We start from the raw sequence: 139,774 nt of genomic DNA, 5'->3' as shown, positions 1-139,774 counted from the left end.
CTCATAAGACCCTAATATCCTTTTTGGATCTGTGTTTGGTGGGGGACGCGGGGGATGGCCGTGTACATAGTCGTACGCACAGAAAGGAAACCGCAGGAAATACCATCCTACATGCGGGATCCTGTCATCCTGCACACACTGTCCATAATATCCCTAGGGGCGAATACATTCGCGCTTTGCGCAATTGTTCCTCTAGTGAAACTTGCATTGAAGAAATGACTACTGTCACCACTCGTCTCCTAGCCAGGAATTATCCCAGCAGACTTTTAAACCAATCAAAGAATATGGTTTCTACCATGTCTCGGGATAATTTAATCTTTCCCAACAAAACGCCCAGGCTTGGTCATAAAGAGAAGCAAGTTACTTTTTCCACGAGTTATAGCTGTGAATATTCACAAATATGTAATATTGTCAAAAGACATCTTCATCTTCTCAAATATGACCAAGCGTGGGGTGACGTTGTAAAAAGCGGTGTTCGATGTGTTGCCCGACGTGCTGTTCCTTTAGCAAATATGGTGAGCCCCTCTCTATACCAGGATAAACCTGGCTCCCACCCTACTTGGCTGAGAAACATAGGTAATTTTAAATGTGGGCATAAAAGATGTACATGTTGCTCATATATGAGGATGGGCTCGCATATTGTGTCTACAAGTAACCACACCACTCATACTATTCAGCAATACATCAATTGCAACACCACATATGTGGTATACTGCATAACATGCTCTCTGTGTAATTTGCAGTATGTCGGGTGCACATCCAACTGTTTGAAAATTCTAATTTGCCGTCACATCTCTGATGTACCTCATGCTAAAATAAAAAATGTTTCTGCCCAGTGGCGTACCGCCAATATAGGCAGCGCACGCAGCTGCTATGGGGCCCGTGGCAAGGGGGGGCCCGGAGTGCATGAAAGGCTCCGCCGGTCCGCCCCATGTCTGTAGTTTTGTATTAATCATTGCCAGTCTTCCGTCCCGATCCCTATCTAAAGCTTGGGCGGGCCCTGCTTCCCCTCTGCTCAGCCCCCTCCCCCCTCCCTCGACCCAGCCAGTGACATACCGCAATGCCGCTCATTCTGCTCTGGGCACTCGCACTGCACTGGCCAATCAGCATTTAGCGGTGCAAAGCTCCTGCTGCTGATTGGCCAGTGCGCGAGTCGCAGGCTCAGAAGACAGCAGCAGATCAGAGCAGAACTGTGCAGGCGGCTGGATGGGCAGGACGGCAGGCTTGTGCTTACCGCTCTCACGTCACGCGCTGCCGCTGCCACTACCTGCCTCATACTGCCACTGAGACCCAAGTCCCATCCCAACTACAACCAGCCCCCAGCATCGCTGGCATGCCCCTTGCCTGTTGCGTGCCACTGCAAATCTGCCACCAAGGACAAAGTAAGTTGTACACTCACAGCAGTGAGTGACAGACTCTACGTTTAAAAAAGTTCACAGGGTGTGGTGAGGGATGGGTATTGTGGGAAAAGGGCAGCAGCAGCAGCAAGAAGAGTTCCTGCAGGTTTGGGGGGGCACTGTTCTAAAAGGGTTATTATATAGAGGATTTAGGAGGACAGTGTGCCCCAGCCCCCCCCCCCCCCCCAATGAACTCTGCAGTTTAATTGCTAATTTGGAGTACTGTGTCATGGGGGGATGGTTAGTGGGGGGAAGAGGGCAGCAGAAAGCAGAGTTTCTGCAGGGTTGGGGAACACTATTCTATAAGGCCTCTTGCACACTGCCGTGTTTCACGGCCGTATGCGGGCCGTGGAACCGCGGCCTGGATCCCTCCTGAGAGCAGGAGCGCACGGCGTCACTGGTTGCTATGACGCCGTGCGCTCCCTGCTGCCGGCACAGTACAGTAATACACTGGTATAGATCATACCAGTGTATTACTGTATTGCGGCGGCGGCAGCAGGGAGCGCACGGCGTCATAGCAACCAGTGACGCCGTGCGCTCCTGCTCTCAGGAGGGATCCAGGCCGCGGTTCCACGGCCCGCATACGGCCGTGAAACACGGCAGTGTGCAAGAGGCCTAAGGCTCATTATTATTCAGAGGACTCAGGACAGTGCACCACCCCCTAGTAATTTAACTCCTCAGGTCCCACGATCAATTAATAGTAAAAAAAAATTATAGATTCATAGTTAAAAAAAAAAAGTGAAAAAAACAAACAAAACAAACACTGATATATTAAACATTTAAATCACCCCAATTTTACATATAAAAATATATAAACAATAAAAAAAAATCATATTATCTATTGCCGCGGCCGAAAATGTCTGCACTATTAAAAAAAAGAACCTGTACGGTGAGCGCCTTAACAGAAAAAAACAACAACAAAAAAGGGCAGGTGGTGGGATGGGCCAGGGATGGGTAGTGGGTGGAATTAGGGGGCCCAATTCAGATTCTTGCTATGGGGCCCAATGATTTCTATGTACGCCCCTGTTTCTGCCGCTAGTCTGCATTTTGCTGCGGTTCATGATGGTAATACAGACAGCATGTCAGTACAAGGAGTGGAAAGGGTTAACAGACCAAGCAGAGGCGGTGATCACAAGAAAAAGTTGCTCAATCGTGAGTGCTTTTGGATTTTCAAATTAGGCTCACGGATACCATCAGGACTGAACAGGCGTCATGATACTATTCTACATTACTAATATGTTTACTCTTCTTCTTTTTTATCATTGCAATTTGTACATTTTATCTTATTTTTCTATGTTTTTTGGCATGTTGTAATTACTATGCATTTTATCTGTGAAGGATGTCATCAGGAGGTGTGTCCTGTACCTGATTGTGATCACCTGTGTTTGGTGGTTCACTATTTAGTCTCGACCTCACCTCCTACTGATGCACATCATGACTAAGGATCCGCATCTACAGTGATCCAAAACCGGTCGATTTTCTGCATTGCTGTATGTTGGTTTTTATCTGCACGGGATTGAATAAAGCCTCAAGTATTTTTCAGTGAAGCTGGACCATCTTTCTTTCTTTTGGGATCCGTTGTGCGCCCAAGGTTCAGGGCGAGGTCCGGGCTCCTGGTTTCCTGTGGAAGAGCGCGGCATTTTCCAGTGTTGCTCCTGTGTATGTGTAATGTTCTGTTACTACAGCGGAGTCTCTGTCATGTCCATGTAGCAGAGCTGTGTATGTGTAATGTTCAGTTACTACAGCTGAGTCTCTGTCATGTCCATGTAGCAGAGCTGTGTATGCGTAATGTTCTGTTACTACAGCGGAGTCTCTGTCATGTCCATGTAGCAGAGCTGTGTATGTGTAATGTTCAGTTACTACAGCGGAGTCTCTGTCATGTCCATGTAGCAGAGACGGCGATGTAATCTGCTGGTATCGGGCTCTGCGCTCAGGAGATCTTTAGGGGTAACTCTGTCCCTTTTCTCCATATCAGTTATTAGAAATGATGTCAGCGATATCCAGGGCCGATGCAAGGACTTTTGCCGCTCTAGGCAAGATAAAAATTGCCTCCCCCCTTTTATCAGAAGATCTGCCCATATCATGACATCAGATATGTTCCACCCCTTTCTCAGCATTTAAATTAACCGCCTCCGAACCGCCTAACGCAGGATCACGGTCCGGAGGCGGCTGTCTCAGGCAGAGTCATGCGTCATATCGCGAGACGTGAGATTTCCTGTGAATGCGTGCACACAGGGAGAGCGCGTTCACAGGAAGCGGAGGTAAACTGGCAGGCTGTAGATGCGATTATTTTTTTTTTTTTTTTTTTTTTTTTTTTTTTTTAACAGCGTCTAATATACCTGCTACCTGGTCCTCTAGTGGTCCCCATGTTTGGATCGACCACCAGAGGACACAGGTAGCTCAGTACAGTCGCACCAAACACCACACTACACTACACCCCCCCCCCCTGTCACTTATTAACCCTTTATGAACCACTGAACCCCATATACACTCCCTGATCACCCCCCTGTCATTGATCACCCCCCCCCCCCTGGTAAGGCTCCATTCAGACATTTTTTTGGCCCAAGTTAGCGGAAATTGGTTTTTATTTTTTTCTTACAAAGTCTCATATTCCACTAACTTGTGTCAAAAAAATAAAATCTCACATGCACTCGCCATACCCCTCACGGAATCCAAATGCGTAAACATTTTTAGACATTTATATTCCAGACTTCTTCTCACGCTTTATGGCCCCTAAAATGCCAGGGCAGTATAAATACCCCACATGTGACCCCATTTCGGAAAGAAGACACCCCAAGGTATTCCGTGAGGGGCATGTTGAGTCCATGAAAGATTGAACCTTTTGTCCTAAGTTAGCGGAAAGGGAGACTTTGTGAGAAAAAAACAAAAAAAAATCAATTTCCACTAACTTGTGCCAAAAAAATAATCTTCTATGAACTCGCCAGGCCCCTCATTGAATACCTTGGGGTGTCTTCTTTCCAAAGTGGGGTCACATGTGGGGTATTTATACTGCCCTGGCATTTTAGAGGGGCCCTAAAGTGTGAGAAGAAGTCTGGGATCCAAATGTCTAAAAATGCCCTCCTAAAAGGAATTTGGGCCCCTTTGCGCATCTAGGCTGCAAAAAAGTGTCACACATCTGGTATCGCCGTACTCAGGAGAAGTTGGGGAATGTGTTTTGGGGTGTCATTTTACATATACCCATGCTGGGTGAGAGAAATATCTTGGTCAAATGCCAACTTTGTATAAAAAAATGGGAAAAATTGTCTTTTGCCAACATATTTCTCTCACCCAGCATGGGTATATGTAAAATGACACCCCAAAACACATTGCTCTAGATCTTCCACGATATAGACATAATACTGTCAAGTAAACGTCACAGAGGTGCTGAAGAGGTCTAGATATTTGCATTTTGTCAACCTTTATTGTTAACTGACTCGGCGCTACTGCGCCAAGCCGTCTTTTTTCGTGCATGCGCAGTGGGACGGAGTTTTATGCTACCTTTGGCGCGTTCACGCTACGGGTGAATCCTCTGCGCCAGCTCCGACAAACCCCCGGCAGAGCCAATTAGAAGCCAAGGTGAGAGACACACCTCCCACGTCACTACCAGAAGTGACGTGGGTAGCAAAAAATTCCAGAACACCGGCGCTGGAGAAAGGTAAGTGGCTGAAGAGTTTTAACCCCTTCAGCCCAGTGGGAGGGGGGCACGAGGGTGCCCCACTCCTAACAACTAATTTTCCTGGCACTATATAGTTAACACCAGTACTGCACAGTGTCTGTTCTCTGCAGGAACAGGCTATAGACACCAGTACCACTACATTACCTGTACTGGTTCTGGGACTATAGGGTCCTTTTAAAGTGAGGTAAATTAGTTTCCAATGTAGTATTAATAACTAAACAATTACATAATAAACATATTGCATTGTCTACTTACCACCAGGACAATGAGATGATCTGGTGTCTGGCTGCAGTCTGGCTCTGGGGACTCCCTCTTATTTCCCCACCCCCCTCCCTTGTCACTCTCATTCCCCCCCCCTCCCTTGTCACTCTCATTCCCCCCCCCTCCCTTGTCACTCTCATTCCCCCCCCCTCCCTTGTCACTCTCATTCCCCCCCCCTCCCTTGTCACTTTCATTTCCCCCCTCCCTTGTCACTCTCTCATTCCCCCCCCTCCTTGTCACTCTCATTCCCCCCTCCCTTGTCCCTCTCATACCCCCCCCCTCCCTTGTCACTCTCATACCCCCCCCTCCCTTGTCACTCTCATACCCCCCCCCTCCCTTGTCACTCTCATACCCCCCCCCTCCCTTGTCACTCTCATACCCCCCCTCCCTTGTCACTCTCATACCCCCCCCTCCCTTGTCACTCTCATACCCCCCCCTCCCTTGTCACTCTCATACCCCCCCTCCCTTGTCACTCTCATACCCCCCCTCCCTTGTCACTCTCATACCCCCCCTCCCTTGTCACTCTCATACCCCCCCCTCCCTTGTCACTCTCATACCCCCCCCTCCCTTGTCACTCTCATACCCCCCCCTCCCTTGTCACTCTCATACCCCCCCCTCCCTTGTCACTCTCATACCCCCCCCTCCCTTGTCACTCTCATTCCCCCCTCCCTTGTCACTCTCATTCCCCCCTCCCTTGTCACTCTCATTCCCCCCCCTCCCTTGTCACTCTCATTCCCCCCCCTCCCTTGTCACTCTCATTCCCCCCCCTCCCTTGTCACTCTCATTCCCCCCCCCTCCCTTGTCACTCTCATTCCCCCCCCCTCCCTTGTCACTCTCATTCCCCCCCCCTCCCTTGTCACTCTCATTCCCCCCCCCTCCCTTGTCACTCTCATTCCCCCCCCCTCCCTTGTCACTCTCATTCCCCCCCCCCTCCCTTGTCACTCTCATTCCCCCCCCCCTCCCTTGTCACTCTCATTCCCCCCCCCCTCCCTTGTCACTCTCATTCCCCCCCCCCTCCCTTGTCACTCTCATTCCCCCCCCCCTCCCTTGTCACTCTCATTCCCCCCCCCTCCCTTGTCACTCTCATTCCCCCCCCCTCCCTTGTCACTCTCATTCCCCCCCCCCTCCCTTGTCACTCTCATTTCCCCCCCCCTCCCTTGTCACTCTCATTTCCCCCCCCCTCCCTTGTCACTCTCATTTCCCCCCCACTCCCTTGTCACTCTCATTTCCCCCCACTCCCTTGTCACTCTCATTTCCCCCCCACTCCCTTGTCACTCTCATTTCCCCCCCACTCCCTTGTCACTCTCATTTCCCCCCCACTCCCTTGTCACTCTCATTTCCCCCCCACTCCCTTGTCACTCTCATTTCCCCCCCACTCCCTTGTCACTCTCATTTCCCCCCCACTCCCTTGTCACTCTCATTTCCCCCCCACTCCCTTGTCACTCTCATTTCCCCCCCACTCCCTTGTCACTCTCATTTCCCCCCACTCCCTTGTCACTCTCATTTCCCCCCCACTCCCTTGTCACTCTCATTTCCCCCCCACTCCCTTGTCACTCTCATTTCCCCCCCACTCCCTTGTCACTCTCATTTCCCCCCCACTCCCTTGTCACTCTCATTTCCCCCCCCACTCCCTTGTCACTCTCATTTCCCCCCCACTCCCTTGTCACTCTCATTTCCCCCCCACTCCCTTGTCACTCTCACCCCCCTCCACCTCTAGTGTAGCGTGGCCGAGCTCTGTTAGGTCTGCAGTACAGGAGCATTTGTTTCCTGTACCCGGCGGACTGAAAGGAAGTGCACACTAAGTGAGCACTTCCTTTCAGTCCGGCCGGCTACAGGAAACAAAAGTTCCTCTACCGCGGACTGAACAGAGCCCAGCCACGCTACATTAGAGGCGCTTCCCTCCTGTCAGTCCCTCAATTCAGGCTGCGGTGCACAATCATAGACGCACCAGCCCGGGCATTGCGGCAGCTGCCCGGTTCTGGGGAGGGCCCGCTGCCGAACATAAAAAAAAAAACTTGCGGCAAAAAACGTTTTTTTTTTAAACTGTACGTGGCTGCCTACATCGCCTTACAGGTGGCGCCGTCCCTGGCGATATCTTATGTCGGGGTAGATGAAGCTGCTTCTCTGTAGGCCATGAAGTCTTCTTTGGGTGGGATTTCTTCTGGCTTCGTTCTGGACTCTGGAAGCCTCAGCTTCTCTGTTTGGTTTGTGTCGGGGCTGGGGATGGATTTGTTGGGTTCTGCTCTTGTGGTGTTCTAGAAGACAGCGGCTGCATCATGAAGAGAAGATATAATAGAGGTGGTAAAAGAGAGTCACAGAGCGTCTGAGACGATGGATATTCCTACGAGGGCGCTCTGATCTGAGGTTTGATGGGCAATGGGGGTCTGTCCTGAGGTTTGATGGGGAATGGGAGTCTGATCTGAGGTTTAATGGGGAATGGGGGTCTGATCTGAGGTCTGATGGGGAATGGGGGTCTGATCTGAGGTCTGATGGGGAATGGTGGTCTGATCTGAGGTCTGATGGGGAATGGTGGTCTGATCTGAGGTTTGATAGTAAATGGGGGTCTGATCTGAGGTTTAATGGGGAATGGGGGTCTGATCTGAGGTTTAATGGGGAATGGGGGTCTGATCTGAGGTTTGATGGGGAATGAGGGTCAGATCTGAGGTTTGATGGGGAATGGGTGTCTGATCTGATGGGGAATGGGGGTCTGATCTGAGGTCTGATGGGGAATGGGGGTCTGATCTAAGGTTTGATGGGAAATGGGGGTCTGATCTGAGGTTTAATGGGGAATGGGGGTCTGATCTGAGGTTTGATGGGGAATGGGGGTCTGATCTGAGCTTTGATGGGGAATGAGGGTCAGATCTGAGGTTTGATGGGGAATGGGTGTCTGATCTGAGGTCTGATGGGGAATGGGGGTCTGATCTGAGGTCTGATGGGGAATGGGGGTCTGATCTGAGGTCTGATGGGGAATGGGGGTCTGATCTGAGGTCTGATGGGGAATGGGGGTCTGATCTGATGGGGAATGGGGGTCTGATCTGAGGTTTGATAGTAAATGGGGGTCTGATCTGAGGTTTAATGGGGAATGGGGGTCTGATCTGAGGTCTGATGGGAAATGGGGGTCTGATCTGAGGTCTGATGGGGAATGGGGGTCTGATCTGAGGTCTGATGGGGAATGGGGGTCTGATCTGAGGTCTGATGGGGAATGGGGGTCTGATCTGAGGTCTGATGGGGAATGGGGGTCTGATCTGAGGTCTGATGGGGAATGGGGGTCTGATCTGAGGTCTGATGGGGAATGGGGGTCTGATCTGATGGGGAATGGGGGTCTGATCTGATGGGGAATGGGGGTCTGATCTGATGGGGAATGGGGGTCTGATCTGATGGGGAATGGGGGTCTGATCTGATGGGGAATGGGGGTCTGATCTGAGGTCTGATGGGGAATGGGGGTCTGATCTGAGGTCTGATGGGGAATGGTGGTCTGATCTGTGGTTTGATAGTAAATGGGGGTCTGATCTGAGGTTTAATGGGGAATGGGGGTCTGATCTGAGGTTTGATGGGGAATGGGTGTCTGATCTGATGGGGAATGGGGGTCTGATCTGAGGTCTGATGGGGAATGGGGGTCTGATCTAAGGTTTGATGGGAAATGGGGGTCTGATCTGAGGTTTAATGGGGAATGGGGGTCTGATCTGAGGTTTGATGGGGAAAGGGGGTCTGATCTGAGGTTTGATGGGGAATGAGGGTCAGATCTGAGGTTTGATGGGGAATGGGTGTCTGATCTGAGGTCTGATGGGGAATGGGGGTCTGATCTGAGGTCTGATGGGGAATGGGGGTCTGATCTGAGGTCTGATGGGGAATGGGGGTCTGATCTGAGGTCTGATGGGGAATGGGGGTCTGATCTGAGGTATGATGGGGAATGGGGGTCTGATCTGAGGTCTGATGGGGAATGGGGGTCTGATCTGAGGTCTGATGGGGAATGGGGGTCTGATCTGAGGTCTGATGGGGAATGGGGGTCTGATCTGAGGTCTGATGGGGAATGGGGGTCTGATCTGAGGTCTGATGGGGAATGGGGGTCTGATCTGAGGTCTGATGGGGAATGGGGGTCTGATCTGAGGTTTGATGGGGAATGGGGGTCTGATCTGAGGTTTGATGGGAAATGGGGGTCTGATCTGAGGTTTGATGGGGAATGAGGGTCTGATCTGAGGTCTGATGAAAAATATTTTCTGACTTTCTAACTCTAAAACCTAGGTGGGTCTTATGAAGCCAAAAATACACTAAGTAGATTGTGGTCAGAGAAGAAAGTATGAAAAGTACAGGAGGATTTACATGGCCCCCAGAATCGGGCAGATTACTGTGAACGAGCGTCCTGTGAATGGCCGTTCCCGACAATTTGCCCATGTAAATGTGCCGCCGATCACTCAATGAACGAGCAAAACGCTCATTCCTTGGCTGATCCTGTGGTTTATGCAGGCACCCCTGTTTCTGGGCAGCAGATGGTATGGTCTATACAACGATCTGCTGCTCAGAAACCATTCATCTGTACGAGGGATCGCAATAGTGACTGCTCCTCCTCATACTGTGGAGGTGATCACTGCATGTAAATGTGTGGTCTCCTTCACTGAACGAGCAGCTGAATGCTTCCTTCCTGACAATCGGCCACTCCATCAACCCATCTAAACCTGCCTTTAAATAGGGAACAGAGGCAGGTGATAAGAAGACCAAGTGAGCACCATTGTATGAGACTAAAGGAGGAGATAAGACTGAGGAGAACAGGGATGATGCAGTGGAATGTCGTGTCTCCATAGATGTGGTGGATTTTATGCACCTCATATGGTCCTGTGAGAGAAATAAGTGGTTCATGAGCATGAATTCTGCTAATTGGACTTAGTTGTCAAGTATTCTCCAGTGTTAAAGGATAACTGTCGCATTTAGACCTTAATTTCAATTTTCATATATGTAGTTACTAATAACATGATATTCCAGAATCAGTTACTATTAGACTGACTTACCCCATATTCTGTATTGGGATGCATTGGCTGTATGAGTAATACTGTGTGTATTACTTATACAGCTTCAGGGGCCTGTGAGATCCAGGGGCTGAATCTCACAGGCTCGTCACCGGAAGGCAGCACAGATGCCATCGGGTCTCCCCTACAGCCCCACGGGGACCCGATGGCACCGCCGCCACATGTAAAAGCCGCAAACCGCAGGTCTGAATTGACCTGCTGTTTGCGGCAATTGCCGACACGGGGGGTCACAGGAACCACCCACGCATTTAGCCAAGGTGCCTGCTCAATGATTTGAGCAGACACCGGGTTCCAATCACTGCCCGCCGAGCAGTGGTGATCGGAAATACATGGGACGTACCGGTACGCCCTGTGTCCTAAACAGGTTAAGTCTTTGTGGTCGTCTGTTTGGCTAACATCCACTTATGGGTTAAGAAGAGCTTGATTTTTACAGACTGTAAGGAAAGAGGAACTGATGACGTCAGCAGTATGTTTTACTCTGTCTTAAGCAGCATCCATTTTGTCTGCTTCCTCCGTATCTTTGATCGGAAGCGTCCAGTCTGGGTTTTCTTTCATCTGTTTCACAATTATCATTTATAAGGAACTTTGATAGTGAGGAGTTTAGACGTTAGATTACGAGATATTATTACATTTAGAAAGGGGCTTCTAGCGATACTCCGGATCATGTGCTTGTACGTAATGTCTAGATTACAGATGAGCACTCCACATTCGTTTCACGTCCACTTTGCTGACTTTTTGGTTCGGACACGAATCGATTTGGGCCGAACTGCAGCTGCTCCAATTATTGCCCTAAATGTTGGTGTATAACTCCCTCTGTCCTCCTAGAACTTTAGGAAAACCATATTTATTCATGCCCAAGCACGCCTCTTCCAGCATAAGTAACTGCCCACACGCAAACTCTTTGCCGCCCCCCTCCGCTATGTCATTATTTGTATGTAACTGCGCCCACAGATTCCTTGCGTCCGCTCGGTGAAATCTGGTTAATAGCTTTAACAGGAACCTGTCACCGGGATTTTGTATATAGAGATGAGGACATGGGTTTCTAGATCGCCGCTAGTACGTCCGCAATATCCAGTCCCCATAGCTCTGTGTGCTTTTTTTGTGTAAAAAAAATATATATATGCAAATTAACCTGAGATGTGTCCTGTCCCTGACTCATCTCACATACAGGACTCATCTCAGGTTAATTTGTTTATTTATTAAATCGGGTTTTTCACACAATAAAAGCACACAGAGCTATGGGGACTGGGTATTGCGGATGTGCTAGCGGCCATCTAGCAACCCATGTCCTCAGCTCTATACACAAAATCCCGGTGACAGGTTCCCTTGTGCCTTTCTGTGACTCTTCCAGTCTCTCTCTATCTCTGCTGCAACCTGCTGATGACACTCTGTGACACTCTAGGCTCAGCGGCCACTTCTGTCTGTTACCAAACAGCAAGTTGTGCAAAAATACTGAAACAATGAACAGTGGGACATATGCATTCAAAAGTTTAGAGAAGGTCACATTAAGTTCACCTATAAAGGATACAGGGCATTTTAGTATTTTAGTATTTAAGGGGAGTGGCTTGGGCAACCAGGTGCTATAAATCGGACCGCTGGACTCTCCCAGAGCTTGTTCTTTCTGAGGCTTGCTGTACCAAGTGGCTTCTGATTAAGTGGAGTTAAAGAAAAGGAGCTTAAGACAAGGAGCAAGAAACTAAGGTTGGATAGATTTTCCTTGTGTGTTGTTGGCTTGATTCTACCTAGTCCTTTAACTACAGCAGACGGGGTCTAATTCTAACTCCTATTTACTGTTCATCCCCATTAAACATGTGCTCCATGGACAATGACACTAAGTGTGTGTCCTGTGCAATGTATGCATGACTTGAAGAGCCGTTTGAGGGTGAATCACATTGCATATTTTGAAGCCGAGATCTTGGATCTAAATAAGCAACTTGAAACACTTAGGGTCCATTCTCACGTCCTTTGTTTCTTTCCTGATCTGTTCCGTTTTTGCGGAACATATCTGGACCAGATCTGGACCCATTCATTTTCAATGGGTCCTGAAAAAAATCGGACAGCTCAATGTCAGATTTTTTTTCAGGACCCATTGAAAATGAATGGGTCCAGATATGTTCCGCAAAAACGGAACAGATCAGGAAAGAAACAACGGACGTGTGAATGGACCCTTAGGGGCATTGCAGACCTGGAGAGAGGCTTAAACCTCACTGTGCAGGCACTGACTGGGGCCAGTGAAATGGAGGTGGGCGGAGGAGGGAAAGATCAGGACTATCAGGTCAGCAGTTGGGTTAATGTAGAAAAAAGGGGTAGAGGGAAAAGTTCCAGGGAGGCTAGTCCGAAGATGGAACACCCGAGTAAATATGCCTGTTTGGCTGATATGCCTGTATGCCTGCAGCAGGGTGTTTCTCCCTACAGCGGTCATCCTCCTCGTTGCTAGAAGGATGGGAAAAGGAGTGCAGCAAAGGTCAGGCAGATGCTGGTGTTAGGGGACTCTATTATTAGGCGGACAGACAGGGTCATCTGTCGCCTAGACCATGAATGCCAAACATTGTGTTGTCTGCCGGGTGCTCGGGTTCGGCATATTGCGGATCAGATGGACAGATTGCTGGGTGGGGCGGGGGAAGACTGGCGGTCATGGTACACATTGGCACCAATGACAAAGTCAGTGGGAGATGGAAGGCCCTTAAAAATGATTTTAGGGAGCTAGGAGAGAAGCTCAAGTCCAGGACCTCCAAGGTAGTGTTTTCAGAAATACTACCAGTGCCATGAGCGTCACTAGAGAGACAACGTGAGATTAGGGAGTTTAATAAGTAAGTGGCTCAGAAGCTGGTGCAGGAAGAAAGGGTTTGGGTTCATGGAGAACTGGGCCGACTTCGCGGTCAGTTACAGGCTCTACAGTAGGGACGGGCTGCACCTCAATGGGGAGGGTGCAACTGTCCTGGGGGAAATAATAGTTAGATGGCTGGAGGAACTTTTAAACTAGGATCTGGGGGGAGGAGGTGTCATACTAATAAGTATGATAGTAGTAGAGAGTGGGTTATAGAAGGGGATTTAGTGGGGGGTTAGCAAGGAATATAGGGAGAAGACTGGGCAGAACTATACACCGATGAAAAATAGAACTGCTGGTAACAAGAACCTGTTACATACAAAAATTAGCCAAGGTAACCAAAAAATACTGGATAATCACTTTACAGGTAATAGTAATTATATATGTATTTTCACAAATGCCTGAAGTCCAGCTAGCAAAATGGGGGAGCTGTAGGCTCTGGTACTAGAAGAACACATAGATGTAGTTGGTGTGGCTCAGACATGGTTGGACTCTTCACATGACTGGGATGTTAATATTGAGGGTTTTACACTATTTAGGAAAGGCCGGGTCAAGGTGGTGGTGTGTGCCTGTATGTGAGGAGTAATCGGAAGACAAGTGTGAAATAGGCAATTGTGAGTGCGGATGGTGAGGATGTGGAAACATTATGGGTGAAAGTTCAAAGGGATATAAACACTGAAAAAATAATACTTTGTGTAATCTATAGACCCCCTAACATCACAGAAGAACTAGAAATGCAACTGTATAACCAAAAAGAGCGCGACAGAGGCTGGTACAGTGGTCATAATGGGAGATTTTAACTTCCCAGACATTGACTGGGGTCATGGTTCTGCCTCAACTGCAAAGGTGAGAAAATGCCTCAGCTTGCTGCAGGACCACTTTATGGGCCAGTTTATACAAGCGTCCACTAGGGGCGATGCTCTGTTGGATCTGGTAATTTCTAATGATGCAGAGCTTGTTGGAAATGTTACTGTTTGAGAAACACTAGGTAATAGTGACCACAATATAATAATATTCCCCCTACACTATAAGAAGCAAACTCTGTCATGCAGAGCAAAGACACTGAATTTCAAAAAGGCTAATTTCCCTGGTTTGAGGGCAGCATTTGATCGCATAGACTGGGAGCAGCTACTGTCACATAATAATACTGAGGACAAATGGGAGAGCTTTAAATCCACATTGAGTAATTGCACAAAAAAATGTATCCCTTTAGGTAACAAGTATAAACAGCTAAAATTTAACCCCCCCCCCCTTTCATGGCTTACAGCTACTGTAAGAAGAGCAATAAAAGACAAAAAGAGGGCATTTAAAAAATACTCATCTGAGGGGTCAGCTGTAGCGTTTGAAGATTACAAAGGACTTAATAAAATCTACAAAAAAAGAGATAAAATTAGCAAAGATACAATCAGAATCAGAATTTATTCGCCAAACACGACACAGTCGATCGTGCTCGGAATTGGGTTAGGCACAGGTACAAGCATAGTAACTAGGGGGTGGAAGGGGGGGGGGGTTAGCAATGGGCACATTAGGGGCGAGAGATTATGGGCGGGAGATGGGGCATGATGAGTTCAGCAGTTTGACGGCCGTTAGGAAGTGTTCAGCCTCCTCGATGTCCTTGCAGGGATGGCCTGATACCTGCGGCCAGACTTTAGACGTCTGAAGAGATGATGGCCCGGATGGGAGTGGTCATTGAATATTTTCAGAGCCCTGGAGCGCAGTCTGTTGGAGAAGATAGAGTCAAGGGGGGGTAGTGGCAGTCGAGTAGTTCTCTCCGCCGAGCTGATGACCCTTTGTAGTTTGCGCTTGTCATTGGCTGATGAGCCGGCATACCACACCAGAAGGGACGAGCACAATACCAACTCGATGGTACAGGAGTAGAAGGACTTCAGTAGGTCCTGAGCCATGCCAAACTTCCTCAGTTGTCGAAGGAAATAGACAGCAGGTAGCAAAAAAAAAAGGTAAGAAAATCCCCAAAAGTTTTTTAAATATATAAATGCAAAAAAACCTAGGTCTGAACAGATAGGTCCCCTAAATAATGGTAAAGGGGGGTAGTCACTGAAGATAAGAAAAAAGCAGAGGTCTTAAATAGTTTTTTATTTGGCTCTGTGTATACAAAAGAAGAGAAAGGAGCTGATATCTGCGGCGCCGGGGTGTCACCACCAGATCTTTGAGACGTTCTGATAGACGTTCTTCAGTACTTCCTGCATGATCTTCTTTTGTTTTGGTTTTGCTTTGACATCTCTTCTTCCTCTTCCAGCTGTCATCTATTAGCAGTGATTGCCTCCCTATATATCTCCTCCCCATACTGCCTCACCTTGCGGTTTATACAACTTCCTGGACTGTGCTGATGCTAGAAGCTTCTACTGCTGCATCCACAAGATAAGTCTGTTCCTTTATTTCTGTTTACCTGTGGTCTTGATCCTAGGTGACCCTGACTCCCTCCGTATTTAGTGTAGGGAGCCGGTGGTCGTGTCCCCTCACTATTATAGGGTGTTCAGGTGTCATACAGTCGAGGAACGAGGGTATGCAATTATCTACCATAGAGATTTTTTTGCATAGGCTGAGCAGTAAGGGAGAGAGCTAGGGCTGTTACAGGGCTTACCCTCTTGTTCCTTAGTTTTGGATCAAGTCAGTCGGATCTTCATTTGTGTCTTCTAGTTTTCTGCAACACCATCTGTGACACGGGGCTGTTAGTACATCCAGTGATATACTCAATTGGCTAACTGTAGATATGGTCCAAGAGTGCTTAAAGAGCTCTGTTCAGTCATTGCTGTGCCCCTGTTTATAATTTTTAAGCACTCTCTAGGTACTGGTACAGTGCCAAGTGATTGGCGCAAGGCAAACATGGTGCCCATATTCAAAAAAGAATCAAGGTCCTGCACAGGTAATAATAGACCAGTAAGTTTAACTTCTGTTGTGGGAAAAATGTTTGAAGGAATCTTAAGGGACTATATACAGAGTATTTGACTATAAATATTATAAGTGATAACCAGCATGGGTTTACCAAGGATAGAAGTTGTCAGACTAACCTGATTTGTTTTTATGAGAAGGTGAGTAGAGCCTGGACAGAGGGACGGCTGTGGATGTACTGTAGTGTTTCTGGATTTTGAAAAGGCTTTTGATACTGTCCCTCATAGACGCTTAATAAGTAAAGTAAGGTCTATTGGCTTGGAAAGTATAGTTTGTAATTGGCTGAAGGACCGTGTCCAGAGAGTTGTGGTCAATGATTCCTATTCAGAATGGTCCCAAGTTATAAGTGGTGTACCTCAAGGTTCAGTGCTGGGCCCTTTATTATTTAATTAATTTATTAATGATATCGAAGACAAGATTAATTGCACCATTTCTATTTTTGCAGATGACACTAAGCTATATAGAACTGTACAGTCTATGGAAGATGTCCATATACTACAAGCTGACTTGAACACTCTGAGTGATTGGGCATCAACTAGGCAAATGAGGTTCAATGTGGACAAATGTAAAGTTCTGCATCTTGGTAGTAATAATCTCTGTGCTTCAAATGTCCTAGGTTATGTAACACTGGGAGAGTCACTTATAGAGAATGATTGGGTGTCCTTGTGGATGGTAGAATAAATTACAGCATACAATGTCAATCAGCTTCTAAGGCCACCAGGATATTATTATGCATTAAATGAGGCATGGATTTGCGGGGCAGGGATGTGATATTACCACTTTACAAAGCACTGGTGCGGCCTCATGTGGAATACTCAGTCCAGTTCTGGGCACCAGTCCATAGAAAGGATGCACTGCAGCTGAAAAAAGTACAAAGGAGAGCGACTTAAATGATAAGGGGGTATGGAGGGTCTTAGTTATGAAGAAAGATTAAAAGAATTGAATTTATTTAGTCTTGAGAAGAGACGTCTAAGGGGGGGGGGGGGGGGCATGATTAACCTGTACAAGTATATAAATGGGCCATACAAAAAATACTGTGAAAAACTGTTCCATGTAAAATGCCCTCAAAAGACAAGGGGGCACTGCCTCCAACTGGAGAGGAAAAAGTTCAGTCTCTGAAAGCGTCAAAGCTTCTTTACTGTAAGAACTGTGATTCTGTGGAATAGACTTCTAGAGTTCAGTGGACACCTGGATGTTCGGGTTCGACGGGTTCAGCCAAACTTCACCAAAAAGTGAACTTGACCCTGAACCCCATTGAAGTCAATGGGGACCCGTACTTTTGAGCACTAAAATGGCTGTAAAAATGTCATAGAAAGGGCTAGAGGGCTTCAAACGGCAGCAAAATGTGGTTAAGAGCATGGTAAGTGGATAGGGAAATTACTTTAAATAACATAAAATGCATAAAAATAAAAAATAATAATCGTGATCTAGGAGGACGAGGTCCATATGGAGTTGGAGGTTGAGGAGGCGGTGGATGTGGCAGTGTAGGTGGAAGCGGAGGAGGAGGTGGGCTACACAGTTTTTTGGTTTTAAATTTATTTATATTTTTTTAAATTGGGGTACACCCCAAAACATTGGGAAAAATAATCTGTCATAACCCCCTCCAGTCATGCTAAACACACGTTCAGACAATACACTGGCTGCAGGGCAGGCCAGCACCTCCAAGGGAAAACGGCAAGCTCGGGCCAATTGCCCAATTTGGAGACCCAGAAGTTGAAGGGGGCAGATCCATCATTCAGTACGTGTAGGCGTGTGCACACATACTGCTCCACCATGTCGCACGTCCCACGTCCCCCTGATGTCCATGATCTGATTGGATATCTTCTCTATCAACTTTAGATGTTCTTTTATGCGTCTACCATGGTGATCACGGGTGGCGGCGATTCTCCCTCAGGAGAGGGAGCCTTAGAAAGGGATACCACATCCAATGGAGGTCAATGGATGAAATTAAATGTAATCGAGCGGAAATGTGGGACAAAGTATTGAAGCATAAGATTCCAAGTTGAGGAGGGGGCGCGCGGCAACTACCCACTCCCGACTTGGGGAGGTAGTGACGATAAATAACAATACAGGACTCTTAAGATGCCCTGTTATTGGAAGGATTAATAAAAAATTATAGGGAATGTCACTGGGGTATTTTGAATTTGGAAACCTTAGCCAGGTGAATCAGGGTTCCACACCGGAGAGGGACCGTGAGAAAAAGAGAGACCACATCCAAGGGAGTTTAATTGTTTCAAATTGAATATGATAGAGCGGAAATATGGGACAAAGTATTGAAGCGGAAATGTGGGACAACTTGTTAAAGTTTAAGCATTGAATGAAAGGAGGTGGCGCGCATCAATTAAAGAAAAATTTCTTAAATTTTATTCCCTGTCACCTATGCAGAGCAGGAGTTTATTCACATCCAAAATTGTAAAATGTTAACCCAAGAACGTAACTGAAAAATTAGTGAAATTTATTAACCTGAATTTTTTTTTTTAACCTGTCTACTAGGTATAGCGGTGGACGGTGGTACATCACACCCAAACTAACTTTTTGCGAGTTATCTATGTAAACAGACGTGTTTGCCACTAAGTTTCACTGTAATGCACACAGGTAGATTGCTGCTATACCTTGGGTATTGCTGCAGTAATCACGTACAGTATATATGCTGCTTAATTAAATTGAACCCCACCAAAAAAAGCTCTTCTCAAAATAGAGGGGTGGGGGGAGAACAAAATGTAAGTATTTGCTTGCAGGTAGCTGCTTTTGACCTGGACTTCTGATAGCAGGCACAGTCACCCACAGGTGCTTCTCTCTATTCTACACAACACACACATTTCTTTCTTTGTGATTTTAGCCTTTCCCTTCACTCTCCCTGGCAATAGAATACAAGCTTGATTGATTTCTGATTCTCCCTGACTCCCTAAGCTACTTCTGGCAGACACTGTACAGCTTAAGTACCTTATCCACAGCCCAGCACAGAATGGCTTTATGCTTGGGCACCTCCCTGCCTGCTGCAAGATTAATGGGCTCATCCAGGCTGTCTTTCAGCCTCAGCGCCAATCAGGGCAAGCCCCTTACTACCACTTCCTCTTAGCGTCCTTCCTAGTACTCCCCCCCCCCCCCCCCCCCCCAACACGTGAATTAAATTGGTGCTATGCGCCGTTTTAGTGGCTTTTGTCAGAAACAAACCCGGAAAGATTCAGGTTTGTCTGCCTTTCGAAAAATAGAAAAGTTTAAGTTCAGTCCTAACTGGTTCACTCATCCTTAGTCTAGATGTGTTTTTCCATTATACTGCTGATTGGTTACTTTAATAAATGCTTCTAATTGGTTGTATTAAAATTAGTGTGTAGGGGGGAGGGGGAGTAGACCCACAGGCTACAGTTAATAAAAGAGGTCCACAGGCTATGCCTAGCAGAAAATCTAGTCTTTGATTTTTATGCCCCATTCACGCGAGTGAGTTTTCCGCATGGGTGCAATGCGTGATGTGAACGCATAGCCCCCGCACAAAGTCCTGACCATGATAAAAAAAAATTCAAGCATCAGTTCTGCGTTGCGTGAAAAATGCAGCATGTTCTATATTCAGCTGTTTTCGCACAGCCCTGGCCCCATAGAAGTGAATAGGGCTTCAGTAAAAAACGCATTGCATCCGGAAGCAAATGCGGATGCAATGCGTTTTTCACTGATGGTTGCTAGGAGATGTTGTTTGTAAACCTTCAGTTTTTTATCACGCATCAAAACGCTTTGCACTTGCACAGAAAAAAACTGAACAATTGAATGCAATTTTAGACAAAACTTGCTTCAAAATGGTGTGAGTTTCACTGAACGCACCCTGAACAAATCCAGACCTAATCCGTCACGCTTGTGTCAAAGAGGCCTTAGACTGGCAAACTTTCCTTGTCACAGGGGAGGACAATTAACCAATTTGAATGGCACAGACCAGACAGGTTTGGGACATTTCCTAAATTGCAGTGACAGAGGGTTCACTTTCTCTTGTTACCTGTATTGATCTTGAGTTCCAGGAAAGTGCAAAGGAAGAAGGCCATGAGAGAAGACTTCTTCATTTGGCACCTTCTTTTCAGAACCCTCCGATTCCTCCTTCTTCACCAGCACCAGAACTCATGCATGTGGATGACGTCAAATAGCCTGAAATGAAGCGTTTCCATAGGCATTCCAATGGCTTACAACTCTATTGCGATGTAAAGGGATACTATGTACAAACATGTCATGAGTATTTTGATCCAATGTTTTTTTTTGCAGAAATTAAACGGGTTCTCTGGGATTTTGATATTGATTGCCTATCCCCAAGATAAGTCTAGTACACAGTCTGCTTTCCCTACCTACTTGCAGTACAAGCCCTAGATAGCTAGACTGCAACTGGTTGACAGTCCCTATGCGCTATATAAGTGCAGAGACAGACTGACAAATAAAGACAGACAAACACAATACAGGAAAGTCCGTAAATGGGTCAGTACTAGTCAGTCTATGCAGTATCAAACGAGAGGCAAAGAGTAATCAGAAGATAACCCGAGATCAGAACCAGATGGACTAAACAGTACCAAACAAGTAAAAGAGAGAGGTCAGAAGACAAGCAGGGGTGAGAAGCATGAACAATCCAAATAAGCACAGGAACAAGAACCAGGAACACAGCTAGTGAGTCAAAGACTATCACTGGCACTGATATATGGCCAGGAAGGTATTTAAATAGAGCACTGAGTCCCAGGATCAGACCCTAATAGGTCCATTGACTCAGCACTACATTAGTACTCAGTAATAGAGCAGCTGAGCAATCAGCCCACCGTTAATCTCCCCCAGCACACGCCTGCTGCGGGAGAAACAGAGCATTGCATCCTTTTACTAAGGATGCTGTCACACCGCTGGAGCCCGGACAGGTAAATTTCTTACAACAGGTGAAAATTTTATTTATTTCACAAATGATTCATTTTGAGAACTGTGTTCCAGATTTTTTTTTACGGATCAATAGAGGACGCAGAAACAATATCCGAGTCAGAGACCTACCCAAATCTGAGACAAATGAAAACTTGCATGACTTATTGGGAGAACTCTTTAATGCAGTGCTGGGCTCTCAACCGCCACAGGCTATTAAGCTGGATTGAGCTCATAGAGCATTACACCCCAAAACTCCCTCCACACAACCTCGGGACGGGATCTGCTGTGTACATTTCCAGTTAAAAGAAGCCATCATGGCCAAAGCCTGCTCTCTGAGATCCATTGATGTTCATGGTACTGCTGTTCAACTATATCAGGATCTTTCCTGGCTGACACTCCAGAAAAAGCGTTTACTGCAACCTCTACTAACCTCTTTGCGGGACAAAAAAATACCATATAGATGGGCATTCCCCTTTGCATTAATAGTCTCTGATAATGGCACGACATCAATTCTCTGAACACATGCAGATCTAGCAGCATTTTGTTCTGCCTTGGATATTTCTATTCCTCCAGTTGCTGATTGGGAAGACCACCTGTCCCTGCTCCGATATGGCACACAGTCCGGCAGAAAAGGCATCGATCTCCTCCGCAAGACGATCTGTCTAGATCTGGATCCCGGGATGCACCTCCATGAATAATCAACTGTGGGATGCTCCCCACTGTCCGTATCCTGTTCAGAGTTCCACTACCGAGAGGTGTCTCTAGTTTTGGAGAAAACATCTCATTACTTTAGTGGTCTGACATTTTCTTTTTATTTAAGAGTTCCATTTTTGAAGGCGCTCAGTCATACCCCTATTCATGGGGGTCTTTTTTCTGCCTCTTTTCTTTCCCCTGTTTTTTTTTTTTTCAGGTGGGGGAAAGATGCAGGGAGACTTCAGATTTGCTTGGTATAATCTACTGATCCCTACCTGGGCATTGTTGCCCAATGATTGGAAACTCATGTGGTTTTCTGTTATATACCTTAAGTCTTGTGTGTTTCCCCTTCGCCTTATGTGTTTCCCTCCCACCTTTCTCATATATAGGCATTTTGAGTTCACATCGCATTGGAAATTTCTGATGACATCTCTGGTCTTGGCTTTCCTGGAGGGACACTTTACACATCTATAACAGGAAGTAAGGTACCTTTTATATATACACAGGATGATTAAATGTATTTCATTGAATGTAAAGGGCCTTAACTCTAATACTAAAAGGAGATGAGCCCTTAATGAATGTCGCTCTCAAAAGGCGAATGTAGTTTTCCTCCACGAGACCCATTTTGACCGGGATGGCTTTTTTAAATTTTTGGCTCGATCGTTTCCGCGAATATATTCTACAACAACTGACAGAGACTCTGGGCGTCGCTATCCTTTTGTCTACTAACTGTCCATTACAAGTTGAATCTTATGTTTCTGATGCAAATCCAGGGTCTTGCAAAGGTGAGTAATTAAGGTGTAGCTGTCTAATTAGGAGAAGTTAAATAGCCAGCCTTGAGGGCAGCTCAGTCCTTTAAATCCAGAGGGAAAAAAAGCAGGCTGTTTTGAGAGCTCCATTTATACAAGCAGGCAAATAACGTGAGTTGTGAGCATTCACGTGTTTGATTTTTAATTGTGTGTTTTTATTAAGTGTGTGACTTTAGATTAAGTGACGTCAGATTCACGGACTTTAGTGGAGGACTGCAGTAAATCAGTTTCTTATCACTGCACTATATTGTATTTTTCTTTTTTCTTGTGTAATCCCCATCTAGTATGAGTTCCATTATTGACAACGCAGTCCAGTGTACATCTTGTCTGATGTATGCAGTCATGTAACAGCCGTTTGAGGGTGTATATCTTTGTTCAAAATGGTAGCAAATTGGCGCTTTGGAATCGCACATCTTGTATCTAAACGGGCGAGTTTCAACACTGAGAGGCGTTGACAATTTGGAAAAGAGTTTGCTGCTCTCTGATTAAGTACTCTTTGGGGTAGATGTGGGGGAGGGTGGTAGCGAGGAGGCTCAGGAAAGTGAGGTAGCTAGCTGGATAACAGTTAGAAAGTGTGGGAGAGGGAAGAGTGCCAGGGAGGCTAGCCCTGATCTGACACACCCCAACAAGTTTGCAGCCAGACACTTCCTCTGCCAGTCAGAGGAATGTCGGCTACAGTAAGCAGGAGAGCAGGACAGGCCAGATGTAGTGTACGGGAGCTGTAATGCCCGTCACTACAGAAGGGTCACTTGTGTGCTGTCGTTTCCCCTTATTTATGGGGAGGTTGGTATAAGTCATCTTCATAATGTAATGCTATGTACTTCCCTGTTACTGTGAAATGTGCATGTGCAGGCCTGCTAGGGGTGTTATTCCAGCTCTGAGTCACTAGAGGGACCTAGGGAGCCCTAGGTTATATAAGGCCCAGTCAGGGAAAAGAATAGGGAGAGGGAGATTAGTCTGTGTCCGAGTTAAGGCCAGGCCATGGGCCTGTGAGAGCAGAGCAGGCCTGGAGCCTGCAGACTAGGAGAGGGTATTGTAATCCCTGTAACCGGGTTCCAGATCCAAGGAGAAGGTTCCCCTCCTGAGTCTTTATTTGCCAAAGCAGGAACGCCACAGTTAAACAGCCTGAGGAAACAGAAAGAAGCAGAGGCAAGTCTAATAAAGCGAGAGGTACTCGAAGCAGCAGAGGAGGTACTTGATAAGTACAGACCCAAGGATATATGCCAGAGCTAGGGCATCGGGCCTTGGAGAATAGTTTTCATGTTTCAGGATCAGTCAGGAATAGAGTGCAAGCCGCCTGTACTTCAAGTCCTGTGTTTAACCCTCTGAAGTCACCTTGCTACATAAGGCCTGTCTTCAATGTACAGAAACTAACTGTCTTCAAAGGAACTGCGCTTCCAACTATGTCCATGCATGATGACTACTAAAGAACAAGTAAAGTTCAAGTTCTGTTTTATTATTACTTGGTTCCTCAGTTATTCCTGCTATCGGCAAACGGCGTGCCACCGTTACTTGGCACTGGCGTCACGAACATTACCTATCACTACACCCCCTTTCAGAGAGTCAGCTGTCCCAGGTTAGTGGTCAAGATTGCACTACAACACCCAGGAACACCATCAACCCTAACTCCAGTACTCTGCACAGAGAGGTCCTGGTAGTGGGAGACTCCATTATTAGGGGTACAGATAGGGCGATCTGTCACAAAGACCGGGATCATCGAACTATGTGTTGCCTTCCTGGCGCTCGCGTCCATATCGGAACTAATGACAAAGTTAGAGGTAGGTGGAGCGTCCTTAACCACTTCACATCCACCCATAGTATATAAACATCCTATTGGTGGATGTTTATCTCTGAATGGACGTTCTGGAATGTCCATTCAGAAATGGCAGCTGCACGCTAATCGGGCAGCTTCCGAGAGGGGGGCCCGCTGTCAGTGACAACAGGGCAACCCAGAGAGAAGGCAGGGACAGTTCCCAGGTGTCCCTGCCTTCCAGATCACTGTATACACAGCTCTCAACGACGGCCGGGAGAGTGCAGGAGCTGTCTGGTCTTCTACAGACTTCGATCAGCCCTGCACTGAGGCTGTACAGCGTTGTATTCTGCTGCGCAGCCTCTCTGGGGGGTGTATTTCTCCTCTAACTGGGACTACTATGTCAGCACCAGTTACTGGAGAAATCAACATTGAAAAAAAAAAAGTGAAGGTAAATGTCCCCCAGAGGTCTTGTATGACATTATGGGGGACGCAAAGTGTAAAAAAAATGAAACGATAGTGTTTAAAAAGAAAAAAAAAAAAAAAAAAAAAAAAAGGTTTCACATGTAAAAAAAAATTCCACAATTAAGTAATTAAAAAAAATGTTAGAAATAGAAAAAATAAAATAAAATACACATATTTGGTATTGCCGCGTCCGTACGACCGGCTCTATAAATATATCACATGATCTACCATGTCCGATAAACACCATAAAAAAAAAAACTTGTCACCTTACATCACAAAAAGTGCAACTCCAAGTGATCAAAAAGGCTTACATCCCACAAAATGGTACCAATAAAACTGTCACCTCATCCCTCAAAAAATGAGCCTCTACATAAGAACATCGCAAAAAATAAATAAATATAGCTCTCAGAACATAGAGATATTAAAACATATTTTTTTGTTTCTAAAATGCTATTATTGTGTTAAAGGGCTTCTGTCACTCCACTAAACTTTTTTTTTTTTTTTTTTTTTTCTTTCTTGTCTCCTTAAAATCCTTATGTTGCGATTTCTCTATATATAGGGCTATTACTCAGTTTGGTGCAGTAGTTATATAAAAAAAACTGACGGGTATACATGGAGCGGCCGAGCGAGCGTCCTCCACTGAGTGCGCCTGCGCCAACTGAAGACCGGCGCGAGATTTAAAACGCAGACAGGGCCAGTCAGAGAACGAGCGCGTCCGCTGGCCCTGTCAATCAACATGAGGAGGGGGCGTCATTATGAATGGAGGACGCGGCTGCTAGCAGCAAGTAGCCGCCCTACCTGCTGCTAGAGAGGTAATTAGCATATTATAAAAGTCTGTTTTTTTATATAACTACTGAACCAAACAGAGTAATAGCCCTATATATTGAGAAATCGCATCATAAGGATTTTAAGGAGACAAAAAAAATAATGAGTTTAGTGGAGTGACAGAAGCCCTTTAAAGTAAAATAAATTTAAAAAAGTATACATATTAGGTATCGCTGCAACCAGCTCTATAAAAATATCACATGACCTAACCACTCAGGTGAACACCATAAAAAATAAAAACAGTGCCAAAAAAGCTATTCTTTTGTCACCTTACATCACAAAAATTGCAACACCAAGCGGTCAAAAAGGCGTATGCCCCCAAAATAGTACCAATCAAACAGTCACCTCATCCCGCAAAAAATGAGAACCTACTTAAGACAATCGGTCAAAAAATAAAAAATAAATATGACTCTGGAGACACTAAAATATGATTATTTTTCTTCAAAACTGCTATTATTGTGTTCAAGTGAAATAAATAAAAAAGTAGACATATTAGGTATCGCCGCATCCGTAAAAACCAGCTCTATAAAAATATCACGTGAATTAACCCCTAAGGTGAACGCTGCAAAAATAAATAAAAACTGTGCTAAAACAACCAATTTTTTGGTCACCTTGCCCCATAAAGTGAAATAATGAATGATAAAAAATGGTACCAATAAGAACGTCAACTCTTCCTGCAAAAAATGAGCCCCTGCACCAGACGATCGGCAGAAAAATAAAAAAATATGGCTTTCGGAAAATGGAGGCACAATAATATATATTTTATTCCTAAAATGTTTAATTATGTAAAACGCAAGCAAAGAAAGTACACATATTTGATATAATTGCATCCGTAACTACTTGGTCTATAAAAATAGCACATGATCTACCCTGTCAGATGAATGTTGTAAAAAATAAAAACAATTACAAAACAGCCATTCTTTGGTTATCTTGCCTCACAAAAAATTGAATATAGAGCAATTAAAAATTATATGTACCCCAAAATAGTACCAATAAAACTGGCACTTATCCCCTAGTTTCCAAAATGGGGTGACTTTTGGGGAGTTTCTACTGTAAGGGTGCATCAGGGTGGCTTCAAATGGGACATGGCATCTAAACACCAGTTCAGCTAAATCTGCCTTTCAAAAACCATATGGCGTTCCTTTCCTTCTGCGCCCTGCCGTGTGCCCTCACATGTAGGGTGTTTCTGTAAATCGCAGAATCAGGGTAATAGATATTGAGTTTTATTGGCTATTAACCTTAGATGTGTTAAAGAAAAAAATTGATTAAAATTAAAAATCTGCCAAAAAAGTGAAATTTAAAAATATAATCTCCATTTTCCTTTAATTCTTGTGGAACACCTTAAAGGATTACTAAAGTTTGTAAAAATCCGTTTTCAGTAATTTGAGGGATTTAGTTTCTACAATGGGGTCAGTTATGGGGGTTTCCACTATGTAAGTCCCACAAAGTGACTTCAGACCTGAACCGTTCCTTGAAAAGTGGGTTTTGGAAATTTAAATTAAAAAAGGTCAAAAATTGCTTCAAAAATTCTAATCCTTCTAACATCCTAAAAAAAAAAAAAAAAATTACATTATCAAAATGATGCCCACATAAAGTAGATATATGGGGAATATTAATTCCTGACTATTTTATGAGGCATCGCTACCTGTCTTAACAGCAGAGAGATTCAAATTTAGAAAAGTTTTAGATTTTTTATAGATAAAAGTAAAACATATTGACTCAAATTTACCATTAACATGAAGTACAATGTGTTATGAAATACAATGTATGTCTGAATGGCTTAGATAAGTAAAAGCTCTCCAAAGTTATTACTACATAAAATGACACATGTCAGATTTGCTAAATTAGGCCTAGTCAGTAAGGGGGTAAATGGCCTGGAGTGGAAGTGGTTAAACATATATACCGGATTAGTTTTTCTGCTTCTTACAGCTGATCAGGGGCGTTGCTAGGCTAAAATATTCGGGGCCTGGGCCCCAGATGTTTTGTCCGAGGCCCCAAATGTACTGCCTGCCAGGCAGATACAACTGTATTGCCGTCCTTAGGACAGCAATACAATTGAATATAATTCACTGAAAGATCTGAAGGACCTGTGATGACATCACAGATCACGTGATCAGTTCAGAAGGCAGAGGGTGAGAAGGACCTGCGATGATGTCACCATCATGTGACCAGTGCAGGAGAGGCCCGCAGTGATGAGGAGAAGAAGCTGTGGTGATGTCTGCTACATGAGGAGAGGTAAGTGAAGGGAGAGGCAGAGCAATGCTGGGAGTTGTAGTTATTTAACTGGGACTGTATGTTAGGGCTGAAGGGAGGGATGTTATCATGGGACTAAATGTTCAGGAGTGATGTTATTTACATGGGGCTGTATATTAATGGTGGCTGGGGGAGGGAGTGATTTACATGGGACTGTATGTTGGATAAGGCTGGGGGAGGGAGTGATGTTATTTACATGGGACTGTATATTGATGGTGGCTGGGGAGGGAGGGATGTTAATAAAAATAAATCTTGACTGAACCGTAGTTGCTAAAACAGCAAGTGTCCACGCTTCTCTAATTAATGGAGAGGGCACGGGTAATCCCACACTGTGACTGCTATGTATGCAGTTGGGACATGGCTCAAATAGAAAACATACTGCTTGCTATGTAAAACTTTTTTTTTTTTCCAATATAATTTCTATTATTTTTCTCCCAATCAAAATAACATCATAACAATGCCATTAGTATTCCATTGCATATATGACAATAATCAGAAACACAGAGTGTCAAAAAGGACTTGCATACACGTATACATATATTCCTCATCATAGCACACAATAAAGTAACCCCCCCCCCCCCTTCCCCTGCATCAGCCTATACTCCATTCCAAACACTAAACAAGATAAGCATGTCATTGGGTTGACATCACCTTCAAAGCCCCCAGCTTGTCTTTTAAATCTTCTAACATGTACCATGTCGTCAACTTGAAAGGAGACATAATTCTTGTATATTCGCCTGGTTCTATATGGCTCAGCATAAACTTGCGCCATGTTAAATACAACTTTTTCCCCAGAGTTTCCTTTTGTTGTAGTGCCTCAAGCCACTCTAAATGAAATGTGTGCTTAAGTTGAGCAGTGACCATTGAGACAGAGGGGACCTGAGGCTGGAGCCACCTATTCAGGATACACTTTTTGGCCCCTAACAAAATCTTATGTCCTATTGGTGCGACCGACATAGTTGAATAATCACCCGTTTGCTCAGATCTATTGATTTGAACATGCAATATTGCCATTGCAGGGGTAATGTCTGCCTCCGTCCTGCCACACTGTTTCATTAGGTTAGAAACGTCATTCCAATACTCTCTCAACTTCGGACAGCTCCATAGTCCATGGAACAGGTCCGATTTCGAAAGGCAACATTTTAGGCATGCGGTCAATCTATCTTGTCTTGCATCAGAGCTGGGGAAGCTAAAAGCATAAATTGCGTGATGTAGGATCCTCAGATGTGTCTCTCGCCCTTGTTCATTCGGTGTGGCTTTATATAATGTCTCTATACCGGACCATATAGGCTGGTGTATGTCCTTCACCTCTAAAATTGCCTCCCACCTCTGGAACATCTTTTTGGGATCCACTTTCTGCCACCTTTCCCTAAGAGATTGATAAAGAAGTGAAATTGATGGCCTGGTTTTCATTCTTAGGAGCGAGTCAAAGTCATTTGCTCTCCATTCCCTAGTAAGATCTTTACATAATACCTTGCCGTGAGACATGAGCTGCACAAACGGCAAAAAGGTCGGCTCACTCAAGTTCCACCTCTCTCTCTCTCTCTCTCTCAGCTTTGTCTGCGTCATCCACCTGGCTTCCTTCTCGTGGAATAAGTCACCCATTCTTCTAATCCCTTTCTGTGCCCTATTAAGAATAAGTTTGCTTGAACTACCTGGTTCAAAATTTGGGTTAGCTACTATGGGAGATGTTTGGACATTTGGTAAGACAAACCATACATCTTCCTTAACAGTTTCCACACAACAATTGTGTCCCTTAGCACCAGAGACTTTTTAATTGGCCCCGGTAGACTGGAGATACTGGTATGCATCAATGCCACCAGGTCCCAAGGTTTTGCTAACTGCTTCTCCAATTGAATATTAGAATAGAAAAATGTCTGGTTTGCCCAATCCAATATGTATCTGCTGTTACATGCTATAGTATATCCTCGAAAGTCTGGGAAGTTGATGCCACCCAGGTCCTTCCTTACTTTTAGTTTGTCTAAGGCAATCCTTGGCTTCTTACCCTGCCATATAAACTGAACAAATTTACTCTCCAATAGTTTAACATCTGCATGACATAGCAAGAGTGGGATAGTCTGCATAGGGTATAATAACTTGGCCACTCCCATCATTTTCACCAAGCAACATCGCCCCATTAAGGAAAGAGGTAGTCCCTGCCACCTGTTCAAGTCGGCTCTGATCCGGGATATTAGTGTGGAAAGTTAAGTTGATACAAGGAATGAGGATCCCTCCCTATTTTCACCCCCAGATATGTTATATGCGATTTGGCAATAGTAATTCCCAGTACCCTATTCAGTTTTTTGAAGGCGTCCGTCTTGGACGAAAGAGGTAGAAGCTCACATTTGGATGTGTTCACCTTGTATCCAGAGTAGCTTCTGAAGGCCTCCAAAGCCTTAAAAACAATCGGAATGTGTTCCTCTGGTTTAGCTAAAAATAAGACCACATCATCAGCAAAAAGTGCTGCTTTCACTTACGTCGATCCCACCCCTATTCCCTCATACAGGTCCGATGAACAAAGGAGCCGAGACAGGGGTTCCAGAGCCAGGTTAAACAGCAAAGGAGAGAGCGGGCACCCCTGCCTCGTGCCCCTCCTCAATTCAAAGGGTTTTGAGAGATAGCCCTGAGTGTACACCCTTGCCTTCGGTTTCTTATACAAATTCTGGATAAATGTTCTAAATTCTCCCTTGAAACCTAATTTGTCTAGTACTGCCTCCAGCTATGCCCACCTTACATTGTCAAAAGCTTTTTCAGCATCCAAGGTGAGCATGGCTGGAGTCTCCCCAGGAAGAGGTCTGTGATGGACCCTGTCTAGAACTGTTAAAACTGTCCTGATGTTTTTAACCGCCGAATGACCCTGGACAAACCCCACCTGTTCGATCCCTATCAGGGACGGAAGAAAGGAGGCCAACCTATCAGCCATAATTTTAGACAGGATCTTAGTGTCTACATTAATTAGGGATATGGGCCTATATGAACTGGGTAATAGAGGATCTTTACCTGGTTTGGGCAATAGTTTGATGTAAGATATATTCTCCTTATCTGGGTGAATCTTGCCTTTCAATATATCATTATAAAGTTGTACCATTATTGGAGAAACTTGCGGGAGTAACATCTTATAGTATTCCCCCGAAAATCCATCTGGCCCCGGGGCTTTGGCATTTTTCAGTTTTTTTATGGCCAATTGGAGATCTTCCAAGGACACACCCGCATTCAATCTCTGAAGTTGGTCAGAATTTACAGTGGGCAATTTCATGTGCTCCAATAAGGTATTGTGGCGAAACCAACCTCGCCACTGGCTTCTGGAGGGGGCTGTTTGAAGGCCTCTTGCCTCAGGATTATGGCCCATGCTAACTTTTGAACCCCTGAACCTATTCCAGGGAATTTTGGATAGGTTTGTCCCCCAAGTTATACTGTTTAAATTGATGTAAGTTATATGTATAGACAATGTAACCTCACAAAGTTATAACAACTTATAATAAGTGTAACTTGTCAGCTTGGGAGGAATATGCTGGGTGTGTTTCTATTGTCCCATTGTCCCATTGTGTGTTTAAATGGTGATGTCTGCCCTGTTGTCTCCACATGTGTATTGGTGATCTCCCCTTTGTCCTGAGAGATAATTGGATTGTCTTCGGTCGTCTCCCAGGCAGAGAGGAGAAAACCATGATGCATTGTGGGGATATGTTGTATCTGTTCTGTGTCGCAGTCTCCCTTCTGGTCCTCTAGGGGGCGGGAACGATTGGTTGCTGTATTTACATTGTGTGTTGTGAATTACTGATTAGTTGGATTTCAAAACCCTGTGGGCAGTACTATGTTTGGTTTTTTATCAATAAAAGAGGCTGTACTTGAAGTACAGTCAGACCACTGCTTGACCCTCAAGACGGAGCCTTGTCTCGTTATTGGGGGGATTCCTTGTATGCTGTTGGAGACTGATTGCCAGGAGTGTAAGCTGACTGATACGCTTTTCCTGTTCGTCTGCTGGCAGCTACTTGCGAGGTTCCAGTTTGGAGTGCTATTTTGTATCCAGTTCGGGAGGTTGGTGTTCTGCAGTAGCTGTGCCTGTCTCTCGGAAAGGGGCATATCGCCTAAACGGATTTTAACCCCTTGTCTGCTGAAACGGTGCCGTTACATTGGTGGCAAGCAGCGGGATCGTTCCTACAGCCAGAAGCACAGCTACAGGAGACACCATTTCTGTGGATTCTACAATTGAAGGGCAACGCATGTCTCAGTACAGTGACCCTAAAAGCACCAAGATGGAACCACCAGTGGAGTACAGATACTCTGTGGAGGAATTTGACCGTATGATGTGGTTGCGGCTGAACTTCTTTGGACCCAATCCAGCTGAGAAATACGTGAAGTTCGTGAGGAGTCTAGTGTCTAAGACCCTACTATACCGGGCAGAAGGTGACGGTCAGCTGCCACGTTGGGTGGACCTCCATCGGAAGTTACGGTTGCGGGACAGTGGGAGCCCAGTCTCCATTCCCCAGCGGCAGTGTGAAGTGCAGGGAGAGGAGAGCAACGGCCTCCCTCCCCAGCGGCAGGCTGAGTTACAGGGGGCAGAGGTAGTTGTTCCTGCCCCCCAGCAGCAGAGTGATATGCCGGGAAGGCAGTGTGAAATGCAGGGAGAGGAGAGCAACGGCCTCCCTCCCCAGCGGCAGGCTGAGTTACAGGGGGCAGAGGTAGTTGTTCCTGCCCCCCAGCAGCAGCATGATTTTTTGGGAATTGGGAGCCTAGTCTCCATTCCCCACCGGCAGTGTGAAGTGCAGGGAGGGGAGAGCATCGGCCTCCCTCCCCAGCGGCAGGCTGAGTTACAGGGGGCAGAGGTAGTTGTTCCTGCCCCCCAGCAGCAGCATGATTTTTTGGGAATTGGGAGCCTAGTCTCCATTCCCCAGCGGCAGTGTAAAGTGCAGGGAGGGGAGAGCATCGGCCTCCCTCCCCAGCGGCAGGCTGAGTTACAGGGGGCAGAGGTAGTTGTTCCTGCCCCCCAGCAGCAGCATGATTTTTTGGGAATTGGGAGCCGAGTCTCCATTCCCCAGCGGCAGACGGAGTTACAGGGGGCAGAGACAGTCGGTCCTGTCCCCCAGCGGCAGAGTGTCCTACAGGGAATAGAGAGCCTAGTCTCCTTTCCCCAGCAGCAGGACACTGTATAGGGAGCAGAGGCGGTCGGTCGCCCTCCCCAGCGGCTGGAAGTATGTATGGGAGAGGAGCTCGTTACCCCCTCTCCCCAGCGGCAGCTTAACGCACCAGGGGGAGACAGTAAGCCCCACAACTGTGCAGATGGGACCGAGGTCTCTGCACTTACAGCACAGGGGGTAGGGACAGTTCTTCCTGTCCCACAGCAACAGGGCAGTTTAGCCAAAGGGGAGACAGTCGGTTTCCCCCTCCAACAACCAGACTCCAACCAGGCTTCTTCCATGGTAGCGCTGGTACCAGGGCAGAGTCCCGCTGATCCCTGCCCACAAAGCAACCTCCACTCCAAGCCAGGGAGCAACTCAGAGACCGGGAGTACCAGCTACAAATATAATCTTGGTGGATTCACTGGACAGAGACAGGCTACTAAATTCAACAGGTCCAGTATTTGGTTGTGGGTGGGCTGCCAGACTAACTCAGGTACCGACCGGCGTGAGGTCAGGTATCTGGTTAGTCTTCCCTGGGGGGGGGGGGGAGATGTGTGGCGAAACCAACCTCGCCACTGGCTTTTGGAGGGGGCTGTTTGAAGGCCTCTTGCCTCAGGATTATGGCCCATGCTAACTTTTGAACCCCTGAACCTATTCCAGGGAATTTTGGATAGGTTTGTCCCCCAAGTTATACTGTTTAAATTGATGTAAGTTATATGTATGGACAATGTAACCTCACAAAGTTATAACAACTTATAATAAGTGTAACTTGTCAGCTTGGGAGGAATATGCTGGGTGTGTTTCTATTGTCCCATTGTGTGTTTAAATGGTGATGTCTGTCCTGTTGTCTCCACATGTGTATTGGTGATCTCCCCTTTGTCCTGAGAGATAATTGGATTGTCTTCGGTCGTCTCCCAGGCAGAGAGGAGGAAACCATGATGCATTGTGGGGATATGTTGTATCTGTCCTGTGTCGCAGTCTCCCTTCTGGTCCTCTAGGGGGCGGGAACGATTGGTTGCTGTATTTACATTGTGTGTTGTGAATTACTGATTGGTTGGATTTCAAAACCCTGTGGGCAGTACTATGTTTGGTTTTTTATCAATAAAAGAGGCTGTACTTGAAGTACAGTCAGACCTCTGCTTGACCCTCAACACGGAGCCTTGTCTCGTCATTGGGGGGATTCCATGTATGCTGTTGGAGACTGATTGCCAGGAGTGTAAGCTGACTGATACGCTTTTCCTGTTTGTCTGCTGACAGCTACTTGCGAGGTTCCAGTTTGGAGTGCTATTTTGTATCCAGTTCGGGAGGTTGGTGTTCTGCAGTAGTTGTGCCTGTCTCTCGGAAAGGGGCCTATCGCCTAAACTGGATTTTAACCCCTTGTCTGCTGAAACGGTCCGTTACAGGTATCAACTAACGGGGAAGAGGGTCCACCCTCATATAAGGCCGAATAGTATTTACCTACTACCTCATTTATTCCTGCCGGATCAATCACCACCTTCCCTTCCCCATCCTTTAGACTGGATATAAACTGGGGCATCCTCTGGCCTTTTGCTAAATTGGCCAGTAGACGTCCAGCCTTATTCCCATGTCGGTATAATTTGGCTTCAAATTGCGTTGGTTTGAGGGATTCTCTATCCTTTACACTCATTTCAAAGGCTTGACGAGCTTCTACCCATTTTGCCTTATTCTCTGCTGAAGGCCCCTCTGTAAACTGTCTGTACATTTGTCGGACATTAGTACTTGCCCGCTCTAGGGACTGCTGAACCTTTTTCTTTCTACTGAACATACAGGTCCTTCTAAAAAAATTAGCATATTGTGATAAAGTTCATTATTTTCTGTAATGTACTGATAAACATTAGACTTTCATATATTTTAGATTCATTACACACCAACTGAATTAGTAGTTCAAGCCTTTTATTGTTTTAATATTAATGATTCTGGCATACAGCTCATGAAAACCCAAAATTCCTATCTAAAAAAATTAGCATATCATGAAAAGGTTCTCTAAACGAGCTATTAACCTAATCATCTGAATCAACTAATTAACTCTAAACACCTGCAAAAGATTCCTGAGGCTTTTAAAAACTCCCAGCCTGGTTCATTACTGAAAACCGCAATCATGGGTAAGACTGCCGACCTGACTGCTGTCCAGAAGGCCATCATTGACACCCTCAAGCAAGAGGGTAAGACACAGAAAGAAATTTCTGAACGAATAGGCTGTTCCCAGAGTGCTGTATCAAGGCACCTCAGTGGGAAGTCTGTGGGAAGGAAAAAGTGTGGCAGAAAACGCTGCACAACGAGAAGAGGTGACCGGACCCTGAGGAAGATTGTGGAGAAGGACCGATTCCAGACCTTGGGGGACCTGCGGAAGCAGTGGACTGAGTCTGGAGTAGAAACATCCAGAGCCACCGTGTACAGGCGTGTGCAGGAAATGGGCTACAGGTGCCGCATTCAGGTTTGAACCAGAAACAGCGGCAGAAGCGCCTGACCTGGGCTACAGAGAAGCAGCACTGGACTGTTGCTCAGTGGTCCAAAGTACTTTTTTTGGATGAAAGCAAATTTTGCATGTCATTCGGAAATCAAGGTGCCAGAGTCTGGAGGAAGACTGGGAAGAGGGAAATGCCAAAATGCCTGAAGTCCAGTGTCACGTACCCACAGTCAGTGATGGTCTGGGGTGCCATGTCAGCTGCTGGTGTTGGTCCACTGTGTTTTTTATCAAGGGCAGGGTCAATGCAGCTAGCTATCAGGAGATTTTGGAGCACTTTATGCTTCCATCTGCTGAAAAGCTTTATGGAGATGAAGATTTCATTTTTCTGGTAAATGGTTTACTGACCATGGTATTACTGTGCTCAATTGGCCTGCCAACTCTCCTGACCTGAACCCCATAGAGAATCTGTGGGATATTGGGAAGAGAAAGTTGAGAGACGCAAGACCCAACACTCTGGATGAGCTTAAGGCCGCTATCGAAGCCTCCTGGGCCTCCATAACACCTCAGCAGTGCCACAGGCTGATTGCCTCCATGCCACGCCGCATTGAAGCAGTCATTTCTACAAAAGGATTCCCGACCAAGTATTGAGTGCATAACTGAACATAATTATTTGAAGGTTGACTTTTTTTGTATTAAAAACACTTTTCTTTTATTGGTTGGATGAAATATGCAAATTTTTTGAGATAGGAAATTTGGGTTTTCATGAGCTGTATGCCAAAATCATCAATATTAAAACAATAAAAGGCTTGAGCTACTTCAGTTGGTGTGTAATGAATATAAAATATATGAAAGTCTAATGTTTATCAGTACATTACAGAAAATAATGAACTTTATCACAATATGCTAATTATTTTAGAAGGACCTGTATAACCCATAATACGTCCCCTTATAACCGCCCAAAAAGTTCCAGCGTATCTATATGGGCCAGGTTATTGTCCTTATACTCCTCCCACCATCCTACTAGTTTATTTTTTAAATCTTCATTATCTAATAAGTTTGAGGGAAACCTCCACAAATAATCCTTACCTTTTAAGAAACTTGACTTGACTTGGCGCGGTTTCGATGTTGGGTTCTAGGAGTTGGTGCTTTTATGTGCATGAGAGTCCATAGTGGGTCCCACTCTGTGAACCCTTTCCACCTTATGTCTCCCGCTCAGATTTAGGGCTTGTGGGATCTCTATCTCGCAAATGTCCTTTAAAGCCGGCTGCTTGATGCTCTCCGGCAAACCCACTATCCGTAAGTTGTTCCGCCTAGACCCTGTTTTCCAGGTCCTCCAGGCGGTCCTTCAAAACAATGTTCTGTTTAAAAAGATCTTGTGCATCTCTGTTATATCTGGAGAAATCCTCCTCCGTCGTTGCCACCCGTTGCTCCAACTCTTCTATGCTCGCCTCATGTCTCGCTACAGTATCGTGGAGCTCATGCAGGGACTGCGAGAGAGTCTTAGCCAGGGTCTCCTTAATGTCCGGAGCTAAATATTTGGCCACTTTGAAGGCTAACGTTTTATAGTCGATTTTTAAGCAGGTCTTCAGTCGACTTACTGCTATTGTGAGCCGCGTTGTCAGGCCCCTTGCTGGCATCCGGGGATCCAGGGCGGGAGTCCGCCATCTTGCCCTGCGCGGTACCTGCAGTTTGCTTTGCGCCACTCATAACTTGTCATCTGCCACTCCATAACAGGTAACGGTCCATGGACCGAGGTCCGTCGCTGTGTGGGTACTCCCTGGTGTCTCTCGGAGCCCCTTAATGCCACTGGAGACGGAGCGCAGGAGTAAAATAGAGGGACAGGCGCCGGAGCTCACTCACTCCGCGTCCTGCATCACAGCGCCGGAACCGGAAGTCTTAAAACTTGTTTGCCCTGCTCTAACTAAATAGCCCTTCTATGAAGCAACGCTCGACACTTATCTGCATCAGATGCCTCCTCAGGAGCCCAACAAACAGAAGAGTGCTATGAGCAATGGTTTAGAATATAGTAGCAGTAAAGGCACGCAACCCCTCTCGCATAGGGGCAGTGTTTCGGCGCTAGGACGGCCGTGAAGTGGCCGCCGAAAAGCCGGCTATTTAAATGTCATGGCTTCACTCTCCCTTACGTCAGAAGTCAGATTTTTCAATCCACGTGCGAGGGTTTAGCAATGATTCCCTATTGCTACTCAGAGCCTCATGATACGCTTGATTCAAAACCGTTGTCTGGTATCCCCGGCTTTGGAACCTCAGTTTCAGATCATTTGCAGCCATTCGAAAATCTCTTTATGGTGGAACAATTACGGCGGAGACTTAGATACTGACCCTTTGGGATACCTCTTTTAAGCCCCCAGGGTGACAACTCCGTCATTCCGATAAGCTATTAGTGATAAAGCTATTATTTTCTAGATAGGCGTGTGCCTATATTGCCAACAATGTCTTCAAAGACAGTGAGGCCCAAAAACGTAACACTGCAAGGATGGATTTCAGATGTGAAGAAAAGCCCCAGTCATTAACATTGAGCCACTGGACTAAGGTCGCAAAGGTGTTCTCCTCACCCTGCCAAAAAATCTATATATCATCAATATAGCTAAGCCATAAGATAATAGACGACGTGAAGTCACTCATCTTTTCACTGAACACTACTTCCCTTTTCCAACCACCCAGGTAAAGGTTTGCGTATGTGGGGGCACAGGGGCTCCCCACCGCAATGCCCTTTACCTGGTGGTAGAACTTATTATTGAAAAAGGAAGGCATTATGTTCAAGAATAAATCGTAAGAGTTTCAGAACCAAATCACTGTGAGGCCATAAATGAGTACCGCTCTTCCGCAAGAAGGTGTCCACTACTTCGCATCCTTTGTTGTGTGGTATTGAATTACAGGGAGTGCAGAATTATTAGGCAAGTTGTATTTTTGAGGATTAATTTTATTATTGAACAACAACCATGTTCTCAATGAACCCAAAAAACTCATTAATATCAAAGCTGAATATTTTTGGAAGTAGTTTTTAGTTTGTTTTTAGTTTTAGCTATTTTAGGGGGATATCTGTGTGTGCAGGTGACTATTACTGTACATAATTATTAGGCAACTTAACAAAAAACATATATATACAATATATACCCATTTCAATTATTTATTTTTACCAGTGAAACCAATATAACATCTCAACATTCACAAATATACATTTCTGACATTCAAAAACAAAACAAAAACAAATCAGTGACCAATATAGCCACCTTTCTTTGCAAGGACACTCAAAAGCCTGCCATCCATGGATTCTGTCAGTGTTTTGATCTGTTCACCATCAACATTGCGTGCAGCAGCAACCACAGCCTCCCAGACACTGTTCAGAGAGGTGTACTGTTTTCCCTCCTTGTAAATCTCACATTTGATGATGGACCACAGGTTCTCAATGGGGTTCAGATCAGGTGAACAAGGAGGCCATGTCATTAGATTTTCTTCTTTTATACCCTTTCTTGCCAGCCACGTTGTGGAGTACTTGGACGCGTGTGATGGAGCATTGTCCTGCATGAAAATCATGTTTTTCTTACCTTGCAGACTTCTTCCTGTACCACTGCTTGAAGAAGGTGTCTTCCAGAAACTGGCAGTAGGACTGGGAGTTGAGCTTGACTCCATCCTCAACCCAAAAAGGCCCCACAAGCTCATCTTTGATGATACCAGCCCAAACCAGTACTCCACCTCCACCTTGCTGGCGTCTGAGTCGGACTGGAGCTCTCTGCCCTTTACCAATCCAGCCATCTGGCCCATCAAGACTCACTCTCATTTCATCAGTCCATAAAACCTTAGAAAAATCAGTCTTGAGATATTTCTTGGCCCAGTCATGACGTTTCAGCTTGTGTGTCTTGTTCAGTGGTGGTCGTCTTTCAGCCTTTCTTACCTTGGCCATGTCTCTGAGTATTGCACACCTTGTGCTTTTGGGCACTCCAGTGATGTTGCAGCTCTGAAATATGGCCAAACTGGTGGCAAGTGGCATCTTGGCAGCTGCACGCTTGACTTTTCTCAGTTCATGGGCAGTTATTTTGCGCCTTGGTTTTTCCACACGCTTCTTGCGACCCTGTTGACTATTTTGAATGAAACGCTTGATTGTTCGATGATCACGCTTCAGAAGCTTTGCAATTTTAAGAGTGCTGCATCCCTCTGCAAGATATCTCACTATTTTTGACTTTTCTGAGCCTGTCAAGTCCTTCTTTTGACCCATTTTGCCAAAGGAAAGGAAGTTGCCTAATAATTATGCACACCTGATATAGGGTGTTGATGTCATTAGACCACACCCCTTCCTCATTACAGAGATGCACATCACCTAATATGCTTAATTGGTAGTAGGCTTTCGAGCCTATACAGCTTGGAGTAAGACAACATGCATAAAGAGGATGATGTGGTCAAAATACTCATTTGCCTAATAATTCTGCACGTAGTGTATATAGTGCTTCCACATCTAAACTTGCCAGAATCACGTCCTGCTCCACATGGAGGCCATCCACCTTCTTGATGACCTCCATGGAGTCCTGGACATAAGGTGGGAGAGAGGTAACAAATGGTCTTAAAATTTGGTTAATGTAAGTGCTGATAGGGTGCATTAGGCTGTTTGTCCCTGATACAATTGGTCTTCCCTTTAAGGGTTCTAAGCCCTTATGGACCTTAGGGAGGCCATAGAAACAGGCCAATTGTGGGAACGGTGGTAAAAGGAACCCCAGCTCAGAGATGTTGATAAGTCTGAGTTGGAGGGCTTCAGATAGAATCCCACTGAGTTCCTTACGATCCATCAATGATGGATTTCTGAGGAGAATGTTTAGGCACATATGGGTATACTGCTCATAGTCCATGATAACCACATTGCTCCCCTTGTCTGAGGGTTTTATGATGATTGATTTGTCCATTTCCAGGGCCCTTAGACCATTCCACTCTGTATGTGTCAAATTATGCTGCCTGAAATGACGTCCCCTTATAGTTGTTGACTGGTCCACCACCACCCTAAGGAACACATCAATGGGTGTATGATCACCAATGAGTGGGTTTTTGGAGGAAGGTGGCCTTAACTGGGAAAAGGGTCCCTCACGTAGACCCCTATTTCCCTCCTCCCATAATTCAGCCAGGACTTGTACTTCTGCCAAGTCCTCGGTATCAATCCCCAATTCGAGCACTGCCATTTGTCGTGTGGGGCAAATGATTTTTTCCACTTCAGCTCTCGCACTGAACAGATGGAGATCTTTTACCCACCCAAAGAGCTCAGATTTGTTTGTTGGTACAAATGACATGCCCTTTTTTCAGTACTGTAATTTTATCCAAACTGAGTGACCCCTGAGATAGATTAATGATCTGCATTTCATCGGATGATTTAAGAAGTGCCGATGATGAATCAGGGATTATTTTCTTTTCTTGAGTAGATATTGTATAGTGGGGGACCCCTTGGGTATGTGCCCCTAGATCTCCCCCGGCTCGTAGAGGGTACCGGCGGTTTCACCCTCAGAGGAAGAGGGTACTGTATCCAATTCCAGTACCTTAGATTGATTGTTACCGTAATCAAAAATGTGACCCTCCTGTAAGTCAGTGGTGTCCCTAACTTATTGAAAGTGTTTTCTTTCTTTCAGCTGAGAGGTGAACCTCTCAATAGTCTGCTGAAGCATCTGTTCCTTCAGAGAGAAATCTGAGTTGGTGGAGAATTTCTTCACCAATCTCGATTTGTTCATTCAATATGCACAGTATTTTTCTCAAAGACAGTATGCTCCTCTCCAGTAGCAAGGTCATCAGGCGGAGAGAGGAGTCGATTGACTCCCTCTCCCACCTGGTTAGAAACCCTGGGGAGCTGATGCGTGTAACTGGAAGTAAGGGAATCCTCAACCCCCTTGGGACAATTTTTAATTTGAGATAAGTCTCAAGTGACTAGATCTCCCACCACCCTCTAATATGGTCCTTATAAGTATTCGTTAATGATTTAAAGGTACCAGAAATACTGGGCGATTTAATCACTGTAGGCAGCTGAGAGTCCTGAGAAGACCAATTTGGCCTCACTATCCCAACGTGCAGTATCAAGCCCTCCCGCCAAAAATCCTGCCATTCCTGATCCGACTGATTCCTACTTAAATCAAAACACTGGTTGTGTCCCTATAGGGCCCTCGGGATATTATGACAAAGTCTAAATATGGTCGGCTGACCAAACAATCCCTTATGGGGTCCTATGGATATATTAAAACTTCAAACTTTATTGTTTACTATTTAAAAAAAAAACTGTATAGCGTATATCCGGAGAAAAGAATACTATGGGGTGATTTAAAAATATCAGGCTGCAGTATAGGGGCCCGAGTCTGTGACTGGAGATCTTTTAGTGGTCGCTGTCACTCGGAAATACCTCATAAATACTCTACAGCCATTTCTGGCCCTTAAGTGCAAGATACTGTGACCTCCGCTAAGGGAGTTAGAATATTGCTCCGGGGGGTGTTATCTATAGACCATCCACAGCTCCCCAAGTGTGTTTACAATGGCGAATTGTTTGGGGTCCCTATAGGTTTAGTATAGGAGTTCCTATTATAAATAGGTGGGATGTATTCCTATATCCCTGTGTTACAGACATCCATCATTCACACAGTATCCTCCAAGCTGGACAAGGATTGCGATCCTAATAACTATTAACTTCCCCCTCTACTGCAACCTGCCTAAAATGTATAGACCCACCCGCGAGGCGGCTTCGTCAGGGGACTTGGGGTAATGGCGTGACACACTGTGTTTCTCCTGACTAAATGAACTATCTGTCCCCTCCCAATCTATGGGTTCCACCAATCGAGACGTATCACTACGATTGACACAAATATCAAGCCATCTTGTGAGCCCCTCACCAGAATTGACATGGTGGGTGGGGGGAGTAACATCATCCGAAAGCCGATCCTCTCCACCAATGAGCTAAATCGAACCAAAGACACACATTGTATCGCATCACTAATGATGCTCTCTTACCACCTACCACTGCATCGAACAAGGGGGTGACGTCATGGAAGTGCAGCTCCCTTACTGCCATACAATGCCCCTTCTTCTCCTGTGGTTCTTCGTACAGGCGGGCATTCCGACCCGGTCAAGGCATCATTTTTGGACACTTGGTCACCCAAGCCCCTTGGTAATATTTTCTACCCCATAACACCATGTGTTTGATCGTCTTCTGCCTCCGATAAGGGGCAATTATTGGAAGCAGAACACGTAACCGGGGCGGCGCGGTATTACACACGCTGTATGATAGCGCCTTTCCCCACCGCTATGTATGTCGGGGTCAGACATCAGTTACTATTGCCGTCATTGGGGTCCGGAGCTTGTGGGGGAAAGGAAAATCATAACAAATAAATGAGAGAACAGGTTTTCCTAAAAGTGATGACTCCTAGGAGGGTGGAGGGGGTCAAATACCAGCTTTTAGGGGAAGGCTACTTTCACACCTGCGTTCAGGTGTCCGCTCGTGAGCTCCGTTTGAAGGGGCTCACGAGAGGCCCTGAATGCAGCCGTCTGGCCCTAATGCATTCTCAGTGGAGGCAGATCCACTGAGAATGCATCCGTCTGCCAGCGCTCAGCCTCCACTCCGCTCAGTGAGCGGACACCTGAACGCTGCAAGCAGCGTTCGGGTGTCCGCCTGGCCGTGCGGAGGCGAGCGGATCCGTCCAGACTTATAATGGAAGTCAATGGGGACGGATCCGCTTGAATATGACACCATATGGCTCAATCTTCAAGCGGATCCGTCCCCCATTGACTTTCAATGTAAAGTCTGAACGGATCCGCTCAGGCTACTTTCACACTTAGAAATTTTTCTAAGTTATAATGCAGACGGATCCGTTCTGAACGGAGCCACCGTCTGCATTAATATGAGCGGATCCGTCTAATGAAACATCAGACAGACCCGCTCCGAACGCTAGTGTGAAAGTAGCCTAATTGGAGCAACGTCGGTTTGGCCTGAATCGTGTCCGAGCCAAACTTTTTACAAAATTTAGCGAATTGGACCCAAAACGAATCTCGAGTGTTTTTATTCTATGTTTTTCTAATCTCCGCCGACTAAAATCTCATCTTTGAAATTCGGCCAATGATGCAAGGCGGGGCTATTAAAGGGGCGGGGCTATTAAAGGGGCGGGGCTGCTCAAGGAATTGTAGGGATCGGATCGCTGGGGGCCCCTGCCAATCATGAGAACGGGGCCCATATTCCCCCATTGGAATGGAGCAGCAGAGAAGCTCAAATCAACTACAAAGAAAATCCTTTGATAAAACTAAAAAATAACATAGGATAATAATTGCAATCTCTCCAAACCCCCCCCCCCCCCTCCCCACAGCGGAAATCCTACATCTGCCCCGACATAAGGTATCGCTGACATCATTTCTAATAACTGATATGGAGAAAAGGGACAGAGTTACCCCTAAACATCTCCTGAGCAACACAGAGCCCCGATACCAGCAGATTACATCGCCGGCTCTGCTACATGGACATGACAGAGACTCAGCTGTAGTAACTGAACATTACACATACACAGCTCTGCTACATGGACATGACAGAGACTCAGCTGTAGTAACTGAACATTACATACACAGCTCTGCTACATGGACATGACAGAGACTCCGCTGTAGTAACTGAACATTACACATACACAGCTCTGCTACATGGACATGACAGAGACTCAGCTGTAGTAACTGAACATTACACATACACAGCTCTGCTACATGGACATGACAGAGACTCCGCTGTAGTAACTGAACATTACACATACACAGCTCTGCTAAATGGACATAACAGAGACTCAGCTGTAGTAACTGAACATTACACATACACAGCTCTGCTACATGGACATGACAGAGACTCCGCTGTAGTAACTGAACATTACACATACACAGCTCTGCTAAATGGACATGACAGAGACTCCGCTGTAGTAACTGAACATTACACATACACAGCTCTGCTACATGGACATGACAGAGACTCCGCTGTAGTAACTGAACATTACACATACACAGCTCTGCTACATGGACATGACAGAGACTCAGCTGTAGTAACTGAACATTACACATACACAGCTCTACTACATGGACATGACAGAGACTCAGCTGTAGTAACTGAACATTACAGATACACAGCTCTGCTACATGGACATGACAGAGACTCAGCTGTAGTAACTGAACATTACACATACACAGCTCTGCTACATGGACATGACAGAGACTCCGCTGTAGTAACTGCACATTACACATACACAGCTCTGCTACATGGACATGACAGAGACTCAGCTGTAGTAACTGAACATTACACATACACAGCTCTGCTACATGGACATGACAGAGACTCAGCTGTAGTAACTGAACATTACACATACACAGCTCTGCTACATGGACATGACAGAGACTCAGCTGTAGTAACTGAACATTACACATACACAGCTCTGCTACATGGACATGACAGAGACTCCGCTGTAGTAACTGAACATTACACATACACAGCTCTGCTAAATGGACATGACAGAGACTCAGCTGTAGTAACTGAACATTACACATACACAGCTCTGCTACATGGACATGACAGAGACTCAGCTGTAGTAACTGAACATTACACATACACGGCTCTGCTACATGGACATGACAAAGACTCAGCTGTAGTAACTGAACATTACACATACACAGCTCTGCTACATGGACATGACAGAGACTCAGCTGTAGTAACTGAACATTACACATACACAGCTCTGATACATGGACATGAGAGACTCCGCTGTAGTAACTGAACATTACACATACACAGCTCTGCTACATGGACATGACAAAGACTCAGCTGTAGTAACTGAACATTACACATAGACAGCTCTGCTACATGGACATGACAAAGACTCAGCTGTAGTAACTGAACATTACACATACACAGCTCTGCTGCATACACTGATAGAACTCTTCAGAGGCATATTACACATAAACAGCTTAGTTGCAAATAGATACAGCTCAACTACTCAGACATTACAGCTCTGCTACATACACACTGGAATTACAAGCAGCACAGCAAGGCAGATAAACCTGGTCATGTGATTTCCATGACTCCTCCCACACATGATCACATGGTCATGACATCACCACAGGTCCTTTACTTCCTCCTGCAGTGCAGCCTGGAGCCTGACTCCTCCCATATTTGGTCACCTGGTCATCATGACATCACCACAGGATGTTTGTTTCTTCTAGCAGCACAGTCTGACTCCTCCAGTAGATGCTGGAAGAAATAAAAGTGCCGACTCCTGTACATGGTGGTAGAAATTACAGCCCAGGAGGCTCCATAGTGAAGGGTTGTCAGAGGAGGACACGCCTGCCCCCAGGTAAGTGGAACACTCATCACATCCACACATATAAGGCTGGGTTCAGACCTGAGCGTTTTACAGCTCGTACGATCGCGCTGTAAAACGCCCGACGCCCCAAGAAGTACAGGAGCTTCTTTGGGGCGTCTTGTCGCGCGTTCCCATACATAGACTTCAGCGGGAACGCGCGACAATGGGCATTCGCTTGTCTCTGTATGCGCGATTGCAAACGCCCGTACAATCGCGCATACAGAGCGTACGTTCATGTACGCTCAGGTCTGAACCCAGCGTAAGACTAGAGATGAGCGAAGTTCAGGTTATGAAATCCGTTCACGCTTCTTTTACTGGTAAAAGGTGAATTGTGTTATGGATTCCGTTATCACGGACAATAACGCAATTCTATGACTGAATGTATGGAATAGCTTTAGAGTCATTCCGTTATTTATTCCGTCATAATAGAAGTCTATGGGCTGCAAAACGGGTCCGTTCTGTTTCTGTTATGCAGGAGTGAACTCAGGATCAGGAGAGGACTCCCCTGCATAACGGAATTGGAACGGATCCGTTTTGCAGCCCATAGACTTCTATAATGACTGAATGACTCTAAAGGTATTCTATTATGTATTCCGTCATAGAATTGCATTATTGTCGGTGGTAACGGAATCCATAACATAATTCTGCTTTTACCAGTAAACGAAGTGTGAACAAATTTCAAAATATGAACTTTGCTCATCTCTAGTTAAGACTCCACAGCAAGAAAGATCTGTAGATCTGTCTGCTGGTAATCAACAGATTCATGAGAACATAAATGAGGAAGTAAACATGCAGGCTTCTATAGAAGACATATCCAGGAGATCTCAGAGACGTGGACTGGAGGAGGGGGCGTTATATAGAAGACATATCCAGGAGATCTCAGAGACGTGGACTGGAGGAGGGGGCGTTATATAGAAGACATATCCAGGAGATCTCAGAGACGTGGACTGGAGGAGGGGGCGTTATATAGAAGACATATCCAGGAGATCTCAGAGGTGTGGACTGGAGCAGGGGGTGTTATATAGAAGATATATCCAGGAGATCTCATAGACGTGGACTGGAGGAGGGGCGTTATATAGAAGATATATCCAGGAGATCTCAGAGACATGGACTGGAGGAGGGGGTGTTATATAGAAGACATATCCAGGAGATCTCAGAGACATGGACTGGAGGAAGGGACGTTATATAGAAGACATATCCAGGAGATCTCAGAGACGTGGACTGGAGGAGGGGGCGTTATATAGAAGACATATCCAGGGGATCTCAAAGACATGGACTGGAGGAGGGGGCGTTATATAGAAGACATATCTAGGAGATCTCAGAGACGTGGACTGGGACAGGGGGTGTTATATAGAAGACATATCCAGGAGATGTGAGAGACGTAGACTGGAGTAGGGGGTGTTGTATAGAAGCCATATCCAGGAGAAATGAGACATGGAATGGAGGAGGGACTGTTATATAATAGACACATCCAGGAGATCTCAGACATGTGGACTCTACGAGGGGGCGTTATATAGATGACATATCCAGGAATTGAAGAGAAGGCGGAATCAGGGGCGTGCACGAACCCTTAAAGAAACATCACTCGTGCGGCTCCTACAAGGTGCAACTGAAGCTGTTGCCGCCTGCGACAGTGCAGGAAAGCGGGCCCAGAGCCTACAGCGGAGAAGAGGAGCCTTGTGTGCAGTTCGACTGAGGTACATAGCAGGTTGCGCTGCACGCTGGCGGCTGCCAACTGCCATTGTTGCAACCTCCGTGGTTGTGGAGGGTAGTCATAAATACTTGCTGAAAAAAGATCTCGCACACTGGGTTGTCTCTTTCACCTAAATTGCCGTCCCTGTTGTCAGACAAGATCTGTACCTAGTAACATAGACTCACAAGACCACAAACAGGAAACGGAGGCGTCAGAGCTAGCGGAGATCCTGATCCAGATAACCTTCTTCTACATTGCTTCTGAAGATTGTAGGAGACACCTACCTTTCTGTAAGGCCTCATGCACACAACGATTTTTTTTGCGGTCCGCAAAACGGGGTTCCGTTGTTCCATGATCCGTTTTTGTTTCCGTGTGTCTTCCTTTTATTTTTGGAGGACCACCAGACATAAAGGAATGTAAAAAAAGTCTAAGACAGGTTTGCCATGCCAATGATAGGAAAAAAACGGACGCGGATGACAATCTTGTGTGCCTCCGTGTTTTTTAGCGGTCCCATTGACTTGAATGGGTCTGCGAACCGTTTTCCGTGAAAATAATAGGACCGGTTATATTTTTTTGACGGACTGGAACCACGGATCACGGACGCGGATGGCAAACAGTGCATTAACCGAGTTTTCAACGGACCCATCGAAAATCAATGGGTCCATAGAAAATCAAGAAAAACGGCGCAACGGACACGGAACAAAAACGGTCGTGTGCATGAGGCCTAATTGTGATTTTTCTCCTCCTTATCTTTTCTGTAAGCTCCGAAGCTGAAAACAAACAGTGTGAAGTAAGGAAATGGACATCACAGCAATACAGTGATAGGAGGTTTTAAAGAAGTGATACGCCCCCTGCTTCTGAGTGAATTGCATCTAGGTGTGCAGCTGAAACAGGGAATATGTCTAAAAAAGACATTAGGGAAGCCCCAAAAAGACCTGTTCCTTCACAGTTATAATTGTACAAAGAAGCAAAACAAATATACAAACTTTTCTATGATAACTCGGGTACATTTTACAGGTGTTGTTGTCACCACCAGACATCTGAGAAGCTCTGACAGACGTCCTTCAGATTCCTTTTTTTGCTTTCATTTTCTCATCTCGTTAGCCTCTCTCAGCTGTCATGTAGTTGCACTGATTGCATCCCTTTAAATCCCTTCCCATACTGCATCACTTTGCGGTTTATACAACTTCCTGGAGTGTGTGCATGCTGATGCTACTACTGAGTCTTCTACAGATAAGTTTTGTTCATTCATTTGTGTTTTCCTGTTTGCTGGATCCCAGGTGACCCTGACTCCCTCCGTATCAAGTGTAGGGAGTCGGTGGTCGTGTCCCCTCACTATTATAGGGTGTTCAGGTGTTATACAGTCGAGGTACGAGGATATGCGATCATCTACCATTGAGATTTTTGCATTTTGTGTCTTCTAGTTTTCTGTACACCTTCCGTGACATTATAAACCGCCAAAATCGTCTCAAGCATGGAGCCGGTTTCACTTTTGACTGAACACATGCAGGGTCTTTCATTGGAGGTAGCAGATCTCCGTAAGACTGTTTCTCAGTTTCAGGTGACCGGTTCAGCTTGCGTTCATGGAGTTTGTTCTGAGCCTAGATCTCGCTCCCGGATACGTTCTCCGGGAGTAGTGAGAATTATGTTCGTTTTAGAGAGGCTTGCAAACTCCATTTTCACCTAATTCCCCATTCCTCTGGTGATGAGGAGCAGAGGGTGGGGATCATCATCTCGCTGCTCAGGGATAACGCTCAGTCCTGGGCCTTTACGCTGCCGGTGGGGGCACGGCCCCTCTGTTCAGTGGATGAATTTTTTTTTAGCCCTGGGTCAGATATATGATGATCCGGATCGTTTTGCTCTGGCTGAGTCTAGACTACGTCTTTTATGCCAGGGTAAACAGTCCGCAGAGATATACTGTTCAGAATTTTGGAGATGGGCAGCTGATACTGGTTGGAATGATGCTGCACTCCGAAGTCAATTTTGCCATGGTCTTTCAGAGGGATTGAAAGATGCATTTGCCTTTCATGAGACCTACCTCCTTGGACTCTGCCATGTCTTAGAGAGAGAGGAGAGATCACTCCTTCCTGTCATACTCAGTCCAAGGACAGTGCGGCGGTCTCATTCAGTGCACAGGGGTCTCGGTCGCTCTCAATCCCTTCTGAGCAGGAGCCCATGCAGCTGGGTTTGATTGCCTCTGACAATAGAAGATTCAGCCCGCATGGGAAGGTTTGTTTCTGTTGTGGAGGTATAGATCATTTAGCAAATGTTTGTCCCTCTAGGAGATTCAGGCAGTTTTTTGAGAGTAATAAAGTAACAAAAAGAAAAAAAATCCTCTAAAAACGTTCCATCTTTTACTATTGGCAAGGTTGATGCGGAAATTGAAGGTTTTCTGTTTGCTTGTAGTTCCCGTTTTGTCCTACCTGCCAGGGTGGTGCTAGAGAGCACGAACATTTTTTGTGAGATTTTTGTAGATAGTGGAGCAGCTGTCAATCTCATTGATAATCAATTTGCTATAACTCATGGTTTCCAGGTATGCACTTTGGGAAAGGATATACCTGTTTTTGCTATTAATTCCGTTCCACTTTCTCAGAAATCGTTAAAGGGCATAGTTCACAATATCCGTTTGATTGTGAGTGATACTCATGTTGAGGATGTCATGTTTCATCCTAAGCGGGTTGCCTACTCCTCTAGTGTTGGGGCTACCCTGGCTCACTAAACATAACCCCACCATTGATTGGCAAGCGAGGCAAATAAATGGTTGGAGTGACTTTTGCAGAGAGAATTGCCTCACGACATCTGTTTCTGAGGTTTCTACTAAGACTGTACCATCTTTTCTCTCTGAATTTTCGGATGTGTTCTCTGAGAGTGGTGTTTAGGACTTGCCCCCTCACAGGGAGTACGATTGCCCTATTAATCTCACCCCAGGCACCAAGCTGCCTAAATCTCGTTTATACAATCTCTCCCAACCTGAAAGGGTCGCTATGCGTGCTTATATCTCTGAGAGCCTGAGAAAGGGACACATACGACCTGTTGCCGCTGGTTTTTTCTTTGTTAAGAAAAAAGATGGTTCTTTAAGACCATGTCTGGATTTCAGGGAGCTGAACAGTATCACAATTCGTGACCCTTATCCGCTTCCTCTGATCCCGGACCTGTTTAACCAGATTGTTGGGGCTAAAGTTTTTTCCAAGTTGAATCTAAGAGGGGCATACAACCTGGTCAGGGTCAGAGAAGGAGACGAATGGAAGACGGCCTTCAATACCCCTGAGGGCCATTTTGAGAATTTGGTCATGCCTTTTTGTTTGATGAATGCTCTAGCCGTCTTTCAGCATTTTGTGAACAGCATTTTTTTATCATTTAATGGGGAAATTTGTATTAGTGTATCTAGATGACATTTTGATTTTTTTTCTCCTGATTTCAAAACTCATAAGGAACACTTACGTCAGGTCTTGCTCATCCTGCGGGAGAATAAATTGTACGCTAAACTGGAAAAATGTGTGTTTGCGGTTCCAGAAATTCAATTTCTGGGGTTTCTTCTCTCCGCTTCTGGTTTTCGCATGGACCCCGAGAAGGTCTGCGCTGTGCTTGAGTGGGAGCTTCCTGAGAATCAGAAGGCGCTGATGCGTTTTTTAGGTTTTGCCAATTATTACAGGAAGTTTATTTAGAATTATTCCTCTGTTGTTAAACCACTCACTGATATGACTAGAAAGGGGGTAGATTTTCCTCCTGGTCGGTAGAGGCGCGTAAGGCCTTTTCTAATATCAAGGAGAGTTTTGCTTCCGCTCCCATCTTGGTACAACCTGATATTTCTCTACCCTTCATAGTTGAGGTTGATGCTTCTGAGGTGGGTGTGGGTGTGGTCTTGTCTCAGGGTCCCTCTCCTGCCAAATGGCGACCGTGTGCCTTTTTCTTGAAGAAACTCTCCTCCGCAGAGAGAAATTACGATGTGGGAGATAGGGAGTTGTTGGCCATCAAGTTGGCTTTTGAGGAATGGCGCCATTGGCTAGAGGGATGGCGCCATTGCCTATTACCGTGTGTACTGACCATAAGAATCTGGCGGGAATTTTGAAGACCCGGGTCCCATTTTGGCTGAAGGTGTGGTGGTCTCTGCTCTTTATCCTGAATTGGAGGCAGAGGTTCAGGTAGCCCAGTCAGAGGCTCCTGATCTTTGTCCTCCTGGGAGGTTGTTTGTGCCTCTCGCTTTAAGACACAAGATTTTTAAGGAACACCACGATACTGTCCTTGCTGGGCACCCGGGGGCAAGAGCCACAGTGGATCTCATCGCTCTGAGATTCTGGTGGCCGGCGCTTCCTAAGTCGGTGGAGGGTTTTGTGGCAGCCTGCGAGACCTGCGCTCGTGCCAAAGTCCCTCATTAACGGCCATCAGGTCCTCTCCTTCCGTTACCCATTCCTTCCCGTCCTTGGACACATCTGTCCATGGACTTCATTACGGACCTGCCTCGTTCCTCAGGGAAGACTGTGATTCTGGTGGTGGTGGACCGTTTTAGCAAAATGGTGCATTTCATTCCTTTTCCTGGCTTGCCCAATGCTAAGACTCTGGCGCAGGCATTTATTGATCACATTGTCAAATTGCATGGTATTCTTTCAGACATAGTCTCTGATAGGGGACACAGTTTGTTTCCAGATTCTGGAAGGCTTTCTGTTCTCGCTTGGGGGTTAGGTTGTCATTCTCTTCTGCTTTCCACCCGCAGTCGAATGGTCAGACAGAGCGCGTCAATCAGAATCTGGAGACATATCTGCGCTGTTTTGTGGCGGAGAATCAAGAGGATTGGTGTTCCTTTTTTGTCCCTTGCTGAGTTTGCTTTAAATAACCGTCGTCAGGAGTCCTCTGATAAGTCACCATTTTTTGGCGCATATGGGTTTCATCCGCAGTTTGGGACATTCTCTGGAGAGGGGTCTTCTGGTTTACCTGATGAGGAGAGATTCTCCTCGTCTTTGTCATCTATTTGGCAAAAGATTCAGGATAATCTTAAGAGCATGAGTGAGAGATATAAGCGTGTGGCGGATAAGAGACGTGTGCCTGGTCCAGACCTGAATGTTGGTGATCTGGTGTTGTTGTCTACTAAGAATATCAAATTGAAGGTTCCCTCCTGGAAGTTGGGTCCTAAGTTTATTGGGCCTTACAAAATCTTGTCCGTCATCAATCCTGTTGCCTACCATCTTGATCTTCCTCAGACTTGGAAGATCCATATCCATGTTTTTCATAAGTCTGTATTAAAACCTTATGTCCAACCCATTGTACCCTCATCTTTGCCTCCTCCTCCGATTGTGGTTGATGGTAGTCTTGAATTTCAGGTCTCTAGGATTGTGGATTCTCGTGTTGTCCGTGGTTCTCTCCAGTACCTCGTTCATTGGGAGGGTTATGGTCCTGAGGAGAGGATGTGGGTCCCAGTGACAGACATTAAGGCCACTCGTCTCATCAGGGCTTTCCATAGGTCCCATCCTGAGAAGGTGGGCTCTGAGTGTCCGGAGTCCACTCGTAGAAGGAGGGGTACTGTCACCACCAGACATCTGAGAAGCTCTGACAGATGTTCTTCAGAACCTCCTCCTTGAGGTTCCTTTTGTTTTGCTTTCATTTTCTCATCTCGTTAGCCTCTCTCAGCTGTCATGTAGTTGCACTGATTGCATCCCTTTAAATCCCTTCCCATACTGCATCACTTTGCAGTTTATACAACTTCCTGGAGTGTGTGCATGCTGGATGCTACAACTGATGCTTCTACAGATAAGTTTTGTTCATTCATTTGTGTTTTCTGGATCCCCTGTTCGCTGGATCCCAGGTGACCCTGACTCCCTCCGTATCAAGTGTAGGGAGTAGGTGGTCGTGTCCCCTCACTATTATAGGGTGTTCGGGTGTTATACAGTCGAGGTACGAGGATATGCGATCATCTACCATTGAGATTTTTGCATAGGCTGAGCAGTTAGGGAGAGATCCGTGTCTGTTGCAGGGCTCTCCCTTTTGTTCCTTAGTTTTGGATCCAGTCATCCAGTCGGATCTTCATTTTGTGTCTTCTAGTTTTTTGTACACCTTCAGTGACAGTTGTCCCATGAAAATATTCTACATTTTTCAAACCAGAACCTGGATCTGAATACTTTCATATTGGCATGTAATGAAAAATTACCTATCCTGAGTACAAGCCGGAGAAACCCTTCAAGGACCGCTGTATTTCATCATGCTGCTTCTTAAAAATAAATCTATTAAACTACAATATCTTTGTGGTCATGAGGAGCTGCCAAAAACCAAATCTGCCAACCCAACGTCTGTCTAGCTAGTAATAATAATAATCTTTATTTATGTTTCGCCAACATACTCCTCAGTGTTTTACAATTACCCAGATAACATAGGACCTGTAGAATCCTCCACTGCTCCAGCACTGAGGCTCCTGTGGTCTCCGTCAGTCCGTTTACATCACTGCAAAGACAACATTGGTTGGGGCTCCGATGGCGGTATGTATATCACCTGACCATTAAGGCCTATGATGGTCTATAGAGGTCAGGTGCTGTTCATACTGGCATCACTGATGATGTCTTCTATTGGCTGTAGGGTCATGTGAAGATGTGACATACCATGAAACTGCCTTGACCTCATACATGTTTAAATCCATATAAAAAGAGAGAACACAACATCTACACTTTATTATCTCCTCCGATGTCTTCTATTGTTATCTTCATGAATTGTATTTTACATGAGATTTTGTAGGATTTTCCATAGTCTCCTCTTCTTTCCATTCAGGTTCCTACAATATAGGATCTGCTCAGTGGAGATCTTCTATATAAGATCCTTCTCCTGATTGACCCATCAAGGATGGACAGGGACAAGATGGCAGAGAGGATAATAAATCTCACCCTAGAGATCCTCTTCCGGCTTACTGGAGAGGTGAGGGATTCTGATGATGTCGCATTACATCATCTTCTCTATGTTACTAACAGATTGACATGACTGGATAGGTGAGGGACTCTGGAGATGTATGGACTGATAGTTATTACTGTGTCTCTCTATAACCAGGACTACACAGTAGTGAAGAAGACCTCTAGTGAGCGCTGTCAGGCCCCTGTGTCTGAAGGATGGGGGAGAACCCTGAGACCAATCATGGGGCCTCCACCTCACCCCCTGATCCATGAGGAATTCAATAGAGAGAAGATCCTAGAACTCGCCAACAAATTAATTGAGCTGCTGACTGGAGAGGTGACACTGCTGGGAATGCTGGGACATTATATAGGAACTCTATGAAGGGGTCTGGGTGATGACTGTATTGTGTTTTCAGGTTCCTATAAGGTGTCAGGATGTCACAGTCTTTTTCTCCATGGAGGAGTGGGAGTATGTAAAAGGACACAAAGATCAGTACAAGGACGTCATGATGGACGATCCACTGGCCCCTCACATCACCAGGTAATAGACATGACTAAATACACATGTTCTCTCATTATCTGTATGTAAAGAATTAATTCAGTCACTGGATGTGTTTCCTACAGTTGGAAACAAAAATCTTTTGAAGCAACTTCTTCCTCAGAAGATTCTTTATTTTAAGCCTCATTCACACGTCGGTGATTTCAATCCGTGATTGTGAGCCCAAACCAGAATTTGAACCTCCACACACATAAGGTATGTAACAGCGGCTGCTAATGTCCCCCTGCTTATCGCTACAGTTCTGGGCTCAGTGTTCAGCGCTGATCTGCTGCCGGTGTTTCCACATTCACCGCTGCAGTCCTGGGATCTGTCCTTGCAGGCATCATCTGTCCTGGGATCCGCTCCGCAGTTTCCTTCCAGCCCTGAGTACAGCTGCTTATAGCTTGTTGTCTGTAGCACTTCCTTTAGGACTGGCGCACGTCACTTCCTGTGATTTATGGGTTAGCTCATATGACCTTGCTGACCAATCCTAGCCCTCCTGCACATACATAAGTGGATCAGCCCCCTTCCCAGGTGCCTGAGCGTCAAGGTCCTTTTGTCCTGCAAAGGTTGCTGATATCTCTGCTTGTCTTCCTGTGTATCTGACCTGTGCTTGTGTTTCTGGACTCCGCTACCTGTTTGATCCCTGCCAGCTTGCCTTTATTCTCCTGTTGCCAATCCGGATTGCCTGACCTGTACCTGTGCTGCCTGCCCGGACCTATTGCTTGTTTGACTTCGCCTCTGCCTCATCCTTTGGTCCTGCACTGTTGCTCATGGTTAAGGCTTTGCCTGCCAACTACGTCTGTACCTCTGGTACCTTGATCAGGTACCTCTTGGTCCATCTGAACCAGCTGCCTTGTGTGCCAATCCTTCTCAAGAGGTCGCGACCTGGTGTTCCTCTTGGGAAAGTCTATCCCCACAATCAGGGGTACTGTGAAGAACGAGGGGCTCACTTAGAGGAGGTAGGACACGTGGCACAGTGGATTCACACCCTCGGTTTCATGACAAGGTAGAGGGGGAAAGATCTGTACCTGTTCTGTGTTTAGACCCTCACCTGGTTTTGGCTCAAAATCTCTGGAAATCACTGACCAAACATTGACGTGTGAATGAGGCCTTATTCAGAGACAAGAGCAGCAAGACAGCATTGAAGTCAATGTAAAATATGGGATAAGACGTAAATGGAAGTGAATTACAGCTGTGGTAAAAGGCAGTGCTCTAAGTCCTGGACACCGTCCTTTATACCTCAGAGGACAAAGGAATTATTAATATTTTAATTCATGTTTTCCGCAGTGTGTCGCTGTACGTAGACTTCAATGTTTTACACACAGATTACATCAGTCCATCATTATCATACGTAACCATAGATCTACACAAGTTACACCGACAACAACTTCTAATTGGATAAAAGTACCTTATCACAATCTCTTGTTGCATAAATAATTTGTTCCTGGGGCCTTCCATTAATCCTCTCCAATTTAAGTACCAATCTCCATTTTTCTCTCCAAAGAGCCCCATGGTCCATAAAGCCAAGATCGGCTCTTTCATTTATCACCGGTCCATCACCAAGGATCGATCATGATCATAAACATGCAAATGGTTAGTTTTAATAGACAAATACATTTATCTTGGCCAAGGCTTCCACTTCTAGTGCAAATATAATCTACTTTCTAAAGGTAACCATTCCATCATAACATTTTCGATTACTTAAAGGCCTCTGGTTTTCTCAGCAAAAGTAGTTAGTACTAAACTAAAAGTACATCAGTATTTACTTCAAAATGGTGATTGACTCTTTAGCTAAGCTCCTTTTTGAGGTATAAACACAAGGGGGAGTCCTTTACTATTCTGAAATAAGCCTAAATTAGACGTATTTCAAGGGGAAGATTTCGGTGCAACGGTTAGTAGCGCCGCTATCTGCGACTTCACCCTGCTCACGCCAGGTCTACAATTGTGGGTGTGGGGTTAACAGTGAAGGGGACGGGCCTGCACCTCTTCATAACTTCGGCAGAACCACCACCAGCTTAGGGCTTTAAGACCTGTGTTTAAAACACTGGTCTTAATAAATGTGCCCCAAGATGTATACCTAGGAGAACATGGCTGACCATCCGATCTAATCCTGATTCTGCAATACCTACAGTTAAGGAAGAGAGAACAACACCCAAGAGATGTCCCAGTCCTCTTCTTCCACAGGATAATTCAGAGGAACATCACTATGTCCCACAGGATGATCGGGTAGATGGATCTAAGGGCATCATGATGGAGGATCACCGGCCCCTCATATCATCAGGTAGTAGACATGACTAAATACACATGTCCTCTTATTATCTGTATGTAAGGAATGAATTCAGTCACCGGATGTGTTTCCTACAGTTAAGGAAGAGATAAGAACACCAGAGAGATGTCCCAGTCCTCTTCTTCTACCAGATGGGTCAGAAGAACATCACAATGTCACACAGGATGATCAGGTAGATAGAGATAAGGTATCATTAAATGTCCCCTATCATCTGTAGAAGGCTGTGAAGATCTTGTTTTATCCACCACTATTATATGTTTTATCCTTGTATAATGAGAAAGACGGAGATGTCAGGATTACAGCTGACCATAGACATTACATGTTGTCTGGATCTTCTCACTATTTTCTGCCTGTATAGACTTTTTAAGATGGCCTTCTCTGTCAACTGCTGCAGATCTTTTGTGGTGGCACAACAGTTTTCTGAGAGGTCCTCGGCCGGGACCATACAACAACACAAATGGTCAACCATAGTTGTGCTCAGATTGTCAGCTTGAACATGAACATCAGGAGATAAATGCATCATTATCTTCAAAGGTTTTGTAGTCTAGGGTGCAGTTTCCTGATGTCTCCTGTCAGAATGGCAGTACCAAGATCATACCACGGATTCTATTCTAGCACATGTAGATGCAAGTCATTCCTTCTTACTTGCATGGAGTATAATATAATATTCAGGGGTGTAGCTAAAGGCTCATGTGCCCTTCATGCCAAATTCTTGACTTTACCCCTTCCCTCCAGCCAGATATGTAACTTGACCTGCATGAACTTTGTATAGTACCGGTGTCTGCTTATGTGGCACAAGGGTCTTTGGGCCCCCTCAGGCTCCTAGGCCCTGTAGCGAATGCACTCCTTACAGCTACACCCTGATAATATTGGAAGTTGATTATTGGAAAATCTATATAGGATTATTTTCATCAGCACATATAATTCTAACTCGCCAACAATTTTCTAGCTGCTCAGATGCAGCCATACATTTTGAACCTTTGATTATGGACACCTGGTCATGTGACCTCCAGTCTGACCTCCAGTCTGAGGCTTGCTGTCTCTCTCCTGTGTGGCTGATGTCCTGTGATCTACAAGATTACAGCATCATTTATCAGATCCCTCTGGAGAGCTCCCTCCCCACCAGCTGCTCCTCCTTGTCTTCTGTATGTCCCTAAACATCTCATGCTGCTTAAGATATCATCTCTACATTATCCATTACACTAGAAGAGCAAAGGTTTAGATGATGAGTCCCTGAAATTAATACCTTCAGAGTAAAGATGAGCAAATTGATTCTAAACTAATCGGATTCATTAAGAATTTTGCAAAAATTGGTCTGCCAAACAAAAACAAAGCTTATGCAGTTAGTTTCAGATGAATCACATGGAAACAGTGCCCAGTGTGTTTTACTGTCAGTATTAGCAGGAAAAACCACGAAGAAGGAAGAAGACCGAGTGTAACATGACACTGGGAGGAACTTGGGTGGGGGCAAAATCTGACAAAGAGCGATTATACAGTAGACACAAGTCACTAACGTAGTGGGATAGGAACACTACAGAGAGGGAATTCAAATAGGGCAAGAATTAACCCTTTCACTACTGAGCCACTTTTAACCTTAAATCCCAGGCCGATTTTTGCAAATCTGACCAGTGTCACTTTATGTGGTAATAACTTTAAAACGCTTTTACTTATCTAGGCAATTCTGAGATTGTTTTCTCATCACATATTGTACTGCCTGACAGTGGTAAAATTGAGTGAAACTATTTCATTTTATGTATAAAAATATACCAAATTTACCAAAAATGTGGAAAAATTAGCAAATTTCCAAATTTTAATTTCTCTACTTTTTATAATGGATAGTAATAACTCCAAAAATAGTTATTACTTTAATTCCCCATATCTCTACTTCGTGTTTGGATCATTTTGAAAATTACATTTAATTTTTTCAGGACATTAGAAGGCTTAGAAGTTTAGAAACAAATCTTAAAATTTTTAAGAACATTTCCAAACCCCAATTCTTTCAGGACAGTTCAGTTATGAAGTCATTTTTCTAGGGCTTACATATTAGAAACCACCCATAAATCACCCCATTTTAGAAACTACACCCCTCAAGCTATTCAAAACTGATTTTACAAACTTTGTTAACCCTTTAGGTGCAACACGAGAATTAAATGGGAATTAAATTTGAAAATGTAACCTTTTTTTTTAGCAGATTTAAAATTTTTATCTATTTTTTTTTTTTCTGCAACACCTCAAGAGTTAACAGCCCCCCAAAATATATACAGTACAGACCAAAAGTTCGGACACCCCTTCTCATTCAAAGAGTTGAAAATTGTAGATTCACACTGAAGGCATCAAAACTATGAATTAACATATACATAACAAAAAAGTGTGAAACAACTGAAAATATGTCATATTCTAGGTTCTTCAAAGTAGCCACCTTTTGCTTTGATTACTGCTTTGCACACTCTTGGCATTCTCTTGATGAGCTTCAAGAGGTAGTCACCTGAAATGGTTTTCACTTCACAGGTGTGCCCTGTCAGGTTTAATAAGTTGGATTTCTTACCTTATAAATGGGGTTGGGACCATCAGTTGTGTTGTGGAGAAGTCAGGTGGATACACAGCTGATAGTCCTACTGAATAGACTGTTAGAATTTGTATTATGGCAAGAAAAAAGCAGCTAAGTAAAGAGAAATGAGTGGCCATCATTACTTTAAGAAATTAAGGTCAGTCAGTCTGAAAAATTGGGAAAACTTTGAAAGTGTCCCCAAGTGCAGTCACAAAAACCATCAAGCGCTACAAAGAAACTGGCTCACATGTGGACCGCCCCAGGAAAGGAAGACCAAGAGTCACCTCTGCTGCGGAGGATAAGTTCATCCGAGTCACCAGCCTCAGAAATCGCAGGTTAACAGCAGCTCAGATTAGAGACCAGGTCAATGCCACACAGAGTTCTAGCAGCAGACACATCTCTAGAACAACTGTTAAGAGGAGACTGTGTGAATCAGGCCTTCATGGTAGAATATCTGCTAGGAAACCACTGCTAAGGACAGGCAACAAGCAGAAGAGACTTGTTTGGGCTAAAGAACACGAGGAATGGACATTAGACCAGTGGAAATCTGTGCTTTGGTTTGATGAGTCCAAATTTGAGATCTTTGGTTCCAACCACCGTGTCTTTGTGCGACGCAGAAAAGGTGAACGGATGGACTCTACATGCCTGGTTCCCACCGTGAAGCATGGAGGAGGAGGTGTGATGGTGCTTTGCTGGTGACACTGTTGGGGATTTATTAAAAATTGAGGGCATACTGAACCAGCATGGCTACCACAGCATCTTGCAGCGGCATGCTATTCCATCCGGTTTGCATTTAGTTGGACCATCACTTATTTTTCAACAGGACAATGACCCCAAACACACCTCCAGGCTGTGTAAGGGCTATTTGACTATGAAGGAGAGTGATGGGGTGCTGCGCCAGATGACCTGGCCTCCACAGTCACCGGACCTGAACGCAATCGAGATGGTTTGGGGTGAGCTGGACCGCAGAGTGAAGGCAAAAGGGCCAACAAGTGCTAAGCATCTCTGGGAACTCCTTCAAGACTGTTGGAGGACCATTTCAGGTGACTACCTCTTGAAGCTCATCAAGAGAATGCCAAGAGTGTGCAAAGCAGTAATCAAAGCAAAAGGTGGCTACTTTGAAGAACCTAGAATATGACATATTTTCAGTTGTTTCACACTTTTTTGTTATGTATATAATTCCACATGTGTTAATTCATAGTTGTGATGCCTTCAGTGTGAATCTACAATTTTCATAGTCATGAAAATAAAGAAAACTCTTTGAATGAGAAGGTGTGTCCAAACTTTTGGTCTGTACTGTATATCTATTACCCTAAACCTGAAGTTTACAGAAACACCTCATGTGTTCTCAAAAACTTATGTATGGGTGCACAGCATGCTTCAGCATGGAAGGAGCACCATATGGCTTTTGGAGAGCGCATTTAGCTGGAATGGTAATTGGGAGCTATATCTCATATGAAGACACCCTGAGGTGGCCCTACAGTGGAAACCCCATAAAGTGACGCCATTCTGGAAACTACACCCCTCAAGGAAAATTTCAAGGTGTGTAGTCAGCACTTTGACTCATCAGGCGTTTCACAGAATTGGCTGTGGAAATGAAAAATTGCAATTTTTTCCAGAAGTTGTTTTACACCCACATTTTTCACTTTCACAAGAGGAAACAGGACAAAATGCACACTACATTTTGTTACCCATTTCCCCCTGAATATGGCAACACCCCATATGTGCTCAAAAAATTATGTATGGATGCATAGCAGCGTTCAAATGGGAAGTAGTGCCATAGGGCTTTTGGAGGACAGATTTGGCAGGATTGGCTTTTGGGAGCTATTTCACATATGAAGACACTATGAGGTACCCCTAGAGTGGAAATCCCCAAAAAGTGACCCCATTCTGGAAACTGCACCCCTCAAGGAATATTTAAAGATGTGTAGTGAGAACTTTGTCCTCAAATGGGATTCATGGAATTGGCTGTGAAATGAAAAATGTAATTTTTTTTCCAGAAAAATGTACTTTAGGCCCGAACTGGAGAAAATTCACCCCCTAATTAATTACCCATTTTCTCCTGATTACAGCAATACCCCATATGTGCTATATGGGCGTATCACAGGGGTCAGAAGGAAAGGAGTACCAAATGGCTGCTGGAAGGCAGATTTCACCAGAATAATTCACAGGCGCCATCTTGCAATTGAACACACCCTGAGGGGTCACTTTTTTGGGGTTTCCACATTTCGGAGACTAAATCCCTCAGGGAATATTTCAAGATGTGTAGTGAGCACTTTGACCAATCAGGCATTTCACAGAATTGGGAAATGCTTTGATGTGAAAATGAAAAATATTTTTTTTTTCCCAGAAAAAGGTGCTTTACACCCACATTTTTCACTTTCACAAGGAGTAACAGGACAAAATGCACCACACATTTTGTTCCTCATTTCCCACCAAATACGCCAACACCCGATATGTGCTCAAAAAATGATGTATGGGCGCACAGTAGGCTTCAGAGTGGAAGGAGCACCATGTGGCCTTAGGAGAGATGATTTAGCTGGAATGGTAATTGGGAGCTATGTCGCATATAAAGACACCCTGAGGTGGCCCTACAGTGGAAACCCCCAAAATGTGACCCCATTCCAGGAAACTACACCCCTCAAGGAATATTTCAAGGTGTGTAGTGAGCACTTTGACCCATCAGGCGTTTCCCAGAATTGGGAAACGCTTGGCTGTGAAAATTAAAAATGCTGGCCATGTGCATGACCCCCCCCCCCCCTTTTTCTGGGAGGCATGCTACGCTCTCACCGGATACGTTGCTGGCCATGAGCATGGTCCTCTAACATGGGTGGAACGCTTGCACTCCCATTGGATACGGTGCTGGCCTTGTGCGTGACCACCCCTTATTCCATGGGCGGAATTTGGCACACTCACGAGATTCACGGCTGTCCTTGTATGTGCTGTGCTGGACTTGTACATGTCCCCCTTCATTGGCGGAATAGTTGCACTCTCGCAGAGTTCGGTGTTAGGTGTATTATTGCACACTCACTTAATGCTAGGATAACCCTGTGCATGTCCCCCTTTCACTAGGTGGACCTTCTGCATTCCTGCTGGATTATATGGTATGTCCTACTTCTCTGAGGTAGGTACGGCCTTAGGCATCACCCCCTTTTGGGGACGGGCCTTTGCACTCTTTCCGACTGCAGTTTGCCAGGTACGTTTCCCCCCTTTCGGGGCGGACTGCTTGCGTTCCATCGCATGCCATGCTAGGCTTGTGCATAACTCCCTTTCAGGTTGCACTTTGCAATTCCGTATATGCTGTGGCACTCTGTGGCTGGCCCTTTTCGCTGAAGTGACTTTTTTGCAGTGAGCGGACGTTCTTGTGCATTGTTTGTGGCGTGCCTTCTCCTCCTGTAGGTGGGTAGGCCTTCTCACTGCTTACGGGGCTGCTCGTACGTATGCCTCCCCTCCTTCCTGCGACATACTTTTGTTCTCTTGGGATGCGATGCTTGCTGCAAGCCTTGCACTCGTCTCTAAAGAGATCATTCTGTCCACCTGACCCTGGATGGGCTCTACTTGCTCTCTACTGTCACTGAGCTGGGTGGTACTAATTCATTTCGTTGGCCCTTCATCCCGGGGAGTGTTCGTGGTTCCTAAATGCCCTTTCGTCCTTCCGCGGCATTGCTTCCCTGCGCTAGTGGTCACATGGTCGAGAGTGCTGTTGTCTGCAGCGCCCCTCGAATTCTTCGTTGGCTCTGGCGGGACTGCGGTTCCCTCGCCTACTACCATTTCAGTCTGATCTGCTACCAGGTTCGGCCGCTCTTCTCGGGAAAGTCACCCAACTTCTCTTGGGTGCTCGATTACCCAGGTCCGGAGGACCTCCACCATGGGTTCTTCAGGGTATTCGCCTTCTGCGAGGCGGTGTACCGGGCGTCTCACAGTGTAGTGGGGTTCTGCTTTTGGGCTGTCCTATGGCTTCCCTGTTGCCCACTCCTCCTTTCGGTTGGAGGGTGTTATGCCGGCCTCTGTCTCGACTACCTTATCTCGCCAGCTATGTTTGGCTCCCGCTCGGTACAGATCACTCCGATGTGGCTTCTGCCCCGCCAGGCTTCAGAGGCTGTTCCTTCACGGTCTTCCCCTCTGGGGAGAGCATGGTTGTTCATGTGGATGGTTCCGGTGTTCCTTTTGGCTTCGTACTGTCTCCCTTGTTCGCACTGACTGTATTAGCTGTGTGCCTATTTAACGGGTCTACCGCGTTCTGTCCTCCCGCTGGCTGCAGGTTGCGTTTTTCCATTCTAGACAATGGTCCTGCTGTAGACTTGCCTTCTCGGTAACTTGGGGGGGCTACCTTTCGGTCCAGTTTGTCCTTAGATCTCCCACACCGGGACTGTAGAACGTGGCTACATCAGCATGGACTTTAGCCTGTCTTGTCCTGGCATCTGGCGGATGCTGGGCAGACCCTTCGGTTCCTTTCCGTCTGTCCTTCTGCTCCCCCACTCCGGGTGGATACGGGACAACATTGCTAGGGGGCCGACGGGACCAGTTTTTGCCGACCCTTCTGCCCGTGTTACTGGTCTGCGCCTGATCACATTGGGTTTTCGCCTGCTTGCCCAGGCGACTCCAGCGGGCTCGCTACTGTTCGCTCCTGACTGTGTTTCGTCCAGGATCTGTCGTAGGACTTATTTTTTTTTTTTTGTCTGGGGTTCTGTGGGAGGCTGGGCATTCCCCACTCTGCCTTTCTCTCCCCATGGTTCTGTCTTTCTCCAGTCCGGCCTGGACCTGGCACTGGGACTCTTTTACTTGCAGTGTCAAGTGTCGGCGCTGTCCTTCCTCTTCCAGCGTTCCCCGGCCCTCTGGGCCTGTCATGACCTTCTTCCTCGGAGTGGCTCTTTGGTTCCTCTGTACTGTCCTCCGGTACCACCCTGGGAACTACATGCTGAGCTCTCGGCGCTCCAATCTTTTCCTTGGAGACGTTACAGAAGTTCTCTCTACCCCTTCTGTCCTGTACGGTTGTGTTTCCGTAGCAGTCGTGTCTGACGGGTGCCTGAATGGCGGCCCTTCTTGTTCTGAGCCTTCTGTCTTTCCCCAGGACAGGGCTGTCCTACATCCGTCTCTTCCTTCCTTCTGGAGGTGGTGTTTGCCTTTCGTTTCAACACTTCACCGATTTGGACGTTGTTTGGGCCTTGCCGTTTTTTTACTTGGAGATTTCCGACTCTTGTCGACGTTCGGTCTCTTGTGTTTCCAGGAGGTCCGCGCATAGGGTTGACGGACTCCAGGGTGGCTTTCCTCCGCTTTATCAGATTGGCTATTGCTGAGGTTACCGCACCAAGGGCAGGGTTCTGCCTTTGGTGTCACCGTTCATTTCACCAGAGCGGTCAGTGCCTCCTGGGCCGGAGGCATTGGGCTTCGGCCATGCATTTGGGCAAGGCGGCCACTGGTCTTCCTTGCACGCCTTACCGAGTTCTACTAGGTAAATACTTGGGCTTCGGCAGATGCTGCCTTGGCCAGCCTGGGTTTGCAGGCGGTGGTTCCTTGATGCTTTCGGGTGCTTCGCCTTGGTGCTGTGGTCCCTCCCCTTTTGGACTGCTTTTGAACGTCCCAAGGTCTTCTGTGTCCCCCAAGGAAAATGGGCGAGAAAACGAGATTTTTGTATAACTTACCAGTAAAATCTCTTTCTCGCTCTTCCTTGGGGAACACAGCACCCACCCATTCATTGTTTTTCTCTACACGGTTTCCGAGGTGTTACCCGTTAGGTAGTTGGCTTGTTAGTTCCTTGTTGGACTTTGCCTTTTCTCACTACCTGGGCACGCAACTGGCAGTCTCTCTCTCCAGGCTGAGGGTATAGCTGTGGAGGAGGGGCTTAACAGTTTTCACTTAGTGTCACGCCTCCTAGGGAGATGAGCTATACCCAAGGTCTTCTGTGTCCCCCAAGGAAGAGCGAGAAAGAGATTTTACTGGTAAGTTATACAAAAATCTTGTTTTTATTTGGTCTCCTTGCTACGAAGGTGTAGTGGCTCAGTTGGTAGAGTGCATGGGTTTATCTATTGGATTCCACAGTGCAGCCAGGGTTTCAATCCTGTTTCATGTTTTTAAAATTGGCCTGCTATTGATATTTTAGGTTAATGTGTAGAAGTTTTCGTCCAGTGTATAAATTTACAATTTCAAAGAACACGCCTATATATTTATTCTAGTAAGTTGTATTCCTCCAATTGTGTCCTTGGAAATAATTATATATTTATACACTGTGTTCTGCACTCTTATCTGATTACACTCTGGCCATGTCAGAAGGATCTGCAAGGCTGTGCTTGATCCAGTACAGATGGGAGGACGTGCCAGCTTCTGGGCATACTTGGCTACTGCTTCTGTATACCAGCAGTGGCCATATCCACGGACAACACAGTATAAACAAGGGAGGGGGGACCTGAAATAATTATAAGCGATGCACAGAAAATTGCTTATGCATTTAAATTGGAATTCAATCAAGTAGATGGGATTACCCCTTTAAGACCGCTGCTCGCCGCTGCAGCAGCTATGCCTAGCATTTCTGCATTATATAGCCCCCTGCAAGAAAAAAATACTTGTTTGTATATGTAACAGAGAGACAGCTTTTCTTTTTTAAAACCTCAAGTTGCTACATAGGTGTTTTGCCAGCACAGCACCCCAAAGAGCATTCTGCTGCAAACGGTGAGCAATTGCACTTTTTTTTGCAGGGCATTACATGCATGCTATTAACCGTTACTTGATCTATGATGTAATAGTACGTCTCAGGTTGGGTCTTTAAAGATGGTGCCTGGTCCGTTCTGGAGCGGGTGCTTTAGCAACCGGATGCTTGATGTTTCATTAAGCAGGCACCCGTGGCTAATGTCCATGACCGACAGTAATGCCGGTTATCGACATTTAACCCCTCAGATGCCGTGGTCAAACCTGACCACATCATCTGAATATGTGAAAACACGGAACTGCGTGCACATATGCTCGGGCTTCCCTGTGTGGTGATTGGAGGAGCATGTATGTAGCAGCCCCTGTCATTCAGTAGTTTCTATGGAGATCCTGCCTTTTCCAGGTTTCCATTGACATATAATACATTTTTCATAGACTCCAATCCTAATGCATTGGAGTCTATGAGAATAGCAATCCAATGATTGCTTGGTATAGTTCGATATGGGAAAGTGTAAAAAATAAAATAAAAATAAAATAAAGTTTTTTAATATAAAAAAATAATAATAATATTTACCCCATATGATAATAGGCTAAACAGGGAAAAAAGGCAAAATCGCAGATTTGTCATTTTTGGTTGCTTCATTTCCAACCTAAAATTTAAGGGGTTATCCAATACTATAAACTGCCCCCCCCCCCATCCCTCACAGGGAATATACTTACCCCGCTCTGCTCCTGGTCCCCGCACCGCCACTTCTCGCCATGCGCTGATGAAAACAGGCAGGCGGGGACGGGGATGAGCCTCCCTAGCGCCACCCGCGATGGAATTGTGGACTGGATGGCCTTGGAGCCAGTGGTCACAGCATTCCTCCTGATGCTTTTCCTTGCAACCTTACAGAAGCTTTTCAGTTGTATTCTCTGTGTCTTCAATGGCCCCTCTTACTGGGGAGCCTTCTTTTTTTCTTAAGAAGGGGCAACAAAACCCCACTATGCACTACGCAAGATACTCAAGAGAGTCTCCTTGTTGAGGAGTTATGTGAGAACAGTCAGCGTTTGGAGTACCATGAGGAGGAGATTCGGGGAAGGAGGGGCACCTCATTAATAGCTGTGTTCATAGTTGTAGTAGTAGTGGCAGCTGTAGCTGCACTGCTGGTGCTAGGGGCAGTGGAACTCAGGGCATGTATAAAGCAGGGAGATGGAGGTAACATCAGAGGAGGAGGATGGTGGTAGTGGCAGCTATAAAGAGTGGAGGCTACATATGGTCAGAACCTGCCAGGACCAGATCTTTTTTTAATATGGTCAGCTTGGGAACTGGTGATGCTGATGATACTGTGGTCACAGGCTCAAAACGTACCAGACCTAAAACAAGCTCGGCTGCAGCTAGCTCTGTGTGGAGTGTGCAAGTATCTCCTGTCTGGCAGTTTTTTCTCCACGGTGCTGGAAAACAGAAGCAATGCCCTGTGCAAGATCTGCCGGATTAAAATAAGCCATGGACGCTCAAACATATGAACCACAGCTCCCTTGAACCACATGAAGCGGCATCCCTAGTTACTGTGGGAAAACAGAAGTGTCTTCCAGCTACCACAACAAGAGATTCCTCCTTCTCTTGGTCTCCTTTGTGGCAGCCAGGCGGCATCCATGTGCTATGCTGTGTCCAAGTCATCATTAGTTACTGCTTCTCCTGCTCAGACTATGCCTCATCCATTCTGTACCACCATCGGCCACCATTAATAGAATGTGTGGACAAGAAACAACTTTGTCTGAACAAGTTTCTGGTGGTGCAGTCTCTGTGGTACCACTTTGTGGATTCTGCTGCCTTAACGGAGGTAATGGCATGTGCTCAGCCTCACTAGAAGTTATCTAGCTGGCATTTTTTCAAACAAAGCCATCCCTGCTTTGTACTCTCAAGTGGCGGTGAATGTAGGCCACTCCTTGCAATTCTAGCTGTGTGCAAGGTGCACACAATGGACACCTGGAGCAACGGTTACGGGCAGAAACAGTTCATGACTTTCACAGCCCATTTAATCAATATTTTTTGCAGCGAGGCAGAACTGTTGCAAGAAGGCCAGGTCCTAATGACACTTCCACGTTTGTTCCCACACCAGGCACTTTGAGGACTGATGGCTTGTGCCCACCCAAGGTGGAGAGTCACAAGCTGTCATTACGTCTCTAAAAAAGGACCAACCCTGCACACGTATGCTGGGCCAGTCCTTGAGCCTGTCAGTGTCTGGTACAGTTCACATAAGGGCGGACGTGTGGAGCTGTAACTATGGTTAAGGACAATATATGTCCTTTACAGCCCACTGGGTAAATGTGGTTCTAGCCAAGGCAGCAACTTTGCTGGGTGATGGCAATGCCACCTACGCGTTGTAATCGTGGGATTTCTGCGCCGATGTCCTCCTCCACCATTTTCTCAGCCTACACTGTGGGCACAGTTCAGAATGGTCCTCCAGCATACCACCTATGCAAAGCCCGATGGTTGTCATGCACTTCTGCGCCTGGGCAAACTGAGTTACAGTGCGGAGGAACTCAACCCAAAATTAGATTTTTGGCTGTCTCCTCGCCAACTGGAATAGGAACCATGGTCACCAAAAATGGAAAGAACATTCTGTCTGCACAGCGTCAGGGAGGACTGACCCATGCACCCTGCATGGAGCACATCTTCAATCTCATTGTCACTCAGTTCCTCGTGTCTTCCAGTGAACTGCAAGAGCTCTTACAAATGTCCAGGAAACTGTGCATGCACTTAAGCCACTCTTACTCTTACTGTGCTGCAAATATTGCTTCCCTACATCGCCTCATATGAAACATTTCCACACGTTGGAACGCCACATGTTGGCATATTGGACCAACTGTATGAGCAGAGGAAACCTGAGACTGATTTGTTGGAGGCTCCCCGGGGTAACGTTGACCTTGGACAGTGGCAGTTCATGCGTGACACCTGCCCCTTGTTCAGGTTCTTTGAGGAGGCCAGGACGAAGGGATGAATGATGTCATTTTACTCTTGGAGGGGATGCTGATAAATCTGACTGGCTAGGGGACAGAAGATGTGGGGTCTACCTCTCACAGCCACCTGAGCCCTGTGGAGACTGAACTGGCACAGGAGGAGGAAATAACCACCCAGGAAATCTATACAGAACTAGGTGGTTTATCTGGCCAAGAAACATGAGATGAGCAGAAGGAGCATGAGGAGCTAGAGGGCGACAACAAAGAACGCAGATGACCCCAACAGACCACTGCAGTATGCAGTGGAGATGGAGGCAGGGAGTGCCTTGCGCAAATGGGCAAGTGCATGCTGAGTTGCTTGCATAGTGACAGACACATTATTTCCATTCGGCAGAGGGATGTCTACTGGCTCTCCACAATGTTAGACCCTCACTACCAGTCCAAAATTGTTTTGAGAGGGATAAAAACTTCAACTGCTACATGTGCCTGTAAGCCATGTACCGGGGTGGGCTCCCCAGGATACAGCAAAGTCACGAACGAGGAAAGCAACTGAAACACTAGTTTTGCCCAAACCATATTTTTACTTAAACGTGGTTATGAACACAACAACAGATGCTGGTTACACACAAATAAGTTTACATACACCCAAGACAGGAGCTGGGGCTTTTGTGCTGTACAGCGTGGCACCCTCCGGTGGATGCTGGAGGTATTAGTGGTAAATATTACCTACTTGCGAGCTCAATTAGAGTCAGGAACAATTGTTCAGAGCTTAATGCAGGCTAGCCTGCGGTACAGCACAACAGCTTACAATCTTATTCTATGCTATAATAATTAACTCCCCCAACAACTTTTTAAACAGCACATGCTATAGTCCTTCTCCTGAATACACCAGCATGGCTTGAATTAATTGTGAAGCTTCTTAGCTCTCAGGTGTGAAATAACACTTTAAACGTGAAGTCCTTGTAAAGAGCAGTTAACACTTGTGGCCTGACAAAAACAGCAAACCTAACTAATTACAGGCCTGATCTCTGTCTCTGGGATCCTAGGCGCCAATACTGTATGAGATGCGTGCACGATTAGTCTTGCCTACTCAGGTCTGCTTTGTGTAAGCTGGTGACTGGGACGGAGCAAGGGTGCCACAATGTCTGTGGCTGTACTTCTCAGCTCTCATCTGTGTTCCTGGCAGCAATTCCCCTTCCTCTGGACAAGATCGGGGTAATGGACCCGATCAGCTCCCCTTCGCTGCAGCTTTGGTTCCTGGAGAATGCTCCCACACTGGGATGTCAATGGATTCTCCTCACACAGCTCCTGGATGCCTCTTCCAAGCTTCACCCTGAAATGGCTGCTTTTTCCTCCCCAGGCTTTATAACTCCACTTCCTGAGAGTTTTTAACATCACATGAATCTAGAAATGCAGTCCTTTTAGATATTCTTAGGAAACTCTTGTACCCAAACAGCAGAATTTCAGAACAAATCATTTAAGGGCAAAGGCATTTTCAGGAGTTCCGGTGACATACCGGGCTCTCCATGGGGCTGCCAGGAAGCCCGGTGATGTCACTGGTACTGATGTGAAAAAGTAAAATGGCTAGGGCAGAGCTAAAGCACGCCCATCAGAGCCGGTGATGTCACCCGAACACAGTAGGTTATTGTAAACAAAAGAGCCCTTGCCCTGAGCGATCCAACGCATGGCAAAGGAGAGCATCGGAGCATGAGATGCTCCGATGCTAACATCAGGGGGCTGCCTGGGTGAAAATATTGGTATGTCTGGGTTCAGCTCTGAACCCGGACAACCCCTTTAAGTCTTGAGTCTCTAATGAGCACTTTTCTTCACCCACCTACTGAAGAAACCAGCAGCAGCAGGACATGGAGCAGAACCTGAACCAGCAGGTGGTAGCATACTTAAACTGCACCCTGTCATCCACTACTGGGCAGCCAAAATTAAATTGTGGCCACAACTGGCCAAGTTTGCCTTGGGCAGGCATTATTGCTTGGCCAGTAGTGTGGCATCAGAGCGAGTGTTTAGTGCAGTTGGTGGCATAGTTACCTCAAAGAGAACTCTCCTTTCAACACAAAATGTAGAGAGATTAACCTTTTATAAAGATGAATCAAGTGTGGATCATTTATTACACGCTGGTCTTAATAACCCCTTTCCCTGTCGGTGGATCTGCTAAAGTTCTATAGAGGTACTGTCCTCTATATAAATTCAGCGCATCCACTGTCAGTCTAAATGTAAGCCAGCTTCTTAAAACAGGCATAGAAAATGATAAATGAGACGGACTTATCAGCCCTTCCCCTCTCCCACCCACACCGCGGTCTGTTTTTTAGACCTGGCGTGAGCGTGGAAAAGTCACAGGTTGCAATCTGTGACAGATATACATAAGAAAACTGGTTTATATCACTTGGTATATGACCCCCCAAAATGTTGAGAGATTAACATTTATAAAGATGAATCCGGTCTGGATCAACCAGGATTTCCAGACATCGGTGCCTGATACAACAGACTAGATGATTCTGGCAGTAATGATCTTACTATAGTAACACCAGATCATTCTGACAAATGGCCCATTACTTCTGCCCAAGTGCTGCTACCACTATTCTGATACTGTCACCTGCCAGATGCCACATGCCTGCTGCCTTTACTGCCATCTGCCCCTACTATGATCTGCTGCCATCATGTGCTGTTATAGTTAATGCCACTGCTGTTGTCCTACACCTCCCCACTCTTTGACTGGGCCACTATATTGACTCCTCATGCTGTTGCCACCCTCCCTACTCTGTTCCGAGCAGGTGGCACAGGTATAGGTCAGGCAATCCGGGTTGGCAACAGGAGCGTCAGGACAAGCAGGCAGGGATCAAACAGGTAGCGGAGTCCCCAAAAAAACAAGCACGAGTCAGGTACACAGGACCACAACCAGGGATAACAGCAACCTTAGCAGGACACAAGGACCTTGACGCTGAGGCATCTGGGAAAGGGGCTGAGCCACTTATATATGTGTAGGAGGGCTAGGATTGGTCAGCGAGGTCATATGAGCTAACATAAAGCCCATGAAGTAATGCGTACTGGCCCTTAAGGAAGTGCTGCAGGGAACGATGGCTGTTTCGTGCATACATGCACTTCGTCTGTTATTTACTGACGCACAGTAACTGTTTCGCTACCAGAAAGGACAAACTATGCTTGTTGCTGCAATGCACAATGATTTACACCATGATACATTCCCTAAAGCTTAACTGCAGGCTGGGATATACCTTATTTATTTAACGGGCTTCATGACTAATTAATTAGTAACAAAGCAAATTTGGGGGGAAATATGGCAAAACGACTAAATCGAATATTTGAAAACTTTGCTCATTACTAGTAGTGATAATAATCAGTTCTCACTTCTTCCGTTTTCGTTTCTGTCCTTATACTATAGACAGTGATAAGCAGGGTGTTCTAGTGGTGATAGATAATCAGTTCTCACCTCTCCTGTGTTCTCCCCTGTCCCTTATACTAGGTACAGTATCTTCATGCCTGCAGTCATCCCAAAACTTCTAGATAGAACAAGAAGACAGCATTAAAGGGTTTGTTCAGGAATAAGTAACTTTTTACATGTGTCCGCAGCCTCTACTATGGAAAGGGTCATACGTACCTGCTACCCTTAGCTCTGGTTATGTGTGCAGCTCCTGTGTGTCCATCTTCCAGTAAATGGTGTTTGCTTCCTCGCCGGCAAAGCTTGACTGCAGCCAATGATTGGCTTCAGTGGTGATGTGTTTTTTGTGGACATGTTACCCCTGAATCCAGTCATTGGCTGCAGCAGAGCAGATAATTTATGCCCATTCCGAGGAGGTAAATAAGCCACGGACCGAAAGAACTTTGGCTTACCGGCTTCACAGCCCTGGGGCGGCCAGCAAGGGCAACAGGTGCACAAACAATGTAATGTTATATACACAATGTAATGTTAGGGATGGAATATAAGGGCTACTCTCCCTGCATTGTAAACTGGTTGGAATAATGAAGCAATCAGATTGGATTTATACAGGAGACCTGCAGATATTTGGGTCAGATAACTCCTGCTGTCCGGTCATTTTTGGTTGTCATTTTAGTTACTGATTTTATCTGTTCATATAAAACTTTCCACAAGACTTCTCCAACCGTCTGATTTCAAAAATATTTGTTTCACAGATTGTGAATCCGGGTGAAGATCTGAACATTATATATGTTGCAGAGACATATGTGAGGGGTGATGAGCAGAGTACAGAGGACATTCCTAGCAGATAACCGCCCAGGTGAGTAGTGACCACTAAGTAAAGCAGAGAGGTTTCTTATGTTTCTGCTTATTCAAATAATATTTTTCATATATATATATATATATATATATATATATATATAATTATGCAATGTGGGAATAATGATATTACAATTATTATTGATGAGTATATATGAAAGTATAAAGGAACAAAAATAAATCTCACATACGGAGAGACTTGTACACAATAACAATTACTAATAATTACTACTAATAATAAAGTTACTCCCAAGACCATTTAGTAGTAACTAAACAACAAATTACTATCACTCTAAAGTACAGTGTTACCATTACAGTACATACATAGGTCTTTTCATGTCTCTCCAGTCCCTGTATTTACTCTGGCTCCTCCAGGTTTCTTCTACTCTAGCACTTCTCTTTTCTACTATGTTCTCTTTTCCTTGTCTCTTCTGCCTGTCACACTTCGGTGTGGGAGGGAAACACCACACTGAGCATAGGAGGGAAGAGGGGAACAGGGAATCAGGCCTGAGCACTAGGGAAGGAAAATGGACACCTTCTAGTGAAAACCCTAACCAAAATCCTAACTGATTATCCGTATAAACAGACCCCAAAAGTAGGTGAGTTCATACGCAGGAATACCTTAATTTCAAAGGAGCAATGGAAGCACCAGGAACTTAGCCCGAGATCCAACCACAATCTGACCAAAAGGTCCAAACAGAAGCTATAAACAACACAGCATTGTGGGAGAAGCAAATATAAATAGAGAAGGTTAAATGACCCAAATAGCCACACCTGGGCAAGCACCAGAAACAACACAGACGTTATTTGATCCAAACGGAAAACCTGTCAGATCAAACCACGTGTTGCCAGTCTCCCTGATCTCCTGCCACCTGTCTCGGGAACGTCCGTGACACTGCCTCTTTTCCTCTTCTTCCTCCTTCCTTGGGTCTCAAAAAACAGCCAGTTCTACCATTGTCTAGAATATGGCTTAGACACATCTTTTTGGTTGCTCCTTATGGTTTCTAGTAATTTCCAGTTAACTTTTGAAGACTGATAGAAGCAGCTGGAATGTTGGGATTTTCCAGCATTATCCTGCCCCACAAGCTATGTACCACCTACTGGACACTATCATTTTTTAGACAGTTAAAGACTATTTGCTACCTTTGATATCCTAATGGCCCGTTGTCCAGATATAGTACTCGCTCACACTGGCTTTGAAAGGACATGTATAGGCACTAATTACCAGGAAGTTGTTGAAAACCTTACATACATACTGAATACCAATGCAATGTATGGCTTACATTATTTTCCTATTTTTTTTTTTTTTTAAATGTATTTCTTACACATGCATAAATGCACCTACACGCCTTGACATGCTATCAATGAGGTTTTTAATGATTGTCTGAGAAATGTGCTGCCATGCTGAATGCATTTGGGCGAGCAAATCATCAAGATCTGCTATTTATATATTAAGGTGCATTTACACCAACAGATTATCTGACAGATTTTATGACTAATCATTGGTCAGATGGCTGTTTACACACACAGATCTTTTGTTATACACACCAACTATTGGTCTGTTTGGACAGAAATTGGTCAAATAATCTGTTGGTGTAAATGCACCCTAACTTTGCAATTGCTGATTATCTGGTGCCCTACACCAGGTGCTTATCATGTCCTCCTCAATGAACATCCTCCTATCCCTAACAAAAACAGAGCAGATTGTTGCTTCCACTTCTGTCTACCTCCTTTTATTTGTGCAAACTGAAGCATTGCCATGTTGTCTTAAAGCTGATGAGAGGGGAGCTTCATAGATTAGTTGGTAATGTGCATCAAGCAGCAAGTTTCCTGCTGGGTTTCTTTCCTCCATCTACAACTGGACAATTTGGTCAGTGACAATGGCAGGAACATTGTGGCTGAAGTTAATTTGGGGGAAATAACATAGGCTCCCTGCATGGCGCACATCATAAATTTTTTAGTGAAATTTAGCAGCAATTTTTTTAAAGTATCATACCGTGCAGACGGTGTTGGTCATGTCCAGGAGACTGTCCAGCCATTGTTATCTGGCTAAAAGGCCCTTCTGAACTTGAAATTACAAAATGGTCTGCCTTTGTACCGTTTAAATTCCACCTTGTATATGGTGAAAAGTTGCTATGAGCAGTGTAAGGAGTATAATAATTTACATGATGCACGAGACCACCACAGCAGAGCATATGTGATTTTGAGCGCAGGCAGTGGCAGCTCATCAGGGACATGTGTTGCATACTCAACCCCTTCAAAGTTGCCACCAGACTAGGGACAAGAATTAACATGGCATCACCCTGATATTTATACAGTATTTGAACAAATGCTCACACTTATGAAACATGGACTAGAGGAAGAACCAGAGCCTCCACAACTTGATGGGGAGCCTATAGCTGGTAGGAACCTGCACGGACAAAGTCCCATAAAGGAGGAAGTGGAGGAGGAGAAGTTTATGGGGCAGGGGGATATGGAGTTTCTACAGGCACAGCTAGGGAAGGAGGTTGGCGCTCTTTATGATGGGTATGCTGATGATGATGATGACGACAATGACATTGGCCATGACTGACCATTGCAGTGGGTCTTAAAGAATCTGGCCCTCAGATGATGTGAGCATGACAAGCTGCATACTTGTTTGCCAAAGTGCTGACAAGTATATTGTTTGCATTACGGCAAAGTAATGACTACTGCTGTCCATGCTTTTAAATCGTTGCAAAGCAAAATGAGGGAAAGTTTTACTGACATCTGTCACCTGCATGTCTGTCTAGGAGTTTCCTCTCCAACCTGGCTGAGTCAAAAACATCCCGCCCTCTCTGCTGGTGCTACCGCTACGATAAGTATCAGAAGCCACAGCAATAGCCAGTTTAGTTTGGTTAATGTGATGGAGGTTTTTTAAGTGCTGTGCCGACCTGACACATATCAGCAAAAGCATAATCATTGCCTGAACAACCGGGTTCAGTCGTACCTGGACTGTGCCCTTTCTTCTGCACATAGCCTGTCCTCTGACTCCATGGACTTCTGGGAGGAAGATTGGAACAGTGGTTTGAACTGGCTCAATTTGATATGTGTACTGTCTTGTCCAGCCTCCAGTGCAGGGTATTCAATGCGGCAGGTGGTCTCGTCACAAGGAAGAAAGTGTAGAAAATTTTACACTGGTAAAATTGGATGAGGCATAGGTCCATGAAGAACTTCACACACTCCCAGCTGATGCCAATGACTAGATCTGCCAGAGAGCCATACACAGATTATGAGGCCAATTGGAGCACACTCGATTCTGGTTGAATTTATTTGTTCCCTAATGGACTCTTCCGACTGATTCTTTAAAATTTATACCTAAAACGAGTTTCAAGAAATGGTTCACCTCTAGTGATAGACTTTTCATTATCATTGGATGGTGTGTATATATATGAATCGCAGGCACTTAATATAAGTCCATGAAAAAAAGGAAGAAGTTATGGTGTGGGCCATGCAGTTTGTTTACATGAGAGTGACAGGACTGAGATTTGGAGAGACCTCGGTGGGCACAGTGTCCTAGCTGCAGTGATGATGTTCGGGTCACAGGATTATTCTTTGCAGGATAAGGCTACATTCACACAACAGTGAGAAACATTTTTAGATTGAATAGAAGTTAATGGGATTATTAACTTTTTTAACGGACAGTGAATTGTGGTTGTAAAAAATAGGACATGTCTCATTTTTGGCCATTTTCACTGCCAGATGGACCCCATTTGAATTAAAACAAAACCCTGCACTTCATTAATGCTGCACTGACTCTGGGGGACATTATTACTGTTGGGGGGCACTATTGGGGACATTATGTATACTGCAGGGGTTGGAAATTAAATAAAGAAAAGCCAATGATAAAAGCATCCATTTTTAATGGCCATTTTTACCAAACATTAAAAATGGATGCACAACATCTAGATGGCCAGGAAAGGGATGCAAAAATGGTTGAAAAATAGCCATGAAAAACTGAGCTTGCTCGCTTTTCATGGCCATTCGTGTGCATGTAGCCTTAAGAGGTAATTCAAAAAAGTCTCACTAGACACCAGATATTTCCTACCTGCCGGTCAATAAAGATATCCTGACCCAGATGACGAACTCTTTATATTATCAATAGTAATTATATATCAAGAAAAACAACATATTAAGGAGCTCCCTACTGGCCATTCTCGCCTTCCTCCCTCCCAGTCTAGCTTCTTTGTCTGTCATCCATTATAGCTCAGGCCTGATTCCCTGGCCTGTACTCTCCTTCAGCAACACTAATCTCAATGCATCTGCTGGGTTGAGTGGGAGATCGCACAGGCCAGAGAAAATACTCTGGTCTCTGGCCTCTTGTCCAGCGCTAATAAATGTTTTGTTTATATGTATAGTCAATTACAGATTGGGTGGAGGTTCCAGGAAGTTCCTCAAGGTGGGGGGGGGCCAACCTCATCTAGTTATGGACTTTGGTCTACTGTTAGATTGTGATCTGTTTGGCCACCACTGTTTTAGTCAACTAATTCTTTTATTTTGTGCCATGCCTTGTACTTTCAGTGGATTTTTGTATACTGAAATGTAATACAATTTTTAATAGAATATTTTGGTATATTATTCATAAATAATAAAATGTCTTTTATTCTTGCCAGATGACTGTACCAGGAACTTCCGGTCTTCTGATTCATCACAGACTGTAATAGAGAATAAAAATCACAGAAAAGGTGTTAAAGTTGTTAAACATCAAATGGCTCAAGTAAGAGCGAAGCGATTTTCATGTTTAGAATGTGGAAGATCTTTTAGATATAAATATGAATTAATTAGACATCAGAGAACTCACACGGGGGAGAAGCCTTTTTCATGTTCAGAATGTGGGAAATGTTTTACCCAGAAATCGGAACTTGTCATACATCAGAGATTTCACACAGGGGAGAAGCCATATTCATGTTCAGAATGTGAGAAATGTTTTCAGACTAAATCAGCATCTTGTTATACATCAGAGAATTCACACAGGGGAGAGGCCATTTTCATGTTCAGAATGTGCAAAATGTTTTCCTTGTAATTCATCTCTTCTTAAACATCAGAGAATTCACACAGGGGAGAGGCCATTTTCATGTTCAGAATGTGGAAAAACTTTTCACAAGAAAATAGATCTTGTTGTACATCAGAGATTTCACACAGGAGAGAAGCCATATTCGTGTTTAGAATGTGGGAAATGTTTTCAGATGAAATCAGCTCTTGTTATACATCAGAGAATTCACACCGGGGAGAAGCCATTTTCATGTTCAGAATGTGGGAAATGTTTTAACAATAATTCAGCTCTTGTTGTACATCAGAGAGTTCACACAGGAGAAAAGCCATTTTCATGTTCAGAATGTGGAAAATGTTTCAAGCAGAGATCAGCTCTTGTTACACATCAAAAAACTCACAGAGAAGACAGGCCATTTTCATGTTCAGAATGTGGAAAAGGTTTTAAGCAGAAATCAACTCTCGTTTCACATCAAAATACTCACAAAGAAGATAAGCCATTTTCATGTTCAGAATGTGGGAAATGTTTTAAGCATAAATCAACTCTCGTTTCACATCAAAAAACTCACAGAGAGAAGCCATCTCCATGCTTAGCCCTTTAATGACCTCCCTTATGTGCTTTTATGGTGGTGACTAACTGGCTTTATTCTGTCAGATACTCCTTTTTACAGGGAGATAAAATGAAACCTTGCACTGAGTTACTAGAGGTAGCTGAGGGCTTGGACTGATGATTGGGACAACTTTAAGAGCTCCCCAAACATGCATGATCTCCCGTATTGAATGAATACCGGTGGTCAAAGGACAGATCCAGTTAAAAGTGGAAGCAAGTTTATATACCCTCTAAACAAAAATGGTTGGTTAGAGGGAAAAAAAAAAAAAAAACCCTATAGAGCCTGATAAAAAGATAACCTATTCCAGCCCCAGTCTGTTCTACCTTTATTATTAAAATTAAAAATATCAAATATGAGCTAGTCAAGAAACCGTCGGCTATGGTCTTACTGGGTTTCATCAATAATGTGAAAGTCTCAAAACAAGTGACCCAGACTAGGATTGCCTCATTACAAAGAAGCCATTACTCGCCCTCCTAAAGGAATATCATCTTAATCTGTACATTCTGACCAAAATGTACCTGTAGATAAATCCAACAAGTGGGGTCCCCACCACCCCTGTATTTCTAGAAGTCATGTGGTTCACTCATCGCACATGAATTTACCAGTGGGTTAATCCTTGATTATTTTCTTCTTTGTATGTCCCACCAGCTCTGGATTGTTTAGTTTTATAACTGAAGACTTTTTATATTAAATATTTATTTTGGATTTATTGAATTTTTGATCATTTTGTTTCCTTTTGACTCTTTTCATTCATATTATTGTATGGTGATACGGACATGATATTTTTTTATTTGGAGAATCTCTAATATTCAGGCTGTTCTATTAACTCTATGAGCTTAGTTACAGTTTTGTTTGGTTTTTAATTGGATGTCTTACACCTGACAATACTTTGGGGGCGGGACGGGGGGTACTGATCCTTTAATGTTTCTATGGATGGTTTTGGAAGCTGACCCTTAATGTTTTGTGCACATAGTGGTTTCTACCTTGCCAGGCACATTTGGATGCCCCAGTTACAATGATGTGTAATTGTGCCACCTTCCAAAATATAGAATAAAACACAAGTGAGAATAAAATAGAAAAAGTCTGCATAGTTGCTCCTTTCATATGAAACAAACAAACAAAAAATACTATGAAACCAAAGCAGAGTTCAGTTTCAAGTTTTAAAGTGGTTCCGTACAGTATTATTTTAAAGTTTTGAACGAAGCAACTTCGTATGAAGCATGAAGACAAATTTTTTAATTTAGTAGCCAATGGCTCAATTTTTTGGGGCGCACTTTTTGTACAAAGTAAACATTGTTTTCAAAATGAAACATTTGTGAAATAAATTAAATTTTCACCTGTCTTACCTGTCCGGGCTCCAGCATTGCGACAGCATCTGTTTCTCCTGCAGTGGGCGTATGCTGGTGTCACGGAAGGTGTACAGAAAACTAGAAGACACAAAATGAAGATCTGACTGACTGGATCCAAAACTAAGGAACCAAAGGGAGAGCCCTGCAACAGACCTGGCTCTCTCCCTAACTGCTCAGCCTATGCAAAAATCTCAATGGTAGATGATCGCATATCCTCGTTCCTCGACTGTATAACACCTGAAAACCCTATAATAGTGAGGGGACACGACCACCGGCTCCCTACACTTGATACGGAGGGAGTCAGGGTCACCTGGGATCCAGCAAACAGGAAAACACAAATGAATGAACAAAACGTATCTGTAGAAGACTCAGTAGTAGCATCCAGCATGCACACACTCCAGGAAGTTGTATAAACCGCAAAGTGATGCAGTATGGGAAGGGATTTAAAGGGATGCAATCAGTGCAACTACATGACAGCTGAGAGAGGCTAATGAGATGAGAAAACGAAAGCAAAACAAAAGGAACCTCAAGGAGGAGGTTCTGAAGAACGTCTGTCAGAGCTTCTCAGATGTCTGGTGGTGACAGGTGGGGGAGATTAGCAGTGGGCTGATTGCTCAGCTGCTCTATTACTGTGTACAAGTGTTTCTAACTAATGGAGCGCTGAGTCAATGGACCTATCCGGTTCTAATCCAGGCACTCGGCACTCCATTTAAATCCCTTCCTGGCCATATATCCGTGCCAGTGATAGTCTTTGACTACTAGCTGTGTACCTGGTTTTTGTTCCTGTGCTTATTTGGATTGTTCATGTTCTCGCCCCTGCTTGTCTTCTGACTGCTCTTTTACTTGTTTGGCACTGCTTAGCCAATCTGGTTCTAATATTGGCTTATCTTCTGACCACGCTTTTTGTTTGGTACTGCATATCCTGACTAGTTCTTACCCATTTACGTACTACCCTGTATTGTGTTTGTCTGCCTATGTTTGTCAGTCAGTTTCTGCACTTATATAGTCTAGAGCAGGGGTGCACAACGTTTCCCGGTTGGGGGCCACATTGCCAGACTAAACCAATGACGAAGGCCGAAATTAAATTTTAAAGGTGTAATAACAACTGAAATATTGTACTTATGGCATATTGAACACACATTATATACCATTAATGTCTAGTTACACTTCCAGGACTCCCCTCTAATTGGAGAAATACATGAAAAATACATGTGAGCAGCAACAAGACATAGGCATACATGTCTGTTACCAGATGGTTGGGGGCCGCATAGAATGGTATCAAGGGCCGCATGTGGCCCACCCCTGGTCTAGAGGCTGTCAACCAATTGCCGTCTAGCTATCTAGGGCTTGTACTGCAAGTAGGTAGGGAAAGCAGGCTGGGTACTAGCCTTATCTTGGGGATGGGCAATCGATATCAAAATCCCAGAGAACCTGCTTAATTCCTGCAAATAAATATTGGATCAAAATACTTATGACTCACTTCAATGACTAGGCGGTTTCTGTTATTCTGATTGTGATCTATAGGTATCTCCAATCTTTGTTTGGTGCTGGAAAAAAAAATGTTTGTTAAATATTAAAATTGGCTGAAAGTGTGGCTGAAATAAAGTAAGCACATGGAAATATATTATATTTCTGATAACGATTTAGAAAATATATAGCATTTTTAATATTAGTATTTTTTATCGGTATAATAAAGTATATGTGTGATTAAAACAATGTTAGAATTATTTGGATGAGCTAAACCATTACTGATTCATTATTCTCAGCTAAAGTTACACATGGCAGATTTCCAAAATTTGGCTTCATCATAAAGGCCCAAACAGGTTTGGTCACTAAGGGGTTAGAATGTTGTAAATGTTTTCACCAGAAATAAGATGTTAGACGTCACAAGACTCATATAGGGGATAAGCCATTTTTATGTACTGAATTTGGGAAATGTTTTATCCAGAAATCAGATCTTATTAGACATCAAATAAATCTCACTGGGAAGAAACCCTTTCAGTATTTTGTAAATTCTTTACTCCAAAGTCAACCCTTCCTGACTAGTGTTGAGCGAAGCGAAGCAAGCCAAGTGGAATTCGTCCAAAGTTTAGGAAAACTTTGATTCAAAATGAATCAGAATTTCCTCGCTTTGTGGTAACAAATCATATTTTGCTAAAATAGTGGCTGCATGTGTTACAAAGCGAAACTAAGTGTAGAGGAGACAAGCCCAGGAATGAAAGATCACCCCTAATGCTGTGCAGCCAGCCAATCAGCAGATAGCCATCCCGTGTGATGTCACAGCCCTATAAAACCCTCACCCCGCACAGTCACTGCCATTCCAATGTAAGCTGAGCATATGGAGCGCTATGGCAAGTGCTAGGTATAGTGTAGCTGAAAACTTTTAATAGAAGAATATTTGAGTGGGAGACTGCAGGGAGAGTATAGGGAGACTGCAGGGAGATATATTCTGCATCAGTTTTATTTATTTACTCCTACATCAGCCGTAAACTAAGATAATTATCAATACCAATAAGATGGAAGTCTTTATTATACCAGTGCCAACCAGTACCATCCAGTCTGCACCCCTTAGGGGAGCCAGGTCTTAATGATGACCATCCACATCTTTTGCTTGCTTTACTACTTCCAAATCATCCTTTAAAGTCTCCATGTTCTAGAAAATGAAAGGCAGCTGCTGGCTAATTGGTCACGTGGTTCTTTGCCATAACCAACCGCAGCACGGATGTTACGCTCAGGTGCATTAAAGGTGCCGTGTCATCATTAACAACAATGAAGACTGACTATACAGTGCAGTCTTCATTATTAAATGAAAGGCAGCTGCTGGCTAATTGGCAACGCAGTTATTCACTAGAGATGAGGGGAGTTTCAAAAAATTTGATTTGGCCGATTCGCCGGAGATCGCCAAGAAATTTGATTCCTTATTAGTCATGAATCTCTATAAATCAGGTATACCCAGGCTACTCTGCCTAATCATATTCTTCCCACTTGGGAGCCCAATTTCGGTGTGAAGGCTTGGAAGTTAACAATTTCTGCTGGCAGTAAATTTATGTCAGTAGCTGGGAATTTGAGAATGCTATGGCCGCCGAGCGTCTGTTTTAAAGAGTGTAATGGACTACTTGCCCTTCAGATGCCCCCTTTGGCTCCCACTGGGAGGGGATCGGGGGAGCCAGAGTGTTTATGCAGCAGCCCCTATCCTCCTGTGTGATGGTACCAGAGATGGGACACAGCATTTAGGAGTGAAAACCTTCCTCAAAGCAATAAAATTCAGGGATTTACAACAGGGATGACCATAATCCCATGTGAAACCCTACATAAGGTCCAGGATCTGAACCTAATGGTATTTTGCTTTTAAAATGTATTGGGGTTAAAAGCAGATGGCAGAACATGTTGGATAGATCAAACATGGCCGCTGGATTATTATATAAGGGACAGGAGCCTGATAACTAGTAGCTGCCATATAATATGTGGCCAAACAGGGACTGTTGCTTGTATGGGGTTTGGCTGGTTAGGTGGGGGCACATTATGCAAATTATTCCTGTTCTGCCACATCTCTTCCTATGCTCATCTCACAGGACAATGGCGGAGACCGCGCAGAATGAGGGTTTTATAGGGCTGTGACAGCACAGGGGATGGATAACTGTGGATTGGCTGACTGCACAGCATTATGGGGGATCGTGGGTTCCTCCGTGCAGCTGCCATTTTAGGAAAACCTGATTCGGTACCACGAAGCATGAGGAAATTCGGCTTAGTCTCAAAACAAAGTTTTCCTAAACTTTGGACTGAATTCTGCTTTGAACACTTTGATTTGCTCAACACTATTCTTTGGTAGGAATCAAATTTCTTGGTAAACTTTGGCGAATTAGCCAAATCGAGTTTTTCAAAACTTCACTCATCTCTTCTGCTGACCATTACAGGGGAGAAGCCATATTTGCATTCAGAAAGAAGGAAAAATTTTAGATGGAAATCTTATCTTGTTGACCATGAGAAATCTCACACAGAGGGGAGGCATTTAAAAAATGTTTTCTACTTTTGTAAATATAATACAATAAAAAATAGGACCGTAAATGCCAAGTAAAGCCACAAGTCATACAAGGGAAAGCAATTTACAGCGCTGAATGATGAGTAAGCCAATTATCCAAAAAGTAAATACAACCCCTACACTATGTATCAATCACTCGAATAGAATATTGCATAATAAATTATATAGGTGCTTCTTAATACCAGCAGAGTAGCTAACGAACATTTATTTCAAACTGTGAATTAATGTTTAGAACACAATTTTTTTAAATTAATGAAACTAAACCATATTACACTGGGCCTCGCATAAAATGCTTTACCTGTGCCACCAGAAAAATATATACAGGCAGCGATGATCACATAAAAAAATCAGGAAAACTGCATATGTTTTCTGAAATGTGTAGATTTGTGTCCTATCACAGGCATAGGAAACGCCATGGCTGGAACACATTCACATTAGAACAGAGAGCACAATCATCACTAACCTTTTCTGGGAGGAAAGAAATGCAAATTAGCTCTTAACAAGCTTTGCCTCTAATGCCACCAGATGTAAGGCAGCTATCCTATAAGTCAATATTCAGCTCTTAAAATAAGCCTTGAGACATGACTTGGATATAAAATAAGCCAGCACCTCATCTGCAGACAGCTGTTTCGGGGTGATTGCCCCTCATCAGTGCATAGCAGAGAGTACTGGCTTAACTGACTTATAGGATAGCTGCCTTACATCTGGTGGCATTAGAGGCAGAGCTTATTAAGAGCTCATTTGCATTTCTTCCCTCCCAGAAGGAGCATGTATGGCCTATAAGTCTCCTCACACTGATTAAGGTGCTCTCTCCCTAAGGAGAGTTAGTTCCCCCCTTAACCTTTTCTGGACACAAGTTTTCTGGATACTTCAACCACTGGATTATCTTCCTCTCTAGAAAGACAGATAGTACACTCATTGACAAAAAATGCAATCCGATAGAAATGTTAAATTGCTGCTAAACTTTGCATGCAGTTATGTCTTGGACAGATATGTAAATGATTACAGGTGGGGTCTGATTAGCCACTAGGTCTTGCCACAGGAGGTCTTAAAAGTATTATTTGAAAATTAAAGGGGCAGTAACATTCTAAAATATTCAAGTTTTAATGGTACAACTAAAAGACACATGAAACCCCTTACAAACAGAAACAGACAAACACTCGTGGGACCCCACTAACACATGAGCCGCCGAATAGGCGGATTGCGGCAGATGAGGCCCCTCGGGCTGACCCTTATTGACGTAGAGTGAGCCCCAAGGGTCAAGGGGAATCACACTTGGTGGTGAGAATAAACGAATGTCCTGAGTTCCGGGATAGGGACACCAGGACAATGCCTAATAATGGTAAGAAGACAATGGGTGGATCTTACCGGAGCCAGGTTGATAGGCGCGTTTATTCGGCAAGTTCAGGAGGTCACCGGAAATGATGGTCCTTTCTCAGCGCCTAAAAGTGGTGTCCTTTGGGATAGGGTTGTCTTGGACAGGGTCATGTGTTTGTGGAGTACTGCAGGGAGTAGATCTATCCCTGTTGCACCCTACTTGGCCTAATGTGACCCTGACAACCTAACACGGGATCCGTACCCCGCAAGGGGTGGTCCCGTCCGGAACCTCGCCCTGGTCTGAGGTCCCTGTAAGACCCTGCCGGGGTGATGAGGAGGACACCTAGTAAAGTGAAAAGGAGAAACGTGGGTACCAAGAGTAGGGTATGTTCACCTGTCCCTACGCGTTTCTTCGGTGGAACATACTGTAAGGTAATTATAATAAACCCCTCGAATCATCAGGGGACGGGGGTTTAGTACAAGTGGTGGTTGTCCTTGGTAGCACGGTGGCAAGGTTATTGCTGGGCGCGCTAGAAAGGGCAAACTAAATTAAACCACTCGTGGTACAAGGTGTATTAACACTAGGGTTAGCCTCAACTGCATCTAGTATGAGGATAATAATAAGCAGTTGCGGTGAAAAGAGCGCAGACTTGCTCTAACCACTAGTTGATGTGCGGTGAGGTAACTATATACCCAGAATGCGTGTGGCAAAGAGGGGTCCAGGTATACCTGTAACACACAAACACAAACAAGGGAGCGCCCGCTAGACACGTCTCTGATGATGAAGAAGCATGCCGATCCCCTAACACAGGTAAGGACCGGCAGGCAAAACGCTAATATGCATCTAAGTATACAAATGGCAGAGAGTGTCATTACTTACATGCAGCCTGGGGTGCGTATGGCAAACTTCCGGCTGGGCCCGCATCAAACAGTTAGTGTGAGGTCGGGTCTGTGGCGTCTGGCAGCGCTATGTGAGGCGCTGATGCTGTTTTGAAGTGAAGGGGGGCGGAGATTTAATCCGCGCATGCGCGCACGGGACGCGGTCGCATTGTGATGACGAGGTATCACGTGTTGCGTCGCGCGTCACGTGAGTGCGCGTCATTGATTGTTTGAGCGCTGAGGCTGACCCATTCAGTGCCTTATGTGGGCGGACACGCTGGAGAGCCGTGGGCGGACACATCGGGTGGGCACGTGATGGGCAGATGCAGCAATTCGCTCAAAGGATACTAGGGATACCGGTGGAGATCCTTGGTGACGTCCGCTTTCTGTATAATTTGGACAATATACCCAGCAACCTAGAGGGCATAGGTCCCTTTACGGACCTCAAAAACCGAAGCACCAAAATGCCACCAATAGGGGATATTTCGTGCATTGATGTCTTCCTGAAACATACCCTCTCTGAACTCTCTACCATGGACCCCATCTCTATGAGGTTCAATTGTAGTAAAGAAGAGAGGAGTGCACTCCGGGTCCTGGAAAAAGACAAACAAGTAACGATCAAACCCTCAGACAAGGGGGGCAACGTGGTTGTTATGGACACCTCAAATTACAAGGAGATGTGTTTAGCGATCCTCCAGGACAGCCAGGGGTATGAAGTCTTGTCCTGTAATCCCACCCCCAGATTCCAAAAAGAGTTGCTGGAAATACTTACAAAGGCAAAAATTGACAAGCTCATTAGTGCTGATGAATTTGAGTTCCTCTATCCCCTCCACCCAGTAATAGCAACGTTCTATTGCTTGCCTAAAGTCCATAAGGAGACTCTTCCTATCAAAGGGCGTCCTATCGTCTCAGGGGTGGGGAACCTGTCACAGAACGTAGGCATTTATGTAGATCACATCCTCTGCCCCTTTGTACAATCACTGCCCTCATATGTGAAGGACACAGGAGATCTCCTCACGAGACTGGAGAATATAGTGATTGAACCACACTGGCTCATGGCATCAATCGATGTCTGAGGCCCTATATTCGTCCATCCCGCATGACAAAGGGCTCGAGGCTGCGGCACATTATCTGAGAGCAAGGGGCTTACAGTTTATTGCACATAATAACCTGGTTTTGAATCTACTTAACTACGTTCTCCGTAGTAATTTCTTCCTCTTCGACGGCCGTACCTACCACCAGCTCAGGGGCACCGCGATGGGCAGTTCATGCGCACCATCCTACGCAAATTTGCTCCTGGGCTGGTGGGAGGAGACTGTGGTCTTCGGTGACACACCAAGACGGCACTCGGAGCACGTCGCCCTCTGGTCCCGCTACATAGATGATATTTTCATCTTGTGGAGCGGGCCAGAGGACGCCTTCACGGAATTTGTTGATAACCTCAACCACAACAGTCTTAACCTTAGATTTACTTCCACCATCGTGCGGGACCATCTCCCGTTTTTGGATATTTCCATATCCAGGGGCGACAATGGCGGCCTACAGACCACCATTTATCGTAAGTCCACATCCACGAATTCCCTCCTTAGGTGGGATAGCTACCATCCCACCCCTTTGAAGCTCGGTATACCAGTTGGGCAATACTTGCGGCTCAAACGTAACTGTTCGGAAAAAGGTGAATTTAAGCGTCAGGCGAACGACCTGAGAAGACGTTTTCAGGAACGGGGTTACCCCGATAGGGCACTTAAAAAGGCCTATCAAAGAGCATGTGCCGAGACGCGTACTACCCTTTTACACCCCACTAAAAACTCTAGCACAGTCCCTCAAAAGTTGATACGGGTTGTGGGTACCTTCGACTCAGCAGCTACAAGAATAAGGGAAATCTTAAGTCGGAACTGGGGCACTCTCCTCATGGACCCGGATTTAGCTGCAGTCCTGAGCCCCCAACCCTCAGTTACTTTCAGGAGAGGAACCAACCTAAGAGATAGGTTGGTCAATAGTCACTATAGCCCACCAGAGAAACAACGTACATGGCTAGATAGCCCGGTCAAGGGCTGTCATAAATGCGGACATTGTAGCTTCTGCTCCTATCTCACCCAGGGTAAATCCTTTGCGCCGGACCCCACGGGTCAGTCTTACCACATACGTGATTTCATCAATTGCCGCACCACGGGTGTTATCTATCTTCTCACCTGTGAATGCGGCAAGAGGTATGTAGGTAAGACCAGTAGGGAACTGCGTAAGCGGATGGGGGAGCATATCGGAGATATCCGCAACGACAGAGATACGCCGGTGGCCAGACATGTCCACACTGACCACGGCGGACGTACCTCAGCCGTGACCTTTATGGGCATCGAACACGTCCAGAAACCTCTACGTGGGGGCGACTGGGACAAACGCATATTGCAACGTGAGTGCTGGTGGATTTTTAAACTTAAAACCACCAATCCCCATGGCCTCAATGACCAATTACAGTTTGGATGTTTTCTCTGATAGGCCCTCAGCCTTGTATTTGCCCTATGTTACAATATTCCCTCCATCAGTCTCTTCAAACGAGGTCTGGGAGAATGTAACGTTACCCATCCTACTCCCACTGGTGTCCCATTCTCGGTTACCATGGTTTTTCCCTGCCCCTTAATGTCCACTGTGTTGTCCTTATTGTAGGATCTGTGATCATGACCTTCCACACACATCCTATATTAAAGTGGTCTGTAGTAGCCGGACAGTGTATCTCTGCCTCGCTCCACCCACCTATCCTTTGAGCGAATTGCTGCATCTGCCCATCACGTGCCCACCCGATGTGTCCGCCCACGGCTCTCCAGCGTGTCCGCCCACATAAGGCACTGAATGGGTCAGCCTCAGCGCTCAAACAATCAATGACGCGCACTCACGTGACGCGCGACGCAACACGTGATACCTCGTCATCACAATGCGACCGCGTCCCGTGCGCGCATGCGCGGATTAAATCTCCGCCCCCCTTCACTTCAAAACAGCATCAGCGCCTCACATAGCGCTGCCAGACGCCACAGACCCGACCTCACACTAACTGTTTGATGCGGGCCCAGCCGGAAGTTTGCCATACGCACCCCAGGCTGCATGTAAGTAATGACACTCTCTGCCATTTGTATACTTAGATGCATATTAGCGTTTTGCCTGCCGGTCCTTACCTGTGTTAGGGGATCGGCATGCTTCTTCATCATCAGAGACGTGTCTAGCGGGCGCTCCCTTGTTTGTGTTTGTGTGTTACAGGTATACCTGGACCCCTCTTTGCCACACGCATTCTGGGTATATAGTTACCTCACCGCACATCAACTAGTGGTTAGAGCAAGTCTGCGCTCTTTTCACCGCAACTGCTTATTATTATCCTCATACTAGATGCAGTTGAGGCTAACCCTAGTGTTAATACACCTTGTACCACGAGTGGTTTAATTTAGTTTGCCCTTTCTAGCGCGCCCAGCAATAACCTTGCCACCGTGCTACCAAGGACAACCACCACTTGTACTAAACCCCCGTCCCCTGATGATTCGAGGGGTTTATTATAATTACCTTACAGTATGTTCCACCGAAGAAACGCGTAGGGACAGGTGAACATACCCTACTCTTGGTACCCACGTTTCTCCTTTTCACTTTACTAGGTGTCCTCCTCATCACCCCGGCAGGGTCTTACAGGGACCTCAGACCAGGGCGAGGTTCCGGACGGGACCACCCCTTGCGGGGTACGGATCCCGTGTTAGGTTGTCAGGGTCACATTAGGCCAAGTAGGGTGCAACAGGGATAGATCTACTCCCTGCAGTACTCCACAAACACATGACCCTGTCCAAGACAACCCTATCCCAAAGGACACCACTTTTAGGCGCTGAGAAAGGACCATCATTTCCGGTGACCTCCTGAACTTGCCGAATAAACGCGCCTATCAACCTGGCTCCGGTAAGATCCACCCATTGTCTTCTTACCATTATTAGGCATTGTCCTGGTGTCCCTATCCCGGAACTCAGGACATTCGTTTATTCTCACCACCAAGTGTGATTCCCCTTGACCCTTGGGGCTCACTCTACGTCAATAAGGGTCAGCCCGAGGGGCCTCATCTGCCGCAATCCGCCTATTCGGCGGCTCATGTGTTAGTGGGGTCCCACGAGTGTTTGTCTGTTTCTGTTTGTAAGGGGTTTCATGTGTCTTTTAGTTGTACCATTAAAACTTGAATATTTTAGAATGTTACTGCCCCTTTAATTTTCAAATAATACGTTTTTCAGCAGTATCCAGGTGAGAGGTGCGGAAGCACCATTCTCCCTTGAAGGGACAACCCTTCCCCCTTTTTTGCATTTTTTAGGTCTTAAAAGTACTTTCCATGGAGCCCATTATGTATCCTGCCATTGCCAGCCATCGTCGCCTTTGTTTGCAGTGATGTGATAAATCGAAAACCTGGACTGCTACAGACTGAAACAGACTATTATCTTTCTTGACAAATCCAGGTTCGGTTTCGGATCCCACAACTGTCACGCTAGAGTATGGAGGCTGTGGGGGATGCTTCAACCCTGCCTTTGCTATGGAGCAACACACTGCCTCAACTGCTGGTGTAATGATCTTGGAGGCCATCACCAATGACAGTCGGACACCCCTAGTAGTGATACGAGGGGAACTAACAGCTCCGCGATATGTCCATGACATAATGGTAGGGCCTCTAACGGGTATTTTTTGGGCAGGATAATGCTGACCTACGAACAGCAAGGGTTTCCCAAGAATATCTCAGAAAGACTACAAAACATCCTTGGCTGCATTGTCACAAGATTTATTACCAATAGAGCATTTATTGAACCAGTTGGATGCCAGCTTAGGTAACCTACTAGTGTGCAGGTTCTAAAGGCCAAGCTGCAACATTTGCAGGCAAATGTGCAACAGGATACCATACAGAACCAGTATGGTATGTATCCATGACTAACTGATTTCATCTTGTATCCAGGCTAAAGGCCATACCTCATCTCATATCCAGGCTATAGGCAAGCCAACAGGGTCTTAGATCCCCCCTTCAATTGTCCAGTTGTCCAAAAGATTTTTTGGGCTTTAGTATTGTAATCATTTACATATATACATCATTACACATCAAGGCACATTTTGTGTTTGAAAATAATCCCTTTATAGGTGAGTGATATAATGACCAGCTTAGCAATACTGCTGCCATCTTGTCCCTGCCTAACTCTGTTTGACTCTAATCATCTTCAGTAGAACCCGCTCACATAGGATGCTTGTGTAAAGTGCCAAGTTCTAAACACTTGTTCCTGAACCTACTTCTATATTTATGGCCTCGTCTCAAAGCGAAACTAGACGTATGCACAAATTGTTTCTCTATATGAGAAAAATACAAATAATTTATTTTTAAAAGAAAATGAAAAGCAGCCAAACTAGAGACAGAGAGATTCATTGCCAAAGAGGGTAAAACTTAACCCTAAAATATTCTTCAATTATATAAATGGTAAAAAGTATAAATCTGAAGGTGTTGGCCCTTTTACAGAGTGATCGGGGGGAGTTGCAGACCGCAATGAGGAGAAAGCAAAGCTATTAAATATATTTTTTCCCCCACTGTATTCACTGAAGAAAAGAAACTGTCAGATGAAATGCAGAATGTAAAATTTAATTCCCCATTAAAAGTGCCCTGCCTGACCCACGAAGAAGAACAGCGGCGTCCTAAAAAGATCAAAATAGACAAATCACCAGGACCAGATGGCATACATCCCCGTATCCTAAGAGAATTAAGTAATGTCATAGCCAGACCCTTATTTCTTATATTTAAGGGCTCTATACTGGCAGGGAGTGTGCCACAGGATTGGTGCACAGCAAATGTGGTGCCAATATTCAAAAAGGGTCCAAAAACAGAGACCGGAAACGATAGGTGAGGCAAGTTTAACATCTGTTGTGGGTAAACTGTTTGCAGTGGCTTCTTAAGGGATCGGTCATGTTAAACTAATTGTATCAGTTTCTATGAGAAGGTAAGTTCTAGACTTGACAGCGGCGAATCAATTAATGTCATATCTTGACATCTCCAAAGCATTTGACACTGTACCGCATAAAAGGTTAGTATATAAAATGAGAATGCTTGGACTGGGAAAAACTGTCTGTATGTGGGTAACTGGCTCAGTAATAGAAAACAGAGGGTGGTTATTAATGGTACACACTCAGATTTGGGTCACTGTCACTAGTGGGGTACCATATGGGTCAGTATTGGGCCCTATTCTCATATATATATATATATATATATATATAAATGATCTTGTAGAAGGCTTGCACAGTAAAATATACATTTTTCAGATGACACTAAACTGTGTAAAGTAACACTGGAGAGGACAGTATACTGTGTATATGTGTGTGTGTGTGTGTGTGTGTGTATATATAGATATATATATATATATATATACACTACAGGGAACAGTATACTATACATATACTACAGAGGACCGTATACTGCTACAGATGGATCTGGATAGATTGAAGGCTTGGGCAGATAAGTAGGTTTAAGGCCTCATGCACACGACCGTTGTGTGCATCCGTGGCCGTTGTGCCGTTTTCCGTTTTTTTCGCGGACCCATTGACTTTCAATGGGTCCGTGGAAAAATCGGAAAATGCACCGTTTGGCAGCCGCATCCGTGATCCGTGTTTCCTGGCCGTGAAAAAAATATGACCTGTCCTATTTTTTTCACGGCCAACGGTTCACGGACCCATTCAAGTCAATGGGTCAGTGAAAAAACACGGATGCACACAAGATTGTCATCCGTGTCCGTGATCCGTGTCCGTTTTTTCCTATCATTTCAATTTTTTTTTTCATTTTTCATGTCCGTGGATCCTCCAAAAATCAAGGAAGACCCACGGATGAAAAAACTATCACGGACCTACGGACCCCGTTTTTGCGGACCTTAAAAAAAAAACGGTCGTGTGCATGAGGCCTCACACTGAGAAATGTAAGGGTATTCACATGGGAAGGAATAATGCAAGTCATCCGTACATACTAAATGGTAAAACACTGGGTAACACTGACATGGAGAAGCATTTTAGTGAACAGCAACCTAAGCTACAGAAACCAGTGTCAGGCAATTGCTGTTAAGGCCAATAAGATAATGGGTTGCATCAAAAGGGGCATAGATGCCCGTGATGAGAACATAGTCCTGCCACTTTACAAATCACTAGTCAGACCACACATGGAGTACTGTGTACAGTTCTGGGCTCCTGTGAACAAGGCAGACATAGCAGAGCTGGAGAGGGTTCAGAGAAGGGCAGCTTAAATAGGACCTTTCACCGATCCTGACATGTCTGTTTTAATAGCTACATGCATTTCCCATGTACTAACAATTCTGTAGCCTCTTCTTATGTCTCTATGTTGTGCTATTCCTCTGTTATTTCTACTAGAAGTTATGAATGAATGGATATTAGCTTTTAGTAAGGGTACAGAGGGATGGTAACAAGTTGGGGGGGTGTACCTGCATGAACACCCCCCCCCCCCCCCCTCCCAACTGGTTACCACCCCTGGATGTATTTCTGGAGTGTAATAATATTACAGGCTATAGCTACTAGAGAGGGGTCGTTGATCCAGGGAGTTATTCTGATTGGAGTCGGGAAGGAATTTTTTTTTCCTCTGGATCAACTTGCAGGATAACAGGCCAAACTGGATGGACAAATGTATTTTTTTTTAGCCTTATAAACTATGTTACTATGTATGTTATTCTGTTTCCCTATAAAAGGGAGTTGATAAGAATAAGCTAGATGATGATGATGCATGTTTCTATCTCTCAGTGCCTACCTCTCATAAACTCGTTCACCTGAAGACACTTTATTTGGGAACAGCACAACATCGCCTTGGAGTGATATTTCAGTAACATACGTGATAATAGTATTAAACATAATTAAGCCACTGAGCTAGGTTAGGAAGTCTCCAGTCCATCCATCTCATCACTATAGTTCTGTATTCTAGGAAAAGAATGTCACATAGCCATATACATAGTGATGATGCTACTGCTCCTCATCAAGAAGACCCAACAGGCACACCTTAGGGGTACTGGTACTGGGATTTGGATCACCTAAGAGCAGAAGTTGATTATATTTATTCCAAACATATGAATAGCAGGAGAACATTGTATTAGATACCAGAAGATTGACATGGATTTTATGTATCTATGACATTATGACTTTGGGTACGTACCCTTCCAAAGAGTCTCGCAGGTATGATGTAACAATGCTGGGATTCTAAGAGCTCCATTGAAATGAGGAGGGGGGGGGGGGGCACGACCTCTGTTTTTTATTTGTCAGCAATGGTCCATCACATGTAACTTAGCTGAGCAGGTATTTAAATATGGCTAGAATATCCTTGGGTCTCTGAGAGGTTATTCTACAAACCTTGGGTCAACACTAAGAAGGTATATGCAGGCGGTACAGAGATTAAATCCGAACTATGCCGGCTGCTCGAAGGTGAGCCCTAAAGAACTTATGCAGCACATGCTAACAATGATCAAAAGCAGAAAAACAAATAGAATATATTTTAAAAACCAGGTGAACAGCCTGAAAAATATTCTTATAAGTTTCAAACTAATAAATGAATTCTTACTTATAGCATGTGTAACTACTTTAGTTAGTGACATCAAAGCATTGGATAGGCTGGGACCCCACCAATCACTACAATAAGAAGAAAGAAGTGCTGTGTTTCATGTCATTCCGAGACATACACCAGATTTAGGGTTGGTTCACACTAGCGTTAGGGATTCCGTTATGGCTTTCTGTTATAACGGAACGGAATCCATAGGATGGAATGCAAAACGGAAACCTTTAAGAGGCATTCTGTTTTGCTCCATCCTAATAGAAGTCTTTGAGAAAACATAACTAATCAGTCTGGGTCCTGTCGACAGGACTTTGTTTTCCATCTTTCATAACGGGAAACAGACGGATCCGTTTTGATTCCCATAAACTTCTATTAGGACTGAGCAAAATGGAATGCCTTTTAAAGGCGTCCGTTTTGCATTCCGTCATAATGCAAGTCTATGGGCAGCCAAACGGAACCGCCCTTCCATCTTATGGACTCCGTTATGTTCCGTTATAACCCTGTTATAACGGAAAGCCATAACGGAATTCCTAACGCTAGTGTGAACCCACCCTTAGTTAACCTTTTTCAAGACCAGCACAGAATATGTGTGGTGGAAGTTTACTCTTTAATGATGGCGCCTGTTAGCAAGTGCAACTGCAACCATAGCCACAGGGTTTCTGTTTTGAACAGCAGACACCTGCAGCTAATCCTCATCAGCGACCATGCCGATCACAGACATTTCACCCTTCAGTTGCCCTGGTTATTTGTAACCATGGCATCTTAAGCGTTTTTTGCTCTCAGGGCTTAAACAGCATCCCTGACTTGAAGTCAGGGATGCCATTCCTTCTCAGTAAAGCCTCATTCACACATCAGTGTTCCACGGACGTGTGTTGTACGTGGTCTCCACAGACAGCACGCGTCCCTATTCATTTTATTGTGTGTATTTATACATCTTTGTTTAGAAGCATGCATTATTTTATCCATGTTCACGGATCCATCAAGCCAATTATAGTCTATGGTTCACGGATCATTAGGAAGAGATTAGGGATGAGCGAATTTCCTATTTTAAAATTCGGGTTGTGGTATAATCGGAATTGTGTAATGGATTCCATTACCACGGACCATAACGCAATTCTATGACGGAATACCTTTAGAGGCATTCCGTTTTTCATTCCATCATAATAGAAGTCTATGGGCTGCATAACTTATCCGTTCCGTTATGCTGGAGACCTCCGGATGGATCCATTATACAGGCCATAGACTATTATGATGGAATGAATAACGGAATGCCTCTAAAGGCATCCCGTTATGTATTCTGTCATAGAATTGCGTTATGGTCCGTGGTAACGGAATCCATAACGCAATTCAGATTATACCACAACCAGAACTCGAATTTCAAAATATGAAATTTGCTCATGCCTAGAAGAGATGCTTTGAAAATTATTTTTCAGCTGGCAGTGTCATTGAAACACAGATGGCGCACGGAGAGCAAAAAATTGACACACGGACGCGACACAGATCCATCGCAGGCATCATCACAGCGGCATCTCTGACCACCTTTTCACGGATTTAAGCATGGATGTGTGAATGAGGCTTAATGGCATCAATATCTCTGAAGAAACCAAGACCATTACAGAGTGGTGAGTTGGCAGCAGCATGAGGAGACCACAAAGTGGTGAGTTGGCAGCAATATCGGTAGACCACAGAGTGTTGAGGTGGCAGCAGCATCAGGAGACCACAGAGTGGCCCAATGAAAGAGTGTTGAGGTGCCAGCAACATCAGGAGACCACAGAGTGGTGAGGTGACAGCAGCTTTAAGAGACCACAGAGTAGTGAGGTGTCAGCAGCCTCAGGAGAGCACAGAGTGGCCCATTGACAGAGTTTTGAGGTGGCAGCAGCATCAGGAGACCACAGAGTGGCCCGGCGACAGATTGGGGAGGTGGGTGGCAATACCAGTGCTAGCTCAAAATGGTGGGTAGCAGGTGTGTGTTATCAGGCGGATGGCAGCATCAGAATAGTAGCTGAAGAAGGTAGCTTTTAAACAAGGTTTGGGTGAGGCACCATGGATGATCTAATCTGATGCTTTAGGCATTGGTGTGTGGAAATCCTGTCAGATCCTGATTTATCTTGACAAAGATCAGTCTCTCCACATTTTGGCTGGACAGGAGAGTACTCATTGGCCGGCCCTCCATGCATCCATGCACGCAACTAGCCTGATGAAGGGCATGTGTTTTTGCCCGAAACGTTGCCTCAGTTCCTAAAAGGACCCTTATGTCCGGCAAATAAAAAGCATTAACCGCATACTGGAGTGCTGTCTAAATTATTTGAAATACTCTCAGATAAGGTATCATGAAAAGATCTTCACCTGTTCTGTGTTTTCGACCCGTAATTGACCAAATAAGTGAATCTCTGCCAAACCCTTCACTGGCTCCCCATTGCCCAGCGAATTCAGTTCAAAATACTAACAAACACATACAAGGCCATCCATAACCTGTCCCCTCCCTACAACTCTGAGCTACTTTCCCGATAAATCCCCACACACAATCTCCGATCCTCACAAGACCTCCTTCTCTCCTCTTATCACCTCTTCACACAATCGCCTCCAAGATTTCTCCTGTGCATCCCTCACACTCTGGAACTCGCCACCCCAACATATCAGACTCTCACCTACAGTGGAATCCTTCAAAAGAAGCCTAAAAACCCACCTCTTTAGACATGCCTACAACCAGTGACCCTGCTGCCTCTATACCGCCATGACCAGCTTCGCCCTCACCTACTGTGTCCTTCTCCTATACCATGTAGATTGTAAGCCCTCACGGGCAGGGCCCTCTCTCCTTCTGTACCAGTTTTTAACTTGTCTTGTTTATGCTTAATGCAATTGTCTGTATTATGTATGTATACCCCTTTTCATATCTACAGCGCTTTGGAATGAATGGCGCTTTAATAATAATAATAAAGTGTGAACTGAGCCTAAGAGTGACCTGCTTGTTATACTGACTCACAGTAACTGTTTTACTACCAGAAAGGACTAGCTATGCATGTTGCTGCAATGCACAGTGATGTACAACGAGATACACTCTCCCTGCAGGCCGGAATATAGCTGACTTAACACGCTTTGTGACTAATTAATTAGGAGCTAAGCAAATTTTTCGGAAAAATTTGGTGAAGCATCCAAATCGAACTTTTTATAACGTTGCTCATCTCTAACGAGCACCATCATCATCTAGCTGATTCTTATCAACAACTCCCTTTTAAAGGGAAACAGAAGAGCAAAGAGTATAAATGTAGCTGGTTCCTACACTGCCCTGCAAATTTGTAGGCTTAGGTAAGTCCAAGAGAGGCGGTATATTAGTGTTAGGTACCCATCTGCGAAAGCCACCTTGACACCTGGTAGATGGGCCCGACACACGTTTTATCAAAAATGTGCACAAAGAGCTTCTATTTTTCCATTTATAGTAGGTATAATACCACTTTAATTTAGAATGATCCCCATTTCTCAGCTCTATTGTTTGTATGTGAAATGTTGTACAGCCATTTTATTATCAACCATGTTTGTTTGATGGATATGCACCTGTGACTATGAATATGAATGTGCTAGTCAAAATTTTCTTGTAGTATATATTTAGGGTAGCGGTCCTCTTTTAGATCTGACCAACACCAATCGGCTTGCGGCTTCTGAACAGAGTATAAACGTAGCTGGTTCCTACACTGCCCTGAAAATTTGTAGGCTTAGGTAAGTGCAAGAGAGGCGGTATATTAGTGTTAGGTTAGTGTCAGGATCTGCTTCTATTTTTTTCCATTTATAGTAGGTATAATACCACTTTCATTTAGAATGATTCCCATTTCTCAGCTCTATTGTTTGTATGTGAAATGTTGTGCAGCCATTTTATTATCAACTATACTGACTCACAGTAACTGTTTCACTCCCAGAAATGACTAGCTATGCTTGTTGCTGCAATGCACTGTTACGGTCCCTCCTGTGAGAGAGGTGAGAAGATTGGATAGATCTCTCTGTTTTCCTCTATGTATGATGTTGTTTTGCAGGATCTCAACTCTCCTCAGGTGCCGCTCGTTATCAGTGATAAGCCTCTATTTAGATCCGCCTCACACTGCTGAACATGCGGTTGATAGTTTCTGCTTGGAGTTGCTAGTCTTGGTTTGTCTTGGATTTCCTGCTTCTCCATACATCTCTAAGCTAAGTACTTGTTGCCTTTGCTGTTTCTTATTATCTGGTGTGTGTTGTTTCTAGGCGTCAAGGAGATGCAGGTTCCTTCATTCTGGAAGGAACCAGCTGTCTCATCCCCTGCTACCTATCCTAGGGCTCATCAGTTTTAGCAGGGCTTTAGGTATCGAGTGTATAAGTATTTCCACCGTCAGGATCTGCTCATACTGGCAGGAGTTAGAGAAAGGCCTAGGGATTACTAAGAGATCACCATACCTCTTCCTTAGTTTTTGAGGCCTAGATTGTTGTCTATTCATTGTGGTGTGTATTTTTTGTTTTCCCTTCCCCTTAACCTGTGACATGCACAGTGTGAGGGATTGCACCTTCATTTTGTATACTGGATTCCATTTAAAAAGATGGTTTATTTGAGGTCAGAATGGAGAATTGCTGAACTGTGTGTATGTGAGACAAACAAAATTTATGTTACTTGTGGTCAGGACCTGACGAGTGGAAGATGCCCAACCACCACCCCCCTACCTGATTGGCCTGAGGTGTGCCTTGGCCTCACTAGGTCGGTATGCCTGAAAAAGGGGGCATACCCTGAATGTGATGGTTGAATGACTGAATGAAGAATGGGAATGGGTGGGCAGGGGACGTCCGAATGCAGACGTGCTGCCTGGGAGAGCCGGACTGCTTAAGACAGGTACTGGCCCCTCCCACAAATCCAGGCTAGCCTGCGGCCAGCCTTAACACTTGTGGTCAGGACCTGACGAGTGGAAGATGCCCAACCACCACCCCCCTACCTGATTGGCCTGAGGTGTGCCTTGGCCTCACTAGGTCGGTATGCCTGAAAAAGGGGGCAAAACCCACCAGTGAGGGAAGGATTGGCCTGACGTGCTACTCTGCCAACGTACTGAATGCTTGGACCAGCTCCGCTTGTGGCTCCGGGATATACCGCACAAAGCACCCCGAGCGCCAGCGCCCCAAGTGTTTGATGATATGCGCAGGAACTCCATGCTTGGACGCTGCGGATGCCGCACCGATGCGGAAAGAATGCCCCGAGAATTGAGCCGGATTCAATCCTACACTGGTCAACAGGATGCGAATATGTTTGATGAACTGGCTGGACGTCAGTGGACCAACCGGAAATGGAAGTAATGGGTCGGTGGGGCTGTGAAGACTAAGGGCCAGCAAGAGGTTGTCCAAGACTGTCACTGGACACCATGCGTTTGTGGTCTGAAAGAACTTAACTACATGGCCGGGACCTACCTGCCTTGTTTTGTTGTGAGGCAACTGCAAATGAAAGTTACTGCCCATCCTGACTAAGTCTCCCTTGCGGAGAGCCACCGCCCCTTGTCTGGCCTGTGTCACTTCACCTGGTCTTAAAAACCCGTAAAACGCCAAGTACATTGCTGCCTTGATCACCAGGCTGGGAAGGACTCCGAATGGTGACAGTGTGAGGACTTCCGACAGGCTACGAAACGTGTCCCCCGAAATCGGTTGACGGACCGACTTGACCGTGACCTGGCTTTTCTGAATGCCTCTGAGGATGGCCTTGATCGGGTGAGCAGAAAATATAGAGGGTCTGTCTGGCTCTTGAAGTGCCAAAAAATGCTGCACCCCAGCCAAATATAGCCTAATGGTGTTGTAGGATAAAGCCAATACCGAGTGACAATAAGACACGAAAGCCACCATATACTTGACCTGACCAGTGTCACCCCTAGGATATACCAACTGGAAGTCTAAGAAAACCACCCACGCTCGGCGGTATGACCTCAATGTACTGATCGACAAAGACTTTGTAATGAGTGAACTGGCGACCACCATCAGCGAGTTTAGTCCAAGACCAGCAGCCGCCAGTCCGGTACCGGGGTGCCCACTGAGTCTGCTTCTGGGTTCTGTAAGAAAAAGCGTGAAAAATCAAAACGAGATAAAGCATCAGCTGCAATATTGCTCACCCCGTCCAAAAACAGGGCATGAAAATGAAACCCCTGTTCCAGGGCTATCCAGGTCAACCTACGCATGAAAGACATGATGAGTAACGATTTAGATCTACCCTTGTTAATGATCTCTGCAGTCGCCATGTTGTCAGTGTGGAAAACCACCGTGTGACCCGACCACCTATGCCCCCAAACTATAGCAGCTGCTACTATAGGATAGATCTCGAACAATGCCGACGTCTGAGAAAACCCCGGCATCTGTAGTACATGCGTGGGCCATGAGCCGGCGAACCAATGTGAGCCAAATATGGCCGCGAAAACCTATCGAGGCAGCAGCATCTGAAAATACGTGTGGAGAATCAGACGTGGCCCTTGGAATAAACATGGAAATGCCATTCCACCCGCTGAGAAATCTGTCCCACATGAACAGATCTGCTCGGGCGTTGGCATTAAGATGCACTGATGCGTCCAAATCACTGGTCTGTTGGAGTAGGACTAGCAATCTAGAAATAAATGATCTACCCTGAGGAATGATCCTCATGGCAAAGTTTAACATACCCAACAGAGACTGCAATTCTCTCTTGGTGCAAACCTGAGACGTGAGCAAGGAACGGACCTGACTTGATCCTGTCGAGTTTGTCTTGTGGCAGACTGGCCGACATGTCGCGTGAATCCAGGGAGATCCCCAAGAATGTGACAACCTGCGCAGGCCCTTCTGTTTTGTGGGCAGCAACCGGAATGTTTAACTCCTTGAAAACTTGCAAGAGAATCTGCAAGTCAACAGGCGCCCGTGAGGGTTCTTCTATCAACAGAAAATCATCCAGGTAGTGAATGACATTCTGGCAAGCCCGTACTTCCAACAAAATCCATTCCAGAGCCTGCGCTAACTTATCAAACAGACTGGGGCTGCTCTTGGAACCAAACGTCAACTTGGTGGCGAAATAGTAAGCATCTCTCCATTTGATGCCATGCCACTGCCAGAGAGATGGGCTAATGGGCAGCAGTTTGAACGCATCAGAGACATCTGCTTTGGACAGCCAAGCACCCCTGCCTGTCTGTAGAATGACCTGGATAGCCTGGTCCACGGAAGTGTACTTCAATGAAAATTCCTCAGACGGAATCAATGAGTTGAGACTAGGGACGTGGGAAGAATGTGGAGCAGACAAGTCATAAATCAAACGAAATTTATTGGAGTATTTCCCCTGTACCACCCCCACCGGGCTCACCCTCCATGTGCAAAAAGGAGAGGACTGGAAAGGACCAATTATAAAGCCCTTCTCCAGCTCACTTGCCAACAGCAGATCCACCAGATCAGGATGTCTAGAAGCCGACTGCAGGTTGGGGCATTCATGAGTCTGCTGTGGCAAGGCGATGAGCCCAGTGTGGAACCCCCGTGAAAATCCTTCCACCAGAAAAGCGCGGAACGACTGAACCGGATGAAGCCGCAGCAGCTGGTCTAGTACCTCGACATTCACCCGGCTCAGTCATGCCGGCTTCACGGTGCAGACCGTGACCGGATGTGCCCTAAAACATGTGGCACAGATATGCAGGAGCCTGCACTGGCTGAAATTGCAGACAGCATAGTTAAAGTTGTTGCAGAGCTGGGCTTTTCCCAAGTAATGAATGGGTCTCCCCAGCTTGTCAAACTGGGTTGACTGCTGGCTGGGACCCGGGTTGATCCCACCTCTGGAGGTACTGGGGGCAGCTGTAAGGTCAGCCAATGGGCACCAGGCGGTAGTATGAGCAGGAGACTGACATGTGGCGCACACCGGGGACTTCAAACTGGCGAAGTGCCTACAAAATAACTCCATGTCAATATTGCTCCAGTCCGTGACTACCTGGAACTGGGCCCAAATGGCTGCAGCTTTGGCCGAGAAGGACCTATGATAATCGTAGAACGCTGTGCCCCCGTACTTGTGCGCCAAATCTACCACCCTGTAGAGGTAAATGTCCAACTCTTCTCTCCTGTTGGGGCTGGCAGAACACAAAACGTCTCTGAATAGGCTGAAAGCCAGGACGAACTCAGCCAGGGTCAGCTTGCGACTGAGCCTGGGGTCTTTGGCCTTGAGTACCACTGACAACTCGCTACAGCCGAAGGACTTGTTTTCTGTTACGTCGTGGGACGTAATTAACAAGGATGCCAAGTTGACATCCTTGCCCTCTAGGATGTCCTTTTTTATACTGGGCCTGACGAAATACACCGGCGCCACTGAAGGCACTCCCCCGCCCTGTGACAGGTTGGCTGTTGAAAGTAGAGTAGGCACGGTACCTGTGACCACAGCCGGAGGTGCCGCGCCACCAGCTGGCCCAACTGCTGGGGGGGGGGGTCGCGACGCTGTTCCATTACTTCCATCCGGGCTTGTAAATCCTGGATGGAACTAGTGAGTGTGTTTAACACCGAGTGGATCTGTACCAACGAATTGGTGATGGTGGTATTGTCGCCGGAAGCCGCCGGCCTGGCCTGTGGTGTAGCGGGAAAGAGAAGTCTAAACAATTCCGCCTTTCTGGCTGTAGCCGCAAACGGAATCCCTCTCCTGAGCAATTCAGCCGTCAACCTAGGCACAGTCCAAGCCCTGAGGGATGGAGTGCTGCCGTGTTCGGACCCTCTTGGAGACGGAGGCAAGGACACAAACTCTTCAATATCTGAAGGCTGAGACATGACGACTAAAACAACACAACAACAAAACAACGGAGAAAGGGAAAAAAACAAACAAACAAAACAACCTGTTAACCCTACGACCTGCTGCCCATAAGCCGACAGACAAGGTGACAGAATCTAAACCCCCCCCCCCCAGCAGCGTGAAACGTTTTAACGAGAAGCCGACGAGGCTGACAGGGAGTATGATAGTCGTTTCCACTGACGTATGAGACGAGCCCGAGTTTGTCTGAATCTGTGACGTGGCAGAATCATTAAAAACGAACACTGCGGGCTAACGAACCTACAGACGTGGTAGGTGATGTATGTAAGTATAGGATTTGTGGAAAACAGACCGTATGACGTATGACACTATTCTACGAGATGATGCGAGGTGTCTCTGACTGTCGTGCGAGAGTGTGGCTGTACTAGCGAATGTAGCTAGTGGTGTATGCACGAAGTTTGGTTGAAAAAGGTTCCCACCCCTTTTTTTTTTTTTTTTTTTAATTAAACAATCCACCTATTTTTTATTTATTTTTTTCTTTCTTTATTTAACAACCCACTTTTTTTTTTTTTTTTTTTTTTTCGTCAAACTGGCTGATGTGCGAACTATGTGTCTAAGGTATGTATGTAGTGTATGTGAAGAGTGTCAAACATGTGCACCACCAGCAACCTTGTAAGTAATCAACCCAGTAATGGCACCAGGACCCAGCTACCAGAGTTTTAACCTGCTGAGCCCAGATGACTCGCAGCCCCTGTATGAACTTAAATGCAGGTTATGTTGAAAAGGCAGTGAGCTCCAACCATGTGACAATGCTGCCCCCTGGTGCCAAAACTTGAATTGCATGTGCCTGAACGTAGTGAGGAGAAGCGATCCTCCGGCACACTTCCCCCTCTCTTCACACCCTCCTACCCTCCCCCACGTTGCCACACTGCCCAAACAAACCAGTTATCCTGGACAACGATCTTTAACAGCTGCAGACTGAAGGGAAAGGTACACCCGGCTTCTCTGAGGACCCACTCGTGCAGGACGCTTGCTGATGACGTCACACCCGGAAGTAGCAGACGTCCGAATGCAGACGTGCTGCCTGGGAGAGCCGGACTGCTTAAGACAGGTACTGGCCCCTCCCACAAATCCAGGCTAGCCTGCGGCCAGCCTTAACACTTGTTAGTTCTCAGAACTATGTGTATCTGATGTTCTGGGAGTACAACTGGTTCTAGATACTTCTCAAGGATGAATAACTCAAGGATAAGATAAAGCTTTTTGTAATTAACTGTGCTTGATTTACAAATAACAAAAATGTTATGTTATTATTCTTAATCACCCGATGCTTACGTAAGTGACAACAGCTGTGTTGGCTTGAGTCCTAGAAACTGGGTATAAGTATTTCTGTATCCTCTCAATAAAGTAAAGAGATTATTCTGATACAACCTTGAGTCCGTGTCGTTTATCTCTTCCAAGTACTCGCACCTTTACCTGATTTGGACCCCAGCAGGTCATAGAAGTAGGGGTTTTGCACCAACATTTCTTGGCGCCCAAGGTAAGGCTCCACCAGTGGACTCCTCCCAACAACTCCGACCGATTCAGAGGGATCAGGATGCACAGATGATCTGAAAACAGCACTAACGTAAGAAACTTATCCTTACAAATTTATTTGTGTCTCCTTTGTCTTTCTGCCTGGGATCGGGACTGTTGGGAAGTATAAAGGGTCTACTTAAGGTTGAGCCATATTTGAGAGGTAAGAACCCCAACCACGTCATTCCTTTGATCGCTGGGTATGGATAATATTGTTTTTTGGAACACCTTTGGGTTTGCACTTTGTATCGTGATATATGTCTTAATAGTCCTCTGGATTTTGTATAGAATCACAGTGAATGCAGCACAGGGCAATCAGGAGCCCTGGACCCCCTTAAGGCGCTGCTAAAAGCAGGTAGGGGTTGTATTAAGTCTAGTGGGGAAGCTCCACGAGGAAGGGAAAAGCAGGGAATTAAAAATACAGACATCTGGAGATAATTAGTGCATTCAGTTAAGGGATTGGAAAGTAAAATGGGAAACTCCCAAGTGGTAGAGGATATGGAAGGTAAACAGGAAAAAGACTGAGAAAGTGTTAAAAAAAAGACTGGGATGAAGTATGGAAATTTAAACCCTAGAAATTGGCAGAAGTTTAAGAAGTTAAATGGAGGGTGGATAAAAGATCATAAATGTGAGGAGATAGTGAATGCTTGGTGTAAAGTCACAAATCATGTGTAAAATCAGCACTGGGTGTGCAGACATAGGAGAGGTAATCTGTATTATGATACCAAGTCAGATCATGAAGGGAAAAAGAAGGGGGAGCATGGTTTTCCCTCTGCCCCTCCTGCTCCACCACCGGCTTATCCGATGATGGTCGAGGGATCAGCAGGTTTGACATGCCAAGCATGTGACACTCAAAACCCTGACTGGACTGACATGTGTAGGGTCTGTGGAGCACCCAGACATAGACAACATCGTGCAGGACTGTTTCCAGTGACCGTGAGATTAGGTTTTGTCCCACAGCCTCAACATCTGGCCGACAGTGCGGCTGGTGGTGGGGATGAGGACAATTGGGCTCCTGAGGGACCACCTGCCCAACCCCAGTACGCCCAGTAACATACAGTAACATACGCACCATGGAGTCCTAAGGACCAAATGGGGCTTCTGGGTAGGATCCCTGACCCACTGACAAGACCAATGCCCGCCCACCGTATGTTACAGCAGATTCAAAAGTCACTTACAGAGAGACATGGGCCGACTTTAATGATTTAATGGCTTTAAAAATGGGAGAGTCTTCTTACAGCCCCCTTAAGGAGCAGTTGCTTAATGAGAGGATGAAGAATGAGCAAAATTTAGCATCGGGCGACTGGGAGAAGGCTGAGGTCTCAGGGACAGAATACTGTAGAATCTTTGGGAGATGGGCAAGGACACAAGAAGATGACAGTGCACGGAGTCTGAAGGATGTAGTATAGGAGACCAAGGAGGACGTGGTGTCATTTGAATCCAGATTACGGACTGTGTGGACAGACATGGGATGGGACACGACGGGACTACAGGGAGTGCAGAATTATTAGGCAAGTTGTATTTTTGAGGATTAATTTTATTATTGAACAACAACCATGTTCTCAATGAACCCAAAAAACTCATTAATATCAAAGCTGAATATTTTTAGTTTTTAGTTTGTTTTTAGTTTTAGCTATTTTAGGGGGATATCTGTGTGTGCAGGTGACTATTACTGTGCATAATTATTAGGCAACTTAACAAAAAACAAATATATACCCATTTCAATTATTTATTTTTACCAGTGAAACCAATATAACATCTCAACATTCACAAATATACATTTCTGACATTCAAAAACAAAACAAAAACAAATCAGTGACCAATATAGCCACCTTTCTTTGCAAGGACACTCAAAAGCCTGCCATCCATGGATTCTGTCAGTGTTTTGATCTGTTCACTATCAACATTGCGTGCAGCAGCAACCACAGCCTCCCAGACACTGTTCAGAGAGGTGTACTGTTTTCCCTCCTTGTAAATCTCACATTTGATGATGGACCACAGGTTTTCAATGGGGTTCAGATCAGGTGAACAAGGAGGCCATGTCATTAGATTTTCTTCTTTTATACCCTTTCTTGCCAGCCACGCTGTGGAGTACTTGGACGCGTGTGATGGAGCATTGTCCTGCATGAAAATCATGTTTATCTTGAAGGATGCAGACTTCTTCCTGTACCACTGCTTGAAGAAGGTGTCTTCCAGAAACTGGCAGTAGGACTGGGAGTTGAGCTTGACTCCATCCTCAACCCGAAAAGGCCCCACAAGCTCATCTTTGATGATACCAGCCCAAACCAGTACTCCACCTCCACCTTGCTGGCGTCTGAGTCGGACTGGAGCTCTCTGCCCTTTACCAATCCAGCCACGGGCCCATCCATCTGGCCCATCAAGACTCACTCTCATTTCATCAGTCCATAAAACCTTAGAAAAATCAGTCTTGAGATATTTCTTGGCCCAGTCTTGACGTTTCAGCTTGTGTGTCTTGTTCAGTGGTGGTCGTCTTTCAGCCTTTCTTACCTTGGCCATGTCTCTGAGTATTGCACACCTTGTGCTTTTGGGCACTCCAGTGATGTTGCAGCTCTGAAATATGGCCAAACTGGTGGCAAGTGGCATCTTGGCAGCTACACGCTTGACTTTTCTCAGTTCATGGGCAGTTATTTTGCGCCTTGGTTTTTCCACACGCTTCTTGCGACCCTGTTGACTATTTTGAATGAAACGCTTGATTGTTCGATGATCACGCTTCAGAAGCTTTGCAATTTTAAGAGCGCTGCATCCCTCTGCAAGATATCTCACTATTTTTGACTTTTCTGAGCCTGTCAAGTCCTTCTTTTGACCCATTTTGCCAAAGGAAAGGAAGTTGCCTAATAATTATGCACACCTGATATAGGGTGTTGATGTCATTAGACCACACCCCTTCTCATTACAGAGATGCACATCACCTAATATGCTTAATTGGTAGTAGGCTTTCGAGCCTATACAGCTTGGAGTAAGACAACATGCATAAAGAGGATGATGTGGTCAAAATACTCATTTGCCTAATAATTCTGCACTCCCTGTAATGGGACAGAAACTGTTGACATCTACCTTCATGGAAGGACTGAGACCTGCTTTGCAGGTCAAATTGAAAGCCTGCAAACCAGAGTGGAGGGTAACACCATTACCCCAATTAGTTGCTGCTGCTAAAGGTCTGGAGCTGGACATGTCTAGTTCCAAGCCCTCAAAGATTAACATGGTCCAGGGCCAACAGAGACCATTGTCTGGTCAGCAGGGACAAGGGAGACAGAGGAGGAATGATTTTAAATACTACAATTGTGGAAAACCAGGACATATTCGGAGAAACTGTCGTTCCCCTCCCCAACAGCCTCAACAGGACCAGGATCCTCAGACTCAGGGACCGGTGCGCACCCATGCCTCTGTGGGTTCACAATAAGAGGCCAGCAACCCCGTGTCCTTATCTGCCATAACTACAGAAAAAGCAGGATGTCAAATACAAATACAGTTTCAGGTGGGCAATCAACAAGTTCCCTTTCTGGTAGACACCGGGGCAGCCAAAACAGTGATAATTCTAGATTACGTTAAAAAAAAAGTTGAAGATTAAAGATAGCACGGTTGTAACACAGTTGTTGGTCAAATAAAATATTCCTTTTAATCTGCTAGGCACTGATGTTTTGCAGGCTCTGGGGGCACATATTCATTTTAATGTAGATGGTACCACACAGGTAGATATAGGGGCCTCAGATGAGGTCCTCTGTCAGGTCATGGCTTTATATTTGGAGCCTGACCTGGAACCTCACCTGCATTACAAGGGCCGTGAGGAACTTCGGGTGGTCCCCAGTAAATTGTGGGCATCTACAAAACTGGATATTGGTAAGCTCAATGTCACACCTTTATACCAACCACCTCGAGTTAAACAGTACCCATTAAGTCATGCCCAGGAGCAATCAGTGGCCCTGCAGGTAAAACAGTATGAGCAAATGGGGGGGGGGGGGTTAGTAAGAACTCACCAGAAAACACTCCCCTGTTCCCGGTGAAGAAGAAGCCCATAAAGTGCCAGCCAGTTACATATCGAATGGTTCATGATCTCAGAGAGGTAAACAAGGTCACTATATTACAGAGCCCCATTGTACCAAACCCACACACCCTGTTATCACAGGTACCACCAACTGCTACACACTTCACTGTGATAGACCTGACAAATACGCTCTTCAGTGTTCCCCTACACCGAGACTGTCAATACCTGTTCGCATTTACATTCAAAGGGAACCAATATACATGGACAGTCTTGCCACAAGGGGCACAGAACCCACCTACCATGTATGCACAAGCTTTACAGTCAGTATTATCTGGATGGCAAATTCCTGATGACATTGTACTGTTGCAATATGTTGATGATTTACTTTTGTGTGCAGGAACTTGGAAGGGTTGCAGGGAAGCCACTCTGTCATTGCTGATCTTTCTCGCAGAAACTGGATGTAAAGTCTCCACAGAAAAACTGCACCTTACTGAAGAAAGGAAACAAGCAGTGAAGGACATAAAGCATCCTCAGGGGCCAAAACCTCTCAGGATGTTTTTGGGTCTGGTTTCATATTGCAGACCCTGGAAAAGGCATGCATCTATGCTTATGCAGCCTTTGTACGAATGCCTGTTGTCAGATCTTTTTTTTTGTCAGATTGACTCCTTTTTCACTCTAAAATTGGCAATACTGTCTGCACCTGCTCTTGGTATTCCGAATTATGACCAGCCATTTAACCTGTTTTGTTCAGAGCTCCAGGGACACAGTACAGCAGTACTCACTCAAAAACATGGTGATAGGCACAGACCAGTTGCACATTTCTCTGCAAGACTGGATCCTGTGTCCAGAGGAGCTCCTTCATGTGTCAGAGCTGTGGCGGCTGTCCAGCTCATGGTGGAAAAAGCATCTGACATTGTACCACTAGAGGGTAGTCAAGGACAAACACCACATGACATTCAAGGCATACTCAGTCAAGTACAGTCAAAACACATTTCTATGGCCAGACAACTGAGGTTACAATGTTCCCTCCTCATGCCAGATAGCATTACCTTTAAGAGATGCACAACTCTGAATCCTGCTACATTGTTACCAATCACAGATTCAGAAATGGGGGAGGGAGGTACAGGTCCATTACTTGCACAGTTAATGGAAACAGAAGATCATGATTGTGAGCATTTGATGCAACAAGAGACCTCTGGGTTTTCATATGTTCATGATCAACCTGTCACGGATGAATTTCCAGATAGCTGGAACTTATAAATAAACGAGCGACTGGCTTGATCCCAAACTAAGGAGCATATAGGTGAGCCATATAAAACCCTAAGAGCTCTCCCTGACTGCTATGCACATGCAAGGGTCTTTATGGTAGACGATTGCATACCCACGTACCTAAGACTGTGTGACACCTGAAAACCCTATAATAGTGAGGGGACACGACCTCCGACTCCCTGCACTTAATAGGGACGGAGTCAGGGTAACCTAGAATCAAGCCAGAAAGGAAACACAATAAAGGAAAAAGACTTATCTGAACAAACAGCAGCAGCAGCCTCCAGCAGTGAACACTTTATCCAGGAAGCAGTATGGGAGGGAATATAAAGGAAGACAATTATTCTAAATAAGTGACAGAAGGAAAGGAGATGAGAAAGTGAAACCAAAACAAAATACATCATACAAGAGGTAGAGAAGAACGTCTGCTAGACCTTCTCACAGAACTGGCGGTGACAGTACCCCTCCCTCTACGGGTGGACTCCGGACACTCAGAGCCCACCTTCTCAGGATGAGAGCTTTGGAAAGCCCTGATGAGACGAGTGGCCTTAATGTCCGCCACTGGGACCCACATCCTCTCCTCAGGACCATAACCCTCCGAATGAACAACGTACCGAAGAGAACCGCGGATAATGCTAGAATCCACAATCCTAGAGACCTGAAATTCAATATTACCATTTGCAAAAATTGGAGGAGTAGTCAAAGCGGAGGGTGCAGTGGACATAAGGTTTTAATAGGGACTTGTGAAAAACATTATGGATCTTCCAAGTCTGAGGAAGATCAAGACGGAAGGCAACGGGATTGATGATGGACAAGATCTTGTAAGGCCCAATAAACTTAGGACCCAACTTCCAGGAGGGAACCTTATTAGTTTGACATTCTTTGTAGACATTCACACCAGTTCACCCACATTCAGGTCTGGACCAGGCACACGTCTCTTATCCGCCACACACTTATATCTCTCACTCATCCTCTTCAGATTACCCTGAATCTTTTGCCAAATAAATGACAAAGACGAAGAAAATCTCTCCTCATCATGTAAACCAGAAGACCCCTCTCCAGAGAATGTCCCAAATTGCGGATGAAACCCATATGCACCAAAAAATTGTGACTTATCAGAGGACTCCTGGCGACGTTTTTTTAAAGCAAACTCAGCAAGGGACAAAAAAGAACACCAATCCTTCTGATTCTCTGCCACAAAACAGCACAGATATGTCTCCAGATTCTGATTTACGCATTCAGTCAGACCATTCAACTGCAGGTGAAAAGCATAAGAGAACGACAACCGAACCCCCAAGCAAAAACAGAAGGCCTTCCAGAATCTGGAAACAAATTGCGTGCCCCTATCAGAAACGATATCTGAAGGCAATGCCATTCAATTTAACAATATGATCAACAAACACTTGCGCCAGCGTCTTAGCATTGGGTAACCCAGGAATGGGAATTAAATGTGCCATTTTGCTAAAACTGGTCCACTACCACCAGAATCACAGTCTTCCCCGAGGAACGAGGCGTGTCCGTAATGAAGTCCATGGACAGATGTGTCCAAGGATGGGAAGGAATGGGTAATGGGAGGAGAGAACCCGATGGTCGTGAATAAGGGACCTTGGCACGAGCGTAGGTCTCGCAGGCTGCCACAAAACCCTCAACCGTCTTACGAAGAGCCGGCCACCAGAATCTCCGAGCAATGAGATCCACTGTGGCTCTACTCCCTGGGTGCCCAGCAAGGACAGTATCGTGGTGCTCCTTAAAAACCTTGTGTCGTAAAGCGAGAGGCACAAACAACCTCCCAAGAGGAGCCTCTGATCAGAAGCCTCTGCCTGGGCTGCCTGAACCTCTGCCTCCAAATCAGGATAAAGAGCAGAGACGACCACCCCTTCAGCCCAAATGGAACCTGGGTCTTCAAAGTTCCCCCCTCCCAGAAAACGTGACAGGGCATCTGCCTTCACATTTTTAACCCCAGGGCGGAACATAACAACAAAATTAAACCTAGAAAAGAACAAAGACCATCTGGCCTGTCTCGGGTTCAGATGCTTGGCCGATTCCAAGTAGGCCAGATTCTTATGGTCGGTAAACACGGTAATAGGGTGTCTGGCTCCCTCTAACCAATGGCGCCATTCCTCAAAAGCTAATTTGATGGCCAACAACTCCCTATCTCCCACATTGTAATTTCTCTCTGCAGAGGAGAGTTTCCTTGAGAAAAAGGCACAGGGTTGCCATTTGGCAGGAGAGGGACCCTGAGATAAGAACGCACCCACACCCACCTCAGAAGCATCCATCTCAACAATAAAGGTAGAGAGACATCAGGTTGTACCAAAATGGGAGCGGAAGCAAAACTCTCTTTAATACTAGAAAAGGCTTTAAGCGCATCTACCGACCATGAGGAAAAATCCACCCCCTTTTTAGTCATATCAGTGAGGGGCTTAACAACAGAGGAATAATACAAAATGAACTTTCTGTAATAATTGGCAAAACCCAAAAACCACATCAGCGCCTTCTGATTCTCAGGAAGCTCCCAATCAAGCACAGCGCGGACCTTCTCAGGGTCCATCCGAAAACCAGAAGAGGAGAGAAGAAAACCAAGAAATTGAATCTATTTGTACACTTCTAAGTATTTGGTGGCAGCAAATATGAGCTGAAGGTTTTTCAGGCTCGCCTGCCATTTAAGTGAATGGGGCCGCCACAAACTCGCAGTTTGCGAACATTTGATCGCGTTTGCGCGATCGCGAACTGTCCCGGCCGATGTTCATCCATCATTAGTTGAGATTATCCCTCATGCAGGAACGGATATGCAGAATCTGGGAAACTAGCAGCAATGGGAATGTCCGGCTAAAGTATGTGTACCTGTTACCTGCAATGAGTGAATATCTCAAAATGGGGGAATTGTGAGTGATTGCACCTTCATTTTGTATGCTGGATTCCATTTATTAAGTTGGTTTATTTGAGGTCAGAATGGAGAATTGCTGAACTGTATGTACTTGAGACAAACAAAATGTATGTTACTTTAGTTCTCAGAACTATGTGTATCTGATGTTCTGGGAGTACAACTGGTTCTAGATACTTCTCAATGATGAATAACTCAAGGATAAGATAAAGCTTTTTGTAATTAAATATGCTTGATTTACAAATACCAAAAATGTTATGTTATTATTGTTAATCAAGTGGTGCTTACGTAAGTGACAAGAACTGTGTTGGCTTGAGTCCTAGAAACTGGGTATAAGTATTTCTGTATCCTCACAATAAAGTAAAGAGATTATTCTGATACAACCTTGAGTCTGTGCCATAATCTCTTCGGAGTACTCGCACCTTTACCTGATTTGGACCCCAGCAGGTCATAGAAGTAGGGGTTTTTCCCCAACAAAAGTGATGTACACCGAGATAGACTCTCCCTGCAAGCAAGAATATAGCTGATTTAACATGCTTTTTGACTAATTAATTTGGAGCTAAGCAAACTTTTTGGAAAAATTCGGCGAAGCATCTAAATCGAATTTCTGAAAACATTGGTCATCTCTAACAAGCACCATCATCATCTAGCTGATTCCTTTCAATAACTCCCTTTTAAAGGGAAACAGAAGAAGAAAACAATTTGCGCATACGTCTAGTTTCGTTTTGAGACCACAAATACAGAAGTAGGTTCAGGAACAAGAGTTTAGAAATTTGGGGCTTTTCAAACAAGGATCCTGAATGGGAGAGTTTCTACTAAAGACTATTAGGGTCATACAGAGTTAAGCAGAGACAAGATTGCAGCAGTATTGCTAAGGTAGTCATTATATCACTCTCACCTATAAAGGGATCATTAAAAAAAAAAAAGTGCCTTGATGTGTAATTATGTATGTATGTAAATGATTACAATATTAGAGAAAAAGGTTACTGTTTTGGGGGGAAACTACAATTTGAAGGGAGGCTCTAAGGCCCTGTTGGGCTGGCTCTAGCCTGGATACAAGATGAGATAGGTTGGTCATGGATACATACCATACCGGTTCTATATGGTATCCTGTGGCACATTTGCCCACAAATGTTGCAAATTGGCCTCTCGATACTTCACACTCGTAGGTTGCCAAAGCTGGCCTCCCAGCTGGTCCCATGCTGGATTGATAATAAATCTGGTGACCGGGCAGCCAAGCAAGTATTTTAGTCTCTCTGAGACATCCCTGGGAAACCCTCACTGTTTATAGGGGAGCATTATCCTGCTGAAAAATGCCTGTTAGAAGTCCTGACATGAGAGGGACACATATGGCCACAGGATGTCATCAACATATCGCTGAGTTGTTAGTGCCCCTCATGTCACTACTAGGGATGACTGTCTATCAAATGCGATGCCTCCCCAGATCATCATGCCTGCATTTGGAGCAGTGTGTTGCTGCATAGCAAAGGCAGGATTGAAGATCCACCCCACAGCCTTCATACTCTCGCATGACAGTTGTGGGATCCTAAACCAAACCTGGATTTGTCACTAAAGATGATAGTCTGTTCCAGTCCAGGATTCATGACATCACTGCAAAGGTGACGATGGATGGCAATGGCAGGACACAAAATAGGCTCTGTGACACCAAATTTACTAAGATCCCGGAAGTAGTTTGGGCAAAAACGGGTGTGTACTGAAGGAGCTGAATCTATCTGGATGGTGGACAACAAAATTGTGGGAGCTACTCATGCTTATCAGTGGATCAAACAACCCTCTCCGCTAGTAGTCAGTCTTGGTTGTCCAGAGTCCTCATGTAGCCACTGCTCCCACCACCTCCTAACAGCTAGGTCATACAAGTCTAGATGCCTGGCAATTCGCCAAAATTACCATCCTACTTCTTTTAGTCCAATAATGTGCCTCCTCTGAAAGTCTATCAACTGGGTATATTGTAGAGGCATGTCTAGCAGTCACCAATATATCACCAAATAATACACTACCCAAAAGTAGCCTCTGAGAACCGTTCTATAGATCAGTTTGGTAAGCACTTCTATCCCCTTTTGTGGCAAGACCCAGAATCTAATCAGACCACAACTGTAATCATTTACATATCTGCTTGAGACATAACTGAATGCAAAGTTTTATAGCAATCTGACATTTCTATCTGGTTGTGTTATTTTGTTTTGTCAGTGAGTGTACTATCTGTCTAAAGCAGATTGAAGCAGCCATTTTATGTGAGGCCCAATGTAATACTTTTTTGTTTCAATAATAATAAAAAAAAGTGTTCTAAATATTAATTCACTGCTAGAAATAAATGTCCGTTAGCTACTCTGCTGGTATTAAGATGCACTTGTATGATTTATTATGCAATATTCCAGGCATGGACAACCAGCGGCTCTCCAGCTGTTGTAAAACTACAACTCCCACCATGCCCTGCCGTAGGCTGATAGCTGTAGGCAGTCTGGGCATGCTGGGAATTTTAGTTTTGCGAACAGCTGGAGAGCCTCAGGTTGTCCATCCCTGCAATATTCTATTCAAGTGATTGCAGGGTTGTCTGGATTCTATTTGTTTCCTATTTGTTTTTCTACTCATCATTCAGTGCTGTAAATTGCTTTCCCTTCCTCTTCTATGACTGGCGGCTTTACTTTGCATCTACTGTTCTATTTTTTTATTGTACTATTCTTCAAAATGTTGAGAAAAAAAGAATGGTCAACAAGATATTATTTCCATCTAAATTTCCACTTTGTAGGTTGACTTTGGAGTAAAAAATTTCCCAAATTCTGAAAAGGGTTTCTTCCCAGTGTGATTGATTTGATGTCTAATAGGATCTGAATTCTGGATAAAACGATCTTCAAATTCAGAACATAAAAACAGTGTCTCCCCTGTATGAGTGTTGTGATGTCTAACAACATCTGATTTCTTACATTCTAACCACTTCATGGCCTGCTTGGATATCTGGAATGTGTCGCAGCCTGGCATCACTGTACGTCGGGATCACGCGGTACGGTTTCAGCATTGGTTACCAAGACTTGATGTTATGCCATCCCTGGGAGTACGTAAGCTCAGTTTGGAACAGTTTTACACAGACACCTCCTTTCAACATGGGCACAGGGAGTGAGAGAGGGTGGCCCATTCTACCTCCGGCGTGGCACAACACTCGCTCACTAGCCTAACAGGCTAAGAGACCCCTTTCACTGCCCCAGTGAGACAGAGACCTGCTAGCCCGGTAGACTGCCACCAGTTCCTCGTTAGATATAAGCCCGGTCCATTAACAGGGTTATATCTGGTCAAAAACCAACCCATGTAGCATGTAACGTAATACTGAGACACGGACGTGTGGATTCGTGGATCAAGACAACAGAACAGCGGAAGATTAAATTATATATTTAATTGCCTTAAGGGTGCACTAGACATAACACTATATACACAGATTATATACAATGGTCAGCTATGCAAATAAAGGTATGGTACGGTCAGAGTTAACAGATACAATTCAGTTACCAGATACATAAGTGGTCCATTAAAGTTGTAATCTTGTAGAATTCTTGAATGATATAATCCTTAGCTGTAGTCACATGGGAGGCAGGTAGGACAGCGAGTTTCTTTATTTTCATGACTATGAAAATTTTAGATTCAAACTGAAGGCATCAAAACTATGAATTAACACATGTGGGATTATATACGAATTAACACATGTGGGAAAATATGTCATATTCTAGGTTCTTCAAAGTAGCCACTTTTTGCTTTGATTACTGCTTTGCACACTCTTGGCATTCTCTTGATGAGCTTCAAGAGGTAGTCACCTGAAATGGTTTTCACTTCACAGGTGTGCCCTGTCAGGTTTAATAAGTGGGATTTCTTGCCTTATAAATGGGGTTGGGACCATCAGTTGCGTTGTGGAGAAGTCAGGTGGATACACAGCTGATAGTCCTACTGAATAGACTGTTAGAATTTGTATTATGGCAAGAAAAAAGCAGCTAAGTAAAGAAAAACAAGTGGCCATCATTACTTTAAGAAATGAAGGTCAGTCAGTCTGAAAAATTGGGAAAACTTCGAAAGTGTCCCCAAGTGCAGTCACAAAAACCATCAAGCGCTACAAAGAAACTGGCTCACATGCGGACCGCCCCAGGAAAGGAAGACCAAGAGTCACCTCTGCTGCGGAGAATAAGTTCATCCGAGTCACCAGCCTCAGAAATCGCAGGTTAACAGCAGCTCAGATTAGAGACCAGGTCAATGCTACACAGAGTTCTAGCAGCAGACACATCTCTAGAACAACTGTTAAGAGGAGACTGTGTGAATCAGGCCTTCATGGTAGAATATCTGCTAGGAAACCACTGCTAAGGACAGGCAACAAGCAGAAGAGACTTGTTTGGGCTAAAGAACACAAGGAATGGACATTAGACCAGTGGAAATCTGTGCCTTTGGTCTGATGAGTCCAAATTTGAGATCTTTGGTTCCAACCACCGTGTCTTTGTGCGATGCAGAAAAGGTGAACGGATGGACTCTACATGCCTGTTTCCCACCGTGAAGCATGGAGGAGGAGGTGTGATGGTGTGGGGGTGCTTTGCTGGTGACACTGTTGGGGATTTATTTAAAATTGAAGGCATACTGAACCAGCATGGCTACCACAGCATCTTGCAGCAGCATGCTATTCCATCCGGTTTGCGTTTAGTTGGACCATCATTTATTTTTCAACAGGACAATAACCCCAAACAAACCTCCAGGCTGTGTAAGGGCTATTTGACCATGAAGGAGAGTGATGGGGTGCTGCGCCAGATGACCTGGCCTCCACAGTCACGGGACTTGAACCCAATCAAGATGGTTTGGGGTGAGCTGGACCGCAGAGTGAAGGCAAAAGGGCCAACAAGTGCTAAGCATCTCTGGGAACTCCTTCAAGACTGTTGGAAGACCATTTCAGGTGACTACCTCTTGAAGCTCATCAAGAGAATGCCAAGAGTGTGCAAAGAAGTAATCAAAGCAAAAGGTGGCTACTTTGAAGAACCTAGAATATGACATATTTTCAGTTGTTTCATACTTTTTTGATAAGTATATAATTCCACATGTGTTAATTCATAGTTTTGATGCCTTTAGTGTGAATCCACAATTTTCATAGTCATGAAAATAAAGAAAACTCTTTGAATGAGAAGGTGTGTCCAAACTTTTGGTCTGTACTGTAGGTCCCTCCAAACAAGACACCCCGTGACCTCCCTTCAGAGAAAGACAATCACCTCTGCCCTGCACGGACACTTAAAATTTAATCAGTCACACCCTTTCCCCTCGGGACGAACCCACTCCCCCTCCTTTTGGCTTGGCAGCCAGAGATCTAAAAACCCAATATATATATATATATATATATATATATATTGGGTTTTTGCTATTGGATTGAGATCTGGGCTGTGACTCGGCCATTCCAACACATTTACATGTTTCCCCTTACACAACTCAAGTGTTGCTTTAGCAGTGTGTTGTGTTGGGGTCATTGTCCTGCTGGAAGGTGAACCTCCGTCCTAGCCTCAAATCACGCACAGAGTGGTACAGGTTTTGCTCAAGAATATCCCTGTATTTAGCACCATCCATCTTTCCCTCAACTCTGACCAGTTTCCCAGTCCTGGCTGCTAAAAACATCCCCACAGCATGATGCTGCCACCACCACTGTCTCACTGTGGGGATGGTGTTCTTTGGGTGATGTGTTGGGTTTGCACCAGACATAGCGTTTTCTTTGATGGACGAAAAGTTCAGTTTCAGTCTCATCAGACAAGAGCACTTTCCTCCATACATTTTGGGAGTCTCCCACATGCCTTTTCGCAAACTCAAAGTAATGTCTTTCTTCTGGCCACTCTGCCATAAAGCCCAACTCTATGGAGCGTACAGATTATTGTAGTCCTATGTACAGATACTCTAGTCTCTGCTGTGGAACTCTGCAATTCCTCCAGGGTTACCTTAGGTCTCTGTGCTGCCTCTCTGATTAATGCTCTACTTGCCCGGTCCCGTAAGTTTTGGTGGGCGGCCGTCTCTTGGCAGGTTTGCTGTTGTGCCATGTTCTTTCCATTTGGTTATGATAGATTTGATGGTGCTCCTGGGGATCATCAAAGATTTGGATATTTTTTTATAACTTAACCCTGACTTGTACTTCTCAACAACATTGTCCCTTACTTGTTTGGAGAGTTCCTTGGTCTTCATGGCAGTGTTTGGTTAGTGATGCCTCTTGCTTAGGTGTTGCATATACACACCAAAAAATGGTGTGTATATGTAATTACATATCATGTGACACTTAGATTGCACAGGTGGACATCATTTCACTAATTATGTGACTTCTGAAGGTAATTTGTTGCACCAGAGCTTTTCATGGACTTCCTAACAAAGGGGGTGAATACATTTCGCACATGACCATTTTCTGTTTTATCAAAACAGAGTGTCTGTGGATCACTACAGCTGATTAATGGATTTAAGGTGCTCTTGGTTTATATGACCCACCCAGTCACATAAAACATATAAAAAATATAGGGATTAAACCAGGCACTCAAATATGGATTATAGATCAAAATTTAATGAATAATAAAATATATCGATATACCATAAAATACAATATAAAATGACATAAAAATTCACATAAGGATAACCATTAATAGCAGCAATATATGGCTAATAATTATAGCAGCTTAGATTTGAAAGACCGCAATCCGAACAGAGGTCTATGTAGAGTTCCAGGCGGTTTGAGTTAAACAAACCGCACCCTTAGTTCAATTAAGGAAAAAAGAGATGTAGCTTGAGACAGTCTGCGTGGTTTGAATTCAAACAGCCGCAGCCTTTATATCAGTCTTTAGGGAAAACCGCAATTCCAAATGTTATAAGGGTCTTGTGAATATTCACCGATCCTACTCGGTTATGGCAGAATGTGACTGTGCACTAAGGTGGCGTCCCACCTATTCAAGCAACCTTATTGCTTTACCTGGCCGGTGTTACCTTGTCCTGTGTCCGGGCCTAAAGAAGATATGCTGTGGGTGCCGAGTCATCCGAGTATCCGCTCACAGAACGATGTTTGTGGCTGTTTCTTCCGGTGCTCGTTCCTCTTGGTCACAGCTATTTAAACTTGGAGTCCAGGGGAGCTACTGTCCCAGCATGCCAGTACTGAGGTATTAGACCATACGCGTTTCGGGGTTCTCTGAATAGCCCCTCCCCCCTGAGGTAATTTTACCTTTCTGATGTCTGTATTCAGCCCTTAGCAACCATATTTCTCTGTTCCCTTTATTTCAGCGACTTCCTAAGATGGCCTCTGCTGCGCTTCCTTGAGGCCATCCTGTATTTCCCTCACTTCCCATAAGCCCTTGCTCTCCTCACATGAACTAGCAGGACCAATCAGAAAGCAGATAACTTCCTACAGTACCCTGATCAGTGTGTATCCTCACATACAGCTAACCAGAGACAAGCCCTGCAATTACATTAAATCAGTAAGCATTTATTTTAACCTCTTAATAGCCAGCTGTCCCTCATTCTCTTCCAGACTGACGGGGAGGGGGTGGGGCTGATTTAGATGCTTATATCTCTGGTTTGGTACCAGCTATGTATTGTCTGAAAGCTGAATTTCCAAGCTTTCAGATAATACCAGAATGACATAAATCGGTTTAGTACAGGGGAAGATATCAATGATAGAAATCTGGATGCTGTGAATGAAGCTGAAAGTGAAAGTAAAAGCAGATTTTACCAGTGATTATTCCCGACTCTAATTCTAACAGTGATTTCTCCTCTGTTGCTTGGACTAGCACTGTCATTCTGGTCTTGTATGAAAGCCCGGACTGTCAGCTTTCAAATAAGAGCAGTTGCATATTTCTAGCTGCCATTGAGAAGATATCACCACTAAAGCAGCCCTCTCCCCTCCACTTACAGCCTCAGCCCAGCTCCAGGCTGTCAGGGCTGAGATCCTCCTCACAGAGCTCATCTCTTGTTAGAATACAGAGAAGACGGACTGCACATGGCAACGCTGTGAGAGGAGAGCTGCTGAATAAGAAAGGAGCATGCATTTGTGGGAGTGTTTAGCAGGTAAATCTGAAAAGGATCAAATTTTAAAGCACAAAAGCACTTATACAGCAGGGTGTATAATACCATTAGGGAATAAAAAAATGAAACGGCAGTTACACTTTAATGTCTAATATAATAATAATCGCTATAACTAGGCAGGATAGTCAATACTTTGCATAGAACATAGAACAGGATGTTTCTATAGAATATGACAGGATGATGAGGCAGGACGTTCTATAAACTGTTGACCCAGATGTTCTCTGCAGTTGTGCTTCATTATCCAATTCAACAGTCTTTACAAAAATCACTTTGTTAACCCTTGATATGAAGAGTAAATTCAGCTTTGGAACCCGCGCTGCCGTTCAGAGGAAGGTGTAATGCTACACAGTTTCACACTCCGTAGGAGTGCGCCGCTGCTGGGTCGAAATAACCTCCAAGTTAGATTAATATCAAAAAGGATAAAGGGTTCGACCTGCGCTGGAAGGTGTAGAAATATAAAATAAAGTTGCTGCAAAGATATGTGCTCCCCCTAAAATTATGGTGTCGCTAGTGATAATAATAATAACCACAGTACTGCGCTTCAATCTTCAGTATACATAAGGCTACCATGTATCACTTGCCTCTTTCTGTAATTTCTGATGTTCCTCACAAAGGTAGTAGCGACGTCTTGCTGTAGGGTAGGTCAGGTCAGTCTTCAGCTTTAACTGTCAGCGTGCGTGGTCCCGGCCGGTGACGCTCGCGCGCGAGGGAAGCCTGTGATAGTAATCCAGGAAGGGAATCCTCCGTGTGACGTCACACGAGGTACGGGTACCTGCTTGGACCAAAAAACACCAACGTGTTTCGGAACTATAGAGTTCCTTCCTCAGGGTTAGTTTTAGGTCCCGTCTGCTGATGGTTAAGTAGGTGTCCATTTCCATGGTTACTACTCCCGATTACCCCGCTACTCTCAGACGTCAGACTATCTATTTAGATTGCAATTGTCCCATTTATATACATTTGAATTAAGGGGGATCTTCTCACTATTTATATCAAGTGCTTAGGTGCCTTTTTGTTCAAGTAAACGCAAAAGAGTTCAATTTCATGATTGAGGCCTGCAGGTGCCAGTGTATTTAATCTATAGATCCATCTTGTTACATTTTTGTACATCAATTTAATAAAGTCCCCTCTGGAATCTGGTATAATCTGTTCCAGTGCCCCAAATTTTGACCCTTCAAACCTTCCTCTATGATTTTCTTTGTAATGGTGTGAAAGTGGATGACCATCAAACTTTTTATTTATGTATATCTGATGTGCTCCCCTATTCTGATAACTAATATTCTTTTTGTCCTCCCCACATAGAGTTTTGAGCATGGGCATTTTATTAAATAAATCACACCCCTGCTTTGGCATGTTAGATGTTGCTCTATTTTGTGGGTGTTGTGTGCAGTATCTATTGTTTTTAATGGTTGAGTCTCTCTTGACAAATGGCATGCGTTGCATACCTTGCAGGGGAAAAAGCCTGCTTTATCATTTCTACTTTTTTGAGATTGTGGTGCTCTAATCCTATTTTTAATAATAGAAGGAGCGATTAACCCCATAGGGACACAGCCTTATTTCACCTTAAGGACCAGGCCATTTTTTGCAAATCTGACCACTGTCAATTTAAGTGCTGATAACTTTAAAACGCTTTGACTTATCCAGTCCGTTCTGAGATAGTTTTTTCGTCACATATTGTACTTCATGACAGTGGTAAAATGAAGTAAAAAAATTATTTTTCTTTGCACAAAATAATACCTAATTTACCCCAAAATTGCAAAAATTTGCAAATTTCAAAGTTTCAGTTTCTCTACTTCTGTAATACATAGTAATACCCCCAAAAATTGTGATGACTTTACATTCCCCATATGTCTACTTCATGTTTGTAGCATTTTGGGAATGATATTTTATTTTTTGGGGATGTTACAAGGCTTAGAAGTTTAGAAGCAAATTTTGAAATTTTTCAGAAATCTTCAAAATCCCACTTTTTATGGACCAGTTCAGGTTTGAAGTCATATTGTGAGGCTTAGATAATAGAAACCTCCCAAAAATGACCCCATCTAAGAAACTACACCCCTCAAGGTATTAAAAACTGATTTTACATATGTCGTTAACCCTTTAGGTGTTGCACAAGAGTTATTGGCAAATGGGGAAGAAATTTGAGAATTTCATTTTTTTGTCTAATTTTCCATTTTAACCCATTTTTTCCACTAACAAAGCAAGGGTTAACAGCCAAACAAGACTGTATCTTTATTGCCCTGACTCTGCCGTTTACAGAAACACCCAATATGTGGCCGTAAACTACTGTACAGCCACACAGCGGGGCGTAGAGTGAAAGGTGCGCCGTTTGGTTTTTGGAAGGCTGATTTTTATGGACTGGTTTATTTACACCATGTCCCATTTGAAGCCCCCCTGATGCACCCCTAGAGCAGAAACTCCCTAAAAGTGACCCCATCTAAGAAAGTACACCCCTCAAGGTATTCAAAACTGATTTTACATACGTCGTTAACCCTTTAGGTGTTGCGCAAGAGTTATTGACAAATGGGGATGAAATTTGAGAATTAGATTTTTTTTGTCTAATTTTCCATTTTAACCCATTTTTTCCACTAACAAAGCAAGGGTTAACAGCCAAACAAGACTGTATCTTTATTGCCCTGACTCTGCCGTTTACAGAAACACCCAATATGTGGCCATAAACTACTGTACGGCCACACAGCGGGGCGTAGAGTGAAAGGTGCGCCGTTTGGTTTTTGGAGGGCTGATTTTTATGGACCGGTTTATTTACACCGTGTCCTGTTTCAACCCCCCTGATGCACCCCTGGAGTAGAAATTCCCTAAAAGTGACCCCATTTTGGAAACTATGGGATAAGGTGGCATTATTTGGGGGACTATTTTTAGGGTACATATGATTTTTGGTTGCTCTATATTACATTTTTGTGAGGCAAGGTTACCAAAAATTGAGATTCTGAAATTTCATCTCCATTTGCCATTAACTGTTGAGGAACACCTAAAGGGTTAATAAAGTTTGTATAATCAGTTTTGAATACCTTGAGGGGTGTAGTTTCTTAGATGGGGTCACTTTTAGGGAGGTTTTTACTCTAGGGGGGCATCAGGGGGGCTTCAAAAGGGACATGGTGTCAATAAAAAAGGCCATCAAAATCGGCCTTCCAGAAACCATGTCGGTCCTTTCCTTTTGCGGCCTCCCTTTTACTGATACAGCAGTTTACGACCACAAATATGGCATTTCTGTAAACTGCAGTATCAGGGTAATAAATATTAACTTTTGTTTGGTTGTTAACCCTTGTTTTGTTACCGGAAAAAACGGATTGAAAGGAAAAAGTGCCCAAAATTTAGTTTTTGGCACCGTTTTAATTTTTTTTTTTTAACCGTGTTAATCTGGGGGGTTAGGTCATGGGATATTTTTATAGAGGAGATTATTACCGACACGGCAATACCTAATATGTATACTTTTAATAAATTATTTTAGTTTTTTTGGGTGTCTCAAGTCTGAGAACCAGTTTTTTTTTTATCCGATGTCAGTCCTAAATTGGGATATAAATTTAGTACTCCATGGAAGTGTGATACTCCCTGAAGCAACCAATAATGCAGAGGCCCGGATGATCGGGGCACGTGTCACATTGAGTTGTGGTGTCCTTCCGTATCCCCCTCCTGTGACACACTCTGCACCTTTTTTGGGTTCGTCCCTTCTTTCCAGTATGGGGGACCACACCTGGAAAGTGTTGGCCAGGGACGATCCGGGCGCCTACAGTTCCCGAGGTACTCCGGCCTGCTCTTTCCCGGTCCGAAAAGATCAGGGCCTTTAGGACTGCCTCATAGAACTGGAGGAATGTCCCTGTGCTGCCAGCGCTTCGGGATAGTACAAAAGAGTTGTACATGGCAACCTGCACCAAGTAGACCACAACTTTTTTGTACCATGCCCGGGTTTTGCGCATGGCGTTATATGGCTTGAGGACTTGATCAGAGAGATCAACTCCTCCCATATACCGATTGTAGGCGACGATACAATCGGGCTTGAAGACCGTTGCCGCGGTACCTCGCACAGGGACAGGGGTGATGCCGTTACCATGAATTGTGGACAGCATAAGGACATCCCTCTTGTCCTTATACCTGACCAGCAACAAGTTTCCAGTGGTAAGGGCACGGGTCTCACCCCTGGGGATAGGTACCTGGAGGGGGAGGGCAGGGAGGCCGCGTTGATTTTTCCGCACGGTCCCACAAGCGAACGTGGATCTGGCGGCAAGGGACTGGAACAAGGGGATACTGGTATAAAAGTTATCCACGTAAAGGTGGTAACCCTTATCCAGCAGTGGGAACATAAGGTCCCACACAAGTTTCCCGGTAACACCCAGAGTGGGGGGACATTCTGGGGGTTGAATCCGGGAATCTCGCCCCTCGTATATACGAAATTTGTAAGTGTACCCTGAGGTACTCTCACAAATTTTGTATAGCTTCACGCCATACCTCGCCCGCTTGGTGGGCACATACTGGCGGAAAATGAGTCTCCCCTTGAACGCAATGAGAGACTCATCAACCGCGACCTCTCTTCCAGGTACATAGGCCTCCATGAATTTGGCCCCAAAGTGATCGATGACCGGCCGTATCTTGTACAGACGGTCATGGGCAGGATCACCTCGGGGGGGACATGCTGCATTATCGGAATAATGCAGACATTTCCGGATGGCCTCAAACCGGGAGCGTGTCATGGCCGTACTGTAAAGTGGGGTCTGGTATAGGACGTCCCCACTCCAGTACAGCCTGACACTGGGTTTCTTGACCAGGCCCATATGCAGCACGAGGCCCCAAAATGTCCTCATTTCGGCTGCACTGACCGGCGTCCAGCCACCGGGCCTGGCCAAAAAGGAGCCCGGGTGTTGAGCGACGAACTGTTGGGCGTACAGATTCGTCTGCTCCACCATCAGATTTACCAGTGGGTCACTGAAAAAATGACGAAAAAAGTCATATTCAGTGTAGCCCACTGTGGAAATCTGGATTCCTGATTGGCCTACAAAATCAGGAATCACGGGCTCGTATCGCTCTGGGCTACACCAGACAAATTCACCGGCAGGGTGCTCCGGTGGATTTAACTGGTGGGCCGGGAAACCAGTACGAGCCCCAGAGCTGCTCATACTAGGCTGGGCCACAGGGTCCCTAACATGGCGGTCCCCTTGCTCCGCCTGGCGGCGTCTCCGCCGCCTTGGGGGCTCATCATCATCGCTAGATGATGAGGAGGATGCGGATGACAACAGGAATGTGGGGTCATCCTCATCCTCACTGGGACTCTCGGATTCGGAGGCAAGCTGGGCGTATGCCTCCTCGGCCGAGAACGTCCGGCGGGCCATAGGGGAGTGTGTGTCTGCGTGTGTATGTGCGTGTGTGTAACTCTTTATTTTGTGTGCGTGTGTGTGGGGGCATGGGTGTTCACGAACTCACCCTAAAACAAAAAAAAAAAAAAAACTGACTAAAAAAAAAGGCCAAAAAATGTGAAAAAAAAATTCAAAACCGCTGATCAACCGTCCGAAGTTGATCAGCGGTGGGGTGTGCGATGCGCTAACAGTGGCCGGACGCTAAGAGTGCCGGCCACAGTCAGCGTACACAAAAAATAAATAAAAAAATCCTGCACCACAAAAAAGTGGGGGGAGGGGGGGCAGGGGGGGCAGGGGGGGCAAGTGGCAGCACCCCTGGGGGGTCTAGGGTCACACAGCTGTGCTGTGGACCCCAGACACCCTAACTAGGGTGATGCAATGAAAAGTAAAAAAACTAACTTTTCCTTTTTTTCCCTGCCTAACCCAAACTTTCCCTAGCTGTCCCTATGTACCTGATGGGGGGGTGCTGGTGGCAGAGATCGGGTCCTGGGGGCACAGATCGGGTGCAGGCAGCGGTGCAGCGGTGGCAGCAGACACGTGCAGGCAGCTCCTCTCTCCTCCGGCTCCGGAACACAAAAGGAGGAGGAGAGGAGCGCCTGCCTCTTTTGAATCTGCCGCCGGACCACCCACTGACCAATCAGAAAGCGATCCTGAGTGGTGATGTCACCATCACCACTCAGGATCGCTGGATGGTGATTGGTGGAGTGAAATCACACCACCATCACCATCCTGTTCCGGGTTATCAGGTCTTCAGAGACCCGAATAACCCGGAAACGCAGAAAACCGCAGGTCTGAATTGACCTGCGGTTTTCTGCGATCGCCGACATGGGGGGGTCACAGGACCCCCCGGCGCATTTGCCCCAGGTGCCTGCTCAATGATTTGAGCAGGCACCGGGTTCCGATCACCACCCGCCGAGCGGCAGTGATCGGAACCATTCATGACGTACCGGTACGTCATGTGTCCTTAAGTACCAGGACATCATGACGTACCGGTACGTCATGTGTCCTTAAGAGGTTAAATTGTCCAGATTTTGCACCTTTTTAAATATAAACGTGGAAAAAGGGGGTATTTTATCCCCTATAATTTTATCCTGTTTGAGGATTTCCCAATGTTGTCGAACGATTTTTTTTTAGGATAAATTCACCCCAATTGGAACTCTCCACTCCATCTCATCATCCATATTCATTTGGTCTATCTGTTTTTTATTGTATTTATTCAGTAATATTTTTCTGTCTATTGTAGCGACTTCCTCTTAGATTTTTGTCAAAGTAGCTTTTTTATATCCTTTCTCCTAAAACTTCTGTTCTAGCACTTCCGCCTCTACAGGGAGTGCAGAATTATTAGGCAAATGAGTATTTTGACCACATCATCCTCTTTATGCATGTTGTCTTACTCCAAGCTGTATAGGCTCGAAAGCCTACTACCAATTAAGCATATTAGGTGATGTGCATCTCTGTAATGAGAAGGGGTGTGGTCTAATGACATCAACACCCTATATCAGGTGTGCATAATTATTAGGCAACTTCCTTTCCTTTGGCAAAATGGGTCAAAAGAAGGACTTGACAGGCTCAGAAAAGTCAAAAATAGTGAGATATCTTGCAGAGGGATGCAGCACTCTTAAAATTGCAAAGCTTCTGAAGCGTGAGCATCGAACAATCAAGCGTTTCATTCAAAATAGTCAACAGGGTCGCAAGAAGCGTGTGGAAAAACCAAGGCGCAAAATAACTGCTCATGAACTGAGAAAAGTCAAGCGTGTAGCTGCCAAGATGCCACTTGCCACCAGTTTGGCCATATTTCAGAGCTGCAACATCACTGGAGTGCCCAAAAGCACAAGGCGTGCAATACTCAGAGACATGGCCAAGGTAAGAAAGGCTGAAAGACGACCACCACTGAACAAGACACACAAGCTGAAACGTCAAGACTGGGCCAAGAAATATCTCAAGACTGATTTTTCTAAGGTTTTATGGACTGATGAAATGAGAGTGAGTCTTGATGGGCCAGATGGATGGGCCCGTGGCTGGATTGGTAAAGGGCAGAGAGCTCCAGTCCGACGCCAGCAAGGTGGAGGTGGAGTACTGGTTTGGGCTGGTATCATCAAAGATGAGCTTTTGGGGCCTTTTCGGGTTGAGGATGGAGTCAAGCTCAACTCCCAGTCCTACTGCCAGTTTCTGGAAGACACTAGTGATGAGCGGGAGGTGCCATATTCGATTTCGCGATATTTCGCGAATATTCGAATGAATATTCGTGTTATATTCGTCGAAATCGAATATTCGTAATTATTCCAATTATCGCGAATAATATACGAATTTTTTTTTCGCGTATTGCGATTATTTATCTTGATAGTATAAGGCAACGTTCCTATGCTAATTGACTATGGCTAGGCTAATATGTGTATTTTACGAAATTTCGTGATTTGCTCTAACTTCGTCTCTTAGAATATTACGAATATTCTAAAAGACGAAGTTAGAGCAATATTACGAAATTTCGTAAAATACACATATAGATTGTAATTTAGCTAATATACTGCTATAATCCCTTTTTTTGCCTCTAATTTTTTTTTTGCCTCTTCTGAACTTAAGTTTTGTAAAATATGTACACTATTAAAAAATAATACTATAGCAGTATATTAGCTTAAATACAATCTATGTGTATTTTACGAAATTTCGTAATATTGCTCTAACTTCGTCTTTTAGAATATTCGTAATATTCTAAAAGACGAAGTTAGAGCAATATTAAGAACATTTGCAAAAGCCGAAATTGCGATGCGAGTAATATAATACGAAATAATCGCATGAAGATTTCAACTTAGCACTGCTATATTCCATATTCTAGCCTAATATGGAATATAGCTGTGCTAAGTTAGCACTGCTCTATTCCACACTAGGCTAGAATATGGAATATAGCAGTGCTAAGTTGAAATCTTCATGCGATTATTTCGTATTATATTACTCGCATCGCAACTTGCGAAATTTGCAAATGTTCTTAATATTGCTCTAACTTCGTCTTTTAGAGCAATATTACGAAATTTCTAAAAGACGAAGTTAGAGCAATATTACGAAATTTCGTAAAATACACATAGATTGTATTTAAGCTAATATACTGCTATAGTAATATTTTTTAACAGTGTACATATTTTACAAAACTTAAGTTCAGAAGAGGCAAAAAAATTAGAGGAAAAAAAAAGGGATTATAGCACTATATAAGCTAAATTACAATCTATATGTGTATTTTACGAAATTTCGTAATATTGCTCTAACTTCGTCTTTTAGAATATTCGTAATATTCTAAAAGACGAAGTTAGAGCAATATTAAGAACATTTGCAAATTTCGCAAGTTGCGATGCGAGTAATATAACACGAAATAATCGCATGAAGATTTCAACTTAGCACTGCTATATTCCATATTCTAGCCTAGTGTGGAATAGAGCAGTGCTAACTTAGCACAGCTATATTCCATATTAGGCTAGAATATGGAATATAGCAGTGCTAAGTTGAAATCTTCATGCGATTATTTCGTATTATATTACTCGCATCGCAACTTGCGAAATTTCGTAAAATACACATATAGATTAGATTGTAATTTAGCTAATATGGAATATAGCAGTAAGTTGAAAACGCCACTGACTGGAGCAGCCAGGAAGCCAGGAATCCAAAGGACAGGTAAGAACAACTTTAGAGAAGTGGGAAAGAAAAAAAATATTATAATAAAAAAAAAAAATACGAATATTCGAATTCGCGAATATATAGAACGATATTCTAAATATTCGCGAAATCTCGAAATTGCGATATTCGAGAAAAAAATTCGTAATTCGAATATTCGCGCTCAACACTAGAAGACACCTTCTTCAAGCAGTGGTACAGGAAGAAGTCTGCATCCTTCAAGAAAAACATGATTTTCATGCAGGACAATGCTCCATCACACGCGTCCAAGTACTCCACAGCGTGGCTGGCAAGAAAGGGTATAAAAGAAGAAAATCTAATGACATGGCCTCCTTGTTCACCTGATCTGAACCCCATTGAGAACCTGTGGTCCATCATCAAATGTGAGATTTACAAGGAGGGAAAACAGTACACCTCTCTGAACAGTGTCTGGGAGGCTGTGGTTGCTGCTGCACGCAATGTTGATGGTGAACAGATCAAAACACTGACAGAATCCATGGATGGCAGGCTTTTGAGTGTCCTTCCAAAGAAAGGTGGCTATATTGGTCACTGATTTGTTTTTGTTTTGTTTTTGAATGTCAGAAATGTATATTTGTGAATGTTGAGATGTTATATTGGTTTCACTGGTAAAAATAAATAATTGAAATGGGTATATATTTGTTTTTTGTTAAGTTGCCTAATACAGACGTGGACAAAATTGTTGGTACCCTTTGGTCAATGAAAGAAAAAGTCACAATGGTCACAGAAATAACTTTAATCTGACAAAAGTAATAATAAATTAAAATTCTATAAATGTTAACCAATGAAAGTCAGACATTGTTTTTCAACCATGCTTCAACAGAATTATGTAAAAAAATAAACTCATGAAACAGGCATGGACAAAAATGATGGTACCCCTAACTTAATATTTTGTTGCGCAACCTTTTGAGGCAATCACTGCAATCAAACGCTTCCTGTAACTGTCAATGAGACATCTGCACCTCTCAGCAGGTATTTTGGCCCACTCCTCATGAGCAAACTGCTCCAGTTGTGTCCGGTTTGAAGGGTGCCTTTTCCAGACTGCATGTTTCAGCTCCTTCCAAAGATGCTCAATAGGATTGAGGTCAGGGCTCATAGAAGGCCACTTTAGAATAGTCCAATTTTTTCCTCTTAGCCATTCTTGGGTGTTTTTAGCGGTGTGTTTTGGGTCATTGTCCTGTTGCAAGACCCATGACCTGCGACTGAGACCAAGCTTTCTGACACTGGCTAGTACATTTCTCTCTAGAATTCCTTGATAGTCTTGAGATTTCATTGTACCCTGCACAGATTCAAGACACCCTGTGCCAGACGCAGCAAAGCAGCCCCAGAACATAACAGAGCCTCCTCCATGTTTCACAGTAGGGACAGTGTTCTTTTCTTGATATGCTTCATTTTTTCGTCTGTGAACATACAGCTGATGTGCCTTGGCAAAAACTTCGATTTTTGTCTCATCTGTCCACAGGACATTCTCCCAGAAGCTTTGTGGCTTGTCAACATGTAGTTTGGCATATTCCAGTCTTGCTTTTTTATGATTCGTTTTCAACAATGGTGTCCTCCTTGGTCGTCTCCCATGTAGTCCACTTTGGCTCAAACAACGACGGATGGTGCGATCTGACACTGATGTTCCTTGAGCATGAAGTTCACCTTGAATCTCTTTAGAAGTCTTTCTAGGCTCTTTTGTTACCATTCGGATTATCCGTCTCTTAGATTTGTCATCAATTTTCCTCCTGCGGCCACGTCCAGGGAGGTTGGCTACAGTCCCATGGATCTTAAACTTATGAATAATATGTGCAACTGTACTCACAGGAACATCTAGTTGCTTGGAGATGGTCTTATAGCCTTTACCTTTAACATGCTTGTCTATAATTTTCTTTCTGATCTCTTGAGACAGCTCTTTCCTTTGCTTCCTCTGGTCCATGTCGAGTGTGGTACACACCATATCACCAAACAACACAGTGATTACCTGGAGCCATATATATAGGCCCAATGGCTGATTACAAGGTTGTAGACACCTGTGATGCTAATTAGTGGACACACCTTGAATTAACATGTCCCTTTGGTCACATTATGTTCTGTGTTTTCTAGGGGTACCATCATTTTTGTCCATGCCTGTTTCATGAGTTTATTTTTTTACATAATTCTGTTGAAGCATGGTTGAAAAACAATGTCTGACTTTCATTGGTTAACATTTATAGAATTTTAATTTATTATTACTTTTGTCAGATTAAAGTTATTTCTGTGACCATTGTGACTTTCTTTCATTGACCAAAGGGTACCAACAATTTTGTCCACGTCTGTAATTATGTACAGTAATAGTCACCTGCACACACAGATATCCCCCTAAAATAGCTAAAACTAAAAACTACTTCCAAAAATATTCAGCTTTGATATTAATGAGTTTTTTGGGTTCATTTAGAACATGGTTGTTGTTCAATAATAAAATTAATCCTCAAAAATACAACTTGCCTAATAATTCTGCACTCCCTGTATGGCAAATTATTCTATTGCGTTGCAGTTTCTTCTCAATCTGATAAACTGACTGCAGGGAATATTAGTCAGCCATAGCGGTAAATGGCAACTATCTAGTGATCTAAAACTATTGCTATTGGTTGGTTTAGAGTAGGTCTGGGTCTGAATTTGATTATTTTCAATATTGATTGTTAAATCTAAAAAATGTACCCTTTCTGAGCTGAAGGTTGGAGTAAATTGTGTTTATTTCGATAAAAAATTTAAGGAGGGTGTCCTCGCCCCCACTCCATATAAAAACAATGTCATTGATAAATCTCCGCCAGAGGACCAGATTCGCATGGAGCTCGCCATTGGGATAGATGGTAGATTCTTCCCATATATAAATTTGCGAAACTGGTCCCCATAGAGGTCCCCCACGTCTGTAGGTAAAAATTTTCCTCTAATTAAAAAAAATTATGATTTAAAATAAATAATATGCATTCACTAATGAAGTCAATTTGCTTCATTGGTAGTTCCCCTCCTTTTTGTAGGAGGTATTCGACTGCTTCCTTGCCTCTATTTTTTTCAAGCACTGAATATAAGGACGTCACATCCAGGGTCTCTAAAATATAACCCGATTTCCATTTTATGGTTTTTAATATTTGTTTTAAAATGTGTTGGGTGCCCTTCAAATAGGCCGGTAGTTCTTGTACATACTTCTGAAGGATAACATCCACATATTTCGACAAATTAGATGTAAGGCCTCTTTCACACTTGCGTTGTCCGGATCAAGCGTGTACTCCACTTGCCGGAATTACACGCCGGATCCAGAAAAACGCAAGTGAAGTGAAAGCATTTGAAGACGGATCCGTCTTCAAAATGCGTTCAGTGTTACTATGGCAGCCAGGACGCTATTAAAGTCCTGGTTGCCATAGTAGGAGCGGGGGAGCGGTATACTTACAGTCCGTGCGGCTCCCGGGGCGCTCCAGAGTGACGTCAGAGCGCCCGATGCGCATGGATGACGTGTCCATGCGATCACGTGATCCATGCGCTTGGGGCGCCCTGACGGCACTCTAGAGCGCCCCGGGAGCCGCACGGACGGTAAGTATGCTGCTTCCCACTACACTTTACCATGGCTGCCAGGACTTTAGACAGCCATGGTAACCATTGAGAAAAAGCTAAACGTCGTATCCGGCAATGCGCCAAAACGACGTTTAGCTTAAGGCCGGATCCGGATCAATGCCTTTCAATGGGCATTAATTCCGGATACGGCCTTGCGGTAAGTTTTCAGGATTTTTGGCCGGAGCAAAAAGTGCAGCATGCTGCGGTATTTTCTCCGGCCAAAAAACGTTCCACCACATCCCAAAGATGCTCTACTGGGTTGAGATCTGGTGACTGTGGGGGCCATTTTAGTACAGGGAACTCATTGTCATGTTCAAGAAAACCAATTTGAAATGATTTGAGCTTTGTGACATGGTGCATTATCCTGCTGGAAGTAGTCATCAGAGGATGGGTACATGGTGGTCATGAAGGGATGGACATGGTCAGAAACAATGCTCAGGTAGCCGTGGCATTTAAACGATGGCCAATTGGCACTAAGGGGCCTAAAGTGTGCCCAGAAAACATCCCCCACACCATTACACCACCACCACCAGCCTGCACAGTGGTAACAAGGCATGATGGATACATGTTCTCATTCTGTTTACGCCAAATTCAGACTCTACCATTTGAATGTCTCAACAGAAATCGAGACTCATCAGACCAGGCAACATTTTTCCAGTCTTCAACAGTCCAATTTTGGTGAGCTCGTGCAAATTGTAGCCTCTTTTTCCTATTTGCAGTGGAGATGAGTGGTACCCGGTGGGGTCTTCTGCTGTTGTAGCCCACCTTTCTTTCCCATTCTGACATTCAGTTTGGAGTTCAGGAAATTGTCTTGACCAGGACCACAACCCTACATGCATTGAAGCAATTGCCATGTGATGCCATTGGTTGACTAGATAATCGCATTAATGAGAAATAGAACAGGTGTTCCTAATAATTCTTTAGGTGAGTGTATACTGGCTCAGATTATACATTTTTTGACCATCTATTTTGATCTCCTTTTTGGACTTCTTTTTTCCCCTTTTTGTTGTTTTCAGATTATCGTGGTTGAAAAAAAATCCTTTTTTATTTTTTATTATTAGTAATGATTGGTTCAATTGGACTCTCCAGGTATATAGTTGATATTTCTAGTTTTTCTTTTTACTGCAGCACTGTAACTCATATTTTGTTTTGATTTTGCTCCAGAGTTTCCCTGTGAGTTTGGGTTCACGTTTTCCTGAGTGTACTCAAACAAAATTTCCAGTGGGCTGAATCTGTTAGATGGCTCTATCGTATTAAAACCTGGCCTATCCATTATTATACTTCAATTTACTCCCAGCATAGGTTGCGGGATTGAATCGCATTCAAATTTATGTTTTTTCTTTTCAATTATTTACTTTAATTTTATTTTTATCCTATTCTTAATAGATCGTTGTAGATGAATAATATCTGGATGGTCAGAAAAGGGTTTTAGATATTCAAATAAATCCACAATCTCCCTATTAGTTTTAATTAGTACATTTTTTCTCTTCTCAATAATAAATAATATAGCTTTTCTAGAGAACATGTGGAACATATCATCCCATTCTCTTAGGGTGTTGGAATCCTCTACATCGCCTGCTAATGTTTTATGTACTTTCAGTCCTTTTGGAATAATGTCCCACTCCAAGTTCTTCTCTAATGATGCTACCTCCCAAAGGTCCCTCATTTCAGAGACTAATAATCTCTCCAATTTTTTAAAATTAATCTTAGCTTCCTCCATTTGTTTATTAACCACTTCAACCCCGCTAGCTCAAACCCCCTTAATGACCAGGCCACTTTTTACACTTCTGCACTACACTACTTTCACCGTTTATTGCTCGGTCATGCAACTTACCACCCAAATGAATTTTACCTCCTTTACTTCTCACTAATAGAGCTTTCATTTGGTGGTATTTCATTGCTGCTGACATTTTTACTTTTTTTGTTATTAATTGAAGTTTAATGATTTTTTTGCAAAAAAAATGACATTTTTCACTTTCAGTCTTAAACGACATCCATATATAAATTTTTTGCAAAATTTATTGTTCTACATGTCTTTGATAAAAAAAAAATGTTTGGGTCCAAAAAAATGGTTTGGGTAAGTTATAGCGTTTACAAACTATGGTACAAAAATGTGAATTTCCGCTTTTTGAAGCAGCTCTGACTTTCTGAGCACCTGTCATGTTTCCTGAGGTTCTACAATGCCCAGACAGTACAAACACCCCACAAATGACCCCATTTCGGAAAGTAGACACCCTAAGGTATTCACTGATGGGCATAGTGAGTTCATAGAACTTTTTATTTTTTGTCACAAGTTAGCGGAAAATTATGATTTTTTTATTTTTTATTTCTTACAAAGTCTCATATTCCACTAACTTGTGACAAAAAATAAAAACTTCCATGAACTCACTATGCCCATCACAAAATACCTTGGGGTGTCTTCTTTCCAAAATGGGGTCACTTGTGGGGTAGTTATACTGCCCTGGCATTCTAGGGGCCCTAATGTGTGAGAAGAAGTTTGCAATCAAAATCTGTAAAAAATGACCGGTGAAATCCGAAAGGTGCTCTCTGGAAAGTGTGCCCCTTTGCCCACCTAGGCTGCAAAAAAGTGTCACACATCTGGTATCTGACCAAGATATTTATCTCACCCAGCATGGGTATATGTAAAATGACACCCCAAAACACATTGCCCAACTTCTCCTGAGTACGGCGATACCAGATGTGTGACACTTTTCTGCAGCCAAGGTGGGCAAAGGGGCACACATTCCAAAGAGCACCTTTAGGATTTCACCAGCCATTTTTTACAGATTTTGATTTCAAACTACTTCTCACGCATATGAGCCCCTAAATTGCCAGGGCAGTATAACTACCCCACAAGTGACCCCATTTTGGAAAGAAGACACCCCAAGGTATTCCGTGAGGGGCATGGCGAGTTCCTAGAATTTTTAATTTTTTGTCACAAGTTAGTGGAATATGAGACTTTGTTAGAAATAAAATACAAAAATAAAATCATAATTTTCCGCTAACTTGTGAAAAAAAATAATAATAATTCTAGGAACTCGCCATGCCCCTCACGGAATACGTTGGGGTGTCTTATTTCCAAAATGGGGTCACATGTGGGGTAGTTATACTGCCCTGGCATTCTAGGGGCCCTAATGTGTGCAAAGTAGTTTGAAATCAAAATGTGTAAAAAATGACCTGTGAAATCCTAAAGGTGCTCTTTGGAATGTGTGCCCCTTTGCCCACCTAGGCGGCAAAAAAGTGTCACACATGTGGTATCGCCGTACTCAGGAGAAGTTGGGGAATGTATTTTGGGGTGTCATTTTACATATACCCATGCTGGGTGAGAGAAATATCTTGGCAAAAGACAACTTTTCCCATTTTTTTTATACAAAGTTGGCATTTGAACAAGATATTTATCTCACCCAGCATGGGTATATGTAAAATTACACCCCAAAACACATTCCCCAACTTCTCCTGAGTACGGCGATACCAGATGTGTGACACTTTTTTGCAGCCTAGATGCGCAAAGCGGACCAAATTCCTTTTAGGAGGGCATTTTTAGACATTTGGATCCCAGACTTCTTCTCACGCTTTCGGGTCCCTAAAAAGCCAGGGCAGTATAAATACCCCACATGTGACCCCATTTTGGAGAGAAGACACCCCAAGGTATTCCGTGAGGGGCATGGTGAGTTCCTAGAATTATTATTTTTTTGGGCACAAGTTAGCGGAAATTGATTTGTTTTTGTATTTTCTCACAAAGTCTTCATTTCCACTAACTTGGGACAAAAATTTCAATCTTTCATGGACTCAATATGCCCCTCAAGGAATACCTTGAGGTGTCTTCTTTCCGAAATGGGGTCACATGTGGGGTATTTATACTGCCCTGGCATTTTAGGGGCCCTAAAGCGTGAGAAGAAGTCTGATAAAAATGTCTGAATGGAGCCTTACAGGGGGTGATCAATGACAGGGGGGTGATCAGGGAGTCTATATGGGGTGTTCACCCCCCGGTCATTGATCACCCCCCTGTCATTGATCACCCCCCTGTAAGGCTCCATTCAGACGTCTGTGTGATTTTTACGGATCCACGGATACATGGATCGGATCCGCAAAACGCATACGGACGTCTGAATGGAGCCTTACAGGGGGGTGATCAATGACAGGGGGGTGATCAGGGAGTCTATATGGGTGATCACCCCCTTGTCATTGATCACCCACCTGTAAAGCTCCATTCAGACGTCCGTATGTGTTTTGTGGATCCGATCCATGTATCAGTGAATCCGTAAAAATCATACGGACGTCTGAATGGAGCCTTACAGGGGGGTGATCAATGACAGGGAAGTGATCAGGAAGTCTATATGCGTGATCACCCCCTTGTCATTGATCACCCCCCTGTAAGGCTCCATTCAGACGTCCGTACGTGTTTTGCGGATCCGATCCATGTATCCGTAAAAATCATACGGACGTCTGAATGGAGCCTTACAGGGGGGTGATCAATGACAGGGGGGTGATCAATGACAGGGAAGTGATCAGGAAGTCTATATGCGTGATCACCCCCTTGTCATTGATCACCCCCTGTAAGGCTCCATTCAGACGTCCGTACGTGTTTTGCGGATCCGATCCATGTATCCATTGATCCGTAAAAATCATACGGACGTCTGAATAGAGCCTTACAGGGGGGTGGTCAATGACAGGGGGGTGATCAATGACAGGGAAGTGATCAGGAAGTCTATATGCGTGATCACCCCCTTGTCATTGATCACCCCCTGTAAGGCTCCATTCAGACGTCCGTACGTGTTTTGCGGATCCGATCCATGGATCCGTAAAAATCATACGGACGTCTGAATGGAGCCTTACAGGGGGGGTGATCAATGACAGGGGGGTGATCAATGACAGGGAAGTGATCAGGAAGTCTATATGCGTGATCACCCCCTTGTCATTGATCACCCCCCTGTAAGGCTCCATTCAGACGTCCGTACGTGTTTTGCGGATCCGAGCCATGTATCCATGGATCCGTAAAAATCATACGGACGTCTGAATGGAGCCTTACAGGGGGGTGATCAATGACAGGGAGGTGATCAGGAAGTCTATATGCATGATCAGGGAGTGTATATGAAGTGATCAGGGGTTCATAAGGGGTTCATAAGTGACAGGGGGGGTGTAGTGTAGTGTAGTGGTGTTTGGTGCTACTTTACAGAGCTACCTGTGTCCTCTGGTGGTCGATCCAAACAAAAGGGACCACCAGAGGACCAGGTAGAAGGTATATTAGATGCTGTTATCAAAACATCGTCTAATATACCTGTTAGGGGTTAAAAAAATCACATCTCCAGCCTGCCAGCGAGCGATCGCCGCTGGCAGGCTGGAGATCCACTCGCTTACCGTCCGATCCTGTGAACGCGCGCGCCTGTGTGCGCGCGTTCACAGGAAATCTCGCGTCTGTTTTAGAAGCA

General features: G+C 44.8%; 3 long non-coding RNA genes and 1 pseudogene across 3 annotated transcripts; 3 read left to right on the top strand and 1 right to left on the bottom strand.

The window, feature by feature from the left end:
• The first annotated feature begins 54,182 nt into the window (after positions 1-54,182).
• LOC122940503 lies at positions 54,183-54,672 on the top strand. Its single transcript, XR_006390327.1, has 3 exons — positions 54,183-54,243; positions 54,373-54,552; positions 54,632-54,672. It is a non-coding gene; the product is annotated as an uncharacterized LOC122940503 (long non-coding RNA).
• A 44-nt stretch (positions 54,673-54,716) lies between these two features.
• Positions 54,717-57,240, top strand: LOC122940498. Its single transcript, XR_006390322.1, has 3 exons — positions 54,717-54,756; positions 56,888-57,037; positions 57,121-57,240. It is a non-coding gene; the product is annotated as an uncharacterized LOC122940498 (long non-coding RNA).
• A 15,846-nt stretch (positions 57,241-73,086) lies between these two features.
• On the top strand, positions 73,087-80,015 carry LOC122940451 (annotated as a pseudogene).
• Positions 77,352-105,251, bottom strand: LOC122940493. Its single transcript, XR_006390317.1, has 4 exons — positions 104,882-105,251; positions 81,888-81,954; positions 80,405-80,485; positions 77,352-78,113 (listed from the first exon to the last, which is right to left on the bottom strand). It is a non-coding gene; the product is annotated as an uncharacterized LOC122940493 (long non-coding RNA).
• Between the last annotated feature and the right edge of the window lie 34,523 nt (positions 105,252-139,774).

Source organism: Bufo gargarizans, chromosome 6 (assembly GCF_014858855.1).
Source record: "Bufo gargarizans isolate SCDJY-AF-19 chromosome 6, ASM1485885v1, whole genome shotgun sequence".
Taxonomy (NCBI): Eukaryota; Metazoa; Chordata; class Amphibia; order Anura; family Bufonidae; genus Bufo; species Bufo gargarizans.
Note: the sequence above shows the minus strand (reverse complement) of the source record. Positions and strands in the feature narration are given on the sequence as shown.